We start from the raw sequence: 129,421 nt of genomic DNA, 5'->3' as shown, positions 1-129,421 counted from the left end.
ATCTTTGATAACCTTACCCATAAGCTGAGTGTCTTATGTATGGCTGGATCTATGCTTCATGAAGATATATTTGCCTTTATTTGTATCCATCAAGCGTGACTTTGTGGTGTCAGAAATATGCTGGGTAAGTACAGAGACTGTCAGGGTAAAGGAGTCCCTGATAACATTAGTCTTAATTCTGCTTCCTCTCTTCATCTACCCCATAAATACAAGCTGAGTTACTCAGCAAAAATTAAGCGGAGAACTGCAGGAAAAAACAATAGATACAACAAAATTTTCTTTTCTCTTTTCCGAAATCCAGAGGCTTTTCCAGCTATCTCTCAATCACCCTATAAGGCCTATCACTGACATTTTATTTCTACTTGCATATTTTATCACTCCCTCTTTTCTTGGCTTAGGAAAGTATAGCTGAAGAAGTCTTTATTCCAAATATCCTGATGAGTTTGAATTTGGAATAAAAACCTTTGTTTAATATTGTAGAGGTTGAGTGTTACATAAGTTATCTCTTTTAATTTAAAGCAAATATCTCATTAATTTAATTATGTGTCGGACGCTGAACTTAATAGCAAGTATTCATGGAGAAAGTCATGGCACTAGTCCTTATGGAGCACGGAGTCTTAGACTTTAGGTACTTGAACTTTGCCTCTTAGTATTTAGAACAACTTTCCACTCCACCCCACCCCAGGCCACATTTTTGTCCCTCTTTCTTGTTTCACTCTTTTCCATTGCATATATGTGTGTGTGTGTACATATGTGTATATATATATATATATATATATATATATATATATATATATATAACATTTTTGTCATGTATACTCACAGGAATGTATTTCATGGCTCTAAAACAGTGACTGACATACAGTTACCACCCAGTAGAAATTTGGTGAATGAATGAATGAATGAGTATATGTAAAATGGGCATTTATTGGAATATTACACATGCAGAAAGCAATTTCGGGAATCTTGGGAATTTTCTATGATCATGCTTTTTGCAAGAAGCATCACCATCTACCCAGTTTCCAAGTTCCTTCCAGGGTACTATGATGTCTTTCAAATTTATGTATTACCCAGACTCCATTTTCTATATTTATAGCTGAAGAACCAGTCAAAGACATTAGGATCACAATGACAAGGTATAGATACAAAAACAAAGGAAATTCGTGAAATGCATAGCACGGTGGGTAAGACTGATCAACATATAATGATGGCTAGAGGATGTGTAAAAAAGACAGACAAAAAGAAAATGATGTTGACTAGTATGAGTGTTATAATAATGTCTCTAAACTGAAAAAAATATAAAGGACATCAATATTTTGCAGTTCGTGATATCTTTTTATAGACCTTTTACTGTACATCACCTTTAAGCTGACCCTTAGGTGCATTTATCAGTGATATCCTGTTCCCTTTCTCAGTCCTCTGAATTCGAATTGTTGGTTCACTTCTGACTTTCTAGCCTTCTACACACATATCAGATACTGTTTATCTTTGGGGAAGGCTAGAATTTCCTGTCATGGAAAAAATGCCTAATTCATATTTTCTCTTTCATTTTCAGAAAGCTTAAACCTGTGGACTGAAAAGTGGAATGAGCTTTATTAAAAGTGAATAAACTAAATGTATAACTATCAGACAACAACTGTGGCAGAGCTTTTGGTTACAAAATAGTAGATAAAATGAAGGGGGAAATTGTGTTAGACCACATTCACAACACTGAGACGTTTATCAAGCACGTGCATACAAAATCCCTGTAAGTAAGAAAGTCAAATAATATTCAAATGGAATAGATAAGACTTAAGATTTGACAGAAAGGCGAAGACTGCATAAGAAGAGAGAGGAAAGGGGAATATCTATCAGGGAGGGCACGCATCTGAAACAAAGTTAGGAAAGTTGGAATGAGTATGGTGTGATCTGTGGTCGAGAAACGTGAACTAATCAAGCATATTTGAACTGAGTATTCACATCACAGTATATTGGGATACAAGGTGTCCTATTAAAATCACTGTAAAACTTACATTTCAGGGACAAATTAACCAATCAATTATTTGAACATGTATCTATTGATCACTGCGTGTGTCCCAAGCACTATCCTATTTTCTGGGGATCAAGTGGTGAACGAAACACACAAGAGTTGTGCTCTTATTGAGCTTAGGTTCTAGTGGAGAACGGTGAACACAGATAGCAAAGAAGAAAAGAAAGAAAAGAGCAAGACAATTTCAGATGATCATAAATGCTATGAAAAAAGTCATATAATAGAGCTTTATTGGTGGGACTTGGAACAGCTTTTGTTGTGCTCATTTGAACTGGTTTGTTTAACCTTTACTAGAAGGGGGTGGAGAATTGCAGTTTTCTTCCATTTTTAAAAATTGAAGTATAGTTGGTTTACGATATTATATTATTTTTCAAGTGTACAAAATAGTGATTCAATGTTTTTATAGATTACACTCCATTGAAAGTTACTACAAAATAATGGCTATATTTTCCTGTGCTGTACAACTTATCCTTGTTGCTTACTAATTTTATACATAGCAGTTTGTATCTCTTAATCCAATATCCCTATCTTGCCCCTCCCCTGCCCACTGGTGACCACTAATTTCTTCTCTATATCTGTGAGTGTGTTTCTGTTTTGTTATACACATTCATTTTAACTTTTAGATTCCACATACAAGTCATATCATATGATGTTTATCTTTGTCTGATTTATTTCACTAAACAATACTCTCCAGGTCCATCCACATTGGTGCAAATGGCAGAATTTTATTCTTTTTTGTGGCTGAGTAATATTCTATTGAATATATGTACCACATCTTCTTTATCCATTCGTCTGTTGATGGACACTTAGATTGCTTCTGTATCTTGGGTATTGTAAATAGTGCTGCTATGAACATTGGGGTTCTGTATCTTTTCAAACTAGTGTTTTTATTTTCTTCAGATATATACCCAAGAGTGGAATTGTTGGAGCATACGGTAGTTCTATTTTTAGTTTTTTGAGGACTATCTGTACTGTTTTCCATAGTGACCACACCGGTTTACATTCCCACCAACAGTGTAGGAGGTTTCCCTTTTCTGCACATCCTTGCCAACATTTGTTACTTGTGGTCTCTTTGGTGATGGCCATTCTGACAGATGTGAGGTGATATCTTATTGTGGTTTTGAGTTGCACTTCTCTGATGCCTAGTGATACTGAATATCTTTTCATGTGCCTGTTGGCCATCTGTGTATCTTCTTTGGAAAAATGTTTATTCAGGTCTTCTGCCAATTTTTTAACCAGATTGTTTGCTTTTTCGATATTGAGTTGTGTGAGCTCTTTACATAGTTTGGACATTAACCCTTATCATCATCAATATTTTGCACATATTTTCTCCCGTTCAGTAGGCTGTCTTTTCATTTTGTCAATGGTTTCCTTTGCTGTGCAAAATCTTCCACTTTTAAGAGCATCCAAAATAATTTATGCTTAATTCTGATATAATAACAATGATACCATTTATTATTGCTTTTATATGCTTGTATTAATTGCCTTTGTGGTAAGTGTTATACTTATGCCAATTTTATTAAAAAGAAACACAAAGCACAGAGGTTAAGTGACTTGCCAAAAGTCACTGGACAAGTAAATGTTGATCCAGGATTTGAATCAATCAGTCTGTCTTCTTGGTCCTTTATTTCAAACAGGATATTTTATTACCCTGATGGGATGAGTATGTTGATATAATCAATCAGTCTGTCTTCACAGTCCTTTATTTTATTTTATTTCATTTTTTTTTGCGGTACGCGGGCCTCTCGCGTTGCGGAGCACAGGCTCCGGACGCGCAGGCGCAGCGGCCATGGCTCACGGGCCCAGCCGCTCCGCAGCACGTGGGATCCTCCCGGACCAGGGCACGAACCCGCGTCCCCTGCATCGGCAGGCGGACTCTCAACCACTGCGCCACCAGGGAAGCCCTATTTTTTTTTTTTTTTTTTTTTATGTATTTATTTATTTTTTGGCCGTGAGGCTTGCGGGATTTTAATTCCCCAACCAGGGATCAAACCCGGGTCCATGGCAGTGAAAGCGCCAAGTCCTAACCACTGAACGGCCAGGGAACCCCCAAGTTCTCATTTTTGTAATCACCTATTTGATTTAACTTTTGTTTATATCAATGGTCTGTGCCTTTACCTAATTTACCTAGAATAGGAACATAAACATAGATTTATTATTCATTTTCACATTTTTGGTGGTGGGGTTTAGCTGATTATGACCCAGAGCCTCCACACACTTTTTTCTTTTTTTGTACTGAGCTCTCCATCAGTTTGAAAAAAAAATAAACTAGAAATATATGTACATTTCTGTATTTAGAGATCATGCAAAAGTGTTAGTGAAGAATTATTATTGCTACATTGCATATCTGCAGCCTACTGGCTAATCGTTCACACCCCTAAAGCAGCTGTAATTATTTCTGGAGACCTGTGACTAAGATAATCTTTGCACAGAGGTGAACCTTGGGAGGTTCTGGATCACTCCCCCAGCCATCTGAAAACAAAAAACCCAACCCACGTTCTCTTCCTGAGTACAGTTACCTAATCTTCTCCTCCTTACCCCAAAGGAAACCTTTAGAAATGATTCCTCAGTTTCCTTTCTCATGTATTGCCCACAAATAGTTTTTGAGTCTGTATTTGCTGCATTACCAAAATCACACAAAAATAGCAGCTTAAACGGCAAAAATTTATCATCTCACAGCCCTGTAGGTTAGAAGTCTGACCCAGATCTCACTGGGGTAAAATTAAGGCCGAGCTGTGCTCCTTTCTGAATGCTCTGTGGGAGAATCCATTAACTCAACTTTTCATCCTTCAGCTTGTTTATATTCGTTGCCTCCTGGCCCCCTTTCTCTATTTCACCCAGCAACACTGTATCTCTCTGACCCTTCTCTGTTGTCACATCTCTCTCTGACCACATCTAGGAATGGTTCTCCACTTTCCTACGATTAAAATGTGCCGGGCTTCCCTGGTGGCGCAGTGGTTGAGAGTCCGCCTGCCTATGCAGGGGACGCGGGTTCGTGTCCCGGTCCGGGAAGATCCCACGTGCCGCGGAGCGGCTGGGCCCGTGAGCCATGGCCGCTGAGCCTGCGCGTCCGGAGCCTGTGCTCCGCAGCGGGAGAGGCCACAGCAGTGAGAGGCCCGCGTACCACCAAAAAAAAAAAAAAAAAATGTGCCCACCCAGATAATGCAGGATAATTTCCTCATCTCAAAATCTGTAATCTTAATCACATTTGCAGTGTTCCTTTTGCCATGTAAACTACCATATTCATAGGTTCTGGGGATTAGGACACAGGTATCTTTGGGGGGGCTATTATTCTGCCTTACACACGTTCTTGACAATTTACTTTCTTGAACAAATTAGTATGTTTTATGAAAAGTATGGTGGGATTAGCAGTAGATGCAGTCCTTTAAGAGCTCTATAGATCTGAAGCTTGTGACTAAATGACCAGCCACATGTGCAGTGTGCTGTCTTTTCTCATGTTCTTCCAAAAAACAGCCAAAACACTTTCTATATAAATTGTCACCTCTTCATCGCTCATGTGATGTTGTTGAAAGCTACAGTATCACAGGGTAAATCCTTGTGCAGTGAGTTTACTTCAGTTTTATTGGAAACGTCCTTTCAGGGCATTTTTAGGCCTAAGAGGAGATAGAGGTTGGTTGGTTCATCAGGTTATTTTTTAATGAAATGTAAATAATTGTAGCTGAAAGAGACTTCAGGCATAAAGACCCTCTGGCGATTTCCCCATATCCAGTGTTCAATATGAGTATCTAGCACCATCCGTGCCTGTGGTTACCCCAAACTCTATCTTCTGATTTTGGGGACCTGGAAGTCGGTACGTTTTCTATAGGAATTTCAGCTGCGCCACAACCGTGCCTGTGGGCTTCCCTCAGGCTAAAAGCCAAGCAAGCAAACGAATTAAAAACAGAAACAAAAGCACCTACCCACGTGCCAGCCTCATTCTCTCCAGAATCTGCCTGCTTTTTTCACTCTGCTAAAACAGCAGGAGGTCGTTTTTAAACTCTTGTCCTGAGTATTACTTGTTACCGAAAGGAGTATTATTCTGTTAGGAACGTAGCCGCGTAAGAAGGAAACTCCCACTCCTGCCCAGTTTTAATAGCTATTAATTTCTTCTCCAAGCACATTGCCAACACCATCTGTCTGTCTCTCACACACATTTGGTCTTTTAAATCTGCAGCCAGGTGTGGGTGGTTTTTGACTATACAGCTGTTCCTGTCTCAGTATGTATAGCTACATGGCTCTTGCTGTTTTAGTATGTGTATCTTTTTTTTTTTTTTTTTTTTTTTTTGGTATGCGGGCCTCTCACTGCTGTGGCCTCTCCCGTTGCGGAGCACAGGCTCCGGACGCGCAGGCCTAGCGGCCATGGCTCACGGGCCCAGCCGCTCCGCGGCACGTGGGATCTTCCCGGACCAGCGCACGAACCCGTGTCCCCTGCATCGGCAGGCGGATTCTCAACCACTGCGCCACCAGGGAAGCCCAGTATGTGTATCTTATCTCCTTGATATCTGATATGGCTGAGTGTAAACCAGATCTAAAGCCTCCATACAGGATTAGCTGACCTTTGACACATGTGAAGAGGACAACCTGAGCCTTTAGTGAAACACTCAGAGCAGCCCCTGCACTGAGGATTATGGGAACTTCCCCACGAAATTCCCTGGTCTGCTTGCACGTACCCCTTCTTTGCTTCACAGCAAGAAACAATGCCGAAGGAGCAAACAGTTGAGATCTATAGTATTCTGATTTCGAAGGGCAATAGTTTACTTTCTCTGCAGAAAAACTGGTCTTCAATCTGTCTTTACAGAGGGAACGTGGGATGTGTCTCGGGTCGGTTGGGTGTGGATATAAGAACTCCCAGCCTTGAAAAGAACATCCTGTTCCTGGTCTGAAGATATTGAGACGTTAGTTACCCTTAGAGTAGAGCTTTCTTCTACAACGTCTGAAGAAGTGGCCTACGTGACACTCACATTTCAGAATTCTGTTGCAGCAAGAAATAATCGGGATAGAAATAACCTAAGCAAAAGAGGTAGGAGTTCAGAGAAAGCAAGATGTAATCTTGGAGGATGGACCGGTGTTAGATGCCTTGAGGTGCTGGCTTTGATACTGACGCTAAAGACAGGTGAACTGTGGAATCTCCAAAATAGAGACAAAGCTGGTGAATTTTTTAGTAGAGCTGTGCTCCCCTCATTGAGGACGAAATATGTGGCTTCCAGGACCTTTTAAGATCGTGTGATATCACTATGTGTCATGAAGCTCTGTGTTACAGTGAATCATTTTGACTAAATATGCCAGAGATTGAGTTTGGGGACTAAGAGATTTCTTTTTATAACTGTAGTCCTTGATATTTATACCTTGTGAGAGATGCCAAGGGGAATATCCTTTTAGACGCCAGTTTGGAGCCTTCTAAAATAGAGACGGTGGAGGGAATTTTTCCTTCTGAAGGTATAAATAACTGAAGAGAAAAATTGGAGGATGAGTCAGAAATAGATAAGAGCTGGTTTCTGTCTTATAAGTATTTAGAAACTTTTTAAAGGTAGGTTGAAATTCCCAGTATGATTAGTCATGTTGAATCTATATTAATATCTGTATAGTATTTTTTATACATTATATCATGTCTTTATCAAAACATAACTACGAAGGAAATGGAATAATAGTACTTTCTCCAGTGTATTAATGAGAAAACTGAGCTGAAAGACATTAAATAATTTAACCAAGTTCATGCAACTCTTCTGTGGTCGAGTCGACACTCAGTTCTTATCTTCCACTCAGTCCATTGTATCAAACTGGAAGAAATATCTGTCTCTATGGTCAGGAATCCAATTGAATGTATCAGACAACATCCCTTACCTTCAAGAATCTGTTGACAGTTTAGGACAGTTTGTTATCCTGAATCATCTAAAACGTTCTCCTGCTCTTTAGATTTATTTTTATTTTAAGCACGTGTGTATATGTGTGTATGTGGTTTGGGGGGATGATATACAAAAAGAGGATGGGAATAGACTTTGCGTGTGTCTAATAAAGGTAGTTATACATCTTTGTTCTGTTTTGTTTTTAAAAATCTAATCCTTGAGAAAAAGGCAGTTGTGGACGTGGTGCATTGGCAGGGAGATTGTATTAATCAGGACATTGTATTAATCTATCTGAGACATTGAGCTAGATGCCACTAGATCCAGAATTAGGGAATAGGAAGGTGAGGCAAGTATAAAAATCATATATATACGTACACATACCATGCATACACACACACACACACACACACACACACACACACACACATACATATATATGTAAGATGCTAAATATTGAAGAGTTATCGTCTGGCTTTCTGGTCTGTTCTGCTGTTGGCAGGTTAGGTTGCATCTTCATTCATTCTTTCATTCCGTATTAATTCATTATCTACTAGGTGAAAACTAGAATACATAATAGATGAAAACAGAATTCACGAAACATCTGCCTTATGGAGGTTTGCAATCTCAAAAACTGGGGGTCTCTCCCATTGTCAGGATCATCCAGAGAACAAGTTACCACAACACCTCATACATGAATTCGGTGACCCTGAAGAAGAAAGGTGTGCGGTGATGTAAAAGCAAAAACCTAAATTTAGGAGACTCTTAAAGGAACAGAGGATGGTGGAGAAAAAATATGGAGGAGAACCATGGTGGGGCCCTTATAGTGCATCATTTTAGGTATTTTCTAAATAGGGGAACTGAAAAAGCAGGAGAGAAATTTTAATATCTAGAAGCTTGCTAAGTAGGAGAAATAATCAACTCAAAGTGAAGGAATCGCAAGGCAGCTCTGTTTGCTAATCTCTCTGCTGGCTTTTTTCAGGGTATCCAGCTCCATCCCCCATATGGCGTCTGGCTGCCCTGGGTCTGCTAACTCTTTGTCTGATGCTGCTGATTGGGCTGGTGACCTTGGGCATTATGTGTAAGTGTGTTTGCATCAAACCCAAGAAAGGTGGTTAGGAAACAAAGCTGTAAACTATGTAGATTCAGGTTAGATTGTATGATAGATGCTAGCATTCCGAATCCTCTAATATTTTCTGCACCTCATATCCCTCTCATTCTCCATGTCTCCAAGATAAACCTGCAAGGGACATACTTCATTTTTATGAGGATTTTGCCTTAAATACATGGTTTTTGTTTGATAAACTTGACTGGACTGTGAAGACAACGTTTATTTTTCAAGTTATTGATTGGAATAAGGAGGCTCTTGTCTGCCTAGACACACATCCACTTATTATTCCAATGCTGAGAAACAGGGAGTTGAGGGAAGTGGATTCAAAGAAGGGCATAACGTTGCATTTACCTCTAAGACTTAGTTCAAGACTGGCCTAATCTTCTCACCCAAGACCTTTTCTAGGGCAGAAGAATCTTCAAAGCAGCAGCTACAGCTTGACTGCTATGAAGGAAAACAAAAGATACAAACAAGGAGGACGAGTTGCCCGATAATATCTTACTCAGTAAATAGAAAGTTGGTGCAAAAAGGTCCTGAGAGCACACATTTTGCAGGATGCTGTTAAGTATATGAGGTACAGGGTAGGTGAGTTGACAGAGCATTCACTTTCAGGGAACTGGTACCAAGGAAGTTTATTTGCTGAATAACAACACCTCCTTTGCTACTTTCATTTCTTTTTATCTCAAGGATAATTGGAATTTAGTTATACTTATTTGGACCTATAAATAGAGGCTAATGATGTAGCTTGCTTTTGTGGAAAGAAATATGATGTTCTAGCAGCAGTAACAGATATTCAGTAGCCAATCATTAGGAGAATTAGCAGTTGATCTTCTACAATGTGTATATTTAAATGAATGAATGAAGATGCAACAATATGTATTCATTGGTGCACCATACAAGGGTGAACATTCTTTTTCCCTATAGTACTTTTAGTGCAATGGTTATTAAGTTTATTGTGCTGGTGAATCAATTGAAGTGCTTATTAAAAATTCAGATTTTATGAATTCAGGACCAAAAATGGTCTAGTGTGGCATTAAAATCTGCTTTAAAAAAAAAAAAAAAACACGACAAATATCCTAGGTGATTCTGATGCAGGTAATATGCAGACCATACTTTGAGATACCCATGGCCCCAAAGGATTCTGTTCCTATTAAAACAACAATTACGTTGGGCTTCCCTGGTGGTGCAGCGGTTGAGAGTCTGCCTGCCGATGCAGTGGACACGGGTTCGTGCCCCGGTCCGGGAGGATCCCACGTGCCGCGGAGCGGCTGGACCCGTGAGCCGTGGCCGCTGAGGCTGCGCGTCCGGAGCCTGTGCTCCGCAACGGGAGAGGCCACAGCAGTGAGAGGCCTGCGTACCACAAAAAAAAAAAAATTACATGAATCAACTCCAAAAAGAAAAAAAAAAAAATCCACCAATATAAATGACAAAATGACTGGCATTACCTTAGATGAACTTTCAGACATATATAACTATTAATTTATTATTTTAATACAAGTACAATCATAATTAAAAATATAAGTAAAATTAAAAGGATAAGCTCTACACAATTTGGAATAGAAAGGCATCAGGTGTGTTTCTTCCATGATACCTGGATTATTAGGAATTACTAATAAATATTAAACAATGCAAGCAATATTTCTGTGTTAAGAGAATTATCTATGGCTATAATAAGAATGGAAGGATATATGAGTTTGTCCCCTGTTCGTTCTTGGAGTTTTGCAGACATCCAATGAAATTAACTCAGATTCAGAGAGACTGAGTCAACTTCAGAAAATCATCCACCAGCAGCAGGATAACTTATCCCAGCAGCTGAGCAACTACAGGAACCTTCCCATGGAGAAGGAATTTCTCAAGTCACAGATCTCCAGTCTATTGAAGAGGCAGAGACAAAAGGCCATCAAACTCTGTCAAGAGCTAATCATTCACACTTCAGGTAATCAGGACCTGCTGAGCAGTCAGATCAAATCTGTTGCTTTGCTCCAAAGTTGTTTAGTTTGTGTTATTGGGTGTAATTTCTTTTTCAGACCACAAATGTAATCCTTGTCCTAAGACCCGGCAATGGTACCAAAACAGCTGCCATTATTTTGCGACAAATGAGGAGAAAACCTGGCCTAATGGTAGAAAACGCTGCATGGACAAGAACTCTATGCTGGTGAAGATAGATAGCCTGGAGGAAAAGGTCTGGTTGAATCTCCTTCCCTGGTTATAGAAATTATCCATGTACTGGAAAGTAAATAAATGGAATTTCTGACTCACATGGTAGGAATTCAGTACATTTTGAATAAGAATTAACAGACGAATTTGATGAATGTTCCCATCTCTCTTACTCCTACAAACTGGAATGTGGCTCTCGCGGAACATTTTTCCTGTTTTCTCTTTCAGGATTTTCTGAAGTCACAGCCATTACCCAAGTTTCCTTTCTTCTGGTTGGGGTTATCATGGGACCCATCTGGCAGAAGATGGCTAAGGGAGGATGGTTCTAGCCCCTCTCCATCCTTGTAAGTCTCTAACTATTGGGGAAATAAACAAGCTAAGGATATTAAGAAATGAAATACGAAGAAAATAAACGTTAATTGTAAGAATTGTAAATCTAGATTTTTTTAAAAAAGACTACAACCTACAAAGAAAAGAGAGCTTCACTAATAAATATGGAAAGGAGGAGTACCTCGTTTCATGCGTGAGATAAATTCATGGCAGGACACTGAACTCTATTAGTTTACATTTATTTCTTGGGACTTCCCTGGCAGTCTAGTGGTTAGGACTCCACACTTCCACTGCAGGGGGCAGGGGTTCAATCCCTGGTCGGGGAACTAAGAATCCGCATGTTGCGCAGCCAAAAAATAGAATAAAATAAAGAAGTCAATTATTTTAAATACATAAATAAATTTCTTTCTTTATTTAATAGACACAAGTAATACTTAGTAGTTTAAAGTATTTTAAAATATTATCCCTATGATAAAAACATTGTTATACTCCCATTTTATAAATTTAAAAAATTGTTGTAGAGAGATTAAATAAAAGTACCTACACTATGAGTAAGATCTAGTAGTAAGCCCAGCGCTGAAGCAAGCAAAGAGTATTGCAGTGTAACGCAGAACATTTGAATCATTCAAATAAAAGCAGCCCGGGGAACACAGAAGATTTAGACATGATGAGCATAATTTTCTGATGACATTACTTAAGAATTTTCATCCATTCTTTAGCAGAGGAACTAGGGGCTGATATCAGAAACACAACTATGAAGTCATTCATTTTTCTCTCTTAATCTCTTATTCTCTTTTCACCTCCTACATAGGTATAAACATATACAAAATTATATTTGTGCATAGTAAGACGTAATACATTTTTACACAGAATGTGATTTTATTTTTCTGTTTTTCTTCAGAAAGTTCCAGAGTAAAGAAATTCTAGTACTTTTTTTTTTTTTGTGGTACGCGGGCCTCTCACTGCTGTGGCCTCTCCCATTGCGGGGCACAGACTCCGGACGCGCAGGCTCAGCGGCCATGGCCCACGGGCCCAGCCCCTCTGCGGCATGTGGGATCTTCCCGGACCGGGGCACGAACCCGTGTCCCCTGCATTGGCAGGCGGACTCTCAACCACTGCGCCACCAGGGAAGCCCTAGTACTTTTAATATAATCTGCATTGGGTAGTTTCTACCATGTTAATGGAGGGAATAAATATTCTCAACCCCAAATTTAAGTTTCCTTCTTAAATAATTCTATGTGAGATCACGATTAATTTGAAATTTAAAAAAACTCAGATATGCCAGCTTTAGGGATTTTGATGGGTGGTGGCCGTAGAAGTCTCTCCGCATTCAGACGTATGATATTTGGTTGTCAGGGGACCTGAGAACACTGAATTGTGAACAGCTTCAAATATGACATTTGTAGTTAATTTTAAATTGATTATTTTTCAGATTTAGTACTAACAAATATGCCCAGATCAATGGATCCAAAGGCTGTGCTGAATTTCAAAAAGGGAAGATTTATAGTTCCCACTGCAGTGCTGAAATTTCTTGGATTTGTGAGAAGACAGCTGCATTCGTGAAGGTTGAAGATTTGGATTAATATGCTTCCTTCAAATTCACCAGGAAGTAACGGACTTGTGAATAAGCTGATGTGAGGAAGGAAAGAGCTACGCTATTAGAGCCCCAAACAGATTAAATAGTGACTGTGTACTTAACCATCAGGCAACAGGCAAATAAATCTGCTTCACAGAACAGCCTCCACGGCATCGTCTGATATGCCTTCTGATCTGATGTTCTTGTTATTCAGTCTTAAACTCATTGGGAACCTGCAGGAATCGCTGTTCTATGGACCTCTTATTCAATCTCAGGCTCATTTCACTGACTTTCTTCTCTCTCTCTCAAATAAAAGACGTTTCTTGCTTTGTTGTTACATGTGGACTAGTGCCCAGGGTGTAAATGTGTAAATATTTAACAGTCAGAACTGAGAAAGACCACAGCACTGGAACAAGGTCCAGGAGACCCTATTATGACAGCTGCTGGATCATGTCGAGATCTGGGGGACCCGAGCAAGGGGTCCTAGTGTCTGGGGTGGCAGTGCTGTACCAAATATTTGGAAATATCCAAGTGTCTTAGCAAATGGTTCGTCTGTATCACTGTGTACCAGCTAAGTCTCAGCCTGCATGAGCAAAGTGTCTTCTCCTCCAACCTCCCTATGAAAGTACCTTTTTAAAATTAACATTTAAAATTTAGAAAATTTGTTATCTAGGTGAGAGAACATATCATTTAGTATGACTATTCTCAGTTATTTAAATTCGTAATGTTGAGGTTATTGATTTGGTCATCTGAGTAATAGTATTAGTATATTCTCTTATAATTGAAATTTTATTTCCTTCAGAAAAGTCCTAATAAATTGCTCTAAGACTTTAAGATATTAGAACCATTATTTTTTAGTTTTCAGAACTTTTCTTTAACATAGTTTGTCAGTGTCCCTGCACATTAGATGCTAAACATGGTAAATTTAGAGTTCAAGAGTTTTTCTGAAACAGAATTGCTGATTTGAGAATGCCAGTAAAGGATACAGTTTTCATTTTCTCTTCTCTCTTCATAACATTGCATAACAATGTATCAAGTAAACAGAATGGTAAACTAACATGTGATACTAATTTGGCTACATTAATCTAGATTTTACTGGAAAAACTGATAGGATCTGAGTTCAAAGCTTGTTGCCTTTCAGAAAACTTTGACAGTGCTTTGAAAGAACATCTTCATACACTACTATCTAGTAGCCTGTTATTGTCTAAAGATTTAAAGATCACATTTTTCTACTCTCCCTCCAGCACATTTTGTGATCTTGATGTCCTAGTTTACATCTTCATGCTTGTCCTTTTACTGTTTATTGTAGTTATAATCATTTTTACAATTTGTTGATTGTTTGTTAGTCTACGTTCTGGCTCATTTAAGGGATCTTCAATCCTTTTATATATTTGCCTTTCCTACTGTGATTTTTCCCTTTCCTATAGATGATCTCGCTTCTTTTCTATTTAGAGAAGATCCTTCAATATTTCTTTCAGGGTAGGTTTAGTATTGCTGAATTCTTTTAGGTTTTGCTTGTCTGGGAAGTTCTTTCTCTCTCCTTCTATTCTAAATGATGGTCTTGCAGGGTAGAGTATCCTAGGTTTCAGAATTTTCCCTTTCGGGACTTTGAAAACATCGTACCACTCCCTTCTGGCCTGCAAAGTTCCTATAGAGAAAGTTCCTTGATACTTGGTCATATTTGGTCCTGTCCAAAACCATTTGGCGTGAACCAAATATGCTCGTGGGCATATTGGATAGGACCAAAGTTCAAGGACCTTTTGGCGTGGACCAAACGTCTTATGGACGTTTTGGCCAGGAACAGATGTCTGCTAACCTCCTGACCTGCAAAGCTGTTTCTGGGGCTTTGGTATACTGACCGTAGCTGTCGGTATGCACACACCCCAGCACAGCCCCTATTCCAGATCCCTGAGTATATTTCTTGTTACTAGAGAAAGTAGGCGTTCCCTCAGTCCTTTTAGTCTATCCGGTACCTGTGTAACAGGGTGACGGGGTGGGGCTTACGCTCTCCCTCTCTCTGTGCATGTGTGATCTCCTGGCTGATGCAAATCCCTCTATCAGGACCTTTGCCACGACACATACAGGCCATGGCTGTAGACTAGCGAGTGTTTGAGGGTTGTGTGCTTTCTGGCATTTCTCTCCTTAAGACTTTTTTCCAAGAAACTCGATGTTCTATCTGCACCATGAGGCACTGCTGATTTGTGCCCCTTTGCACACACTAATAATATCCAAACACAATTTTAAAAACTACACTCTGTGGTCAGTAGATACAGAGAAATGAGAAAAGGAAGGGATAAGAGGAAGAGAGATGCTCTCTGTTCTTCTCTGAGGCCACGTATGGCAGCTCATTTCCGGAAGTGTGGGTGATTGGTACCGTGCGTTAAAAACAGAAGTTTAAGGTTGTAAGTTTAAGCTTTGGTTTATAAACAGGAGTTGAAAGCACAACTCCTGTTTATTATCCAGCTCTTTTAGTTCACCCTCTTCTTTACTTTTTTTTTGCAGTTTGTCGGGCTCTCTTTGCATAGCCATCAATGTCTGAAGAAGTCACTTATGCAGATCTAAAATTCCAGGACTCCGGTAAGACAGAAAAAATCCAGGAGTTTGACAAATTGGGGATAAAAGGTAAGATTTTAAGCTATGGATGTGTTGTAAGGTGGTCAGAGTGTAGAAAGGGGCAGAAGTATAAGAGCAGGTGCCCTGCCCCTTGGGTGTTAGTGAATTGGCAATGAACTCTCCATTTGAATTTTTAACTAATCTTCTTATTTTTACCAAAACTACCAAAAATGCCCATACAAAAAGACTATAAATTTTTTTTAAGGCAATGATCAGTGCATTGAACATTCAATCTTTTACAAATTTTCTGTTTTGTTTTCATATCATAATCAAGATAATTAGGACAGGATAGTATTTTCATATGACTGGATTGTGAAACATTTTTTCCCCCATGAAAGGAAGCTATGGACAATGAACGTGTGCTGTCTAGGAAAGTCATGGCTTTGTATGTTCTTTTTTATAAGAAAATGCTAGTGTGTGTGCGTGTGTGTGCATGTATGTCTAAGAAAAGAGATAGAGACAGAGAGACAAAGAGAGAGACAGACAGAGAGAGAGGACATTTAGAGGATTTTATTTGATTTTTTTTTTACCAAATTGGGCCTATATTACTCTAAAAACTTTCCTACTTCTTTGGAGATCTTTTCCCAACTTTCTAAAACATAGAAGAGGTTCAGTTAAATGAAAAGACACATCAAGGACTAAAGAAAGAAAAGAGAGAAAGAAATATTAGAAGATACAACATTCAAATCCACGTTGTGCCTGGAAGTTTTGTATTTTTTTATTCAAATTTAATTATGATAAATGGACTACTTGTGTTTCCTTTCAGTCTGTACTTCAATAAAGTATATACCCTAATTTCCATCCTACTCAGAATACCATGTTTCTCTTATTGTTAAGTAGCTTCTACCTCCTCCTGGCTTCTGGCCTTGGGATGAAATCTGCCCCAGTATAGCCATACTTAAAATCAGTGTGTATAAATTAAACAGTGCATATGGAGAACACAAAAACGTGCTGGAAACAGTGAAATTAGGAGAAGGCAACTAATAAAAAAATTATCATGCATTCTGTATTCTTTGTATGTTACAAGATGTAACATTCTTTAAAGTTCTAACTTGACTGTGAATAGAATTTTCATTGTTAAATCTTGAAGCCATTTATCATCAGCATTGTAAATACTGAGAAAGGATATCAGCTTAATTCTGTGGCCTTTTCTTTTAATACAGACTTTTTTTTTAAAGGGCGGGAAGTTACTGATTTTGTAATACTTCCTGTCTTAATTTCCTTGTTTGTACTTCTCGTATTTTATGGTGTGAGAGGAACATACCATGAACTGAATATACCACAACTGCTCTTTACATATCCCATCACATCCTTTCTCATTTCCTGTCCTATTAATCATCCTTATTCTAAATTTCCACTTCAGAAATTCCTTGTCTCTGAAGAAATCTCGAATCCATGTCTCATATGTCTTGTTGACTTTCTCAATTTTGTCTAATTTTCTCATTATTCACCTTAAAGTCCATATTATGTAATATAAGCTTTGTATTATTTAACATCTACCCCTACTCTCTTACTCTCTTACACACCCCCTCCTCTGTTTTTTCCTTGAAAAATTCCAATTCTTATTAAATTTAAGTATCCACCCAGTCCGTGCCCCACCTGGGCAGCTGAACATTGTGGGTAAAAACACACAAAGTTTCGAGTCCAGCTTACTCTCACTTGATGAGCTTTGCTCCTCCTTCACTCCACCCCTTTTCTGTCTATTACCAGAATTTCCATCCTGCCATATCCTCACTCATACTCTCTGCCTTACTTCGAGATAATATTTACAATGTACTTCTTTACTCTTATCAAAAGGCAGACCTCCTCATTTGGCTCTAAGTTTCAATCCAGGCTCCTTCTCAAAGACAGTTCTTCCATAGCTTTCTCCGTTATCTCATTCTCTCTCCTTCCTCTAGTTAATTACCCTTCCTTGGTGCACCAACATACTCAGCTACTCCTGTTTTAACAAAACACAGTCCCTAGTTGGCCACTTAAAACTCTCCATTCGGGCTTCCCTGGTGGCGCAGTGGTTGAGAGTCCGCCTGCCGATGCAGGGGACGCGGGTTCGTGCCCCGGTCCGGGAGGATCCCACATGCCGCAGAGCGGCTGGGCCCGTGAGCCATGGCCGCTGAGCCTGCGCGTCTGGAGCCTGTGCTCCGCAAGGGGAGAGGCCCGCATACCGCAAATACAAAAACCTCTCCATTTATTCTTCCATTTCTTTATTTCCTTTCACAACCCAACTTTTCGAGTGTACTGTCTTTGGTCACAGACTCCCAGTTCTCCATCTCTCGTTCTCTTCTCATCTGACTCTCCTGGGCTTCTGCTCTCATTGTCTCAGGGAGACGATTCTTGTCTAGGTCACAGATGACCTCCTCCCTGATTCACCCTGACAGTCACATCTTTGTTCTTGTACTACTTGAATTTCCCGCAGCACTTGCAAAGCTGAACAGTTCCTTTTATTTGAATACTTGTCTTTGCCCACTTTCATGGCCACGTCCTCATGGTTTCTGCTACCACAGTGGCTGCGTCCTCTCCATCTTCTCTTTCAGCTTTTCCCCTTGTATCAAATTCCCTACAGATTACTTCAGGGCTCTGTCCTGCGTCTCCTTTTCTTATGTCACTAAACGTGGGGTTCTAATTTCATTTCAAATTTAAAATACCCAAAATAGAAATATTTATTTTTTTCTCTAAAACTATTTCTTCTCGCCAATCATCTTCATCTCATTAATTACAAATATAAATACATATTTAAATACAATCACTAATTGTTTGCCATATGCTAGCACTGTTCTAATTGTGTTACAAATATTAAATCACTTAATCTCTGAAACTTTGTGGCTCTCTTTTTTTAAACCAATGTACAAACTAAGACACAGCGAGGTTAAGTAACTTGTCCAAGGTCCCACAGATGAGAGACAGAAGAACCAGGATTCAAGTCCAGGCACACTAATCTGAGAATGTGCTGTGTTATTTATCATAATGCTGTACTGCCTATAAATGTATATATCTTATTACCTACCAACTTTATTAAGTTGGAGCTCTCATAAACATTTCATAAATTTGAACTATAGATTCTAACCACAAGATGTATTGTTAATCTATCCATGGGGCATCATTTTCTAATACTAGTAAAATCAAGCTACCATTCTCTCGTGCGTAGCATACTGAAATGTTTCTTGCTATTCTTCCTGCTTCCAATACTGTAGCCCTACAATTCATTCTCTATATTCAGTGACAGTGATCTTTCTATTAAAAAAAACTTAATTATTTTCTCTTCCTGATTACACCCCTCCAGTGGTTTTCCAAACAGCTCCAACGCCCTTACTCTGGCTAACAAAGCCTGTAAATCTGTCTCCTGACTTTTTCTTTGACCACTTCTAACATCATTTCTCACCTTGGCCACAATTCTTTAGCCACTCTGAATCTTTTCTGTTTTTCAAATAGAGAAAGCTTTTCCCCAAATTAGAGTCTTTGAACTAGGTGTTCTTGCTGTCTGTCATTTCTTTGCGCTGATTTTTCATGCTGATTCTCAGTGGCCGTAAGATCTGAACTACCAGCTCTCTATAATATAACTCAGTTTCAAATCTGTGCATACCATATAACAATTTGAGATATATCTCTATCTATCCTATCATCTCTCTATCTATCATGTATCTATCACCTATCTATCCATTTATTTTCTCTCACAATTAAAATTAATCTCCTATGAAAGCAGGAACTGGCATGTCTTGCTCAGTTCTGTATTGTTAGCACCCAGACTAGTGTCCAGTGTTCAGATGGTATTCAATAGATAATTGATTATAAGTGAGATGGGCCAAGTCCTTGCAAGATACAATCTTCCAAAACTCACAAATGAAGAATGACTGGATGGGAAGGTAGGATTTGGCAAAAAGTATTCTGTTGGGCGAAGGAAGGGGTTTTCAGGGAGAGCAACATGAGAATCTTCGCTTCATTCTCCACCCAGATGTGTTTATCTCACCATCACATGGTAGCAGGCTCTTTCTTTAAGCCCTCACATTACCACTAGAGTGCACCAGTTCGCAAGTGGAACTGAGGTCAGCCAGGGAGAGTCCTTGCTGGAACAGAGAAAAAGAAGGCTGAAGGCAGCATTGTCAGAAAATCAGCCTGCTGATTTCATTTACTCCTAGGTAGTAATCTGAAACACAAAATCTTCAAGACGTGTGTGCCTTAACTCACTGACTCCCTTGCATCTATTAATTAACCTAATTCTTTTCTTGAGGCATGCAAAAACAATCTAGTTATGTTTGTTTAATATTGAATAATCAACTATACTGATCTGGTCATTGAGCTCAGTACTGTTACATACTATCTATTAATATCTGCCTTCATTCTCCAAGTCTATTAGGCAGGGACAGTGAATCATTCTTTTAAAATTTAGTTTTTAGGACTACCTTCCCTACCAAAAAATTAAAGTTATTAAAATGAAATGAACTAAAGTAACTTAGATTTAGAATTTTTCTGTATTAATTAATACAACATGAGTTAACTGAATATGCATTTCAAGTTTATGGCTGAAAATAATCACTATCTATGCTATTGATTTAGTAATTCCATTGTACTAAAGTCAGCTTCCCTGAAATCACTAATCAAATCAGTTTCTTTTTTTCAGTTTTATTGTTTGAAAAATATATATGCCACAAATAAACAAATTTATTGCTTTAGAAACATGTTTCCTCTTCAGAATGCTACTTACAAAAATAAACTTACAAAAAAACATTAAAAAAAATAACTTACAAAAGCTTAAATTGAAATATTCTCAGTGCCAATATGTTTTGGAGACCCTATGCCAAATACCCTTCAACAGGCCTGAAGACTCTGACATTATTGTAAAATTAATAAATTTTCTTTCTCTCTTTAAGGAGTAAAAAATGGAATTAATGAATTGTGTGTTAGGTATTGAGTCAAAGTAGGTCACAGTAAGATCTATGTAAACCTTTGCTAAAAAGTTACATTTCAAAAATTGTGACAAATGAAAATATGTGATTTTTTCTGAGAAGTCATTGTCCTAAATGATGCTGACTCCCTGTTTCATGTTCTACTGAGAAAACAAAGTGGAACATGTTCCAGCCCAAATAATATCTGAATGTTTAATATTCTTTTGAACTGAACTCAAAACAGTGAAAAAAGAAAATAAATCTATGTCTAATTCTAATTTATTCAGAATCTTAGAATTTGAAATTTTTATCTCATTTTTCATTTAAAAAGAAATAAAAATTAGGACTATCCCAGTAAATGGAGAAATGGAGACATAATTCTGGCAATGGAGATATATATATATATATATACACACACACCTACACACACACACATATATATATGACACACATACATATATATATATATATATATATATATATATATATATATATATATATACTTATGGGAGAAAATTAACAAAAATCTCACCAATGAGTATGAAATTTCAATGCAGACTCATGAAAATAACATTCTACATAAATCCTCCACTGTCATTTCAGATCACATAGCAGGCTACATATTACAGTTACAAATATGACTAATTTAAATATAATAATAAATAAATAAAGCATCCAAGAAAGTTAATATGGGACAAAGAATAACCTTTATGCATATTTCACATGAGAAAAATGATAGTGGTGGAGTCAAGGGAGTGCTAGAGGTAGTAAAGATGGGAATCTTGATATTAATGATATTATTAGTCCTACTTCTCTAGCAAACAAAGAAAGTTTATAAAGGAAATGATAAGATCATTAGATCAAATTCTTCTGAGAAGTCCATTAAGAAGAAAACTGAGTACCGAATATAGAATATAGAAATAGGTCAATAATGACCATGACAATATTGGAAAAATGACTTTAAGATTTCTCCAGAAGAAGACAGCAGAAAAGCTAAGATTACTTTCCCCCTGAAGAAATAACATGGTAGTATCTTCAACTATCAGCTATTAAATGATAATAATAACAACACCGATAACAACAGCAATAATGTTAATATCTTCCCAAACTAAAAAACGATCACCATATAGGTCTCAGCTCAATTTAAAATTTTTGAATAGTCAGACTGGTTGTGAAGACTAGATGTCAATCAAGTAGGTCTGCCAAAAACTCAGGCAAAGGCCAACCTGTTCATCACACAGTATGTCAGCAGTCTGCATACCACTGCTCCTTGAATTTCTATCATTCTCCTATGAAAAAGATATGAAAAGTCTTGAGGATAGAAACTTAAATTACAATAAATGTTTGGTGGTTAACTGACACAAGAAATCAGTGCACTACAAACCATATGAAAAACTTTGATTAATCAAACTAGATCCCCTGCAAATCCACCAGTATCATCTGCCCAGAAAAAAAAAAAAAAAGAGTAGGAGATTTTTTCCATAGGCTCAAGCTGGGTATACAACGAAGCATTGGTAATGAGGTTGTTTGGGAGCTACAGAGTTGTGGCATCTTTCAAAGCAGGGTAGAAATGAAAAAGTACATGGCACCCCAAAGCTAAAAGACTTCTGTGTCTTATTCTTGGACTTGGTATCTCACATTGTTTCTCCAGTGTCTGATTCTTTCCTGGGCTCTACTATAGCCACAAATCTGAAGCCTAGAAGAAATCTGAATGATTCAGAGAAGTCAACTTTTCTAATATGACCACCCTCAATCTACTCACTTTGTTGCTATCATATGCACACATTGATTTATTAATTAATTCAAAAAATAATTAGTGAACTAATGTTCTAGGTACCGGGGATAGAGCCTTGAATACAACAAAACTGATCAACTCCTGCTGCTTACACGCATATGGAGGGAAATAAGCAATAAACCAACCAACCAAACCAACAAACAAAAAACTATATAATTCAGTTGATGAGGAAATGCCTTGAAGGAAAATAAAGCAAGGTCCCAGCATAAAAAAGGGCAGTTGGTTTGCAGTTTCTGCAAGGGCAGAAATTGAAAGATCACAATTAAAAACCTGTTACAATGACAGGCAAGAGTTGGTTGAAATACAGTGGTAGTCCTGGAGCTGGAAACTCTATGTGTATAAAGGAAGAACTCACAGATGGGTTAGATGTAGTATTGAAGACAAAGAGAGGAGACATTGATGCTTCAGGATTTTTTGGCCTGAGTTACTGGGATGAAAATACCATTAATTGAGACATCAATAACTGGAAAATACCCCTGTATGAAAGGCAAAATGTGAAGATTCGTTTTGAACATTTTAAGTACAAGATGCCTATTTGACTTTGAAGTAGAGAGGTTGGGCGAGCAGGTGATGGACAGGTATGGAATGAGAAAGTAGATAGCATTTAGGCCAAATGGGCTCATCTAAGAAGCTGATGAGTATTAAAAGAAAACAAAAGAGGAAAGAAAGGATTTTAAGTACCCAGTAACTTAGAAGGAAAGAGAGTTTCATGCAGGTCAAATAGAGAGAGAGAGAGTGAGAGAGAGCAAGGGAGAGAGAAGGAGGGATGGAGAGAGAGAGAAAGAAATCTAGAGTTGTATATACTTCTAAAAAGAGACATTCCAATGTGGTTTTGTGTTATTCCCCAGCTAGATAGATCTATTCAGGCACAGGTAAAATGTAGGCACGAAAGTGGATTAAATTACAGAGGAGTAACCAAATCATATTGGTTAAGTCACCTAGCTGTGACAAGAAACATGCAAAGGTGATTCTGTTGTTACTAAAAGAAATGTACAATCCCAGTTTGTGCTCATACAGATACAAACATTTAAGAAATAAGTTTTTTTTTTTTTGCTTCGCTGGATTTTAAGGTGCATTGGGTTCTATATTTATACTCCTATGATCATTCTCATTTTATTATCCTTTCAATTAATTCAGTTATTTGCTATTTTGACCTATGTTTTGCATTAGGGTTTTATTATAATAGTGTTACAAACTGTAACTTATTATAATAAGTTATAATTAGAGTTACAAACTATGACCTTAGTTACTTCTTTATCTTGAGATTTGAATGAAATTGTAAACTTCCAGTACCCCGAAAAAAATACCCTTTAAATGTGTAACTTCCTGTTTCTAAGAAAAGAAGTTCAATTAACTTCCTATAAATTACGTAGCTTTTGTGGTGAAATCAAGAGAAACCTGTAAAGGAAATGGAGGTGTAGGAGTTACATCCTTTTTTGAGTGCAAATAAATTCTGAGACTTTAATGAAAAATGAAAGGTGAGTTTTCCTAAAACCTGGCAACTTGAAGGGGTGTTCCAACACTGAAACCAAGATTGCTACCTATATTGTCTGCAACTGGTTTATTATACAACCCCTTCGCAAGGCTTATTATTAAACCTCTCCTTTTTACCAACTTAGGTAATTTTGCTGTTTTAGAATTATACTTTTGCAGGTAAAATGATTTATTTATAAGGGTTATATCTTAAATTGGACTATAGATGTCCAGGGCAGGGACCATGGCATTCATCTACTTCTCCTGGTTCTTATTTTTCTGATATTTTTTGAGAAGCATGGGACACTAGTGCTTTACAGTTGAAAATCTGGATAAAGATAGTTCCTATTTTATTCATCAATTTAATATTGGATATGTTCTGTTGTATTTTTGGATATTAGATGCTTATTGACTTTACCATTCAATCATATTCAATTCAGTACACCTATCATTCAAACCAATTAGTCGCTTGGTCAATGAAAAAAATTTATATAGCTATGTAGCCTCAGTTATGATAATTATAAATATAAATTTTGTTTTCCCAGCATTTTTCTTCCTATTTCTTTGGGAAAATCATCTGCACACATAATATGGCCTTGGGAGGTTGTCAGCCAGACTATACCATACTCTTGGTTAAAGTGATTTCTTTAAAAAGGACAGATGACCAGTGTGTACATGAAAAGATGCTCAACATCACTAATCATCAGGGAAAAGTAAATCAAAACCACAATGAGATATGACCTCACACCTGTCAGAATAGTTATCAAAAAGACAACAAAGAACAGGTGGAGTGAGGATATGGAAAAAAGAGAGCCCTGGTGCAGTGTTGGTGGGAACGTATTGGTGCAGCCACTGTGGAAAACAGTATGGAGAGTCCTCCAAAAATTACAAATAGAGCCATACGATCCAGCAATTCCATTTTATCTGAAGCAAATGAAGAACTTAATTTGAAAAGATGTATGCACCCCTATGTTCACAACAGCATTATTTACAATAGCCAAGTTATGGAAGCAACCTAAATGCCCATAGATAGATGGATGGATAAAGAAGAGGGAATAGAATATTAGTCCGCCACAAAAAGAATGAAATCTTGCCATCTGCAACAAGATGGATGGACCTGGAGGGTATTATGCTAAGTGAAATAAATCACACAAATACTGTATCATTTCACTTATACATGGAACCTAAAAGAAAAATGAACAAACATAACTAAACAGAAACAGAGTAATAGATACAGAGAACAAACGGTTACCAGAGGGGAGGGGAGTGGGCAGAGGAGTGAAATTGGTAAGGAAGATTAAAAGATACAAACTTTCCACACTTTGGTGTACAGCAGAAAGTAACACAACATTGTAAATAAACTGTACTCCAATAAAAAAATTAATTTAAAAAAGACACAAACTTTCAGTTGCAAAAATAAATGAGTCACTGTTACGAAATGCACAGTGTGGAGAATATAGTCAATAATTATGTAATATCTTTGTACGGTGACAGATGAAAACTAGATTTATCGTAGGGATCATTTTGAAATTTATAGGAATATTGAATCGCCATGTTGTGTACCAGAAATTACCGTCGGGTTGTAGGTCAACCATACTTCAAAGACAAACAAACTCATAGAAAAAAAGATCAGAATAGTGGCTACCAGAATCAAAAGTTACAGACCTCCAGTTATAAGGTAAATAAGTACTAGGAATGTAGTGTACTACATGACAAAGATAATTAACACTGCTGTACATTACATGTGAAAGTTGTTAAGGAAGTAAATCCTAAGAGATCTCATCGCAATAAAAAAATATTCATTTTCTACTCCTTTTATGTTGTACCTATATGAGATGATCAATGTTCAGTCAACCCATTGTTGGAATCATTTCATGATGTATATAGGTCAAATCATTGTATTGTATACCTTAAACTTATACAGTGTTTTATGTCAATTACATCTCAACAAAAAAGGATGGATGAAGCTGCTGCTAAGAAAAAATATGGATCTATATATTCTGACCTCAGTAAATAGAACCATGTTTGCTTTTCTTCTGTATGAGTCATTTTAATGTTTTCTACAAATGTGGGGTGTTTCATGCAAAAATGTGCATTTCCATGTCTTTATTGGAGAGTCAAAACATTCATTGTAAGGGTCCTCCAAAACGTCAGATGCAAGAGAGTTGGAGAAGCAGCTATTGTCAAGATACAGGCTGCAGAAAAATTCGACATTCTCCCATTCCTTTGTAGTATTGCTCCCAAGAAGAAAAGATTACATGAATCATCCAAAAAATAAATAAACCAAAGATGAAACTCCACTTTTTTTGCTAAGCTTTGCCCCCAGTATTTCTTCAGATTGTGTTGCAGGTCAGCTTCCTCAGGAAACAGACTCTCAGATGGAGGGTTGCATACAGGATGTTAATTCGGGAGGTACCTCAAAATCAACACCTGTGTGTGAGAAAGAGAAACTTCTGTTTGGGTAGAGGGAAACGTTGAACTGTGATTCAGTCCCAACAAAAGCTTTAGTTGCCACTGTAGGGAGCTCTGAAACTGAGTGGTCCTTTTAATTTGTCCTGATATAAGGCGAGAGGTCTGGGTGTTTATAGTCTCACATGAAATAGTCATTTGATGCAGTTGTTCCCGAGGGGGGAGTGTGACTTTGAGAAGGTGGTATCTTTTGGCAAAAAAGCCATAACATAGAGATTCAACTGAAGACTGTGAGATGCCAGCTCCTATCAACTGAGGGAATGAATTCTTCAGTCGAGAATGGGGCCATGACATTGCGTCCACTGCAGATAGAAAATTACTTTATAAATCAAAAGATAGAAAAGTCGGAACATACATACATACATATATATGTGTGTATACACACACACACACACACACATATATATATAATTTTCTTGATTAGGGCTTAGGGTTAGAACCATATATCTAAATGTCTATTAAAAATACCCAGGTGAATCCCCCAGAGTCCAGAAACTGACCTTATCATTTTGATTCTCCCCTGAGTCCAATCTTTATTCTCTATATTATTTAAGGAATACTGCCCACATTGTCTGTATCAAAACACGAGGACCATATCTGACCTTCTAGTTCTGCATCTCCTCTCCTTGAATTCCCTTATCTAGTTAATCAGAGACTGTTTTACTAATCGTGTCTTTAATTCGACAACTTTCCTTCATCTCTACGGCCACACACTTATCTTGAATACAATCACCTTTTTGCGGCAACAGTTTATTCCAGTACATCCTGTATTACTCAGCCTGAGCGATCCCTCTAAAAACGAATATCTGATCCCAGTTAGTACCCGATTTAGAACACTTTAGAGACTTACCACTGTACTTAGAGTAATTCTAAACCATTTAACAGCATTTATTTTGGTTCTTTGTCATTTGACTCTGTCCTCTGCTTCCCTCTCTAGTCTCACTTCATTCCAGCTTGTTGGATTTCTGTCAGCCCCTCGAATTCCTCCTCCCATAGTTGAGATTTGTACCATTTGTCCCTGTCGAAAATCTCTTCTTCTGTCTTATTTACCTGGAAAAATCTATGTTCAAATTTACTCCTCATATTAAATACTACTTTTTACATAAAACTGTCCTCATACTTGAGAAATTGCCCAGTATGTTTCTATAGCTCTCTTTATTTTTATTATCAAAATAATAAACATACTTCATCATAATTGCACGTAAAATTTTCTAGCCAGACATCAGCGGGAATGGAATTATGACCTACGGAAAGCTATCCCTTTATAAAGTCAATAAGAACATTGACCAAAAAATGTCAAAATCAACTTTATCAGAATGCTGGAAATTCACCAAAGACTTGCAAAAATATACTATAAGTTATTCAAGAAAACAGCTGCATCTCATTAAGAACAGTGACTGTTCTGGAGTTTTCACTTGCTCTGTTCCCATCCCCTTCTTCTCAGCTTCATAATAGCCTTGAAAACCAACAGTCTTGCAACTACAGTAGCTGTGAAACCCAGCAGCAGAAGAGGAACTGGAGGTGACAGAACGAAATTGGAAGTCCTCAAAAAAAGATTCTCAGAGTGGTCATTATTTGAACTAGCTGGCATTCCCTGGAAATGCCCATCTGCACGGCATGGTTTTTCTTGACCTGAGAGAGTCAAACAGAACTTGCTCAGTGCAAACAGCCTTTTCCCCGGGGGCATTTGTCAAAAACAATCTGTACCAATTGCTGAACATTATAGCTTCCTGAGGTAGCAATAAGTGTTGGGGCAAAGAAAAGGCTGATAACAAAACTTAAGAGTGCTTCCCTGGTGGCGCAGTGGTTGAGAGTCCGCCTGCCGATGCAGGGGACGCGGGTTCGCGCCCCGGTCCGGGAGGATCCCACGTGCCGCGGAGCGGCTGGGCCCGTGAGCCGTGGCCGTTGAACTTGCGCGTTCGGAGCCTGTGCTCCGCAATGGGAGAGGCCACAACAGTGAGAGGCCCACGTACCACACACACACACAAAAAGTCAGGTTGTTTAGTAAAATGTACTTCTAATGAGCAAGTTATTTATTTATTTGAGGTTAAAAAAAAAAATCTGTTGCATTTGTTTCTGTGCAGTGCTTACAATATAAATAGAGCTGGCTGAATGAATTCTGAAATATTGAATTAAATGTGATTATTTAACAGTAGCTTGTGTGTTTTTTTAAATATTTCTCATATTTTCCCTTTCATTGTTCTTTGTCCCCTTACAATTACTTCTTTATTATAGAAACTATTCTTTGATATAGATTTATGTCATATAATTGAAATATTTCTCTAGCAATAGAAACTGTAAGATGTTTAGAAGAAAAGATATTATGCAAAAGAATTAGGAAGATTAAACCATTCATAGGAGTGGGGTGGATGGATTTGTTATGAAAAACCATAGGAGATAGAAGAAGAAAATAAAATCAGCAGTTAAGCAGTAGCATCAGTAGACAAGAAATAAAAATTATGGGCTTGGCAATAAAGGATAATTAGTTCTGAGGTGGCTTTTAGAAAGTAGCCCAAATAAAGTTCAAACTGAATATAGTGAGAAACGCTGTGCCCATGAATTATAGTTGCCAGAGATATTCACTTTCAAAATGATTTTATATGTGTGTAATTGTGTGTTTTGTATAGAAAAATATTGTAGGAGAAACGGGAGAGGTTGATTATTCTCACAGCAGGGACTTTTAGCTTATGCTTCTGTAAGTATATCATATTGAACTATAACATCCTTCTTTTATCATAAACACAAAGTTAGGCTGGATAAATATTACAATAATACTAAGTCTTTGTCAGTTTGCTTTTCATATTTAGGTCTACAATCCATGAGGAATTAATTTGTGTGTGTGTCATAGGGATCAAGTTACTTTTTTCTCACATGGACATCCAATGTCCCAGCACATAGTCAATACCTCGCCGTATCACTTGTATCATAAAATGGTCTTTGCGTACGAATGGGTCTCTCTGCTCTGCTCTGTGTATCAACTTCTCTATCTGTACCATGACACACACTCTCTAAATTATTGTAGGTGTATAACTATTGATGACTGGTAAAGCAAGTCTTGCAATCTTGTTCTTTGTTAGGAGTGCCTGCATCACTTACAGACTTTTGAAAAATTAACTAAACTTAGTACCAGTTTGTCAACTTTCATTTTAAAATTTGTTAAGATTTTTGAGTGGGATTACAATGAATTTAAAAATCAATTTGAGAGAATGGTCAAGCTTACAATATTAAGTTCTCTAATCCTTAAACAGGATATGTCTATTATTTGTGTCAATATTTCATAGTTTTGTTAAATGTCTTTTGCTAGACTTATTCTTTAATATTTGATTTTTTGTTACAGTCGAGAATGTCTCTTTTAAAAACTTTATCTTATATTTCTTATTGGCTTATATAAATTCAATTATGTATACATTTATTCCTCTACTATCAAGAAAATTAGGTAAACTGTCTTAAATATTCTAATAGTTTATTTAACAGTTTATAGATTCATTGGGGTTACTTATGTACTCAATAATATCAACCGTGAAAACTAAAATTTATGAATCTACTTCTGAGAAGATATGAAGTATTTTCCCTATTCTCCCCACTAAGTACAACAAAATCCCTGGATATTACATATGAAATAACCATAAGGAGAATGAAAGATGGTAAGGATAAGGCTGACTGGAGAATTCAGGACTAGAAAAATGGTGCGGTGGTGAGTGCCATGGGTTTTCTTTTTGTCTCATTTATCCCTGACACGGAGCTGAAGAAGCCAGCAAGCTAGAAATGCCAACCAGTGAAAACAGAAAAACATCCACACCACAAAACCCTGCTCTCCAGCAAAAATCCAGGAAAAGGGCAGCCTAGCAAAACAGAAAACTTTTCGCTAATAGCTACTCTACTCCAGCCAAGCACCACAGAAAAAAAACATGGTCCCACTGTCATGCACAGCAGCAAACTCCAAGGTGCAAACCTGAATTTCCACACTTGCCTATCTGTAACAAGGCACTCTAGCTGCCGCCACTCCTAATGGGATGGTGTTAGAGATATAGCCACCTAAGGACCCAAGACATTCATTCTCACTGGGCAGTAATGAACGCTCTCCTTCCCCAGGGAGTCACTGGCAACTCTGTGCAAAAACTAGACCTCTCCCCTACCCAGCAGTTGGTGTCAGAGGAGGACTTTTACCAATGCCCAGTGGTGTTAGGTTGTACAAATATTTGCAAATGAAACAACACACTTCTAAATCATTCATGGACCAAATGGGAAATCTGGAGAAAAATTAAAAGGACATTGAACTGAATGCAGTGTTTTTCTGACTTGATCTTTTTATATTCTCTAGAAGAATCTGAAATTTCTTATTTCTTCCTTAAATGTTTGGTAGGTGGGAACATAAAACTATCTGGGCATGGTGTTTTTTACTTATGTTTTCCTGTTTTATTTATTTCCCAAGGAGGATGTATTTAATTATGGGTTTAATTTATTTAAAAATTTATAAAACAGTTAAGATTTTTAAAAATGCTTCTTGTTTCAGTTTTGTAAGAGGTGTTTATCTAGGATGTGTCCATTTTACTTAAACTGTCGAGTATGTTAGCTTAAAATTATACATAATACGCTATTATGACTTTTCATGTCTGCCTTGACTTCTCCCACTTTCGGGCAAATTCCCTTCCGTGGGTTTCATTTTCCTTTCCTAATATCTTGCCTCAGTAAAGGCCAATTCAATCCATCAAGAAATATTTTAATACATACATTCAAACTTCAAATTTATTGGGCAAAAGTGTGGTAATAATCCCTGAATGTCTTCTACCTGGAGATTTTTCTCTATGTAAGTAGGTACAAACATATCCACGGGAGGTGGGAGAAGCAGCTCTGTTCAAATTCATTGTGCATCTATCAAGATTCAGATACAAACGGATATATATTTTTCATCACTTAGTGACACAGGCCCTTACCTACCTAAAATTTCTACGTGTCATATTTGCCATTTCAACACTATTGTCTTTAAGAATATTCCCCCCAAATATTTCCTACATGTAAGAAGCCTGGAATTAAGTTACCTAAAGATATATCTCATCTTTGGTATAGTTCTCTTATGCCTTTTACTTTGAAAAATAATCAGATTTTTCAGAGTCCAAGTTTATGTATTCATGAACATTGTATTTTACCTTCACTATGTCAAGTTAAGAAGAAGAAACCTACCAGCTCATACTTTCCAAACCAACTCATTTCTGTGTTTTAGGAGATGTTCCACCAAAGAGGAAAATTAGAAAGTTCAAAGGGTGAATTCAGAGAGGAGAGAAGGTTGGAAAGTGGTTAGAAATGGAAATCCCCCCCTTACGTACTCATGGTTCTCTCTTCTGACCCTTTATGATAACCACCGGGAGAGCGCACACACATCTGTGATTTAAAAATAAATTTTACCAATTTACATAATTTGTATAACTCAACAGGTGAGACAGTAGAAATGTCAGCTTTGATTCCCAAGGAGATTAAAAGCCATTCAGAAAGCTAATTCACCCATTGAAAGACAAAAAGATGAAGAGGTTGCCTCTGGAAATTCTATCAGGTCTGAAGTTTGCGGTTTCTGTGAACGTGGGCCACGAGAACATCCTGCTGAGCTGCTGCCTGATAAGGACTGTGTATCCTGTCTTCTTTGTATCACTTTGCATGCAGCTCACATTACTTCATTTCCTTTCTGGAACCTTTCCCCGGATTCTTCATATAAGGTCAAACATGAAAGAGACCTGCGTTGAGTTCTGGTGTCCTGAGTGACTTCTTCCAAATTTGTCCAGGCACTAGTTTCTCTCTAAATCTCAGCTTTCTCAACTGAACTATGAGATCTGAATGATCATCTTTGCCCTGTGGATATCCTTTAATGTTTTTTGTTTTTTTGTTTTTGGGGTTTGTTGTTGTTTTTTTTTTTTTTTTGCGGTACACGGGCCTCTCACTGCTGTGGCCTCTCCCATTGCGGAGCACAGGCTCCGGACGCGCAGGCTCAGAGGCCATGGCTCACGGGTGGGATCTTCCCGGACCGGGGCACGAACCCGCGTCCCCTGCATCGGCAGGCGGACTCTCAACCACTGCGCCACCAGGGAAGCCCGCCCTTAATGTTTTGATGTATTCTTTATGAAATAAAACATAGAAAATATCTCTGAAAATTTTGAAAGTTATGTATTATGACCACATGCGTTTTGAAAGGAGATTTTAGAGTTTATTTGCACAAGTTTTCTTTCTTTAGGTTTCTTGATGTGTTTCTCTGCTTTAGAGAATTGAAGCCACCAGGGCTGACCACACAGGAAGTTGGCTTTCACATTTAGATAAATAAGGAGCAACCGAAAAACCTTCTGACCCCAAGATCTCTACCACACTGCATCCTGACCCTCTACACTTTGCTTTGTTCTATTTAGTGTAATTTCACAGGTGAGATACCTTCCTTCGATTTAACAAATACTGATTAGTAATATAAACATGTAATTCATTATATATACATAGGAAGACACTCTTGCAAGTGAAATAACATGCTTTTAGTAATCAGGACAACAGGTATCAACCAGGACTGTGCTGGGAAACCCCCAGTCATTGTTCATGCCTCTGCATGGATTTAAGTTGACTGCTTTCTCAGATCTCAGGCAGATTTCTTACGCTTAAAAAATTGATTGTGAAAGGGGATGGAGGAGTAATAAGAAAATAATTAATTTTGCAATAAAGTTCAAGTTATTGTGGAGGACTTGAATAGCATGAGGGCCAGTGGATACCTACAAAGCCCACTGATAGCATATGTTCTTGGTAATTTGGCTGTTTTTTATGTTTTCAGTGTCTGCTTACTGCCACCTGTATAAGTGCTGATTTCAACAAAATACTTTGGTTGCTCTCCTAAAAACAAGTAGAGGAAAATGATTTCAGAGCAAAAATAATAGATTTTGATCAATGTTATAATGTTTAAAAATATTTATTTTCATAAAGTAAGATCTCTAGGCATCACTTCCCTGTGTCCAATGGCATATAAAACAAATATTACATATATTATACATATATATGTTATATATAACGTCAATCACATATATTACACAATGGCATATATAACATAGATTGCATATATTTTACATTTATTATTACATATATTATACATTAATATATAAATATATATGCATGTGTATGTATATATAGACATATGTAAATATATATATAATATCCATTCACCTGATTATGGCTGTGGAAGCAAGAAAACTTGAACACATAAAAAAGTGTTTTAGTGTCACAAAAGCTGTTAGAGTTGGTTGTAGGAGACTGCAGCTTCCTCTGTCTGTCTGTACCCTAGACAGACAAGAGTCACATTACATCGTATCAGCAATTATGCTGGGACTGCTCAGTTATTATCTGTTAACATCTTACATGAAATGAGGAACTTATCTTTCTCATGACCTGAATCAAACTGTTATTCCTTTACTTACCGTTAAATACCTAATCTACACAAACACTGTGGTAGAAAATTAATTTTCGCATTTATGATGTTTTCTTCACAAAAACTTTGTAAGTTGGATGCCGATACTTTCATTGTACACATAACAAAGCCAAAATCCAGTGGAGCTGTATAACGTTCCCAAATCTGCATAGCTAACAAATGCTTGAGTTGATATTCACATATATGACTTCATGTATATATCCAACAAATATTTGTTGAACTCCTTCTATGTTCTAAGCCTTATTATAGGTACAAGTTATTCATTGTTGTATAAGAGCCATGCCCCTGCTCTTAAAGACCTTACTTTCCAGTAAGGGAAGTAAATATTAATAATTATTATCTTAAAAACTATATATATATTTACATACAAATGAACTACAAAGTCTCAGATGATATTATGTCCTATAAAATAAAAGAGTGAGGTAATAAGTCATGACTAATGGGAGGTAATTTGTGCAGGTGGTCATGGAAAGTCTTATTGAGTAGGTAACATGTAAGGTAAATATAAATGAGAAGAAAGACTTAGCCATGAAAAATCTGAGATCAGGGGGGATAAGAGCAAGAGCACAGCCTATGAAATGAAAATAAGTTCAGCCTTTTCGAGGAACAGAGTGAAAGTCAACAGAGCTGGCCTGTAAGGAGTAAGAGGGAACATTGTGGGAGATAACTGTCTGTAAAAACTGCGCTATTTCACGTGCCTGTTAGCCTGCTAATTGTTCTGAAACATTCAAACTTCACAGGTAGTAGGTGTCCAGCTAAGAAAATTAGAGTTTCACACTTATATGGGAATCATCAGAGGGGAAAATGTACATGGGAAAATGGTATAACTGGACCATGGCTTTTGTGTCAGTCCAATAAGTGGTTGAAACACCCTGCTTTGCACTGACAGAGACACATAGCTAATGTTATCAGTGTATGTAAGTATGTATTCTTTCCTTCTCTTTATATCCCATGGACTTGGAAGATTGCAGATTTACATGTGTATATACATATATATATATATGTATATATATATATATATATAATCTCACGCATTCTTCACAAAGTGCTGTGTGTAATTAGTGTCAAAGTGCGGACATTAACCCAGATTCCCAAATCTAGGAGATGAAATAAACATTTGAAAGATCGAAGTTTCTTTAACCCAAAGAAATTAGTAAAAACATCAGCTATTCCCTTAAGTACCAAACTTCACTTCCCCTTTGTCATTCATCAGCAGTACTCAAGGATACCCTTGCTACCCATTGGCAGTGTAAAGGCATTCATTTCCCAACCCTACTATCCCACTAACCTCCCAGAGCAGCACTCTATATTTTGGAACTTTTATGTTTTTTATACATACTCTTTCATTAACTCATAGTTATTTAGTCACTCATTCAACAAGTATGTACTGAGTACATACTAGGTTCCAGTTACTATGTCAGATGTTAGAGTCACAGAAGGGACAAGTCAGAAAAAGTCTTTACCCCCAAGCAGCTTACAGTCTGGTAAAGAAAGTAGGTGATAAACAAGAATGTAATGTCAGATCTTGACAAGTGACATAAAGAAAGATAAAGTCATGTGGAGTCACAGAGTAGGTTCTATTTTACATAGAGAAGGCAAGTGAAGACCTCTCTTGGTAAATGATAGTTGAACAGTGAGTGAACTGAATTAAAGGGAGGCCAAAACATGCAACTGGATGGAGGAAGAATCTTTTAGAGAAAATGCGTGACCCTGTCGTGGGAGGATGCTTGACATGTTTGTGGAACAGCAAAGCCCTGACTATTGGAGAGGGCAGTGGCTACGGTAGGAGAGGTAGCCAGGGGCCAGATCATGGATAAGGCAAAGTCTTCTCAAATATACAAGAAGGTCTTTGGATTGTACGGTAATTTTGATAAGAAGCCGTGTCGAGTGGGCAAAGTGAACTTCTCACCAAAATGATATTACTTAATTATAAAACAACCCCTCTAGCTGCTATGTGGAAAACATACTAGGAACTGAGTGGAAAATAAAGAAGAACAAAGAGAGTTTTAGGACCAACGTGTACCTCTTCATGTCTTAGGTAAACAAAGATGATGGTCTAACTAGCCTCCAGTAGATGGTAATTTTCTACCCACTTAACCATAACATTTTCACAAAGGCTTTATTCTGAAAACAGAATATCTGTACTCTAAAGTCATATTAATGATAAAAATTTGAGGGCACTAAGATTATTAACCAGAATGATATTTTTATCCCCTCCTTAAATCACTAGACACAGATATTCTACATTCATTTTGTGTTGACCTTAATAACTTATCTGGATGATATTGATACTACGGCAATATATTTTTATAATAATCATTCTCAGATGTCCAAAGTGTCAGAGATATATGAAAATAATAATCTAGCAGACTGGAGATAAATAGAATAAGATATTACTGAGGGGAAATAGGGCAGTCTAAATGACAGTAAAATATGACTGTGAAAATTAACAGGAGATAAATGAAACAGATCATTTAAGATAAACAATTTTAGAACATAGAAAGGAAGTTCCAGCCACAAGGTTTCTATTTCCTCCATTAAACCAGCTACTTACTAAATGATACCTTGAAAAACTAGTCCCCAGGGAAGAATAGAAAGACACATTTCTGAAAGCCAGTTTATAGCTTGCTAAGTTAAACTCTTCCAGACTGGAGAAAGATCCATGAGAATAGAGATGGTAACTTTCTTATTCAACAATAAATCCTCGAACCCCAAACAGTGTCAGGTTCACAGTAGATGTTCAATAAAATAACAGTTGTTAAGTATATGATTATATGAATGAATGGGATTCCAGGGAAATATTACTCCCCACATTATTTCCATCTCAAAGATAGGCATCCCTAACTTTTAATTCTTTGCTAGATATTCTGTTCCCTAAATTATTTGTTTTCTACAAATTTAAGAAAGGATATGTCAGATTCTGGGAAAATCTCGCTTGTCTCTTCACGCTGCGCCTACAGTTGTGAGAAAGCACATTTCAGACAGTAGGGAAAACCCGTCGCTCACCACAACACCACACTGTAAACTGTTTGGGCCACTAGAGCATGAATTAAAGAGGACAGGAGTAGCTGAACGACCGGAGGTGAGAGAAAGTGGGTGGAGACAACGTAAGTGAATATAAATGCTGAGATATCTCAGAGACTCAGAGACTGAACAAGAGCTCCAGCAAAGACTTTCACTGCAGACTGGCTTGACCTGGGATTAACCAAGGGATCGTGACGAGGATAAAGATGAATTCTGAAGATTGTTCTGCAACAGAGACCAGCTCCTTGCATCTGAAAAGAGGACAACAAAGTAAGTCAGGTCTTACTCCTTACGTACTGGTAGCATCTATCAATATATCTATATTTATATCTATCTTCCTACCTATCTATCTATCTATGCTATATAACGGTAGTTAGGGGAAAAATGAAGCTTGTCTTTTGAAGAACTTGGTTACATTCTATTTCAGTTGGGATAAAGGAGAAAATGGGGAAGAAGGAAATCTTTCTTTTTCTATGAGAAGAGAAAATAGAAACTTGAGAGGAAATCACAAGGGTGAATTTCAGAAGCTCTCTAAAGGTTTGTTTCTTTGTTTTAGTTTATATCATCTCAATTTTTCAGATTTAATTAGAAATCTCACTGCCCTAGCCCAGTGAACTGTCCGTCATTTCCCCATATCCATCCTGTAGGCAGCACTGCCTCTCTTTATGGAAAACTCTGTTTTCCACATAAACAATTACATTCTTGATTCCCTTTACCTTGTACCACTTCGTGCTTTCTGTGTGTGCCTTATCCTGTGTTCTCAAGACAGCATCCTCCAGTTGCTGGGAACACAGGTTTCTGGTTTTTGAGAGAATATCCATATAAACATCTGAACATTTACAGTGTCCAATGGTAACTTATCAGGAGAAAGTCATGAAAGAATTCTTGAAAATGAAATCTTCTCTATTCCTTATGGGACTCCTTTCCTCCATTTCGCTCTTCTATCTCACCCTTCTAATCGTGGGCTTCAAATTCTACATGAATCAGATGTTTTTCTTCCTTTCTTTTATTTTTCATCAAAATATGATCATCTTTGCTATATACGTTTTCTTCTTTTCTATTTGTCTATTCTGTCCTCAGACCTTTCTATTTTCTATTACCAGGATTTTCCCATTGTTTTACAAAAATTTGTTTTGGTGAGGCTTTCTTGATCTGTTTCATTTAGCTCTCTCTTCCTCTCTAATTAATGAGGTGCCCCAAGCACTAGCATGTAGGAACTAGAGTTTACTTGTAAGCAAATCTAACCAGTAACGAAGAACGTGTTATGAACAGCAGAGCTAAAACAATCTAGAGGAAGGGATTGTTTTCTGAGTAAGGGTCTACTAGAGTGGTTTGCTTTAGAAAAGCATTCATTACCTCTGATAAACCCATCTTTCACTTCAGAACACAAAATCAAGTGTGAATAACCAGCACAAGCCACACAAAATTTTTGGTAACCAGATAGCCATAACTTGGTGGCTCAGCTGAGCTGCCCCAAAGAAAATATATATTTAAGAATAAAACCACTCAATAAACAGCATAGTTGAAAGAAGAAGGAGCTATTGTAGTAATTCTTAACTTTTCCTGAGTTCATTCCAATTTTCTGTTGAATATTTAATTTATGAATGTTTAGTCTACTTGCTTCATTAGTATAAACAATCGTTGAGCACCACCCTTGGTGATTCAATACGTACTAGCGGATTTGTTTTCAATTTCTCCATTAATGGACAGGGCTTGTAATCAGAGCGGAAGTATGCTCTTAGGGGAGTGTTTTGTTACCTAGGTGATAAGTCAAACTGTGAGTAACAATAGCCCTCACTAATGGAGATAAAGTAACGTCTGAGAATCATCTCCATAGCTTACCCACTGGATAAGCCAATAGAGTGAGTCCAGTGGATAAGCCAATGGGCTCTGGCGTCCATGAGTTACTTGGATGTGTTGGTACTTGCTGAGGAGCCGGAGCCGCCCCTGCATTGAGTTTGAGCCCCATGATTGAGTCTCGTATGGTAAGAAGTGAAACTAGACAGAGAGTTCTGAACTTGCTACCCTGGCTATGAAAGGCTGCTTCCGGTGACAGTTGTATGCTGGTGAAAAAAGGAAGGTTTGCTTTAAGAAGCTGAGAGAAATAGAACCAGACAGGGGTGAAGTAAAGCCTTCTCTTGCAAAACCTGAATGCAGATCTACGCTGGGAAAAACAACCCTCAGAAGAAGCAACAGTTGATGCTGACATCCATTACATAGCAAAACCACTGTGAAAGAAAGCAGCATCTCTTTGCCTAGTTTAACCTTAAAGAAATGCTTTAAGAAAAAAAAATACATCAATTTCAAGTTGTGTCTGTGTAGACATCCTTTTAATTATGAAAGCCACCCATACTGAAAAATAGGATATTTTTGCCTATTGAGACTATTTTTCATGGTAAGTTTTAATATCATTCAAGTAGTTATTTTATATTTCAGGTTTTGAGAGCATAATAGAGATCTATATATTTTCTGTGAGGCCGAAGTTTTAAAATCCTGATAGCTCATCCTAGCAAAAATCAAATTCAAACTCTGAGTTACAAAATTCCCCTCTCTCCTTTCTCAATTATTTATTTCTAATCTAGAACAGATATCCTTCTAGCTCTGTTGGTGGTGGTGGTGGGTTTTTTTTTGGTTACTAAGAATCATCATTCACATCATATTCGTATTCTAAATCCATCCACAAAAGTATTTCTCATTGATGAAATAAAACTTTTACTTGGTTTTAGCATTAGAAAAAGGATAAATGAAAAAACTGATCTCCACCCAATATTTAGTCTATCGGACTGTTAAATTTCTTCTATTATTTTAACTTCTCTTGGAAAATTCAAACATTTTATTTTTCACTCACCTATTATTTTTATTTTTTATTTTATTTTATTTTTTGCGGTATGCGGGCCTCTCACTGCTGTGGCCTCCCCTGCTGCGGAGCACAGGCTCCGGACGCGCAGGCCCAGCGGCCATGGCTCACGGGCCCAGCCGCTCCGCGGCCCGTGGGATCCTCCCGGACCGGGGCATGAACCCGTGTCCCCTGCATCGGCAGGCGGACGCTCAACCACTGCGCCACCAGGGAAGCCCTGAACATTCTTATATAAAACATTTTGAAGACGTATTTTCATTTCTCTTGAGAAAATAATAGGAGTAGAGTTTCTGGATCATAGGATAAGTGTATATTTAATTATGTAAGAAATAGTTTTCCAAAGTATTTTTTTCCATTCTACTCTCCCATTCAGTAATATATGGAAATTTCAATGCTTCACATCTACCAAATTCACAAAAAAATACCATCCATCTTTTTAAACATTTTTAGTCATTCCAGTTGTATATATTTTTATATCAATTCAACATTTTTTATTATATCACCCACATTTATACCCATTTATACCATCTCCCTTAAACAGTAACTACAGAGAAGTTAAGGGATTGTACATAGGATGTTCTTTTTATATGGCTTCTAGGGTAATCAGGTATTTACTAAATGTTCTTATTGTGATTAAAACAATACAACTATGATATATTTAGAATTTTCATAGCTACTGAGTACATATTTGGAGGAGATATTTTATGATATCATTATTGTGACTGGAGTGTTTTATTTCTAGCCAAAAATAAACTATCCAAATTCACTCAACTCTTGAGGGAAATTAACTTATACATTTCATATAAGAAGATGGGGAGACACATAGCTATTTTTTAATTTTAAATGCCTCTAGAGAAAATCAAATGTCTCTTTCTTACTTCTATAGCCTGCTTGAACTCATCATCTACTTTCTCTCTTCAGATAATGCCACCAGGCTTCATTTTGCGACATATCATGAAGGGTCCATTCAAGTTCCTATCCCATGTGCTGTAGTGAACGTGGTCTTCATTACCACTCTAATCATAGCTCTCGTTGCTTTATCAGGTGGGTCTGCACTTCATGAATTCATCAAAAGTTCTGATTAATTTAGGACAATCTCATTTTTCATACATGGCCAATTTCCTAGGAAATGCTAAATATGATTCCACATTCCTTGAATAATTGATGCAATACTTTTTTTTAGTTTTCTAGTGCTTTAGAAATATTTAAAGTGCTTATGATTTATACAATACTGTGGGAGAAAATTACATGTGAGCAGATGTTTAAATCTGGAATAAAAGCGGCTGATTTAGAGTCTAAATATATAGACGTTTAACTGGAAAAATGTGGGCTGCACATTCATTGTTGATGAAAAAAATAATATCTAAGCCATAAATTAAACAGGAATTGGTCAGTCTCTTATCTCAAAAGCCACAGAATATATATATATAGAGAGAGAGATAGAATATATCTAGAAGCTCCCAGAGTCAGTTGTGTTATGGTATTCGAACCATACAGCTATACCAAGATACATTTGTGTCTTATACAAACATGAAATTTTACAGTTTTATGATACATCCCCAGCCATAAAATTCTGTGTATTCTGAATTGCTCTTCTGCAAAGTATTCTCTCCTCTACCTTCCAATATAGGTCTGTATATACTACATCTTCAAATTCTTCCCCATCTGCATTCAGATGCAAAACCTTACTTGGAATTTTAATGTATTTTAGCCTTTCTAGTCCAAAGACTATTTTCAAGATTTTTAAACTTACCTTCCACTTTCTGACCAAAGTGACTCCCTCTTATTTCTTATACTTAGTACAATGGTGATTAGGCTCAATGAGAGATCAGATAAAGTGAGAAACTGCCTTCTTCTTACTCTTTCCAGAATTCACCTTCCTTTTTTATAATTTTAAATGGAGTATAACCTATAAAAAGTTTGAATCACCATGTTGTACACCTGAAACTAATATAACATCGTAAATCAACTATACTTCAATAAAATTTTTTAAAAAAATAATTCACCTTCTTTCCTCTCTTCGTTTATCACCTAGCACAGCACAGCATCCCCTGAACTAGTTTTGCATACTGTGGGTATTTGGTTTCTTGTGTTACTAAAACAAACGCTTTTCCTGTTCACAGTGGGCCAGTACAACTGTCCAGGCCAATATATGTCCTCGGTGCCACCAAACACCCATGTTTCTTCATGCTCAGATGAATGGATGGTATACCAGGGGAAATGCTATCTTATTTCCAAGAAAACAAGGAACTGGACTTTGGCCCAAAACTTTTGCTCCAAACACGGTGCCACTCTTGCTGTCATTGATTCTGAAGAGGACATGGTAAGATAGTATTCAAAAACAATTCCATAAGATACTGCTATTCTATTCTATATAGCTGATCTGTGGTTCCCTTTTGTTTCCTTCTAAGGGGAGACATTGTATCTGTCTCCCACCCTGGAAAATTTAGTCACAGAAAGCCACATGATCAGTCTGAGGTCAAAATGAGAGTTCAAGTTAGTCTTTAAATGTGATTTGTTTAGCCTCAAAGGCCAGAAATCCACATGAGCTGAACCTACATTGAACTAGTAAATAATCAGCTTAGCTATCATGCCTATGAGTTGCAGATTTAAGAAACAAGATTTATTACATACTTATCAGGAGGGGTGGTTTAACATACAGTTCCTTTGTGCTTTCTTCAAGATCTTTTTAAAACAACATGTGGGTAGAACTGAACACTGGATTGGACTGAAGAATGAAGCTGACCAGATGTGGAAATGGTCAAATGGCAAAAAATTTAATAACTGGTGAGTTTCAAGATATCTCTTTATCCTTCCCAGGATGGCAGCTCAAGGGAACCACTTTCCTTTTTTCCTTTAGAAGTATTGTTCTATATGAAAGTTGAGCTCTTTATAAGCAGAACTTTAACAATCTCTTTTGTATGTTATACTCTATGGACTTCTTTAAAGAAGGGCTTGAATATTATCATTTTTTTTCTTTTTATCTGCTTGGAATTCATACGATAAATGCTTCTAGTAATTTGACCTCAGCAAATTCGAGTGGAATAAGACTCAGAAATATTCCAGGTATAAATATGACGATGGGAAAAAAATCCAACATTTCCAATCTCATATTTATATTTTACTGGCAAGCTAGTAATTCCCTTTTTGCTTTCCCAGTTCTCATCTCCACAGGGATAAAGAACAATATTTTCAATACCTAATTAGAAGCTTCTATGGATCTGAGAGAAAACCTGCCCCAGAATTAAAGATGCTGACTTTGTTTCCATTACCTGTACATTTTAAAGTTTGACGGACATTGTATAAGTTTAGTGTTAATCTTTGCCATCTGAAAACTCAGACTTGAAAGAATTTCTAGCTCCCTCAATAGTTTTATGAAAATTAAAGATACAGAAAATTAGTTTAAATCTCTAGGAAAGGAATCCTTGGTATGTATCACACCCACAAATGGGCACCAGGGACTGTTACCCTCTAAAACTGTATGTGCTAGTATACATGATTGTTGAATGTTTATACTTTCTGGGAATGGTTTGTGAACTCAGAAATGAGCGAGTCCCTCCTGTGGTGATACGCCAACCAAACAAATGGAGCCCTCTACTCTTAATTTTGTATCTTCTCTCCACGTACTATTCTTTTGTATCTTTGTCTACTGTCTCTGCAGATTACTCTGTGATCATTTGATTGGCGCACTTGCCTCATGCATTCCTACTAAGAAAAAACAAAAACGCAGAAACCACCACCTCCACCACCACAAAGTTGATTCTCATGTAACTGAACGGAAATGATAAACTGAAAATAATTCTGGTTTCTTTATTGTTGACAGGTTCAACCTTACAGGATCTGAGAACTGTGCATTTCTGAACAGCACAGAGGTCAGCAGCACAGAATGTGAAAAGAATTTACACTGGATATGTAGCAAACCCTCCAAATAAAGAGGAATCATATTTGCTTATATACTATTCTATCATGGAACTCAAGGAAATGTGTGTTGACAAATGGTGCTCTATGGTCAGAAGTTTCCCATAAAGACTTTGTGAAAAAAACTTTTTACTATTTTGGAAACTTTCTTTCCAACAAGACTGTGGAAAAAAGGGAGAAAAATTCCAGGAATATCTGCACTGTGGAATACTTCTGCCATGAGCTGAAAATGTTACAGGTTGACTGATAGTTTTGTCCAAGAATGAGAAAAATGACTTCAAAGCTTTTGAATGCACTTTATAATAAGGTAACTAAGTTCAGAGTTATTATTTATTGTTGAATGACTGTGAACAACATGTAGCCTTCATGCATTTGCACTGTGTGAAGGAATTAAATAGCAGTATTAAAAACTGAATGTAAACAAAGGAAATTTTAACTGTCAACAGAGATATTTAGTCTAAATGCATTTTTTTTGAACTCAGAGGACATTTATAAGTGGGCAAATGCTTATGAAATGAAGCTTTGTAATGTTTCTCTCGAAGTTTAAAGAAGTTTAAAGTCAAGTGACTTTGTCATTTGCCCCTCAAAGAATGGGGTGATCATATATTTACGCTGGTCTTTTTTTTTTCACTTCTTCAGCGTAGACTTGTCTTTTTCAATGGTACATAATTTATTGCCTTATACACAGTGTTTTACAGAGATAAGGACAAAAACAAAGAATATGAGGAATATTTGTAAAACAGATAAAAGTGTTGGAAAATGTGCAATATGTGATGTGGCAAATCTCTATCAGGAAAAAGTCTGTATTGTTCAAATCTGGAATAATACTAGTCCTATCTGATTATAACCTTGTGCCTTTCCTGATCTAGTCTCCTTTCCTGATCTATTCTATCACGTGCAATACTTCATGTGAAGTATTTTCTAAGTGCAATAACGTGTGTTTATTTGTCTTTTGTATCCAGTGCAATTATAACCTGCTTTTATGTATGTTGAAATGAAAGTAGAATAAACAAAATGGTTTCTAAAAGGTGGTCATTCCTTCAAAATATATTAAAACATATCTCATGCTAGAAAGGAAGAAACAGAATACTGTAACTTTCTTTCAAAGACATTTCTATCGTAAAACCTTAGATTTATAATATGGTTTGTACTTTGTAAGTTGTTTTCATGTGTGTTTTCAAAAGGCTGTATCTACGTCTCTGTAAACAGCAAAAGTTCAGTAAATAGTCTAATTGACTTTAGAGGAATTTATGTCATTTATAAATTTTTGACTCTAACACTTTCTTTCTTTCTTTTATTGTTTATTACCCTGAAGAGGCACAGAGAAATTTGGAGACTGCTAAAGTCACTTTGCAAGAATTTATTTATAAGCTCATCCTCTCTCCAAAAGAGAGATAATTCGTCCTCATAACTGATGTTCTGAAAGCATCTTTTTCATTTCTGAAATGCTATACTCGTAGTTATTTACATAAAATAATTCATTCAATAGAAACAAAGCACTACATAATCTTCATGAGATATTTCAATTAGGAAAAATAATACTACCTTCAAAATTGTTTTATGAAAGTATTTCACAATATTCTCCTTCTCTGAAAGTTGGAAGTGTATGCTATATGTAGTGTCTTTGAACTATTGTCACTAGTATGGCATATTGAAAATAAATCTGGATTCCAGACACTGCTTAGCGATAAATAATATAGAGTTTCTTAATCTCAGTGTCCTTCAGTTCCTACAGGCTCCAAACTCTGATATCCTATCATTAATAACAACAATCTACTCCTGGGTCATGTTAGAAAGCAACGTCTTGGATCCGCGCACTATGAAATGTGTAAGGGAAAGTGTAGACGTTGAGAGCTGGAGTGAAAGAGAAATACTGTCCAAGTTTCATCTCTGCCTCTCTCTAGTTGACCAGCTGTTTTAGTTAGAATTAGGTAGAAATTTCGTTTAAATTAGCTAGAAATTAAGATAGTTAATACATGAAAATGGACTTAGGAGATCACCTGGCTCACAGTGAACCCCAAAGATGTATTAAATTCTAGTGGTGATCGTTATAAATGGGAACACCAGGCCCTCAGAGTAAGTATTAGCAAAAAGCAGCATTTCTGTGTGATGTGTCTATTTCTACATAGCATTTTTTGAGGGTTTTTTTTAAAAATTTATTCAGTGAATGATTATTAAGCCACACTGTGGTGGACAGTAAAGTTAAAACACTAAGCAAATTTGGCATGAAAACTAGTCTTGGGGAATTTATGGTCTATTTGTAAAACAAACAGTAAAGTAAAGGGTTATATTATGGTGGTGATGGAGCCTTATAGCAGGGAATATGTAGGATGCTGTGGGAATATATCACAGATATCCTACTTTATTTGGTCCTGTATTCAAACTTTTAACTATCACTTTTCTGTGTTTTATTTGGTTTTTCCAACATAATTTCAATTTCTTCCTCTGGAAAGGGGAATAATAGTTTACCTGCTTATCTCAGATGATTATAGGGATTCAATAAGTTGAAAAGTATTTTTAAAAGGATAAAAGCCATTGAAACGTCAGATCCTACAGTCAGTATTCCATTGATTCAAAGTTTTTATAATACTAATAGAGACATGATCTTTCTAAGCTTGTTTTCCATTTTCAAAATTTTGACTAGATTTTCACACAGAAAATCTATCATAAATGATATTAAAGTGCTAATAAAATTTCTGGAGAAAATATTGGAAAATAGATGACCAAAAAGACTGTTAGTGATCATATAAATTGGTTTAGTTCAACCTTTGGAAAACAGTTGAAAATACTTATAAAAAGCCTTAAAAATATTTATGTCTTTCCTTTGATGTGAACATTTTTTTTTTGGGGGGGTGGAACTTTAAAGAGATAATCTTGGCTGTTTAAGACATAACCACAAATATGTTTATCAAAGGGCTATTTTTAGTCATGATAAATCAGAAGCCACTTAATGGTCCAAAACTGAGAATTAAATTACATTAATTTACTGTGCTATGAAATAATATGCTACCTTTGAAAAATAATAACTAAGAAGAATGTTTATGGATATGGGAAAATATACAAAGTATTATTGCTAAGTCAGTTAAAATACTTAATATATCCAATAAGATTTCATCCTGTTAAATACTGAATATTTATGTTTCATGTTTCTCTATGCTGAAAGAGAGAAAAACTACAAAGGTAAGCACCACGGTTTTCCCCTGTGTATGTAGTAGGAGTATGGATAATATTTATTTTCTTCTCCATGTTTCTCTATAGTTTCAAAACATTCGATAATGAATAGCTATTTTACTCCTAAGTTTAAAAAAAAAACCTTTTATTTTAAATAAGCCTAAATATTGTACCATTAAGGAAATAATTTCCTTATTTAAACTACAACTCTACTTTCTGGTAACCAATTTAAACAGAGTTCCCCTGCTGAGTTTATGATTAACCTCTCTGTCCACAACTTTGTTCTTGTTCTTGTCATTGTCCCTACTCCCCTCAGGATTGAGGAGTACCAGAGAAAAGGGGGCACTGAAAGCAGGCAGGATCCCGTGGGGTCCTCCCAGGTACAAAATTCCCTCCATGCCCCCCATTCGTTGTTTGTAGAAAAAATGGCCTTAGTCTCCAAGGCCTTCCCCAAGTTCCAAAGAGCAGACTCAGGCAGTTAACGATTAGGACAATAGAGTCACAGGACCCCTAGTTCCTCCTGAAGGGATATAGATAATCTGATGCATGTCTCTGAGTTGTTCTGCAGAAGCTAAGACCTCCACCCGGGTGGAGGATGGTGACCACATGCTGACCACAAGCACGTAGACCCCAGACTGGTTGGAACCAGAAGGTTGAGATTCCAGAAACGTTACCCTGTTACCTCACCACCAACCAATCAGAAGAAAGTCCATGAGCTGATCACATATCCCAAACCCTCTCCCCTGACACTGTTTGCAAAAACCCTTGCCTGAAAGCATAAGGAACGTCGGGTGTTCTGTCCGTTCTCTTTACCCGGTGCCCTGCAAATAAACCTTTACTTTGCTGCAAACACCAGCTGTCAGAGTTGGGCTTTCTGTGCCTGCCATTGGCACACAAGCTCTTGCTCTATAATACAGTTACTAATGTTGAAGGTAAGTTTGCTTCCAGAATCTCCGCTATGCTAAACTGTCTTGAACCCCAAACACGCTGTGGGCATGTAAAAGCTGCAGTGTCATCTAGTGACTGGATAAAATCACTGCAGTTTTGGTTTGGTTTTGTCTGTTTCGTTGTTTCTTGGTCTAGAAGATATTATATTATATTATATATTATATTATATATTATTATATATATTATATAGTATAGTATAGTATAGTATATTTAACCTGGGGACAATAGTAGCTCTTTTTTTTTTTCTTTTAAAACACAGTTTAAAGTTTATGAGTAATATAATCCGGTTTCTGTGTTTCATTATAGAGACATTGCATCTAGGTTTTGCCCAACACACAGACGGAGGAAATGATTTGCACGATAGATAGTAATTCCTAACATGTATTTTTGTTCTGCTTTGGTTTGTTTTCCAGCTTTACTAAGGTATAATTTTTATACAAAAAAAGCCCTGCACCTAATTAATGTATACAGTTTGGTGGGTTTGGTCACACGTATACAGTCGTGTAACCATCACCACAATCTGGATAATAAGCATACCTGTCACCTCCAAAATTCCCTTGGGTTTTGGGAGGTTTTTGTTTGTTTGTTTGTGTTGTGTTTCAAGAACACAACATGTCAAAAAAGAACACACATGAAATCTAACCTCAATGAATTCAGTAAAGTTTCAGGATACAGAATCAACATACAAAAATCAGTAATAGTTCTATACACCAACAAACTATCCAAAAGGGAAATTAAGGAAACAAACCCATTTACAACAGCACCAAAAAGAATAAAATACTTCATATACATATATATGTGATATATATATAATTGCCACCAACATATACAGAAATGCACAAAATATAAATGTAGGGTCATTTTTACAAAGCAAACATCTATGAAACCTCTACCCAAAGAAGAAGCAGAAAGTTGCTAGCACCAAAGAAGATACCCTCCTGTCCTTTCTCAATCTCTACCCTTTTCAGCTCCCCCAGAAATACAGAGATTCTTATTTTCCTGATTTCTAAAATTGACGTTTGAGGTTTGCTCTTGAGCTCTCTGTGAGTGGAATCATGTTGTATGCATTCCTCTGTGTCTAGTTTCCTTCAACATAATATCTTAAATTCAAACTCCAGGTCAACATTATGTGGGTGATTTTTATATGTGTAGCTGTAGTGAGTTACTTTTCATGACTACATAGTATTTTCTTGTGTGAATAGGGCATATTGATAGATATTTTGGTTGTTCCTGTTTGACTATTTCAAATAACACTACTATTGATATTCTTGTACTTTTTCTTTAGATATATGTAAGTACTAATTTCTGTTGACTATATATCTGCATCATGTAGTGTGGGCATGTTCAATTATAATAGATAATTCTAAATAGATTTCCAAAGGAGTTTTATCAATTTGCATTCCCGTTGATGGTATATCATTTCCTGTAGCTCCATACACCTTGCCAAAATGTGGTAGTACAGTCTTTTACCTTTTAGCTATTTTAGTGTGTGGATAAAGGTATCTAATTGTATTAAATAGTTTAAACCATTTGCATTTCCTTTACCTTTGCATTTCCTTTGAACATTTTTCACAGGTGTATTATTCATATTATAGTTTGTGTTGTGACTTTTCAAATCTCTTGAATATTTTTCTTTCAGGCTTATTATTACTGACTTTTTTATTTTTACTATTATTGACATTATTATTGAGGAGATTTTCAGATAGATATAGATGGATAGATAGATAGACAGATAGACAGATAGAGACAAATAGATCCCTTTATCAATTACATGTGTTACAATCTCTCCCACTCTGACTCGCCTTGTCATTCTGTTAACAGTTTCTTTTGAGGAACACAAGTCTCTGATTGTAAGGAAATGCAGTTTATGCATTTTTGTTTATTTTTGTACTTTTATCTTTTTTAAGAAATGTTTTCCTACCCTGAGGTTATGAGTTTTCCTGTTATCTTCTAGAAGCCTTATTGTTTCAGGACTAATTCACATTTGCATGTATAATCCATCTGGAATTGCTTTTGTGTGTGTGTGTGGTGTGAGGTACGAGTCAACTTCTACTTTTTCTCAAATGAATATCTAGTTGTGCCGGTATAGTTTGACACATCGTCCTTTCTCCAGTGCTCTAGAGCCACTCTAGTCAAAAATCAAGTTCTTCTGTGTGCGTGGTTGTTTTCTATCCTGTTTCGTTGATGTATTTGTCTATTCTGCCAAACCACATTTTCTTAATTACCATCACTTTATAATGAACCTTGATAGTTAGCGGAGCCACTTTTCCCACGCTGTTGTCCTTTGTGGGTGTCTTGATTATTCTTGATTCTGTTTTTCCATGTAAATTTTAAACTTGTTTTCACAATTTCCACAACAAACCTATTGAGATTTTAAGTGAGATTCAATGAATTGATAAAGTTGGCAAAAATTGACATCTTTATTAAATCTTTTACTCCATGCCATGATTTAATTCTCCATTAAATTCTTTAATTTTAGTCTTCTTTAATTTCTTTCTATACGTTATAGATTTTTATATAGAACTCCTATATATCTCTTTAAATTTATTCCTAGGTATATTACATATGTATATATACATGTATATATTACATGTGTATATTACCATTGCAAATGGTATCTGGTAGGTGAAGAGGAGCAGGATGTGTCACCTCAAAATATGTCTCTTTGGCTTAAGGATCATGTTACACTGATTATTTTTTTAAAAATTAAAAACAGCATTCACAGGTGAAGCTCTGAAAACTGAATAGAAGTTACCCCTTTGTAAGAGACATTTACGTTTATAAGGGAAATCTCCATTCGTAAGGGTGTCTCCCTTTCTGTCCAGGAAGAGAAGGGACTCTAAATGTCTAGAAAATCTTAGTGGAGAAGGCAACAACTTGAATCTGTGTACCAACGTTACCCTTGTTTACTGTGCCTTTCCTGGTGGCCCCCATGCCTGGCCGCCCTCTCCCTCCCCAGCATCTTCTTTTGCCTTTACCTGGAAATATTATTTAAGGTTATGGTTTGGATCACTTTGAGGAGTTACTTGGTTTTCCTGCTTCTCTCCCACATACACAGGAGGTATGCATGTTCTTAAACTTCTGCTTGCTTTTCTCCCATTTATCTGCCTTTGATTACAGGAGGTGTCTCAACCAAGAACCTTGAAGGGTAGAGGGAAACTTATTTTCCCTCCGGCACGTAGACAAGATAGTCACCCCCAAAGATTCACGACCTGGAAAATGTGACTATGGAACCTTACATGGAAGGCAGTTCAGACGGAATTAATGTTACCGACTTTCAGATCGATTCTCCTGAAATGTCCAGGTGGTCCCAAACTAATTACAAACATACCTTGGAGTTTTACTGTGCTTTGCTTGATTGCATTTTTCACAAATTGAGGGTTTGTGGCAACCCTGAATCAAACAAACCCATCGGTGCCATTTTTCCAACACCATTTTCTTGCTTCACATCTTTGTTATCACTTTTTGGTAATTCTCGAAATATTTGGTTATATGATGGTGACCTGGGCTCAGTGATCTCTGGTGTTGCTACTGCAAAAAGATTGTGACTCACTGACGGCTCGGACTGTTCCCCGTGAATTTAAGATTCTTGCCTTGTCACGAAAGAATTCGGAGACAAAGCGGGGAGGTTAAGAAAGTCAAGTGATTATTTACTTAACGCAAGAAGACGGTCTCCGAGGGAGAGGGGGTAGACAGGTGACGAACTGCTAGCCAGGGCTTCTTTGGCCAGCCAGTTATGAGGGGCTTACAAATGAAGGAGAGGAAGCTTCACTGGGGGAGGAGGAGTTTGGGGGTCGTAGTCCCTGATTTCCATCCCAGCTCCTCTTCCTAAGGGGAGAAGGGATTTTTGTCCTTATTTAGCTTAGACCAGAAGTGTCAAGGCACCAGTGCATGATGGGTACTTCTTATCCGCAAGGCTAATTCTACTGCAATGAGAGCAAAATGAACAACGGGTTACATTGGGATGCAGGAGATTCCCACTTTCCTCACCTTTCTTTGTCTGCTTCCAGGACACTTACCACCCCCAAATGTCTGGCTTCCTTTCAGTCTGGAGGTTCTTGCTTTTCTTTGTCTACCCATGGACCCCCGCTGTTTACAAGATGCGTGATTTCCTGCCCCCTGCCCCCATTTCTCAGCTCACATCTAGATACCTGCCTGCTGCAACAAGATGATGGTTAACCTTTTTTAGCAATAAAGCATTTTAAAATTAAGGTATGTTTGCTGATTTCTTAGACATCATTGCTATTGCTCACTTAATAGACTACAGTATAGTCTAAGCGTACCTTTTCGATGCACTAGGAAACAGAAAACTCTGTGTGACTCAGGTTATTGTGATATGCCTTTAGTGTGGTGGTCTGGAACCAAACCGAGGCAGGAGAGAGATGGGCCCCAGGCTGAACAGCCTGAGTCTGTCCCCTGTCGACAGATACTCAAAAATAGCAGGAGAGAGGAGGCTGGGCCCTGCCCAGATAAGAGATAAAATGCCACATGTTCCTCATTCTCGAAGGCAAGGAGACCTTCCCGACTACACATGCGCAGAAAGGCCCCTTGAAGATCAAAAAGGGAGGGGGCGCCGCCTCATAGTAAGTGTTGCCAACTACCCATAGGCCTCTTCACTAGAATCCATCTTGGCTAAGAGATGTGTGCACACATAGGGGAGGACCCCGAGATAAACCAAATACGGACCCAGAACCAGGTGAAGCAAGATGATGGGCCAAAGGAAACCCAGAAGAAATGCCCCATAAAAGTGATTCAAACCACCACGAGGGTGCGAATCTCTGAGGCCACCCGCGTGTCTCTCCACACGTACTCTTTTTCTTCCTAATAAACGCTTTACTCGTTTTCACTACTTTGCATCTCTATGTGGAAATTCATTTCTACACAGCAGACCGTAGAGGGCCTTGGCATGGGCCACCGGCCCCTGGTGGTCTTGTGGCTAGGGTTCAGCACCCTCACTGCCGAGGACTGATTCCAACCTCTGGCTGGGAACAGAAACCCTGCTTCAAGCCACTGCAGGCCGAAGCCACCGGGATGAGAAGCTGCAATATCTCTGAGGTTTGCCTATATATGAGCCTTTAAAAGCAGAGAAATTGCTCTAGCTAGAGGTCAAAGAAATTAGAAGCATTTTTTCTGGCTTGAAGACGGAGCAGGTGGCAGGATAAAGAAGGCTGTTGGCCTTAAGAAGATGAGAGACTCTGGCAGTCCGCAAGTAAGTGAGGACTCAAACACTTCAGCCAAAGAAACTGGCACTTCCAAAGACTTGCACAAGCTTCCAAGTGATTCTTTCCGAGGTCCTCCACAAGGAAAGGAGGCCCTGCTGAAACCTTGATTTTGCCCTCATAGACCCGAAGCAGAGAACTAACCGAGTCACACCGAGCCTGAACTTCTGAGCTACAGAAACAGCAAGAAAAGAAATACGTGTTGTTTTAAAGATGACGGATTTGTAGTAATTTGTTAGGGCACCAAGAGAAAACTAATACAAAGTATTTTAAAATTCTCATTTTCAGCTAGTTTCAGCTGAATAAAAATACAATTGATTTTTTATATTGATTTTGCATCCAGGGACCTTCTCAACTCGCTTATTAATTCTAATAATTTATCAGTAGATTCCCTTGGATTTTCTATAGGCAGAATTGTGTCTATGGCTGATGTGTGCTATGATTTCTCCTTTCAAATCTTTATAATCTTGTATTTGCTAAGGCCACCAGTAATGCTGTTAAATAGACGTGATGATCATGAACATTTTGTCTGGTTCTCGATCTCAGAGGGAAAGTTTTCAACATTTAACCTTTAACATGATGTTTACTATAGTTTTCTTCGCTTGTTTTGTTCTTTGTTTTTTTTTTTTTTTTGGTGGTGGTGGGGATACATATTATCGTATTAAGAAAAATCTCTTCTATTTCTTCTGAGATCTTAATTGTTATAGTCTTTAGTTCTAGAATTTCCATTTTCACCTTTTTTAAAATAATTTCCAAGTTTCAGCCTAAATTCTAATATATGTATTTTGTTTCCTTGAGCTCATTTTAAATAAGTTATTATTTCAAAATATTTATAGTTACTTTTAAAATATAAAATATGTATATTTTAGAAATTATATATATGTAAATCTAATTTTCTTTAAATTGTATTTGAACATTCTTATGTCAAAGTCTGTGTCTCACTTTGCACTTTCTGCAGCCCTTGAAGGTCTTTAACAGCTGTCTATTATTTCTATTTGTTATTTTTCATGTTGCCTATTTACTCAAATACCCATTTTTTTGTCATTGTTGAGGGCTAGATCTTGTCTGTGAAGCACGGTAATAAGTGTCTGAGAACTGAAATAAGGTTATATTATTTGACCAAGTTGGACTTAATGTTCGTCTCACTGTAACTAAATCTTAGGTTTCTTCCTGACCACAGGCTCCTGACCTCCCTTTTCTTAGAGCACTTACTTGAAAAAACTTGTAATTGAAACTTATTTCCCTGTCCCTTTGAGATGTAAATCTTCTTCCAGCCTCTTGCCAGTTTGACAGCCCAGAAATGTTTTTCTCAAGGACCTGTGAGCCATCCCTTCGAAATGTGACCACCAAGGAGAGAGCACCCCTACCTCCCAGTCTCTGCAGGAGGGTAGGGACCTAAACTAGGAGCAAAATACCAATGAGCATACGAGCACCAAGTAGCAAATACCAATGGCCTAAGCACATTGACCAGCTCCCCTAACATCCTCCAGCACCTTCTGACCCCAGCACTTGAAAATCTTTTTGCCGTTTGTTTCAGCAGAATTGACCTCAATTTCTTCACTTATTGCAATAGTCTTGAATAAAGTCTTCCTCTCCTGTTCAACTTATTCAGTGTAATTTTTCTTTGACATCTTGCAGAGGTTAAATTTGCTTCCAGCAAATCATCAGGGTCACTAACAATCTGGGATCACTTCCTTTAACTCTTTAGAGACTGAAGGAATTTGAAGTTGAGCTCCGCCTCCTTCAAAGACCAGTCTACTCTCAAATCAACCTTACTCCTAGGGTGGTGTTTTTCAGCCTGGGAGGATTTTGTCCCTCAAAGGATATTTAGCAACGTCTAGAGATATTTTTGGTTCTTCAACATGGTATGGAGTAAAGGTGGAGGGAAGCTTGCTACTGGCATCTAGAAGGTAGAAGTAAGGGATGAAGGGATGCTTCTAAACATCGTACAACACACAGGACACTCCCCAAAAGCAAAGAATAATCTGACTCAAATTGTCAATAGTCCCAAGGTTGGAAAATCTTGTCCTTGGGTATAGATTTTGGTGAACCAACCCAGTGAGATACACTGATTTTTCAGTCCCTTACCCCTGCTTGAAGACCAGAGTTACCCTCGCTTCTAAGACACCAAAGCCCTGTTCAGGAACTCAGCTTCTTTGTCTGTCTTTGAAAATCTTCTATAGGAAAAGCAGCTCTTCTTTTCAGGTTTCAACTTTCTCTTGGACTTGCATTATGTTATTCTTCACTACTTTCTATCTCACTGATACCTTTAATATGGTTTAAATATTTTACCTACTTTACAGGTTGCTCTAAGTGGGGACAGGTTTGGTATCACCTAGTGAATGATTATCCATGCTTTGTATGAATAGCCAAATAAGACTACTTGAAGTCTCCTGCTGCCTTTAAGAAATCTCCTCTTCTGAATAATTCCCAAAGTTCTTGGGGAGTGCTTAAAAACTTGTTTGTTGCTTAATATCTCTCACTCTTAACTGTTGTTCCAGGCTTTCCATTAGTTACATTTTGCTGAATTATACCTGATTCCATGTGGTGCAGTCTTCAACTCACACTACTTTGCTAAGTTTGAGGACATTTGCTCCCTGTGTTATCCAAAGCGCCAGAAATATAACAGTAAAAAAAGTTTGCATTGAATGATGATATTGTTCCAATAAACATAATAAAAATAGAGCTATGGTTATAACCAACATTATTTGGTGCTTCTATATGTCAGGGACTAAATACTTTACATATGATCAATTTACTTAAACCACACAACAACTCTAGGATTTAGGTGTTAATTGAGATCTCATTTTATATGCAAGGAAACCAAGTCATAAGGAAACTCAGTATTTTGCCCAAAGCCTTTACATTTTAGATCTAGGACTCATACCCAGACAATTTGACACTGAGAAAATATGGCTTATATAGGCACATAAAAATATAGAATATTTAAAACTGAATATATCAGATTTCATTGCTGTTACTGTTTATAGCAACCACAATCACACAGCGCCCCCTACCGACATGACATTTTTTTCCTTCAGCTTCCACCCTGTTGCTAAAGCTTGCCTGTTCATCTTCAGATGAGATGCTTTTAAAACCAACTACTCTTTCCCTAATTCTTATAAGTGTTTGTCAAAAACATCAGTGACTATTGCTTCACTTTCTAAAGCCGCAATAGTAACAGTGGAGACACAAAGCTGACCAAAATTTAAAAGGAAAAACTTTGCTCATCAGTAGATTTTTGATACTTATTTGTGTTGTTGCATGTGGATTTTGAAAAGTGAGCTTTGAACCTATTCCTGGGAATTTGGAATGTCATACACATGTAACGTGTGCATGTCCAGGAATGATTTGAAAAGGTCCAAAGGTCTCACCTCTGACTGACATTGAGACTGTAACAATAGGAAGTGAAGACTAAGGAAAAGTTTTAACTGTGTGCATGAGTGCTGAAGCTGTGTCTCAATAGCAACCCAGGTTCCCTTAGCAAAGACTGTGAGGTTTATACCTTAAAAAAACTGAGAAATCAATAAGAAAAAGACAGACAACACAAATTTTTAAAGGGGCAAAGAACTTGAAAGGACATTGCATAAAAAAGGACATCAAAATGGCACATCAGCTTTTCAAAACCCTCAAATTAGTCATCAGAGGAATGGAAATCAAAGCTAAAAGGAGGGCTGCACACCTACTACAACATCAAATTTTTTTAATAAAAAGAAATGAAAAAAAAAACTAAGAATACTAAATGCCAGTGAGAATTTATATCAGTTGGAAAAAAAAACTTCTGGAGGGAGTGTAAATTGGTGACTACTTCCTTGGTTTGGTAGTCTCTACTAAAATTGAATATACAGACGCCTCATCCAGAAATTCCACTTATCTGCTAACAAAAATAAATGTGATATGCGTCCAAAGAAAGGTGCAAAAAATTCACAGCAGTTTTATTTATCACAGCCCCCAACTGGAAACAACGCAGATGTCCATCCACTGTAAAACAGATAAATCGTGGCGCAAACTGCACTGTGAAGCGCTGAACTCATCACACCTGTGACAGCACAAATAAGTATCAAAAATCTGATGAGCAGAGAAGCTAGTCATACAAGACTACAAACTACAATTCTATTTGGGGGAAACTTTTTGAAAGCTTGGAATGACAAGAGAAACCAGCCTAACACATATTGTTGCATATCCTGAAAGCACTTCTTTATTACACATTTCCATGCGGTCAGTCCACTTATTCATCAGGTTTATTTCTTAATAAAGCTAAGTGCTCTTTTTTCTTCAATGTTTACATCTCATTTCAAGTTTCATTTTCTCTCTGACTCACTTCCAGGCTGCAGTAGAACCTCGTGCATGGTCTGCCCGATAATTTTTGGTTTCTTACATTAAATGTTAGTAAATGGTGTGTCCGACTCACTAAAAACTCAGCTCCCTGGGGGGAAGACACTGTTTTGAATCTCAGCTTCCAGTTCTAGGAGAAGCCCGTGAGTTTAGTCATTGAGTTTACATGCATTGGTGTCAAATAATGTTTCAAATTTCTGCTCAGCTCCTCTCCTTCTGTGTGACATTAGGTAAGTTACGTTACTTTCTCATCAATAAATAGGGATAATAAAATCACCTAGCTTTTATATTTGTTGTAAATCTATGAGGTTTAAATGAGCTAATGTCTGAAACACAAAATGATCTTAATAAATGTTAGCTTTTAGCTAATACAATTGCCAGAATCTATTTACAGACTTAATGTAAATGGAGGTTACTGTATTTATGTAAATATCTTTACAATAAATTTCCTAAATTTTTAAAAACTTTATATAACATTTCATGAAAATTAATCTACTAATAGAAATACACCCAATGTTTCCCTGAGCAGAAAATATTTGGAGATATCTATCTATCTATCTGCAAATAGATATGTACCTTACAACATACATATAAATCCAGGAATAGGATCAGAAATTGGAAAGATATTGTACTTTTTAATAACAATACGTCATCCGACAGAAAGTGCCACTAAAATTCAGAGGAAATGTGATACCAATCTAATTATATTCAGTCAAACTATATTCCAAGTTCACATGCGTAAAAACACATTGAGACAAATTACTGAAAACTGTGATTTCTCTCTCTGGTACATATGTTGTCTTTGTTGACAAAAATCTCTTGACCTTATTTTGATCAAACTTCTGCACTGATAACTAAATAAATGTCTCAGGTATTTTTGACTTTACTTACTAGTTGAGACTACTCGTTGTTCCTCCACTTTTGCTTAAAATTCAGTCCCTCTGTGTGTACTTGAAACTGATGATTCAATGGTTTCTTTTAAGGTAAAATTGTGCTCTTTATTTTAGAACATATTTCTTCTTTTTGTGACTGTCTGACATTCTTGATTTGCACAACTTCCTTTTCTTAGATACTGCCCGAAATGTGGTTAATTACTTCACACACTATATTATCTGTTCTGTGTCTTTGACATTTACCATTATCGACATTCATCTTTTACTGTGCTGTTGTATCCTATTTTTCTTCATTGTACTTTAATAACTCGTAGAAAAAGGGACTTCTCCAAATTCTTAAAAATGCATACAAGTTATTTTAAAATAACCATTCTTCCTTAAGCATTATTATTTTTAGTCTCGTTTTCTAAACACAAAAATGCCTATTTTAGAACACCAGATTAATGGAAGGGGAAAAGTAAAATAAAGCACCATAAAAGAGTAAGGAAGAAGTTAGAGAAATAGTAGGCTAAGTGTCAAAGGAAGCCAGTGGTGTATAAGAGAAAAATAGCAATATTTATATAGTTTATTACATGTTATAATGTTCTATATCATACAATAGTACTTTCATATTATTATATCTGTTGTAGATTAGAACTTCGGCATTAAAGAGCTTAATTTGTACAAAGTTGTTTAGCTACTACATTTTTTTTTTTTTTTTTTTTTTTTTGTGGTACGCGGGCCTCTCACTGTGTGGCCTCTCCCATTGCAGAGCACAGGCTCCGGACGCGCAGGCTCAGCGGCCATGGCTCACGGGCCCAGCTGCTCTGCGGCATGTGGGATCTTCCCGGACCGGGGCACGAACCTGCGTCCCCTGCATCGGCAGGCGGACTCTCAACCACTGCGCCACCAGGGAAGCCCTAGCTACTACATTTTGAAGTCAAGACTCAGGCTCAGGCTTTTAAAATTCCAAATCCAGCACGCTTGCAATGGACTGTGATGGACTTGTAAGCAAATAATATAGAAAAAATGAAACCAAAACAATTTAGCCATATAATATACACTTTTAAAAAACACTTGTTTATAGAATGTAATATGAAAGAAAATGTGTTTAAAATGTATAGCACCATCAGCCACAATGGATTAACAAGAGGCAGACTTATAACCAATTAGAAAATTTAGCAAATACATGCAAAAATGCTCTCAGACATTATACAACAGAGAGGTCGGGACTGTGTTCCTTCAGAAAAGGGAAACAAAAAAGATGAGCACTAAGAAGACCCCAGATTTCACTGGGGGTAATTTTCCATAATACGGAAGCAGAAAGGACCATCCAAAGAGAGCTAGCAGCCTCAGTGAAAGAGGAGGCAAAGATAAGGGCTTTGGGAGCCTGAGGCAGCTGTTAAGTTGTTGGGAGACTTCCCCGCCCTCCCCCCCACCTACCCCCACCCCCCAAAAAAAATCCTTCCTGATTCTGCTGAATACTACTATGCTTATACATAGAATGAAAATGCACAAAGCCGGATAAATAACAATGAGTTCGTTATCGGCAGACCAATTCTCAGAGCTCAAACGGGACGGGGAGACATTCGTGAGCTTAACAGCCAAAATGGAGAGTCATCAGTGATCATCAGGGCTATTCGATACAGAAGCATCAGACCTTAGTAATAGGAATAAACTATCCCTGAAGAGATGGCTACATTAGCCAGTACCTAGCAAAAATTAAAACCAGGTTTAAAATTGTTAAACTCATCTGCAGGTAATTCAACTGCCTGACATTCTTCAAATGAAGACAGCAAAACTAACATTCTTTAAGTGAGGAGTACAAAATCAGGCAACTCTAAACATAAAATCACAATATCCAGCATCTAATCAGAGATTACCTAACATGCCAAAAAGCAGGAAGTGCGAACAATGTGAAGTAACTGTGTAAATGAAAATAGTCCCTGAAATTATAGAAATGATGCAGCTAGCATATAAAGATGTTAAATGTTTGGGCCATATGAGCACATTCTCTTTTTCATACTAACTATAAAAACCTTCCCTTCCAAAACCTTAACTACACAAACCATAACTGAAAATGTGTACATCATAAAGCATGCAGCCCCCCTCCCCTGATTAAGGGAAATATAGTTCCGCACAGATGTTGTATTTATCTTTACCTCCAGGATCTCAGAAGTGTGTACATGTCTCTAAGTCAGATTTATGACCCATCAATGTATGTTTAAATGATAACTGAAGCACCTCTAACCCAGAGAAGAAATAAGATAACCTTGGCAAAAATTCTTATCCAAATGAACTATGTAAACAAACTTTAGTGGTTTCCAATCCAGAGACTAAGTCTCTATGTTATATGTAACAAGAGCTCCTTGTCCCACTGCTGGAAAGCAAGTCCTTAATAATAATTCATCCTGGTTTCTATTCAATATTGTGCAGGGGGTTCTTAACAGGGCAATGATGCAAAAAAAACAAAAAAAAGAAAGAAAGAAAGAAAGAAAAAAGAGAAAAGAAAAAGAAAAGAAAAGAAAAGAAAAGAAAAGAAAAAAAAGGAAAAAATAAAGAAAAGAAAAAATATATACCCAGCTAAAAGTAAAATGATTTCTATTTGCAGTTGAGATTATCTTGTATAAAGAAAATCCTATGGAATCCACAAAAACACAACAATGGTTAGAGTTGATAAGTTCAGCAAAATTACAGGATACAAAATCAATTCTATTTCTATACGCTAGCAATGAATGATCCAGAAATTAAATTTTAAAATGTTTTATTTACAATAGCATCAGAAGAATAAATTTAATAGAAGTTCAAGAGTTTTACCCTGGACAATGCAAAACATGGTTGAAATAAATTAAAGAAGTTCTAAATAAAGGAAAGACTCTGTGTAGGTGTATTGGAAAACTTAATATTATTAAGATTGCAATAACTCCCCAAATTGATCTGCAGATACAATGTAATCCCTATCAAAACCTCTGTTGTCTTTTTGCAGAAATTAGCATGCTTATCCTTATTTTATAAGATAGCATTAAAGGACTCTTAAGAAAATGAAAATTAAAAATTGAAGAAATTAAAGGAACTATATGCAAATCATTCTTCTGAATTGAATACACCAAGAACTCTTACAATTTGAAAACAAAAAGACAAATAACCCCATTAAAAAGTGGACAAAAATTTGAAAAGACATTTCTCTCAAGAAGATATATATACAAAGGGCCAATAAGTACCTGAAATGATGCTCCAAAGGATTAGGGGAATGTATATCAAAACCACTTCATACCCAGTAGGACAGCTATAATTGAAAAGGTGAAAAATAACAAGTGTTGATGAGGATGTGAAGGAAATGAAATACTCATACATTGACGATGACAATGTATAATGGTGCAGCCTCAGGAGAAAACTATTTGGCAATTTTTCAAAAGTTTAAACACAGAGTTAACAAATAACCCAACAATTCCACTTCTGTGTATATATCTAAAAGAACTGAAGACATGTTCACACAAAAACTCATAGCAGCATTATTAGTGAAAGCCAAAAGTGGAAATAAATCAAGTGTCTATCAACTGATAAATGTATAAACAAAATGTGGTATATCCATACAATGGAATAGTATTCTGCTATTAAAAAGAATGAAGTACTGATACATATTACAATCTGGATGAACCTTGAAAACATTAAATGAAACAGCCAGACACAAAAGGCTACATATTATATGATTCCATTTATATGAAATGTCCAGAATACACACATCATGCGAATTATATCAGTATGAAAATGTTACATAAATATAATGCAACTGGCTGTACTATTATTTTTCCTCTCAGAAGAACTTCTTTGTTCACTGTTCTAAATCACCATTATTGGTAAATATTTCCTGTCTGGAGTTAGTAGCCACATCTCTTTCGTGGCTTCTGTTTCTTCTTTTCTTTCAAGGATGCTAACTTAGATTTCAGCACCTCCATTATTTTAGGGATATAGTGAAATCCTCCAGAAGTAAGCAACACACTAAAACATCTTGATTTTTTCTTTAAAAGTCCCTAAGTAAACGTTAAGTAAACAGATCCTTAAGCCCCATCTAAGTTAACATATAGTCAGTTACTTCCAAAAATATTTCTGTGCCACAGCAGAGCACAAATTGGTGGTTGAAATAAGAAAATACTGACTATCCTGTACTGCTACTAAATTTAGAATCTACAGATTTAGCACCTGTAACATGCAACATCGTACTTCTCAAATTAATTAATGTGCTGTAATATCCAATGACAATTCTCAAACATCTATCTACTTTTCCTCCAGTATAAGGTAAGTGTTATTTCTATACACACTGCCTCTGTTGTTTTATTTCTGTAGATTGAATTTCCAAGACACACTCTCTAGGTCATGGAGACACCTGGGCACCCATGGGCCAAAACCAAGCCGTGGATGAATTTCCTTTAGTTCACATTGAGTTGTGGATCCTGCTTTGAAAAAGAAATCAAGGCCAGCTTTTGAGTCATGTTTTTCCCTCAGATCTGGCCTCTACTACTAGGGAGTTCCCCTGGTGTGGGAAAAATGATGGACCTTGTCATTGTTGTTGGTTTGGCATATAGGAAACGTGGTCTCTTATTCATCAGTGCTGCTGCTATTTATGCTTCTGTTACATCTGCTGAGTTTTTCTTCTCCTTATTGCAGAAACTGTACATCACTCTAAACTCACGTGTGGTAGCTCGACAGTTCTCAACTCTGGCTATATATAGAATCACATATAGGAGAGATTTTTAAAATTCTGATGCAGACAAATGAAAAATTTTTTAAAAACCTCATGTGAAGTCCAGATATCTGTATTTAAAAAAAAAAAAACCTCTCCAGGAAATTTCCATGTGCAGTCAAGGTTGAGAACCACTAGCCTAGAATATTTGACAGTGTTGTAGATTACTGGAAAAGGCAAAAGGTATGTCATTTCTATATAAAATTAAATCTTTTCATACATGCATACAAGCATATGCTTTTAAAAAAAACATATATCGTATACTGTTGACCTTAAAAATGTATACACATACATACACACGAATACAAATATAGCATAGGACACATGATTCTTTTCCTGTCTCCGTATTCCAAAGTAGATATTTCTCTGCAAAATAAAATTTTCTCTCCCCTCAGAAGTATTCAGAGAAAACACTTTCTTTCTTCCACTCTTGCCAGCAAGCACAGGAGGAATTACTTTTCTGATTGGTAAACTGTCAATCATTCACTAAGTTCTTCCTGATTCCAGATGGCATTATCTTCTCTGAGCATGTTCTTTGTCACAAGTTCATCTAAGTTGAAAAAGTCTCCTTCAACTCAAATGAATGACTTATTATATTCCACCCTCCATCACTCACCCACACGTAACTTCGAAAAGTGAAAGAAGCGGGAATCAAAGGAAAGATATTAAGCTCGAGTTCCTCCACAGGAAGGGAGCCAACAAAAGAAAGAGGTGACACAGTGGAAGGAGCAGTAAAGTCTGCGTTGCTTTTGATTGTTTCGAGTTTGACATACCGAAAAGCAGTTGGAAATGAGGACTTGTACTCCAGGAAATAGGCTAGGATTGAGAATTCGATTTGGAATCCATGCACAGAAAAGTGATTGACAAAATTATTATTAATGTTAGGGCATTGATAAAGCTTATTTCAAGTACATATTACTCCATTATTTAGAAGTACTATCTATCAATAATGATAACACCACATATTTAAATCACTAATGCTTAAACTTGACATTGAAAAAAGTTATACGCATAAAAGTTGTCACCAAATTTGAGAACATCACTATGGACACGTAATACCTAAAATATAGCAGCTAACTAAATATCTGTTACCCTTTCACATCTTTGCTGATGAGCATTTGATGAGTTTAGACTATTTAACTAAACAGCTTTATTTTGTTTCCAGACGTGTTTTATTTGGATGACTTAATAACATGCTTTCCAAGGCCCTGCTACTTTTAACATTCCATTATGTAATTCATCCACAAGTTGACTTTATATAAACGGTCTTTCTGGCTAAGCGAGCCCTACCTATAGGGATTATGACACTCAATCAAAAGCCATATCGCATCAAATTTATAGATTACTGCATAATGCATACCCTTGGTTACTTGGGGGCAGAGAGAGGAGACGGGGATCATTAATATTAAATTTGTAAATTCCAAGGATTTATTATATAACTTATAACAGGTTCTCCACATGCTAGTATTTGTTTTAGTTGTACACGGCTAGATCATCAATACTACTTTTCGTATGATTAGAAGTCGACTTTTTAGTCAAAGGTAATTGCTCTCATTATGGAATGTTATAGTCCAGTAATAAAATTCAGTGTAGCATTAACTGATTTGGTAATCCAACACATAGTTACTAAGTGTCTGTTATGTTTCAAGCAGAGATTGAAAGATGGAAATAGCAAGAATAATAAAACATGATTCTTACCCTCAAAATCTAGAAAGCATTATTGTATTATGTCCTGGGCTTTGGATTCAGTTTGTGATGAGTTCAAATCCGCACTCTGAAAATGGTGACGCAAACCATCTGCATGTAACTTCTCAAAGTCAGTTCTTCATATATAAAATGCAGAACAACATGTAAAATGTTATAACAGCCCAGAAAAGAGGGAGTGTCAAAGTGGTGTTAGGAGACAGAGGTTGGTGTTCAAGGCTGACCTTCAAGGTCAGAAGCCTTGTGGGGTTAATCTTTATACTGAGAGACCCCCTACATGTCAAGAAGCCAAGATATGTTCTCTAGCTATTTGCTTAATGTAGGTTAAATTACTTGGACTGGGGTCTGGGAGAGGTGACTACAGTTTAAATAATTGTATGCAATGCATTTGGGTGGATCTTGAGGAAATCAACCCTACTGGCTATCAGCTAATGTCTCCTGTCATTTTTTCATACCTGCCATTTCTGAGCTCTGAGTGTTATGAGGGTTTCATGGGTAGCTGGGCTATCTCCTCAGTTATTTACCTCTGAATATTCTAGGCTTCGCTTTCTTTTGTTTTGCTCCATCAATTGTCACATCTCCATCTACTCTCCATTTTCCAGGAATTCGCTGAATTTTTTCATCTGTTAGAACCCATTTATTTTTAAAATTGTTTTGAACTTATACATTTTTATTCATTTAATATAATTTTAGTGGAGTTTTAGAAGAAATGGGAGATTAAAATCTATGCTTAATACATTACATTCAATGGTAAATTTCTGTGAACCTCATTTAAAAATGAGATTCATTTTCTCTTATGACAGAACCTTGAATTATTTTGACATAGAGTTATTTCTATCTCATATAGATTATTTTTCAGTTTGGAAATCCACTGCACAATCTATGCCTCAACTTACTTTGATATTAATATTATAAAGCATAGAAGAGAAGAAATAGCTTTAAGGGTATTTTTAAAGGATTACCTAGGTAATTACAGTGCATTTCAAGATGAGGTGTCTATCAATTCTTTCTATTACATTCATATTAAAAATCCTCTTTTTTCCTTGTCCTCCCTTCTAAATTGCTATTCCACTTTGGAGAAAAACACTAGAAGGTCAAAAAGCTTCTGCCAGAGAATATTTCTTAGCTAAAAGAGGAAGTGGTTTATAGAGGAAAGTATGCAATATCTTCTGTAGTATTACTAAAAGTTGAAATTATTCCAAATGTAGGCAGAAAACTAACTGAAGAGCAAGAAAATACTGCATGGATAGTAGTTTTCTTCCATATCATACAAGTGTTCAAAAACCTATTGCCTTGAGTGATAAGGCTGAACGCACTGCTCTTACCTTTTATTCACTGAGGAAACCCACCGAACTTGGGAGAGGGGAAGGAAATCATCCATCTCAATTTATCTCACTACAGGAAGTTTGCAAAAATATAGGACTCCTTCAGCAGACTACTACTTGCGACTTTTCTCTCTTTTTAACATATGCAATGGCTGGAGATATAATCTATGCTGATATCAAACATTCATCTTCAGAACATTCACCTTCACGTCAGAGATCTGGTAAGTTGCATTTAGAACTCTTATTAAAATTAAAGTTTTGCTTTTAATCTCCCTTATTTCTGTCCTGTGTCTGTATTTGTCTTACTGGAAATAGGAGACTGGATTCAAAGCGAAACTTACTGAATGCAAGAATAAGAGTGAATGTTTTTAATGACACCAAGTGTTATAAAGTTAATTGTAACTTTAGCCTTAATATGTAGAACTTTGCTTTTGGTTTTCATAGACCCTCTATTCCTTATATTTCTTGTGGTGAACATTTATGTTACTCCCATGGTGACATCAATACTCATAATCCCTTTCTGCTCTACAGCTTTACTCATCGCCAATCAAATCTGCCCTTTTAAAATAATATGATCAACTCATTTCCACTGAGAAAAATATCCCTGGCAATTATTCACATTGTTATTTAGCCTTTTGGAATTTGCATATTGGTAGGATAAAAATGTTAAGCTAAACTAAAGAGACATAAGATGTTACTATTTCATTTCCTGAAGTTTAGAATTAGCGACTGTCTGAGTAACTAGCGTATGTTTGGAACGTGAGTAGATAGGCGCACAGCTAAAGACTGTAACCTTAAACACAAACCACCTCAGAAATACTAGATTTTCAAATCCAGTGTATTTATACATGAAGCATTAGGGAAATGTCCATGTTGCATTTATATTCTCCTCTCTAGGGTAAGAATTTTTATATTGTAAAGTTTATAAAAATGTTTAAATAACTTAAAGTCTCCTCAGGGTGCTTTGTCCTTGTGGAGTGAATCTGATGTTTTGCTTTTCTATTATTTCCCAAGAATGTATTTTTTCTTTTATATTTATGCATTTGCAGTTTTCAAGTGGATCTGGTGAGTTGCTTTCTCCAGTTGCAAGAGTCTGTTATTTCCTGTGTTTAAATATTATCTCTCTAACTTGCGGAATAGAGGCTTTTCTGCTTTCTTTTCTCAATGGACTGGGAGCTTTCATTTTATATGAGTTAATGGAACTTCGTGTGAAAAATAACATGGACTAGACCTGTACCCTTATTCCCCCATTCCCCCCAAATCTCATATAATTGGTCCATGTTTCTAGAGGTTATTTTAACTCAGTTCTAGCAACAAAACCAGTATTTTTGATTCTACGTTCCAGGATTTAATTTCTTCTGTTTATGGACAGAACATTACTCTTTTCCTGGTTTAAAGATCTTGGGACAACATCTTTAATGCTGTCCAGTCCAATATTCTAATCTTGAAAAATGAAGAAATATGAATATATAAAAATTAAATTATCTACCTGCAGTCATGCTTATGACCAGAAGTCAAATATCATATTACTCTTTCACTGCATGTCTCTGTTGTGGATAAACGTAACTTCTGTTCTCATGTGTCATATCATTGAAGAGGGAAAGAACTATTTGATACATTGGATTGTAATGTCCTACAGAGTCCTACACAATTATCCCTGGCCTTTCTCTTCTAACTTGGTAACTTTCACTTATTTTGCTCTGGTTGTTGACTTTCTCTTGCTCTTTAAAATTACCATATTCCTTCCCATTTCAGAGCCTCATATGTGTTGAAACCCTCTCCCTAATCTCTTAATCTTTGTATACCCAGCACCTCACACAGTACTAAGCACATAGCAGGCAATCGATAGATGCTTGGTAGGCGGATGAATAAATGGGTAACTAAATAAATGGATCTCATTTATACTAAACACTTTAAATATTGTAGGTTCATCAGTTCTCCAAGATATAAAACAAAGAGGGCTATCACCATGACACTGGGTGAAATCTCAGTAACAAAGTATGATTCCACTGAGAATATCCCAGGCTAAGATTCAGAAATGCATGCTTTTATAACCTTTACTTCAGGGGCCTAAAAGAATGACCTAGTACCCCTAATATTAGTCCTTTCATGAACTCTGACGCTTTATTCTCCAGCTTTTTAGGTCTGTAATCCCAGTCCTTCACACTAGAAATGTGTGTTGGGATATTATCACATTCTTCTGGTGATGGCCTTGACTGGTATACTTTGCGTTGTTTTGCCTAATAAAAGAAAATACATGGACTTCTTTTAGTGTTTTGAGAATTAATAAATTCTCGCTAGAGATGTTTTACTTAATAACAATAATAATGTGGACAAAATATTCTATAGTAGGATTCCACTAAATAAACACTCAGGTTAATGTCTCGACACTTGGTTTTGTAATTGGTTATATTTCAACATCAGTTATAGTAGGACACTCTCAGTATATTGTATGTGTGTATGTATATATCACATGTCTAGTGGAATAGATATACTGTAACTATTTGGGATAAGAGCCTATTGGTTTTAACTATCAACCCAAAGCTAAAAATGCCAGTTTCTTTTTATGATTTATCTATCTTTCGAGTACAAAAGATCGAGTAGATAGTGAACACAGTACTAATTTTGGTAGTCCAGAGACCCAAGGTACAGTCTCAGCTCTGCTATCAAGTAACTGTGTGATTGTGGACTTGAAATCCCCATTTTTTTTTTTTTTTTTTTTTTTTTTTTTTTTTTTTTTTTTTTTGTGGTAGGCGGGCCTCTCACTGTTGTGGCCTCTCCCTTTGCGGAGCACAGGCTCCGGACGCGCAGGCTCAGCAGCCGTGGCTCACGGGCCCAGCCGCTCCGCGGCACGTGGGATCTTCCCGGACCGGGGCACGAACCCGCGTCCCCTGCATCGGCAGGCGGACTCTCAACCACCGCGCCACCAGGGAAGCCCCGAAATCCCCATTTTTAACATGCGAATGTTGGACAAGATTATCCCTAAAATTACTTTTATTTTAAAATGTATGATTTTATGAAATTACAGTTACATCTCACAGGAAATAGGTGTATTGTATAAAGGAGGAGGCATGAAAGAACGGATCAATCCAAATAAGTGAGTGTTGTCAGTAAGCTTATTAGAGACTGGAGAGTTTCACAGTCTTATATAAAAACTTAGGGGTACAGAGAGTAAATCATAGTTAAGATTAATATGAGGAATATGTATGGTAAATCAACAAGGAAAAATTTACATCTATTCACAGTTTTCTAGGTCCCCCTTTTCACAAACCAGGGGACCAAATAGGCGTGTGTGTGTGTGTGTGTAAAAGGGAGCTGTATCTACATATTTCAAAGGAAAGTAACTCAAGAGCATAACTGACAAAGTTTATTCAGCCCTTCCCTACCTCTTACTACCTAAGGAATTATTTACTGGGCTTATTAGTGAAATCTATCCAATTTTATAGATCCTCACCACCATGGAATTTTCCTGAAAGTTGGATGTGCAATGATTATCATCCTTCTTGTAATAGTAATTGTGCTGAGCATTTTTGGTAAGTAATTATCAATACCATTTATTTATCCCAAAGTATTATTTTAGCACCACCTATTGTAATTGTGTTTGCTGTTCAAGCGGTTCCTATACATTATAACTTCACAAAAAGCATGAAATTTGATATGCAATTAAAATTAGAGGCTTTCCATAGAACTTCAGCTTGTGATATAATACATATTATGGATTCATTTCATTGATAAAGAGATTAGATTTATATTTTAAGACCAAAATCATAAAGTGCATTTTATGCACAATGCATTTCCCAGTGCAGTTGGTAGTGAGTTATACACCATCTTCTCTGAAACTGTGGTCAGTGAAAGCCAATTAAATAATGAAGCATATTTCTGCTTAAGCTTATTCATATTAGTTACTCCTGGACGCCATCATCAACCTTGTATTCATGGATGGGAAGTTTGTCTAAAATCAATCAATTCAGTCAAGTATTTTAAAATTATACGCATATACTGTGGCTATAGCTAAACATAGCCCAATTTCATGTGACAATTATTTTAATATTTTATTGAATAAATGCTTGGAGAAAAACTCCCAGATGATATATATATTCTAAGGAATTCAGATTTCCAGATTAAACCAAACTCTAGAACAGGCAAAGGCTGTGTCTGCCTACGTTGCCCTTGTGAATGATATTAGTAATTATGAATGTCATTAGTAATTCGAGGCAGAGTCATAGAGTTCTAGAACTGAACGGGACTCTAGAGATCAGAAAGGTCAAACCTCCAGTTGAGGTGAACAATCCAAAGTCCAGAGTGACAAGTGGTTTGACTAGTTTACTGTAACTAGTCAATGGCTGAATTGGGGCTTTAACATTGAGGGGAGGAAGCAAAAATACTTAGCATTAAACATCTCTGCTGGGACTTCCCTGGTGGTCCAGTGGTTAAGACTCCACACTTCCACTGCAGAGGGCATGGGTTCGACCCCTGATCAGGGAACTAAGATCCCAGCATACCAGACAGCGGGGCCAAAACAAAAAACAAGAAACCATCTCTGCTGTGTTTCTTTTTGTTATAAGATAATAGATTTGTTTGTTATCAAAACAGTTTTTTGTTAGTAAAACAGATTTGTTTGTTACTACAATAGATTTTAAAGATGTAATTGCCTAATACACACTATTGTGAGATTATAAATTACCAAAAGTAATTTCAGTTAAGTGGCCATCGGAAAGAGAGCTGTCTTCTTCAAGGTCGAAAAATACTCTGGGCTCTCCCTACCCTTCTATGTGTAGGATTTACATGTGCAATCTCAAAAGGAACAGAATCATGAACTGAAATCAAAACACATAAAACCCTTTCTATGAATCAAGTGATACCTGATACAGTTAATAAGAACTCACAAAACACAACTCTCCAAATGAGGCTTATATCCAGAGCTGGTTATTTTGTGTTTATTAAAATAAATATGAAAACTCCAGAAAAAAAACAAGTGAGTATCCTTCTGGTCCCAGGTCATATTTTTCCGATTCCCCTAAAGTTAACATTAATAAGATTAACAAGAATGCTTGCAAGGGAACGTCCAAATCTTGGAAAAAGTAATGTTGTTTTTCCCTCTAAATTTTTAATCATTTAAATTACTATGGAGTTTCCACATTAATGAACTTCAGAGTCTCTAGAACCCAATGCTTTTCTGCTTTGTATTTAACATGGAAAATATGTTTCTTCTTTTATTAGTTATCCAGTTCAAATCTGCAAGACATACTAAATTAAATAATGAATCAAGAGAGAAATACTGTACTGGGCAAAATAAATCTGAAACAAGCACCTCAGTAGGTAATGTTATTTTATATTGCCTAATTCCTGAGTAAACAAGTATGGACAGTAGTGTGGATTTTACTTGGGTATATCTGAATAAAGAGGAGATTCCTCTACCCCTACAGAGGGATGGTTTAGATCATTGTTTTTCAGGGACCTATTACAGTCCTTGACAAAAATATTTAAAGATCCAAGACAAATGAGAAAAATAAGCTTATATAATGAGTAGTAAATGAATTTAGAGGTATTATATTGGAATAATTGCATTTTGTTTTTTTAAGTTCTTTTGGGACAGGTGCAGGCACAGCATGTAATCAAAATATTTTCATTCTTAAAATTCATGATCATATCAGGTAGCTTTTTGTCAATTTTTAATGTTATTACATGTAAAAAACTGTAAATGGTAATCTTTGTCTTGCTTTCTCCTCTGAATGTATTTACCTACTTTTTAAAGTCAAGAAGACACTCAGTCATTTATCCTTTCTGTTTTCTTTTTCTTTCCAGCTGTTTTCTTTATTATTTTTAATTGTTAATTTAATTCTGTACTGAAAAACGATATACCTTTCTTTTTTTGAACATCCATATATAATTCTATTAAAAACACTTACCAGTCCATGTTATAAGGCACATTCAAATTCTAGGCATTCATTAAAACTTTAAAATAGATTTTGATGTTCCCAAGCCCCCTTGACCACATTCTAAAAACTTTAATTTTCTTTAACTAGTGAGACTATGAGGGCAAATTCTGTGGGACATTATCCCCAGAACAAAAGCATATTACTGTACTCCTATACCCTTGATACAGGTAGTAACAGTGGTATTTAATAAACCTCTAGCTTTAAATTCTGTCTAACTTGTTTTCTAATCCTTCTATTGTTACAGATAATCCTATCTATAACAGGTCCTAGAATCCTAGTTTCAATCCATCAGGAAAGGATACCAACTCTAAATTTGTTTCATCTTAATAAAATATTTTATTGATTTGAGTCCTCTCCCTCTTTTTCTTGATGAGTCTGGCTAATGGTTTATCAATTTTGTTTATCTTCTCAAAGAACCAGCTTTTAGTTTTACTGATCTTCACTATTGTTTTCTTTGTTTCTATTTCATTTATTTCTGTTCTGATCTTTATGATTTCTTTCATTCTACTAACTTTGGTTTTGTTTGCTCTTCTTTCTCTAGTTCCTTTAGGTGTAAGTTTAGATTGTTTATTTGAGATTTTTCTTCTTTCTTGAGGTAGGCTTGTGTTGACCTATGGTCAACTAATCTATGACTGAGGAGGCAAGGATATACAATGCAGAAAAGACAGCCTCTTCAATAGTGGTGCTGGGAAAACTGGACAGCTACATGTAAAAGAATGAAATTAGAACACTCCCTAACACCATACACAAAAATAAACTCAAAATGGATTAGAGACCTAAATGTAAGACCGGACACTATAAAACTGTTAGAGGAAAACATATGAAGAACACTCTTTGACATAAATCACAGCAAAATCTTCTTTGATCCACCTCCTAGAGCAATGGAAATAAAAACAAAAATTTAAAAATGGGACCTAATGAAACTTCAAAGCTTTTGCAAAGCAAAGGAAACTACAAACAAGATGAAAAGACAACCTTCAGAATGGGAGAAAATATTTGCAAATGAATCAACAGACAAAGGATTAATCTCCAAAATATATAAAGAGCTCATGCAGCTCAATATTAAAAAAACAAACAACCCAATCAAAAAATGCGCAGAAGACCTAAATAGACATTTCTCCAAAGAAGACATGCAGATGGCCAAGAAGCACATGAAAAGCTGCTCAACATCACTAATTATTAGAGAAATGCAAATCAAAACTACAATGAGGTATCACCTCACACCAGTTAGAATGGGCATCATCAGAAAATCTACAAACAACAAATGCTGGAAAGGGTGTGGAGAAAGAGAACCTTCTTGCACTGTTGGTGGGAATGTAAATTGATACAGCCACTATGGAGAACAGTATGGAGGTTCCTTAAAAAACTAAAAATAGAATTACCACATGACCGAGAAATCCCACTATTGGGCATATGCCCTGAGAAAACCATAGTTCAAAAAGACACGTGCACCCTGATGTTCATTGCAGCACTATTTACAAATAGCCAGGTCGTGGAAGCAACCTAAATGCCCATTGACAGAGGAATGGATAAAGAAGATGTGGTACATATATACAATGGAATATTACTCAGCCATAAAAAGGAACGAAATGGGGTCATTTGTAGAGATGTGGATGGATCTAGAGACTGTCATACAGAGTGAAATAAGTCAGAAAGAGAAAAACAAATATAGTATATTAATGCATGCATGTGGAACCTAGAAAAATGGTACAGATGAACTGGTTTGCAGGGCAAAAATAGACACAGAGATGTAGAGAACAAACGTATGGACACCAAGGGGGGAAAGTGGCCGGGGGGTGGTGGTGGGATGAACTGGGAGATTAGGATTGACATATATACACTAATATGTATAAAATGGTTAACTAATAAGAACCTGCTGTATAAAAAAATAAATAAAATAAAATTCAAAAAATAAAAAATAAATAAAATAATAGAGTAAACTTAAAATATGTAAAGTAAAAATAGAACTAGTCAGCCGTCATTCCTAATTCTTTGTCTACCTTCTCTGTATTTTATTTCTAGGACTTAAATTAGATGTTAGATAGGCCTTTGATTTCTATCTTCCATTTCATTTAACCTCTCATTTTTGTCCTCATGATTGTCAATTTGTGCTGAATTCTTGGCAATGTTTTCAGATATACCTTGTGGTTCACAAATTCTCTCTGTTCCTGTTTCTAAGCTGTAGGCTCATTCACTGAGTCTAATTTCAATGATTATAGTTTTCAGACCTAAGGACTTAGTTTCAAACCCTCCAGTTAGCTTGTGATAGTCTCCTGTTATCTGATCATTTTCTAATTTTTTCTTTTATTTCTTAAAATAATGTAAACATCATTATTTATGATACATATAATTATTTAAATATCTAAAGTCCTCAGTGACCAAATCTCATGTTTGTATTTCCTGCTAAAAAATGTTGGCTTGTTTTTTAAAGTATTTGATTTTTAAAAATTTGACTGATTCTGATCCTTTCTCCAAAAAGTGTTGATTTTTCTTGGTATGGTTTGATTCATTTAAATTTCTATTTTTGGGGCAGCAGTTTAAATCTCAAGTTAGTTTTTTTTTTCTTTTTTCTTTTCTTCTTCTTCTTTTTTTTTTTATCTTTAGCTGTAATCTAGCTTCCACATTCATCAGCCAGGGACTTAGAAAATTTTTACACACAGCAGTTGATGCACACCTTTTGTTTTTTTCTTTTATGGAATTTACTCTTTATTTTCAACATCTGTAGTTGCCCCCAATTCTGTTCTTTGGTTATTCAGACTAGAGAGACTTCAAATTGTCTACCAAAATTTGGCTCATTCTACATGGCACCAACATTGGTCTGTCTTAGGCAAAAGTTGTAAAAATGGGAAATTTCTAAATTGTCATACCTTATTTCAAGGGTCACCTACTCTCCAAAATCTGCCTGCTTTTTTTACTCTTCAATGGCTTCAAGTCATTGTGTATATGTATATGTGTGTTTTTAAAGAATATTTATTTCAGGGGAAAATAAATTATTGGTATGTATAGGATACCTATGTGTCATCATCTAAATCTACTGGCAAATATTATAAATTACATCTATCTGTTACCAGCACATTTTTGGATGCCAAGATCCATTTACATGGGTAGATCAATCTGTCTGAGTTTTGGAGGACATCTATTACACAAATTTTGCCCAAGAAAAATTCTTCCAGTGTGATACATAATTCTCAAAAGGTCTGGTTCATTGGCAGACCACTAATTAAATTCTCTAATTTCTACTTTTCCCCCAAATTTTTATCTCCCTGAGGCTGGATGTCCATTGCTTTATCCTAGTGTCTGTGCATTGCCTAGCTGATAGAAAGCATAATATATTTTTAAGAGAATTAAACTAAATGGAGAAAGAAACAAGAAAGAGAGAAACAATATACACATATTGCAATTCTGTTAATCTTCATTTTTTTTTTTCAAAATCCACAGGGAGAAAAGCACTTACTTTTGTCAAAGAAAGCTTAGGCCATAATTTAACACATTTTGAGAAGCTTTAATTAGTATACACACAGTATTAGGGATACAGTTGCAAGTTCCTTTTAATTACTTATCCTTTTTCCTTCCAGTTTCTTTCAACTCTTCTACTGCTCATAAATCATGCCCCTCTGAAGACTGGAAGCTACATGGGGGGAAATGTTACTGGATTGCTAAAAGTGAGAAATCTTGGAATGAAAGTAGAAATGACTGTGTCATGAAAAATTCACATCTCATGGTGATCCAAGACATCATTGATATGGTGAGATATAAAATTTGGAGATTATAGCATCCTTCACAACTGCAATACCTTCTTTGTGTTACAAATTTGAAAATTTCTGTGAAATAAATTTTTTAAACTTCATTGCTATTAACTACACAATTATTGGTTGAATGAATCATTAAACTATATTATTATCTTAGGCTTTGTTTGTTTGTTTTGGCTAGGTATAAGAGGAATTCATTTGGTATTATATATCTAAGTTCTTCTCTACAAGTGAACCCCACTGTTTACCAGATTTCATTTTAAATGTATGCCATGAAATATCTATCTCATCTCCCATGTTTAATCCATTGCTCACAAAAGTTGTAATCAGATTGCATGGCAGCTGAAATTAAAGATGATGTTGGGGGAAAGGAAATACAGCATAGTCCTTCTCATTAGGTTTTGCTCTTTGTTGAAGAAAACTCGTATTTTTCTAGCTCTGGCTTAATTTAGATTGAAATTTTGCTACAAGAAGGTTGGACACTAAACCTTCTAAATAAGGCCAGTATTGATTTTATTTTTATAAATTTATTTTTTATTTTCTGGCTGCGTCGGGTCTTCGCTGCTGCACGCAGTCTTTCTCTAGTTGCAGTGAGCAGGGGCAGCTCTTCCTTGCGACGCACGGGCCTCTCATTGCGGTGGCTTCTCTTGCTGCAGAGCACGGACTCTACACACATGAGCTTCAGTAGCTGCGGCACGAGGGCTCAGCAGCTGTGGCTCGCGGGCTCTAGAGCGCAGGCCCGGTAACTGTGGCACACGGGCCCAGCCACCCCACGGCATGTGGGATCCTCCTGGACCAGGACTCGAACCCATGTCTCCCTCACCGGCAGGTGGGCTCTCAACCATTGCGCCACCAGGACTGGCAAACATCAAAAAAAGGTTCAGCATGAGAATTAGTATGTTGGAATCACAAGCTATGTCAAAGGCTCAGTTTCAGAAAACTCAATGACTAGCGGTGCTTTACAATCCCGGTTGAACAACAGCCACCTGGAGTTATTTACAACAGGGCAGCTGTTGAAACTTTTGAAGGGGAAGAAAAAAATCCTGATTTTCACAGAAATCCACAACAAGAAAAACAAAAAGAGAAGTAAACTATCTCCAGTGTAACCAGTGTAACCCCAAATACCAAACTGTAAAACTCTTTGTCACATGCAGTCCAAATTGGTTCAGTTATGAACCAAATCCAAAAATAGATTAAGGACTAAGAGACTTTTTTCTTCACTTAGATGTCAATTTTTAAAAAGGGGAAGCAGGTATCAACTGGAAAACATCTGACAAGAATGCCCTGAGGGAGGGTGGGAGGGAGGGAGACACAAGAGGGAAGAGATATGGGAACATATGTATATATATAACTGATTCACTTTGTTATAAAGGAGAAACTAACACACCATTGTAAAGCAATTATAATCCAATGAAGATGTTAAAAAAAAAAAAAAAAAAAGAATGCCCTGAAAGGAATAGGCAATAAATCACTGCATGGAGAAACAGTACGATGGAAGATTTCATTAAAAGCTCATCTATTGGGCTTCCCTGGTGGCGCAGTGGTTGAGAGTCCGCCTGCCGATGCAGGGGACGCGGGTTCGTGCCCCGGTCCGGGAAGATCCCACGTGCCGCGGAGCGGCTGGGCCCGTGAGCCGTGGCCGCTGCGCCTGCGCGTCCGGAGCCTGTGCTCCGCAACGGGAGAGGCCACGGCACTGAGAGGCCTGCGTACCGAAAAAAAAAAAAAAAAAAGCTCATCTATTTCCTGCTCACCATCAAAGGGGAAAAATGCTGAAATGTAGGAAAGCATGTCTCCTGGGCAATCAAGAAACCAGATTTTGGAAAAAAGTGGGACTGAGACAACATAGTTTAATGGGAATTTTCCTCCAATTTAGGTTACACCTCTTCAAATTCTTAAGCAAATGAATGGGCCAAACACAATTGTTCCCTTTCAAAGATAAATACAAACCCAAAAGGAATCAGCATAGTATTACTGCCTAAGTATCTCCATTTGAAACTTCTCCAAAGTCCAAAGTCAGGTAAAATATCTATTACAGAAGAATCATTACTCTATGAAACAGAAAATAATTTTCTAGAAAATACTTCTCCAGCTCCCAAATAAGTTAAAGATAAGGTGACCAAAAAAATTATTAGTCCATCTAGAATACACATGCATCTTCACATGGCAAAAAAAAAAAAAAGAAAGAAAGAAAAAGGAGAGGAGGAGGATGGGAGAGAGAACAAGAGGAGGTGAAAAAATGTATTTTAAAAAGCAAGGGAGATTTACGGCTTTCACTCCATGTGCAAAGATCTGGAAGTAATTTTGCTCCCTCTTTTACAATGAATAAAAGCTAAGTTGACTCTAAATTGCCAGCTTTTTTTCAAATCCTTTGGAGAGTTGATGTTGCAGAGCCAAAATCTAGGGTGAAGCAGGCACTTGTGGGAGAGAAGAAACACATCCTCACTTACTTGCGATTGACAAAATCAGACACCAGACATGGGAAAGAAGAGTTCCGCCAAAATAATTGAAAAGAATGAGTTAAGGAGGAGTATCGGGTGCAGGACAGTGTGAAGCTCCTAATGTCTGCAGAAATCGAGGAATTCTACGATCTCTTGAAGGCTATTTCTCTACAGACTCCAACGGCTCTCAAAGAAAGACTGGAAAGAACCATAAGAAAGTGTTCACTGTGGTTCGGATCTGGTAGAAGAAAACAGCAGTAATACCGCAGTAGCAAGAAATTCCACCAAGACCCTCTCCCTGTCTGCTATCCTCGCTATGAACAAAAGCTTAATTTAATGTGTGTGGGGGGAGAGAAGGGCAACAAACACAGCTGTCCTTAGGGAACTGATAAAGTGTCATTGTAGGTGAGAAAGAGGATAAGGGGGAACAAATACTCCTGTGGGAGGGGCAAGAATGCACGCTGGGTCAACAACTACAGCCAGGGTAGGGACCGCAGAACTGGAAAGGCCATACACTGAAGACACAGAGATTCGGTGCCTGCCTAAAACCGCGGCATAATAGGAACAAGAAAGACCACTCCCTTCACCGCGTTTTACTACCAATCCAACAACTTTCAAATAAGAAGTCAAGGAGAATACTGCTGGGAAAAGGACACGAGAGAAATAAGAATGTGCAGAGATCCTCTCTGAGACACAGTAGAAAAATTAGAATAGACCCGCACAGGGAAAAATTAAATGGTCAAGGTTAAGGAGACGTTGCTCTGTGGGTGGAAGTCAGGGGCTGGGAACCAGCTAAACACCAGATATCATTACAGAATTTTTGAAACCTGTGGAACAGTGAGGATAACCATAGCAACAACAAATAGGAAATCTAGCCCATCACGTAATGATTAACTGAAACTCCACATTAAAGAGCTAGGAGGTTGGGCTTCCCTGGTGGCGCAGTGGTTGAGAGTCCGCCTGCCGATGCAGGGGACGCGGGTTCGTGCCCCGGTCCGGGAGGATCCCACGTACCGCGGAGCGGCTGGGCCCTTGAGCCATGGCTGCTGGGCCTGCGCGTCCGGAGCCTGTGCTCCACAACGGGAGAGGCTGCAGCGGTGAGAGTCCCGCGTACCACAAAAACAAACAAACAAACAAACAAAAAAACCACAAAAACCTATGAACAGGGCCTTCCCTGGCAGTCCACTGGTTTAGACTTTGCCTTCCAATGCAGGGGGTGTGGGTTCGATCCCTGGTCAGGAGCTAAGATCCTACATGCCTCGTGGTCAAAAAACCAAAGCATGAAACAGAAGCAATATTGTAACAAATTCAATAAATACTTTAAAATGGTCCACACCAAAAAAATCTTTTAAAAAAACCACAAACAAACAAAAAAAACTATGAACAGTATGCGTCCCATCAGCTCAGAGATTGCTTTCTCTCTGTAACTTTCCCTGTGTATTCTCTTGCTTCTAGATATTATTTCATACTTGTATTTAGTAGTAATCATTAACATTTATGCAAGGAACATTTATTATGTGCCAGGCAGTGATTAATAATATTATTTATTAACAAAACATTAATAGCTCTTTGAGATAGTACTATTATAATCTGAATTTTAGTGATTGGAAAAATACAGAAGTAAAAATAACTGTGCAAAGATGTGTAGTAGTAAATAGTAGTGCTAGGACTCAAATCAGGGAGCTGGACTCTGATTAGCTTTGGTATCTACTAACGTTGTGCGTAATTGTTGTTTAGCGGTTATCCCCTCGAGCTGCAGTAGTTTTTCCCTCCACTGTGATCGATTTGAAAGCGTGGAGCATGTCTAACCTGTCCATTCTCAGCTTCTAGTGCGGTGCCAAGCACATAGAAGGTGCACTTGCGGTATTTTTCTTGCATCTGTCAGAATCACTCTGTTTCATGTAACATTTCCTATTCTCTTTAGAGTTTCCTATGGCGGAACCTACGTCCTTCAGCCTCTTATTGGGTTGGTCTGAGGATGCCTCCTGGAGAGGAATTATGGACCTGGGTGGACAATAGCACTTTTGACCCCCAGCTGTAAGTTTGTTGCATTTTTTGTGCTTTTAATCCCATATTGTATGTGACAAGATAGAGACGTTTGACATTGTTGGCCCTGAACTGATAGAACAGGTATAAATTTCCTGACTCTTACAGTCTGATAAATATTTCTATAAAATGGTTCAAACAGAAAGTTGAGGAAGAAAAGAAATCTCCCTCCAGCCACTCAGAAGATTTATGTGAGAAACAGGATTTGCCCCGCTGCCTGGTTTTGTCTTTTTATCTAAGAGGTAAATTAGCAAGTATAAACTCTCTTATGAGTGCACATGTTTCGTTTACAAAACATAACTTTCTGCTTATTTCTTACAGTGATCCATTTTTAAATGATAAAAAAGTCAGAGGTAATATTTTAGCTATCTCTAATGAAGTATTAACTTCTCTGGAGAGAGGTTTTGAGAAATAAAGCTAAAAGTGGGAAGAATTGCTTTACCCATCATACTGTTGTGTATTTAAATGGTTTGAATGATTATATTTTCATCAAAAAATTAAAAAATATTTCCTTTGGGGGCTTCCCTGGTGGCGCAGTGGTTGAGAGTCCGCCTGCCGATGCAGGGGACGCGGGTTCGTGCCCCGGTCCGGGAAGATCCCACGTGCCGTGGAGCGGCTGGTCCCGTGAGCCGTGGCCGCTGAGCCTGCGCGTCCGGAGCCTGTGCTCCGCAACGGGAGAGGCCACGACAGTGAGAGGCCCGCGTACTGCAAAAAAAAAAAAAAAAAAAATTTCCTTTTAAGTCTCTTGACATATGCATATATTCATGGCTGACGTAAAGGTAACCATTTGCTTTCTTTCTATAGGTTTTCAAAGAAAGAAAGTAAGCCACAGACCAGGAGTATGAAGTGTGCCCTGGTGTCTTATACTGAGATAGCTAAAGAAAGTTGTGAGAAACATCATCAGTGGATTTGTCAACTGTCATCCACTTGGCAGAAAATTCGTCTCTATTTGTCTGACTGAGAGACACCACGTGAAGCTTGAGCTCAGATCATAAGAAAGTTCAGAGGATAGCATGTGTCCTAGAGGGCTGTATGTGAGTGTGTCCATTTATGATTCATGTGGGTATAGTACTATTTCTCAGAAGTGTGCAAAGGGCAATAGAGAAAATAAAGTGTTTTAGAAAATGAGTAGAAATGATGAATAGACTTTTACACGTGAATAATCAATGTAGTTAGTTATTCAATCATCTGTCTCGTTTTGCCAGTATTTTTGGAACTTCAGTCTGGGAGCTTCAATTGGCTAGTCTGGGAACCCACACTAACATAACCCAATTTCTTACAAGAGCAGTCAGTGTTATATATAACAATGCATTTTGGTTAATTCCATTAAGAAGAGTTCTTTGATTGTGCTAATATACTTGCTATTTTTTTTTAACAAAAACTCCCTTTGACTTCTCAATACTCATTTTTTAAAAAGCAACTGCTAAGAGATTTACACCCAAATATAAAAGTAATTATGTTGAATGTCAGTCAACAAACCCTACAAATAAACAAGATTGTCAGGGTATATTTAAAAACAACGAAAACAAAAACTAGTCTCTCAAAAAATGGCTAAGACAAACAAAAAATTTAAGTATGGGAAAGACTTGAAAAAAAATTAACAAATCTAACAGAAATGACCTATCGAGCAGTACATGAAACAACTGCCGTTTTCTTTTCAATTATACAAAGGACATTTATAGAATGGACTTTCAGCTGGGCTATTAAAAAAAAGAAAAGAGCTCTACAAATTACAAAGGATTGAAATCATAAAATATATACCTTAGCAATATCACTAAGCAATATTAAGAAAGGAAAAAAATAACAAAAATATAATATGAAAAAATTTATTTGTTTGAAAATAGTCTGGATCATATCAAAAGATCACAATAATAATTACAAAATAATTTTAACTGAGTGATAATGTAGGTCAAAACGTGGAGGTCATATCTAAAGTTGTGCTTATAGGAAAATATATATCAGAAATGCATATGATCCAGCAATCCCACTACTGGGCATATACCCAGAGAAAACCATAATTCAAAAGAACACATGCACCCCAGTGTTCACTGCAGCACTATTTACAATAGCCAGGTCATGGAAGCAACCTAAATGTCCATCAACAGACGAATGGATAAAGAAGATGTGATACATATATACAATGGAATATTACTCAGCCATAAAAAGAAACGAAATTGAGTTATTTGTAGTGAGGTGGATGGACCTAGAGTCTGTCATACAGAGTGAAGTAAGTCAGAAAGAGAAAAACAAATACCGTATGCTAACACATATATGTGGAACCTAGAAAAAATGGTACAGATGAACTGGTTTGCAGGGCAGAAAATGAGACAGATGTGGAGAACAAGCGTATGGACACTAAGCGGGGAAAGTGGCGGGGGGTAGGGGTAGTGGTGGGATGAATTGGGCAATTGGGATTGACATGTATACGCTGATGTATAAAATGGATAACTGGGCTTCCCTGGTGGCGCAGTGGTTGAGAATCCGCCTGCCGATGCAGGAGACACGGGTTCGTGCCCTGGTCGGGGAAGATCCCACATCCCACATGCCGCGGAGCAACTAAGCCCGTGAGCCATGGCTGCTGAGCCTGTGCGTCCGGAGCCTGTGCTCCGCAACGGGAGAGGCCACAACAGTGAGAGGCCCGCATACCGCAAAAAAAAAAAAAAAAAAAAGGATAACTAATAAGAACCTGCTGTATAAAAAAAATTAAATTAAATTTAAAAAGAAATGCATATTCTGAAAATGCTGAATATCAATGATCTGAACATTTGTACAAAAATATAAAAAGCAGCAAATTATATCCAAGATAAAGGAGAAGGAAATTACCAAACTAAGAGCAAAAATAATAAATTGAACATGAAATAGAGATATGAAATACAGTTGCATTTTTTAAAACCAATTAAATTGTTAAAGCTACTTTTAGATTGATAAAGATACAAAGAGGGAAACACATATAAGCAATCTCAAAAATAAAAAGGGTACATTTCAGCAGATTTTGTCCATGTTAAAAAGATAAAAGGATAATATAGGGCTTCCCTGGTGGCGCAGTGGTTGAGAGTCCGCCTGCCGATGCAGGAGACACGGGTTCGTGCCCTGGTCCGGGAGGATCCCACATGCCGCGGAGTAACTAAGCCCGTGAGCCATGGCCGCTGAGCCTGTGCGTCCGGAGCCTGTGCTCCGCAACGGGAGAGGCCACGACAGTGAGAGGCCCGCATACCGCAAAAAAAAAAAAAAAAAAAAAAAAAAAAAAAAAAAAAAAAGGATAATATAAACAATGTTATGACAACAGACTTGAAAATTTAGATGGAACATTTTCTAGACAAATAAACACAACTTAAACTTCTTACAAGAAGAAACTTAAATTTTTTTTTTCTTAACTATGCTAAAATTGAATCTATAAATTATAACATTCTACAAAATTCCAGGCTCTGGAAAAAAAAAAAAGTAAAGTAAATCTTTCACAATCTCTTTCAGAGATCATTTGAGAAGCAAAATATCCCAAATTGTTTTATAGATCAAAAAAATTGTGATGCTCAACTCAAAAGGATATAAATAAAGAAAAGAAATAAAGGTCAACCTCAGTCACAGATAAAAAATCCCAACTAATTTATTAATATATAAAAAGATTGCTATAAACAATCAAATTTGATTTATTCAAAGACCCTATATCACCCTCTAGTGGCAGCCTAAAAGGATACATGGGGCCCCATGGCCAGGACCTCATGATTCATGGGGCCTGATTGCTATGAGGTATGGATTTTACTTGTTCCCAACTGGTGGCCCTGTGTAAACAGCAGAAGGGATCCATGAGCCACTCATTAGACAGGAGACATTCCTCTTGTGGTGAAGAAGAGTCACCAGAATTCTCAATGAAGAGAGTTGAATTAGCCAGGGTACCACCAGAGGAACAAAACTAGTAGGATAGATATAGATAGATGATAGATAGATAGCTATACAGAAACAGAGAAATTTATTGCAAGAAATTTGCTTATGCACTGTGGGAGCTAAAAATAGACAGATGATAGATAATTTAAGATATAGATAGATAGATGATAGATAGATAGATAGATAGATAGCAAAGAATTAGGTTACACAATTATGGGGGCTGGCTAGGCAAATCTAAAATTTATAACCAGATGATTGGAAAGACAGGCTGAAAACTCTCCAGCGGGAGTTGATGCTTCAGTCCACAGAAGGAATTTCTTCTTTCTCAGGAAACTTCAGTTTTGTTTTTAAGGCCTTTCAACTGATTGGATCAGGCCCACCCAGGTTACCTCTGGATAATATTCTTAGCTTAAAGCCTATTTATTATAGATGATAATGAGATATACCAAACACCTTCACAGCAGCACCAGGATTAGTGTTTGTTGAATGACGGAGTGCTATACCTTAGCCATAGCCAAATTGACACATAAAACTTACCATCACATCCCATGCTTTGTCCATTTGGCACCCATATTTAATCTTCTTAAACCAAACTTAATCTCCAAATAAAGACAATAACAAAGTTATGCTTCTGCCTAATATGATACATCTATCTCGCATACAACTAAAAACATGTTCAACTTTCCACAGAAGAGGATGCAAAGTCCGTGGGCAATGTTCAGTCTTCTCCTTGATAATCATGTAATTTAAATACTGAGATTAAAGTTAACTACTATAAATACATCTTATTTAACATAAGATATGAAGATAAGGGAGGGAAAACAACAAATATTATGTGTAAATATACATATATATACATTCACATATTCATAGCAAAATAATGCAGAAATACTTATAACAATTACAGCCTTCATTTTGCAACTGGTCACATGATCATAGTTGGTATTTACAACTACCTTCTTCCACTATGCATTCCATATTCCCTTGGCCCTCAGCAAGCACCCCAGCTGGTTGTAATTCTTTGCCTGGTAGAGTGATTGAAACATTCATTCCACAAATTCTGCTTGAATTGAGCAGTTGTAATTTTCCTTGACTTTAATCACAGGATGTGGTAGTACTAAGAGATGCCCTAGGGAATTTCCTGTATCCCAGACATATCTTTCCTTTCCTCTAATGTGTTGTAGCAGTCCAATTTTTCCTTAGAATCTGAATCAATTAACCCAGTCAGTATGGTAACTCCCCTTTTCACCCATTGATTCAGAGTCATGAGAAACCCAAACTGCCTGGGTGGCAGTGTTCACTTCCAGTTTAATGGAATCACTGCTGTGGTCCTGATGGAAACACTCCTCCTTCTGGAACTAAGACCTATAGACCAGTAAAGCATACTAAGGTCACAGGGATAGGAAGCAAAAGTTTTTCCAGTGAATCGATAGAGGTAATAGTGTGGTGACATTCTCATTTCCACTCCTTGATTCCTGGGTTCTTGAATCCTGGTTATGGGGAAAACAGAATGATATCGTGTATTCTGATTTAGAACATATACTGCCTCCGAAACTGGTTGTAGGAGAGTCAAGATGCATCAACTTCTTCACCTTAGAAGAGTTCACTTGACATGCCTTCACTACTAGACTCCTAGAAATTTCACTAAGGTCAAAGGCCCTTGAATTTTTGTTGGATTTATTTCCCACCCTCTGACATGCAAACTACCAATATGTCTAGATTAGCTGAGACTCCTTGCTCACTAGGTCCAATCAGCAAAACATCATCATTAAAATGGACTGGTGTGATATCCTGTGGAACAGGAAGGTGATCAAGATTTCTGCAGACTAAATTGTAAGTCTGGAGAGGCGATATATCCCTGAGGTAGGACAGTGAAGATGTATTGCTGGCCTTGCGAGCCGAAAGCATACTTTTGTTTTTATTGGAACTCATCTGAACATCAGATATACCTGGTGCTGGTTGGCAAAAACCATTTGTGCAATTGATATTGATAGTGCCAAAACCAAAACAGCGCCTGGACACGATGGGGAAAGACGTTGGGAACAAAAACCTGATTTTGGAGAGGAAAATAAAAGCCAGTCAGATTCATTGAGGATGCAAAAGCTGATACAACAAAATCCTTGTGCAAAATATAAATTTATGATGAATACCTAGAAGGATAATCTGAGAAAGGAAAAGTTAAAAGGAGGCCAACATGAAGGAGGCAGGAGGAGGGGGAAAGGAAAAAAGAGAAGACAAAGGTGAAATGAGAGGAAGAAGAAAATACAGCTGAGCATAACAGAGGTGCAGAAGCTTACCTGCCCAAATGGCATTAAAGTCTTGCTATGTAATCTCAACTTCTGGTAGTCTTTACTAACACGTATTGAGAAAAAAGCATTTACCAGGTCAATAGGTGCATATCAGGTACCAGGGGAGGTGTTAATTTTCTCAAGCAATGAAATCACATCTGGGATAGCAGCTGCAATAAGAGTCACCACTGGGGCTTCCCTGGTGGCGCAGTGGTTGAGAATCCGCCTGCCCATGCAGGGGACGCGGGTTCGCGCCCCGGTCCGGGAAGATCCCACGTGCCGCGGAGCGGCTGGGCCCGTGAGCCATGGCCGCTGAGCCTGCGCGTCCGGAGCCTGTGCTCCGCAACGCGAGAGGCCGCGAGAGCGAGAGGTCCGCGTACCGCAGAAAAAAAAAAAAAAAAAGAGTCACCACCTGGTTAAGTTTACAATAATTGACTGTCATTCTTCAAGATTCATTTTTTCTGCACAGGACAAATAGGTGCATTGAATGAGGGTTTGTTGGAAATCACCACCCCTGTTTCTTTCAGTCCTTTATGGTGGAACACAGAGACAGTAGTCTCTGTGTTCCCTCCAGTAACGTGGTTGGCTATTTTCCTTGAAAGAGGCAGTTCTAAGTGGCTTCCACTTGGTTTTTCCTACCATAACAACTCTTCATACACAGGTCATTGAATCAATGTGGCTATTCTGCCAGCTTTCCAGTAGGTCTATTCCAAGTTTACATTCCAGAACTGGGAGAAAAACCACATGATGGGTTCTGGGACCCACTGGACTCACTGTGAGGCAGATCTAAGCCAAAACTTCATTGATTGTCTGATCTTCTTCTATTGACCTACTCTGACTAGCGTAATACAGTGATGTCTTTGGTCTCCTGAAATTAGTGTCAGGTCGGAGTCAGTGCCCATAACTCCCCCAAAGTCTGATTCTTTTCGCAATGCACAGTCACCCAGGGAACTTGTCATAGATCTCTTTGGGGAAATGTGGGGAAAAGATTAACTATAAAAAGTTTGCCAGTTTAGCAGGGCCCTTCCTCAAGGGACTTGCCCCCCCGCCCCTTAATTAAAGAGGTTCTGGCTCTGTAAACTGACTCGTGTCTAGGAATTGACTGAGGGGGCCGTGGTCTGTTGATTCAAGTAAGCCCCCTGTTCACTCACCTCAGGACCCTTCTTCTTAAGGGAGGCCAATACAGTTTCTTCAGGCAAAACGAAGTTAACCTGCTCACACAGGGGTCACAGGGATACTTCTAATGGCAAAAAGGACTCGATGGAATTTAGTTTCATATCCCTCGTTTGATTGGAATCTTCCCCTATGTCCCATTCTAGTTTTCAAGATCTCGTTCATTCCCAATCAGTGCCCTCGTTTTAACAGAAGATGTGTCTGCAATGTTGAAAGAGCAGACCAACCCTGTCTTCAGCCCCCTCACAGTGCAGTTAGCAGTGGTTTCAGGAAACCTGATTTCCTGGAAAATTCCAGATATTTCTAGGAACTTGGCTAGCTTGTCCCTGCACAAGTTGTAGCTGATAACAACAAGCAGTGCAGACTCTCTCCAGCAGAGGGAGCCATTAAACAAGGGCATTCTTCGCAAGCATCGTTAGAAAAATTTTGTTTCTCTATAGTCTTCAAGACATTGAGAGCAACTCAACATAAGTAATTGCTAAATTAGGCAAGAAAGAAAAGACATCCAAACTGGAAAGGAAGAAGTAAAACCGACACTATTGCAGATGACATGATATTATATACAGAAAACCCTAAAGATTCTACCAACTGTTAGGACTAATAAATGAATTCAGTAAAGTTGCAGGACACAAAATCAATATACAGAAATCTGTTGCATTTCTATACACTATTAACAAACTAGCAGAAAGAGAAAGTAAGAAAACAATTGCATTTACAATTGTATCATAAAGAATAAAATACCTAGGAATAAATTTAACCAAGGAGCTGAATATACACTGAAAATTATAAGACATTGATGAAAGAAATTAAAGAACACACATAAATGGAAAGATAGTCCATGCTTATGGATTGGAAGAATAAATACTGTTAAAATGTCCCTACTACCAAAGCAATGTGCAGATTCAATGCAATCCCTGTCAAAGTTACAATGTCATTTTTCAGAAACAGAACAAACAATCCTAAAATTTGTATGGAACCACAAAAGACCTTGAGTAGACAAAGCAATCTTGATAAAGAAGAACAGAGCTGCAAACATCATACTCTCTGATTTCAAATTTTATTACAAAGTTATAGTCATCAAAACAGGATGATAGTGCTTCCCTGGTGGCGCAGTGGTTGGGAGTCCGCCTGCCGATGCAGGGGACGCGGGTTCGTGCCCTGGTCCGGGAGGATCCCACATGCCGCGGAGCGGCTAAGCCCGTGAGCCATGGCCACTGGGCCTGCGCGTCCGGAGCCTGTGCTCCGCAACGGGAGAGGCCACAACAGTGAGAGGCCCACATAACCGAAAAAAAAAAAAAATAGGATGATATTGGCATAAAAATGGACACACAGATCAATGGAACATAATAGAGAACCCAGAAATAAAGCCACACATGTATGGTCAATTAATTCATGACAAAGGAGCCAGGTATATACAATGAGGAAAGGACAATCTCTTCAGTGAGTGGTGTTGGGAAAACTGGACAGCCACATAAAAAGTAATGAAACCGAACCACTATATTACCTCATACACAAAGTTAACTCAAAGTGAATTAAAGACTTGAATGTAAGACCTGAAACCAAAAATCTCTTAGAGTTAAAAATAGGCAATAAGCTCCTTAACATTAGTCTTGGTGATGATATTTTGGATTTGACACCAAAAGCAAAGGAAATTAAAAAAAAACAAGTGGGACTACATCAAACTAAAAAGTCTCTGAACAGCAAAGGAAACCATCAGCAAAATAAAAAGGCGACCTACTGAATGGGAGAAAACATTTTCAAATTATATACCTGATATGAGGTTAATATGCAAAATATATAAAGAACTCATACAACTCAACAGCAACAACAAAAAAAAATCCAATCTGATTTATAAATGGGCAGAGAATCTAAAGAGACATTTTCCAAAAAAGATATACAGATGGCCAATGGATACAATAAAAGATGTTTAACATCACTAATCATCAGGGAAAAGGCAAAGCAAAACCACAAGGATTATCACCTCACACCTATTAGAATGGCTATTATCAAAAAGACAAGAAATAACAAGTGCAGGAAAGGATGTAGAGGAAATAGAATCCTTGTGCACTGTTGATGGGAATGTAAATCAGTGCAGTCACTATGGAAAACAACATGGAAGTTCCTCAAAAAATTAAAAATAGAACTACTATACAACCCAGCAATCCCACTTCTAGATGTTTATCTAAAGAAAATGAAAACAGTAACTTGAGGGACTTCCCTGGTGGCCCAGTAGTTAGGACTCCACACTTTCACTGCTGAGGGCCTGGGTTCGATCCCTGGTTGGGGAACTAAGATCCCACAAGCCACGCAGCATAGCCAAAAGAAAAAAGAAAAAAAACACTAACTTGAATATGCACCCCCATATTCCCTGCAGCATTATTTACAATAGCCAAGATATGAAAACAACCTAAGTGTCCACTGATGGCTGAATGGATAAAGAAAATGTGGTATATACACAATAGACTATAATTCAGCCATAAAACGAATGAAACTTTGCCATTTGTGACAACACGGATGGACCTTGAGAGTATTATGCTAAGTGAAATAAATCAGGCAGAGCAGACAGAGAGAGACAAATACCATATGATCTCACTTATATGTGGAATCTTAAAAAAAAAAAAAAAAAAAAAAAAGCTCCTGGATACAGATACAAAGATCACATTTGTGGTTACCACAGGCAGGGATGGAAGATGAGTAAAATGGGTGAAAGAAGTCAGAGGTACAAACTTCCAGTAATAAAACACATAAATCCTGTGACTGTAATGTACAGCATAATGGCTACAGTTAATAACACTGTATTACATATTTGAAACTTGTGAGGTGAGTAGATCTTAAAATTTCTCATCACAAGATCAAATATTGTATAGCTGTGTGATGACAGATGTGAACTAGACATTATTATTTTGCAGTGTACACAAATAACAAATCATTATGTTGTACACTTGCAACTAACATAATGTACGTCAGTTATACATCAATCATAGAAAAGATGAGTGAGGTAGTCACCTATTCAGAAAGAGAAAAATAAATATTTTCATGATTTATATTATTTATTTAAATAATATTATGATTTTAAAAATCGTAATGCATGCTTACAATATTACAGAGATACAGTATCTTCTTCAACCATTCAAACCACTCTCTGACGGTTGCTATTCCCCATTGAATAGATAAGGAAACCGAGAGAGAACAAGTCATTTAATGAAGTGCTGGAACTAGAATTTGGATCCAGGCTGTCTGATGCAGAGCCTGGACTCTTCAACATGTGGATACATCATTTCTTGAAAAAAAAAAGTTTTCCCAAAGATACTTATTCTATACCACCTAAGTGTCTTTATTTAATTTTCCTTTTTCCTGTGAGAAACTTTACCAGTGAATATTAATGTGTGAATAATCATCTTTTTAAATCACCTACTGTGAATTTGGTTCAGCCAAGAATAATATCCTCCTAATTACTTGTTACGGAGGAAGCAACATTTTGATGGGTAAAACAATCAAAATAAGCATTAGGAAATTTAGGGTCTCCAAGACCAAGAGAGTAGAGCAAAGTGGTCTTTGTACAGCCATAGAACAATTTAGTCATCTAGAGACTGGACCAAAACATTCAAAAAGAGAAATAAATTATATAGAGAATAATTTTCTATAACTGTCACAAAAAGACAGGAACAATAAAGAAAGAAATGGATGGATTTATTGACAATCATATGTAAAATATGTTTACACCATAACAAAAATTTAAAGACAAATAACGTGGAAAACATTTGCAATGTATATGTAAAACAGGGAGTTATAGTCTTGATATATAATGGGCTCTTTCTTTTCAGCTTATAAAAAACAGCAGTAGAAAAGTGGAAGAAAACATGAAGTAACTATATGTGAAAGAAGAAAATACGCTGTCAATAACATTTGAAAAGTTTCTTATTTGTGTAAATAAATAGCCCATCTGAGAGCATCGACTGTCTCTCCATTTGTTTATGAGAAGAGGCACAGTTGATACAAAGGCACAGAATAAAACATAAAAACATAAACAAAACCCCACCAAATTATGTATCTAACCACATCAAATTATTTCAGCAATTTCTGAATCTTATTTTATTTTTTCCTAAATAAGTCACCTTAATATGTACTAGAAGTCCTCATTGTATAATTGATATTAGATAAAGTCCACTTGTACAAACTAATGTAAAAGAAAGACCAACATTTCATAATAAATGGTGGGGCAGGGGAGTTCAGTAAGTTTTATCTTGAAAAATAAAAAAAAAAAATTTTTGAAAATAAGTTTATCTTATACTTCCAAGATTTAAGGGGCTTCCCTGGTGGTGCAGTCCTTAAGAATCCACCCGCCAGTGCAGGGTACATGGGTTCGAGCCCTGGTCTGGGAAGATCCCACGTGTCGCGGAGCGGCTGGGCCCGTGAGCCGTGGCCGCTGCGCCTGCGCGTCCGGAGCCTGTGCTCCGCAACGGGAGAGGCCGCGACAGTGAGAGGCCCGCGTACCGCAAAAAAAAGAAAGAAAGAACATACTCCTTTCCACCTCTATATTTTATTGTTCGGTTTGAGTAGGCTTAGGAGGAGTATTGACACCTTGAGCAGCTGCAGATCTGACTTAGTCTTTTCTGCTTCTGAAAAAAAACAAAAAAACAAAAAACTTGATTTGTTCTGGAGATCTGAAAACTTTTTTTTTTTTTTTTTGTGGTACGCGGGCCTCTCACTGCCGTTTTGTGTGTGTGTGTGTGGTACGCGGGCCTCACTGCTGTGGCCTCTCCCGTTGCGGAGCACAGGCTCCGGACGCGCAGGCCCAGCGGCCATGGCTCACGGGCCCAGCCGCTCCGCGACACGTGGGATCTTCCCGGACCGGGGCACGAACCCGTGTCCCCTGTATCGGCAGGCGGACCCCCAACCACTGCTCCACCAGGGAAGCCTTGAAAACTTTGATGTAAGTTTTAACTCCAAAAATATTGTTTAAATATTGTTTTTATATCTTCCAAATTTGGCACAAATGGGGTTTTGTGCCGGTATCTCTAATCGACCTGGAAGTCGCTTTCAGAAATTTGCCACAACACCATTGTATTGTGACCCTGATACCCCACTACCAGGTGAGATTTCAGTTTAGGTGAGTAACCATTCCAATTCTGGATCTACACTCTCCCGTAATGTCATCTGAAGGTTTTGACTTGGGTTTGTAGTCTTGTCTATAAAATGGATGATTCTTTATATAAGAAGCAGTTGATTTTTTATCAATTCAATAAAAGAGTCAAAAAAGGACTCAATAAAGGAGTCAAACGATCATCATTACACTATGCATCTTGCCTTACTACCTTTCTACACCGAGTTGATTCAAATTTTTATCCAATGCTAATGAAGCTGCTAGAGCATTTTCCTGTAACAAATGAAATATCCGTTTTACAGGCCTGATAGTTTGATAGTCTGTCAACTTCACGACCGTGTAGTTCGTTTTGCCAACGTCCCTACACTGATTTCTGTTCTCCTCACTCCATTTGTCAAATTATCTTCTGTGCTAATTGGAAAGAAACATTTCATATTATCTTTTTCTTTGTTTGGGCCCAACAACTCCAATTTTCTTACACAGCCAGCTGCCATCTTATCATTATTTGTGTGGTATACCATAACACGTGGCCCTTCTCCATCTGTATTTCTAGCTTCTTTCTTTTTTTCCCATGGAGTTTTGTGAGGACTCTGCAGTATCATTGCCAAGGGCTGAGTCAGGATCATTTTGGCATATATCTTACCTCAGTAGATACAAAGGGAATGTCTTGTGACTTCAGAGAACTATTTTCAGCCTCATTTTTAGGCTTTGTACTTAGCTTATTTTTATCCACCTCTCAAAGTCTGAATAAGAGCTTATTCCAGATTTCAGTGATGCTACGATTGCATCAGTCATCTCTGGGCACTCAGAAACAGAAGTAACACCTGTCAGTACAGGGGCAGGGCACTTTTCACAATTGGTTATCCCAAGGCCAAGGCAGGCATCTGGTTTGGGTAACTTTTCAGCAGAGTTTGCTTTGAAGCCCTATTTGCATCCACAGCTTCTACAGACCGCATGGCATTCAAATGGCTCTTCTTATGTGAGGAGGTTTTCAGAGGATGGAGATGATGCTTTTTGCTTTATTCTTCTCAAAGACGCATTCTCTACGGATGTGGTACTGAGGTGTAAGGAGCCTGTTCTCACTATATCGACTCCACAGAGAACTAATTTGTTTCATCAACACTCATGAAATTCACTACACAAAAAGCTGGTCTCCCCTGTGTGTGGACAAGTTCCTGGGGGTCACTCGACAACTCTAGCACTGAAGGCAATGGATGGCATGTCTTCTTAGGTGGATCTGATGGCAGGAGTTTGAAAAGTATGATTTGGAAATTACATTGAACCTCATAAAAGTCAGACAAGGGAAGGGGCACAAGCAGTTTCCTCCTGCTTTTCCTTACTGCTTTGGAAAGAGCTGAAAAACCCTTAATTTTCTTCTCTTTCATAATGTCTAGGTTCTGGGGCGCCTGGCAGGACTCTTTGCTGACATCTATGGCATACCATTCTTTTGGTCCCAGGTCATTAAGGGACGTTGTCAAGTAGAAAGGCTCCTGAGTTTGATAAGCCCTCAACAACACAGTGTGTTGATCAAACTCACATTTGCTGCGTATAACAGGAAAAACGTCCTGAAGTGACATGTGAACTAACCCTCACTATTGTCTTCTGGGTTTCCTTTTCTTTGAAACTTTGCAATTACTCTATTTCCATGAAAAGTAAAGACGACATATTTCTGAACTTGGGGTGAAGCAAGGCAGACAGTAAAAATCAGATATCATTTTTAAATGTTTCACTTCAGTTTACCAAAGAATCTATGAGATTGTTAAGAGTTACAGACAGTGCAAAAGAGGGCTTCCTTATAGATACAGAAAAATCCAGCATTAAAAAACATCAAGAGTATTCCAAACAACCACCGTAAAATATCTCTCATCCGTTCATTTAGCCTTAAGGCTTTAGTTCTTATTCCACTGGATTTTGGGTCAGCAGTCTCATGGAGTTGTTTGTCAACTAAAAAGAGTTCTGGAAATCTTGATCAATACACTAGAAAGATCTGAATATTGTCCAAGTAAGGACATCCCCAAGAGCCTGTCCTTTGGAGCAGGACTGCAGGGAGTTTGAGGTGCATATGGTGCCGTCCTTTTCTGCTGGGCTCAGAGGTGGTCCTTCTTCATTGAAGCCACAAATTCTGACCTCTAGCTGGTTGCAGACCCTTTGGACAAGCATCAGAGTAAAACAAAACTATCTGTAGATGGACAGATAACAGTTTGGGGGGTTGTTTTGCTCATTTTACAAGAGATAAAATTGGAATACACAGAAGTTGAGTAGCTTGTCCAGGGTCACAGAAGTAATAAACAAAAAGTCAAGAATTCCCACCAGGCAGCCTGGTTCCTACACTGTAATCCCAAACTACTATACTAAGTGGGATGCCCCCCCCCCACATCTATGTGCTGGTGCTCTTGGCAAAGCCATTTACCTTCTGAGCAAAGTCAGAGGAGCCCTCCCTGTCTTAATCAAAACCCATCCCTCTGGCATTTTGAGGTGCTGCTGTTGATGTCCCTGCCTCAAGTAAGCCCCATGGGGCGCATGGTTTGAAGCTGTCTTGCCGGATCTGACTAGAGCAAATTTAACTCCAAGGTCAACCACTGTGAACGCTGAGGGGCTGAGACAAGCTCCCTGCCAGCCATGTGGCGCCCTTTGTATACATGAGAAAAAGCACCCCTTTGGGGGCAAGGGTACGTTTTTATGAAGGTACCTCATCTGCCCCTTCTGGACTGAGACAGAACCGCATCACCCCACCGAGATGCAGGACTTGTTTAGCCTTTTCTTAAGATTGATCATGCCTCCCACGGTGTCCTCCTATTACAGGTGTAGGGCTCTTTCTTAATCCAAAATTGTCTGCTTTAAAATTACCTTCTCCACTTCCAACGTTCCAGTTGGAGTGTTTGGCTTAGAGATAGATAGTGAGGTTTTTACACCTGGCAGCAGATCAGGCATGCAGCTTGAAGGATTTCATGAGATTGTGCCTACAGGAATAGCAGCAAGTCTTTACTAGCTGGAAGAGCAGCAGATTTGATAAGACTTCCTGTGGAGAGGCCAGTGTCTTTACCGCTTTCGCCTTCTGTTCCATGATGAAAGGCGATTTCACAGAGCTGTCTACCGAAGAAACAACTGTTCCGTCTCCACTGGACGACCGTTCTGCCCTTTGGCCATGTTTCATTTTTCTCTGAAAGTCATTAGTTGGTAAGGCTTCATCCCTGATGGACAAAGTTAAACTCTAGAGACTTCTAGTGGCAAAATGCAAATGGTAATAAGAAGGCTGTCCTCAGTCTTCGCCTGCGGTGGCTACGGCCAGGGAACGGGGCTGCTGGTGTGGAGGTGACACTTCCTGTGCTTGTTTTTCCTCTGCCTGTGCCTGCGGGCAGGGGACGGGGCTGCAGAGGCGGAGGTGGCCGCGTCCTGGGCTTGTGGTCCTCGGCAGTCCTTCGCCCATCAGGTGTTTGTACCCGTCCTCTCTCCTCCTACTCATCCCTCCCTGTGTCTGCCCGATTCTAGTCCTCAAGGCTGATTTGAAGAGGGGGAAGAAATGGCACCTTCTCCATAGCTCAGCCCAGAGCCTGAGGTCCTCCCGCTCTTGCGAGGCACTGCGAAGCCTTCCCCACCCCCCGTCCTGCAGCATTCTCCTACCCAGAACTCACGACCTGATCTCACCTCCTCTGACCATCACTCAGAAGTGGGGGCGAAGTTGGTGGCACCTCAGTAAGGGAGGCATCCAGCCACAGGGAGGGTTAGGGGTTAGGGGAAGTCACTGGTGACCCTGATAGGAGTCGTTTTGGTGAAGTGGGAGAGAAAAAAAAAACACGCCACAAACAAACAAAAACAGACATCCAAATGGGTTCAAGGAAGACGCTAGGAGGATAGTGAAGAGGGGATTATTATAGACAACTCTTTTGAAGATGTATGCTGTAGAAGGAGCACCAAAACAACTGAAAATTGTAATCATTACCGTGCAATTGTGATTCAATCTGTTTCACCCAAAGGGATCCTTCATTTTAGTTCTAGACACTACTTTTGGTAACTTATTTAGGAATTAAATCAGCTAGCTTGGAACCATTGACTGTTTTATTCTGGCCAGGGAGCCAAGCTCTTAGGTAAAGAGACAAGTGAGTTTGCATGAAGTGGTTAGTGATGGCGAGAGATCTGATGCAGGCACACAACACTGTCGAGAAGAGCGGGCCAGGCGTCCAGACGCGGGCTCTGAGCAGCATCTGCCCGATGGCAGCAGTAGTCCTAGGTGCGGAGACACCATGGGTCCTGAAAGTATCTTCCCCAGTCAGACTGAGGAACTCGGGCCACACACCAGGGCGGTGCAGAAGGCACTGGGGATTGGAGCAGTGAGGAATCAGAGGAAGGGCAGGAGGAAACCAGCTGGCTAGTTCTACCAACCCCTGAACCAAAATCCTGAACAAGAGGAGGTAGATCCAGCACCAGTGCGGGATGGAGAAGATGTAGTTGCTGATATCCAGTGTCGGAGCCAGGTATGGTGGAGGAGGCATTGTCCCTGAGCAGGTGAAGCTGGAGTCCCTAAAGGACCTCTGGCTCTGCAGGCCCTGGGGCTTCCTTTCCCAGACCCACCATTAGAAAGCGAGGATGAAGATGAAGATGAAGAGGGAGCTACAGCATCAAGCAACCACAGCTCTATTCCCATGGACCCAGAACACGTAGAGCTGGTGAAAAGGATGATGGCTGGAGTAAGCCTGCCTGTGCCAGGGGTTCCTGCCTGGGCTCGAGAGAGATCAGCTGTCCTGTGGGAAGACGTAGTATACAGAAGGCCTTCCAAGCGGGGCAGGCCGCCCCTGCCTGGAAATGACCACCTTGAGAGTTGCCTTATCTCCCTGCGTTCCAGGCCAGAACCCCCACAGGACTGAACAAATCCTGGTTGTAATGTTCACCTCCAGCCTTCCCGTCTCCCTTCCACATCAAGGCAAATCAGACTTCCTCTCAGAGACCCACTTTTTTCAGTTCTGTACATATGGGGACGTCAGCCCAGACCCAACCCACCATAGCAAGTATCATTCTGTGGAGAACAAAGCACCCTATGTAAACTGCCAAAAAAAAACAGAAAGAAAGGGTGGGCCAGGTAAAGGACAACAGAGGCAGGACTGGAGCATCAAGAGCTCCTTGAAACTGGGAAGTAGAACACTGAGCAAACGGTGTTGAAGAACTACAGAAAGACACTTAACATTCTCCCCAATTTTTCTCAAGGCACACCATGTTGACAGTTTTCTCATTATCATTTGGATTTTGCCACCAGAAGTCTCCGGAGTTCAACTCTGTCCATCAGAGATGAAGTCTTACCAAGAGACACACTAAGAGTTTTCAAAGAAAAATGAAACATGGCAGAATAATCTGTAAAGAAAAACATACTGCTTTGTCATGACCCAGATGGTGAGGACTTGAATACATGGTTTTTATTTAACTAATTAGAAAAGGAATTTCCTTTGCAATTATAGTTGTATGTTATTCCTTTCTGTGACATAACAAAATAAAAATCAAAGAATCCACTGTAAGAAGGGTATTTTGGGTCATACATTGAGCAATGACATGCTTGTTACTAGTTTTGGCTCCTGGGAAACAAAACAGAAAGGTCCCTCCACTCAAAGTGCTGACTCTGGAGGGTCAGCACGAGTTTACCTGAGGAAATAAAGCCTAAGGTGAATTTGAATCAAGCAGGAGTTAACCAGAAGAGGTGATTTGAGAGTGGATTGAGGACATGCAGGAAGTGGAGGAGGGCTTTCTGAGTAGTAATTACGTGGACTTTCTATTTGTTAGTATTACACGTGAATTTATTTTTTTTAATTTTTATTTTATATTGGAGTATAGTTGATTAACAATGTTGTGTTAGAGTCAGGTGTACAGCAAAGTGATTCAGTTTATATAAATATATAAAAGAATATATATATTCTAGTTCAAATTCTTTTCCCATTCAGGTTATTACAGAATATTGAGCAGAGTTCCTTGTGCTATACAGTAGGTCCTTGTTAGCTATTTTGAATACTGCAGTGTATATATGTATATATATATATATATATATGTCAACCCCAAATTCCCAATCTGTCCCTCCCCCCACCATTAAATATGTCTTATTTAATTGGTCAAACTACATAATGAGGCTGATATTATTACTTTTATTTTAAGATGAACTCCTTGAGCGAGGGACCAGATAAATTTGTTCTAAATTCACAGTTAGTGACAGAGTCCACGATTAAATGATCTGATTTGGAAATTAGTTTGAAATTAAGGCAGTAAATAAAGGTCAGTGTTAACTCAGTGTTGAATCTGTTCATATAAAATCTCTCAGTTTCACAGTGCTGTAACAGCTCCTCATTCTGGGAAAAGGAAACTGAAAACTAAGTTTTTAGTTTCAGTTTTAGTTAACTAACTAAATGATACGGTTATTCACTTGCCATTTATCACATATTTTTGAAGCTTAATACATTTGAGTCACCAGGCCTCATGGTACATTCTGAGTGTAGAATAATGAAAAGGTATAGTCCCTTCCTTTGAGGAACTCAATAGAAAACTGAATAGTTAAGTGGGTATATATGATTCATTGTAACAAGTTATTGATACAAAAGTCAGTGGAATAATTTATTTTGAGAGCACTTAATGAGATACTGAACCAAGGGAAATTTTCCCAAAGAAGTGTTAAATAAATTTGCAAACTGAAGATTTGAATAGGCGTTGGCTAAATGAAAAAGTGAAGTGTTTGAGTTTGAAAGGGGAAATGTTCCAGTTGAAGGGAACTGCAAAAGAGAAGAGAATGTATATAGCACAGTTGGAAAAACCCCTGAATTTAAGATGACTTAAGCACAACTTATAAAAGAAGTATGAGAAAAGAACTTTCCAAGTAACACAAAGGCTCTTTATTAAACTATGCAAATTTTGTAATTCCTACACCTTATCGTCCTGTTTACTTTCTTCTGAAAACCTATATCCGATACCTGATACCATGCGTAAGATACAGTGATATGTTTTTACATGGTTCCTAGGCAGTTACAGTGTGTGGGGAGAAAGTGCACAGAGTGTTGTTTGAATTTCACTGAGGAAAAAACTTCTTTAGCAGGTGCCAGACAAGGAATCGAGAACAGCTAATGCTCAAAAAAACCCTAATTCTCTGATGGGTTTTGGGAAAAGCATTTTTAAAGGGGGTGTCAGGGTGTGTGGTCAGCTTGATTCTGAATGGTTGATGGTCAGGTAACAGGGCGGTGTCACAGGGCTTAACATGGTCAGTCCTTGGGCTCCAGTAGGTCTGGGGTTTAGTAGGCATGGTCATCAAATAGTTAACTTCTGCCATTTGGTTGAGGGGTGGGGATTAAGCATCTGTAAAACAGCTCAGGAAATGTGCATCAGATACTACCATCTAGGTAATTCATAGAGGGGCTAAAGAGTCTATGACTGCCATATGGCTGATTACTGTCTAAACTGTCACCTGGCCCAACTGCTATTTTTGTCACTACATGTTCATGTCCTTTTAATCATTAATTCTTTTTTTTTTTTTTTTTTTTTTTTTTGCGGTACGCGGGCCTCTCACCGTTGTGGCCTCTCCCGTTGCGGAGCACAGGCTCCGGACGCGCAGGCTCAGCGGCCACGGCTCACGGGCCCAGCCGCTCCGCAGCACGTGGGATCCTCCCGGACCGGGGCACGAACCCGCGTCCCCTGCATCGGCAGGGGGACTCGCAACCACTGCACCACCAGGGAAGCCCCCAATCATTAATTCTTGAGCCAGCCTTTTGTGACTCAGGAGAGGCCTGGAAGACTACACCTTTTCTCCAACCAAGAGGCAGGCAGAGGACATGGGGGGAGGGGTCTGTCCCAGCAAAAGACCCCATAATGTCCTGCTCACTCACAATTATTCATGCTGGCTTAAGGAAATATTATGAACTTTATTTTTCTTTTTTGAATTTTTTTCTATACAGCAGGTTCTTATTAGTTATCTATTTTATACATAGTATGGCAATCCCAATCTCCCAATTTATCCCACGACTCCCGGTGAAATTTTGGTGTGGAGAATATCTACAACCTTTTTCTTCAGGGCTCAGAGAAAGCTATATCCCTCAAGAATAGAACACTGGCCAGTGTTCTTTTGATTGGCCAGTGACTGGGCTTAAATGTTCTGAATACCAGTGTTCCTTCAAGGGTAGGAGAAATGGTATATTTCATCCTAGTGTCTCATGAAAAGGATCTGAGAGAAATGAGTGAAGCCCACTTGATCTCAGAGAGACAGCAGAGAGCGGTGGCTTGAAGCGAGATCTTAGTTCCCTGCCCAGGAATTGAACCTGGGCAGCCTGGATGAAAACCAGGAAACCTAGCCGCTAGTCCACCAGGGGCTAGAGGCTAGAAGCAAAATTCCCCTGGCTCTTGCCCCATTGAAAAATGCACTTCTCAAGGAGGTAAAAACTGTAAAGCCAGGTACACAGTTTATTATTAGAGACACAGCACAAGTGGGAGAGTACAGAGAGAAACCGTTTGTTTAGTTAAGACAGAAGCAAGACAGAGATGCACACTGAGAGAGAAAGGATGTGGGCATCCTTCCTAGTGAGGAGGAGCGCAGTAAAGAGGCAGTTAAGTAATTTATTTAGGGCAGTTCTTCTGGGTCTTTGTTTATCTTTTGCCAATTATCTTGTTTCTTTACCCACCTGCCCTGCTCTAAGACCCTCCCCAACACGTATGCTCGCGGGATCAGTAGTAGTGGCTCTCGGGCTCTAGAACACAGGCTCAGTAGTTGTGGCGCACGGGCTCAGCTGCTCCGCAGCATGTGGGATCTTCCCGGACCATGGCTCGAACCCGTGTCCCCTGCATCAACAGGCGGACTCTCAACCACTGCGCCACCAGGGAAACTTTTTTTCCAAGATGGATTCCAGCCCAGAGGCCTATGGGGGGTGCCTTGGCATCACATATTATGGGGTGGTGCCCCCTCCTTTTTGACCGCCAAAGACCCTTTCTGTGCATGTGCAGTTGGGGAGGTCTCCCTTGCGCCAAGGATAGGAAATATGTGACCTCTTGATCTTTTGCTCAAACGGCATTTAGCCCCTCTCTGTCCCTGCCATGACTGTTACCTTCAAGTGTCCACAGGAAAGAAAGTCCAGCTATTTACCCTGTTCCTGTTGTTATTTCTGTCTCCAAGTACAGGCAGGAAGTTGGTCATAAATATCTAGCCTGGAGCCCACTTGTCTCCTCTCTCAAGAAATGTAAACAGGAGGCTAGTTGTAAATGTCTAGACTGGAGCCCATCTGTCTCTTGCCTCATGCTAAGCAAAGCAACTCCTGTTCCGTAGCTCAGCAGAGAAAATTACCCTCCTCAAGGAGCAAGAATCCTGAGCCTGCACAGTCAATGGTGACTTGTGACTAGACGCAAAAGTGACGCTGCGTGTGCTACATCAGCTACATGGACATGCAGACCATCCAGCTGCACAGTTCTCCATGCTGGAAAGGGTTTCATACTTGGCTTAATGCCCTACCATCAATGTCTTGAAATGATTAATAATTTTTAAACAAAGCACTCCACCCTTATTATTTTGCACTTGACCCTGCAGATTCTGTAGCGGGTTCTGACTCCATGTGCATGAAAGAGATGAATTGGTTTTTTCCTTCATCTAATCTAGCTTGTATTGTAAGCAGCTTCTGGCAGGAAAGTGTTCTTTGCAGAAAAGGGCCCTCTGTGTGTTACCGATTGAATTGAGCCCGCTGCTTGCTACTTACAACGTCAAACTCATAAACGTTGGTAGAGGGACAAGCTTTCCTTAATCAGAATACCAGCAATCTGAGGAGATGGTGAACTCAGTGTCCCCCAAGAACCACCTCCGAAGATTTTGCTTGGCCGTGAAAGTTTTACAGAAAAGGAGGGAAGTAACGTCAGTTAATCATGGAGATGGGGGGGGGAGGTCCGAGTTGTCTCCATCCCCTACTGTGTTCAGGCTCGTCGACTCCTCCTGATCTTCCTCTAGATGTTTTCTTGGTCACACAGTTTGTTTGGGAGATCACGGAAGGGGACGCTAGGGAAGAGATCTGATCATCTGTTAATTATTTATTCTTCATTTCTACTTCTTTGATCTATGGAAAGAACCCACAAGTTAGGCAAGGTATTGTGTGATTAACAGATCTGAAATGTGTGCTCGGGTCAGAGATGAGTAGAGCCTGGGGGAGTCCAATTAAAAGTTAGTTACGGGCTTCCCTGGTGGCGCAGTGGTTGAGAGTCCGCCTGCCGAGGCAGGGGACGCGGGTTCGTGCCCCGGTCCGGGAAGATCCCACGTGCCGCGGAGCAGCTGGGCCCGTGAGCCGTGGCCGCTGCGCCTGCGCGTCCGGAGCCTGCGCTCCGCAATGGGAGAAGCCACAACAGTGAGAGGCCCGCGTACCACAAAAAAAAAAAAAAAAAAAAAAAATTAGTTACAATATGGCTTTGATAAAATGACAAGGAAAAGAGATTCCTGCCGAGGAAGCTCTTCCTGCAAAGAGCTGCTTACATGGAGGAGACCCCTCTGTCTTATCACTAACCTCAGACTACTAACCTCAAATTTCCAGAGGATCAGATCTCTTCCCTAGTTTCCCCTTCAGTAATCTTGTAAACAAACTGTGTGAACAAGATAGCATTGAAAGAAAGATCACAAGAAGTCCACAAGCCTGCACCACAAGTCTGCACACAGCGGAGGATGGCGATGATTCTGACCCTCCATCTCAATGATTAGCGAGGTTGCTGCTTCCTTTTAGCCCTTTAAAAACTTTCAGGGCCAAACAGAATCTTCGGAGGTGGTTCTGGGGGGCACTGAGTCCACCATCTCCCCAGATTGACAGCATTCTGATGAAAAGCAACTTTCCTTTCGACCAACAGTTGCCTCTGTCCAGTATTGGGTTTTGGAGCTGTGAGCAGTGGCACCTAATTTGGTAACATTATTTTTTAATTAAACTTTAAAAAACTTTTCAGATCATTTTAGATTCACATGCAGTTGTAAGAAATACGACAGAAAGATCCAATGTCCTTTTTACCCAGTGTCCCCCATGCTAACATCTTAAAAACTGCAGTATGGGGGCTTCCCTGGTGGCGCAGTGGTTGAGAGTCCGCCTGCCAATGCAGGGAACACGGGTTCGTACCCCAGTCCGGGAAGATCCCACGTGCCGCGGAGCGGCTGGGCCCGTGAGCCGTGGCCGCTGAGCCTGCGCGTCCGCAGCCTGTGCTCCGCAATGGGAGAGGCCACAACAGTGAGAGGCCCGCATACCGGAAAAACAAAAACAAAAACAAAAACAAAAAAACCCTGCAGTATGAAATCACAACTAAGATGAGGACACTGACATAGTCGAGATGCAGAATGATTCCATCACCACATAGATCCATCCTCTGGCTCTTTCATGGCCACACTCCCCTCTCCTCTCCCTTCACCCGTCCCTTGCTCCTGTATTCAACCTTAGATAAGAAGGAAATCCTGAAATATGCAACCACATGGAGGAATCTTGAGGACATTATGAGAACTGAATTAAGCCAGTCACAGAAGGACAAACACTGCATGATTCCAGTTACCTGCGGTATCTACAGTGATCAAACTCATAGAAGAAAAGAACAGAATGGTGGTTGCCAGAAACAAGGGGAGGGAAAAATTGGAGTTGCTAATCAACATGTATAAAATTTCAGTTATGCAAGATGAATAACTTTTAGATATCTGCTGTACAACTTTGTGCCTATAGAGTAAAATACTATACTGTATAATCTACTTAAAAATTGGTTAAGAGGGCTTCCCTGGTGGCGCAGTGGTTGAGAATCCGCATGCCAATGCAGGAGACACGGGTTCGTGCCCCGGTCCGGGAAGATCCCACGTGCCGCGGAGCTGCTGGGCCCGTGAGCCGTGGCCGCCGAGCCTGCGCGTCCGGAGCCTGTGCTCCGCGACAGGAGAGGCCACAACAGTGAGAGGCCCGCGTACCGCAAAAAAAAAAAAAAAAAAAAAAAAAATTGGTTAAGAGGGGGTCTCCTGTTAAGTGTTCTTACCACACACACACACAAAAAATTGTCAAACTATTTTCCAGAGTGTCTGTAATATTTTATATTCCCATCAGCAATGTATGATCCAGTTTCTCTGCATCCTCATCAGAATTTTGCATTGTCATTCTTTTTTTTAGTACTTCTGGCAGGTATATAGTTCCTTATCACTGTTGTTTTAATTTGCATTTCTCTAGTGGCTGATGAGCACGAGCATCTAGTCTTGGTCTTATTTGCCCTCTGTACATTCTCTTCTGGAAAATGTCTGTTCATGTCTCTTGCCCATTGTGTGGTGAAGAATTAACTTTACTCAAAGTGAGGTCTGACCTTTGTCCCAGTTCCTGAAGGTAACCTCTAAACCTTTGGATTTTCCCAAGTAATAGGAACATCCTGGCTAGATAGCAGTGGACGAAGAATGACACCTGCCATTTCAGTAAACAAAGGATGCTGTGGCCATAAATCCATCAGCCACTTCAGCCGCCTCCTGTGGGACATCCTGAGAGGAATCCAGGAACAAGAAGAACAGGCTACTGGCCCTAGATAGTTAAGATGCGTATCAAAGGAATAATTTCAACGAGCCCAGACTCTTGTATCTTCCCATACATAGAAAAGCACTAAAATTACTCATTTGAGATGTCTGGTTTTTATGTGGTTAGCAGTAACCTTTTGATGTTCAACTACATGGTCTTTTTTTGTCAGCAAAAACTCCTATATATTCTGGCTTCTCCCTTACCCCTTACCCCTTTTACCCCTTTGGAACAGTCTCTCAGAGCTATCTAAGAGGCTGACAACTGGGCTATAGTCCTCAGTAAGTCTGTCGAATAAAACATAAGTCTCAGCTTTTAGGTTATGCATAATTTTCAGTCAACAATAGTTTATGCTAATGTGAGGATAGTCATACCAGAAAGAACAACCATGTGAATACATGTGAGAAGAGGGTTGGGGCTTTGAGTCACGTGATATTAGCCTTATGTTCACGAGTGAGAGGAGACTATACCAAAGTCAATTGTTTTCCATGACACCAAAACTGAGCAAGCACAATGTGGAATTCAAAACAAAATACCATTTATTTTTATTAGCACCCTAAAAAATGAAATGCTTAGGTATAAATCTAACAAAATATGTTCAAGTTCTATATGAGGAAAAGTACAAAACTCGGAAGAACAAAATCAAAGAACTAAATAAATGGAGAGACACTCTGTATTTACAGACAGGAAAACTCAATATTGTCAAGATGTCAGTTCTTCCCAACATGATCTGTAGATTCAATATAATCACAATTAAAAATGCAGCAAGTTATTTTATGGATTTTGACAAAATAATTCTAAAGTTTGTATGGAGAGGCCAAAGACCCAGAATAGCCAACCCAATATTGAAGAAGAAAATTGGAGAACAGACCCTACTCAATGTCAAGACTTACTATCTAGCTATAGTAATCGAGACAGTGTGGTGAAATAAGACAAATAGATCAATGGGACAGAACAGAGAGAGACCAAAACAGACCCCCGTAAACATAGTCAACTGAACTTGGACAAAAAAGCTAAGGCAATACAATGGAGAAATGGTGCTTGAACAATTGAACATCCACATAAAACAACCACCAAAAAATGATCTAGACACTGACCTAACACCCTTCACAAAAAGATAACATAAAATGGATCATAGACCTAAAGGTAAAATGCAAAACCATAAAACTCCTAGAAGATAACATAAGAGAAAACCTAGATGCCCTTGGGTATGATGTTATCTTTTTAGCTACAATATCAAAGACACAATACATGAAAGAAATGATTAATAAGCTGGACTTCATTAAAATTAAAAACTTCTGCTCTGCAAAAAGGCAATATTAAGAGAATTAAAAGCAAGCCAGACTGGGAGAAAATATTGGCAAAAGACACATCCACTAAATGACTGTTATTCAAAATATATATACAGAGGACTCTTAAACTCAACCTTAACAGACACCTCATCAAAGAAGATATACAGGTGGAAAATAAGCATATGAAAAAGATGTTTCATATCATATGCCATCAGGGAAATGAAATTAGAATAATGAATAATGATGAGATACTACTACACATCTGTTATGGTCAGAATCTGGAACACTGACAACACCAAATGCTTACAAAGATATGAAGCAACAGGAACTCTCATACATTGCTTTCGGGAATGTAAAATGATACCATCTCTTTGGAAAGAGTTTGGTGGTTTCTTACACAACTAAATATACTGGCACTATGATTTAGCAGTTGCACTCCTTGGTATTTAACCAAAGGAGCCGGAAACTTCTGTCCACATAAAAATCTGCACGAGGATGTTTTTAGCAGCTTTATTCATAACTACTAAAATTTGGAAGCAATCAAGAGATCTTTCGTGGATGAATGGATAAACTGTGGAACATTCGGGCAAAGAAATGTTATTTAGAGATATTAAAAAATGAGCTACCAATTCATGAAAAGACATGGAGAAAACTTAGATGCATGTTACTAAGTGAAAGAAATCAATCTGAAAACGCTGCATGACGCCAATCGTATGATATTCTGGAAGAGGTAAAACTATGGAGACAATAAAAAGACCAGCGGTTACAGGGGTCAGGGAATGGAGGAAGATAAATTGACAAAGCAAAAAGGATTTTGAGGGCAGTGAAATTGTAACTGTGCATATATGTCGATATGCTTTTGTCCAAACCCATAGAATGCACAACACCAAGAATAAACACTTAAGTAAACTGTAGACTTTGGGGGATTATAATGTATCAATGTAGGTTCATCCCTGGTGAAAAATGTACCATTCTGGTGGGTGTTATTGATAATGCGGGAGCTATGTATGTGTCTGGTTAGGGGGTATGCGCAATGTCTCTGACCTGTCCTCTCAATTTCATTGTAAACCTGAAACCTACCTAAAAGAAAATCTTTTTAAAAAACAGTTATTTATTTTCTGGTTGGATTTTTTTATTATTGAGTTTGGAGAGTTTTCTATATTCTAGATACTAGTCCTTTGTCAGGTAACTTATGTGCAAACTTTTCTCCCAGTTCCTAGCTTGTCTTTTCATTGTCTTCACAGGGTATTAGGCAAACAAAAAAGTATTTCATTTTGATGAGGTGTAGTTTATTAATTTTTTCTTTTATGAATCATGCTTTTGATGTCAGGTCTAAGAATTTATTGCCTTGCTCTATATCCAAAAATTTTTCTCCTTTATTTTTTTCTAAAATCTTTCTAGTTTTATGTTTTAGATTTAAGCCTAGAGTCCCTTTGGGGCTAATATTGGTTTCAGATGTAAGGTTTAGGTCAAAGTTCATTTTTTGCCAGAGGATGTCCAAGTGCTCCAGCATCATTTACTTACTGAATTGCTTTGGCACCCTTGTGAAAATTCAGTTGGTCATATTTATGTGGGTCTATTTATGGGTTGTCTGTTCTTTTGTATTAATCTATGTGTCCAGCACTCTGCCAACATTGTTTAATGACCTTAGCAGTGTAGTAAACCTTAACATCATATAAAATGATTCCCTCCAATTTGTTCTTTTGCAAGATTGTTTTCTTATTCTAGGGCCTATGTCTTTCCATTTGAATTCTGGAATAAGTTTTTCTATAGTCTATGTCTATGAAAATCCTGCTGGATTTTGACATAAATTACATTAAACCTATAGATCACTTTGGGAAGAACTGATATTTTTACTATGTTAAGGCTTCAAATCCACAAACACAGTCTGTACCTCCATTTATCCAGTTTTCGTTCATTTTTTTATCAGCGTTTTAAAATTTCAGCATTCATTTCCTGAATGTGTTTTAATTTTGTACATAAACATTTCACTTTCTTTGGAATGATAGGTGCTATTGTGTTTCTCATTTGTTTCCACATGTTAATTGTTAGAATATAAAAAGTGATTAAGTTTTGCGTCTTGAACTTGTATCATGCAACCTTTCTGGACTCATTAATTCTAGGAGGCTTTTGTTGTGTTTTTTATATTTTGGAGAAGCAGTGACACAATTATATTATATGACCCTGATTAGCATTAGGAGTTTGGGTGGTACACTGAGAGTAAAGGAGAAGTCATTAAAAGTTTTATTCAAAGGAGTGACCCGATCACACTTTGGATTAGAATAATCCATCTGGTTACAATATAAAGAATGAATCAGAATAAATTTAAAGGGGAAGAATGGGTAAGTCCCAAATTACGTAGATGTTTTTCTAGGTACTTTTGCAGGCTTGTTCCTGTGAAGAAATGTTTTCCTCATGAGCTTTGAATGATTAATTCAACCAGTAGTGATTTCTACTGAAGCACTAGAAATTGATTTATACAGCTTGCTGACTTCCTGCTGGTGGCAGCAGGAAAGTGACTTAGACGTTCCCACACTGGTAGCAGAATATTTGCTGTTATTTTTGCTTTTAATTTCCATAGAGCAATAATGGAAGAAAAACTATTTATTAAATATTTACTAAGTCAGATATAGTGACAAGAGACTTTCATCTGTTACCTCATTTGAATCTTAAAACTAGCCAGTGAAACTGGTAATCATATACACCCACATATATATAAAGTTTTTCTCCGGTTGAAGCGTGATTTTATTTCAGATTGAAACTAGAGTTAAGGTCTATGAAGTATAGAAACATTCGCATTTAGAAGAGGAAGTTCTTTTATGTCAGCATGTCATCTTAATTTGTACAGAATATCCTTCTTAATATTATTTAGACTTACTTGTACCCTTTCCCCAACCAAGATTGACGATTTTGTCAGCAACTGTGAAGGTTCTGACACTGCTTTGTCTGCCTGCTCCCAAGTGAGTTTGGTATAGTTTCATATCCATCAAAGGTTTGATTTCAACATGTTTTCTTTTTTTAATTAATTTTTATTGGCACATAGTTCCTTTACAATGTTGTCTTAGTTTCTGCTGTACAGTAAAATAAATCAGTTATACTTATATCCTCTCTTTTTTAGATTTCCTTCCCATTTAGCACAGGGAACTCTACTCTTATATTTATTTTCCATGGGAAGAAACTCTGCTTTGAGGGGCTATGTAATTTATAAAGGTCACAGCTAAGAAACAGAATTCATGCTTTAGATACATGGCTTGGAAAATAGTTTGTAAAAGAATACTAGGTCAGTTAGGGTCACAGTTTGACTCAAATTTCATTTGTAAGTTAGTCACACTAACTTAAACTTTCATTTGTAAGTTTATCAATATAAAATCTTTTTTTTTTTTACTTTCCAGATTTCTGTGGAAATTTAGCTTTCTTTTTTTTTTTTTTTTTTTTTGTGGTACGCGGGCCTCTCACTGTTGTGGCCTCTCCCGTTGCGGAGCACAGGCTCCGGACGCGCAGGCTCAGCGGCCACGGCTCACGGGCCCAGCCGCTCCGCGGCACGTGGGATCCTCCCGGACCGGGGCACGAACCCGTGTCCCCTGCAACGGCAGGCGGACTCCCAACCACTGCGCCACCAGGGAAGCCCCAAATTTAGCTTTCTTTATGAGAAAGTTAGCAGAAACTAAGCAAAGCTAAGCAAATAGGGCAGGATCTCATAGTCATGAAGATATATCCACAGGTACATTTAGAACATATGCTGTACTTGAGGCATTATATTGGGTTGGCCAAAAAGTTCGTTCGGGTTTTTCCATATCACAAAACCTGAATGAACTTTTTGGCCAACCCAATACTAGTCTCCCAGGACACAGAAGTGAACTAGACATAGTCCCTGCTTCTTAGAAAACCTGAGATAAAGTGAACTGTAAGCCAAAAAGCATCCAATACATAATCTCAAGTATATATAATATATATAAATTTATACAAAACTGCATAGAATTACAAGAGGAAACTGACAAGAAAGACAAGTATCATACAATATCGCTTACATGTGGAATCTAAAAGTGTACAAATGAACTTGTCTACAAAACAGAAACAAACTTATGGTTAACAGGTGGTAAGGAGGTGGGGAGGGATAAATTGGAAGATTGGGATTGACATATACACACTACTATATATAAAATAGAGAACTAATAAGGACCTACTGTACAGCACAGGGAACTTTACTCAGTACTCTGTAATGGCCTATATGGGGAAAGAATCTAAAAAAGAGTGGACATATGTGTATGTATAACTGCTTCACTTTGCTGTACACCTGAAACTAACACAACATTGGAAATCAACTATACTCCAAAAAAAATTAAAAAAAAAAAAAGAAGCAGCTGACAAATACATCAATGAGATAGGAGAAATGGAAGTACATAAAGAGAGAGGATGCATTATAAATTGTTATTTCGTCCTTTTTGGGACTCATCAGTACAGTGTAGCTAATGCAGTAAAAATTTAAAACATTTTGTTTCTAAAACTCAATCGTATATAAACAGTTCTGAGGTTGGGTATTGAATGCCTAATGAGTAAAAGTAACTAACTATTTGTAATTTAATTGGGATAAAAACAGGATTTTTAAAATCCAATAAAGGGTAAACAAAAGATTGGTATTTGTTTATAGGTATAATATTTATTTAGCACTCAGTAATTTAAAACATAAACACTAAGAATTAAAGTGTAAAAAGCACTTTTTCAGTGTTTCTAATGTTTTAAAATACAGAGTTTAAGATAAATACTAGTTTTAGTGCCTTTTTTTTTTTTTTTTTTTGGCTGTTCCAGGTCTTAGTTGCGGCACTTGTGATCTTCAAACTTTGTGGAGGCTTGCAGAATCTTTAGTTGTGGCATGCGGGATCTAGTTCCCTGACCAGGGATCAAACCCAGGCCCCCTGCATTGGGAGCATAGAGTCTTAGCCACTGGACCACCAGGGAAGTCCCTAGTCTTCATACTTTTAAAAGTTTCCCTGTATATTTTTAACTGACAGTAAGAGAATTTTGAATGTGTTAACCAATTGTATCCTTTTTCATTGGTTATTAAAATCATTTTGCATGGTTTCAGCTATCATAGTCATTTTGTGTGTGTGTGTGTGTGTGTGTGTGTGTGTGATATGCGGGCCTCTCACTGTTGTGGCCTCTCCCGTTGCGAAGCACAGGCTCCGGACGCGCAGGCTCAGCGGCCATGGCTCACGGGCCCAGCCGCTCCGCGGCATGTGGGATCTTCCCGGACCGGGGCACGAACCCGTGTCCCCTGCATCGGCAGGCGGATTCTCAACCACTGCGCCACCAGGGAAGCCCTATCATAGTCATTTTTATGGTCCCATGTGTACAAATACAGGGCTGTCTATATAGAAAAAGAGGAATTCATTCATATTTATTGGGTTCAAAATATAAGTATCAACTCATACTACTTAACACCTACTTAATTTAGAATCATGCTCTTCCAAATCCCTATATTATTGAAGGATAGCTTGCCTCTTTGCTGTTAACAAGTATTATAAATGCACATTGGTGATATTTTTGGCAGGCCAAGAATTACAGCAGCAACTGTATATAACAATTTATAATGCATCTCTTGGAAATTGCCTAAAAAGTCCTTAAAGTATTCAAGTCCATGGAGACATTATTATTTGTCTTGCTGCAAATCCAGTTTCTATCTGTGTAGCTCCTGGCACTACTAAGTCCAATATCATTCAGGTAGGCACATTCCCCAACTCCTTTGATAGCAAACCTAAAACCAAACACAAAAATATTTTTAAAACATAGGTTGCACAGACATCAACATTCATTCCTCCTCTGTATTCTTCAGCACCCCTACTCCAGATACTTTTAATGTGGACAAGAGAAAAGTGAAAATCTGTCATTCATATGGCTTCTTCGTAAATATATACCATGTCTGTATTTCCTGCCTTTTCTATTCTCAAAGTCCCTTGCTTGAATATCAGAAGGTTATCATCACCAATACCAAATCCAGTTATGTTGTTTATCAGGTATTTAACTAATGCTTGCTGTTGTAGCCAAGTGAACTGCTGCCATCAGCAGTGATAAAAGAAATTATCACATTTTGAGATATAGGGAAGTCATTCTGGCTTATACATGAGTTAACTTGAATTTTATGCTATCTAAAATAGCCTGTTTATGGCCTATCAAACATACATTTGTACATCCGTTTTAATTATTCAAGATAAGGGTACATTGACCAGAAGTAAAGAATGACCACGTTAAAAATAAAGGTTAAATGCCCCTCTTCCTGGGACACCAATGCTGGTAACTCCTTCCATGGTAAGACTCCCTTCCCAGGGGCCAAGGCCATACTGGCCGGCTGTTGTGTACATACTGGTCTTTTTTTTTTTTTTTTTTAATTTGAAACCTTGAAGAAATGTAACCCTGACTCATTTAATGTTCCCTGTTCTGACAAGATATTAAATATAAAATATAAAACTCTGCTGGAAACTGCTTCTCTGGAGCAGTTTCTCAGAGTCATCTGCCAAGCAGGCTTCTGGGCTATACAGCCCTCAGCTTGGCTCAAATAAAACTCTTTTCTATTCTTATTATTGATTGTTTATTGATTACTTCCATTGTCAGTAGCCTTCAGTGAAGATTATTTTCAGTGTTCTCCTGACCTGTTTCATACAAGTGTGAAAATAAAAATATTTACTTAATAGTAAATTCTTACAACGGCTTAGCTTTGATTGATGGAAGTGATTGGGCCCGTATATTTTATCTGCTCCAATGTAATGGTTAAATTCAAAATACCCCCACTGAAGTGTTCACTATCCGAGGTAGGTTACTAAGTTCCTTCCAGAGATAATTTACGGGGGATTCCCATTGGTTCCCTGGTGACCTTCCTTTTCTGAATGGCCGCAGCCGCTGGGAGAGTGGCCTGAGGGTCTGTGGATATCAATGCTTCAGTGGCTTTTTAGGCTCGTAGGACCCCTGCTGTGCATCAGCTGTTCCCTCTACATTCTAAATAGGGATTTCAGCAGTTTAAGTCAGTGGATGAAAGTGGAAAAGCTATGTCCAATGTCATCATCATGCTAAAGATTTCCACTGAAATCACAATAAGTTTTTCCAAAGGCACAGCTCATAAACAGAAGAGCATACAAAGGATTTCTATTTTGTACCTCATAGAGCAGTAAGCCTTCCATGATATTACATTTATTTTCCCATAAACACAACGCACACACATAACCACATGTAAACACAGGAGAAGGAAAAGAAGACTAAAAACGTACGAGGCATTATATTCAGTGCTGTCTGCCCATTTCCAATCATGATGTGATGATTCTCTTCTAAGGCCAATCCAATGGTCAGAAGGGCCTTTATATCTTTTTAGGAACTTCTATTATAAAACACAGAAAGTAAAAAACACGTGTCTCTTTCATATTACTCTTGAGTCTCTCTTCCCTCCAGCTTTCTCTCTTTGGGTGGCAGCCTGGTATAATTGAAAAGCTTAGACTTTGGAGGGAGACTAGTCCCCACTTCTCAGCTTAAGTCACTCAACTATCTCTAATCCTAAATTACATTAAAGTGACCATACAGCCCAGTTTGGGAAAGTCCCAGGTTATGCCTGTGGTTCCAGCATCAGATTAATATTCTCACTTTCACTTCCCAAAATGTCCCAATTTGGATGATAAATCACATGATTACCGTATTTCTTTGTACAATGGGAACAATACATCGAATTGAAGGTTGACTATGAGGACTACAAGAGAGAATGTATCTAAATTGTTTCACAGGGCTTCCCTGGTGGCGCAGTGGTTGAGAATCCGCCTGCCGATGCGGGGGACGCGGGTTCGTGCCACGGAGCGGCTGGGCCCGTGAGCCGTGGCCGCTGCGCCTGCGCGTCCGGAGCCTGTGCTCCGCAACGGGAGGGGCCACAGCAGTGAGAGGCCCGCATACCACCAAAAAAAAAAAAAAAAAAAAAAAAATTGTCTCACAGAGTTCCAGGCAGAGAATATGCCCCAAACAAATATTAGGCACTAATATGCATCCCATGCCCCCCAAGTTTGCCTGGAATGGGGTCCTTCCTCATCTTTCAGCTTTCACCCTATGCAGCCTATATCTTTCTCAGGGTGCTAAGTATTCAACAAAGAACATGATCCAAAACTATTTCTTACCAGCTCCTCCTCAGTTTCAAACTGAGCAAGAACAGCCTCTAATGAGGTACAGAATGTCTGGCTGGATGTCCAATTCCTCGTGTCTTCAGAAAAATAAAAACATTTACTTCCAAATCCAATCCATTCTTTTGGGCAGGTAACATACAGAACATATGAGACCGGCTTTGTGTTTCTCACTAAAAGTTGGACAGACACAGTGAATCATAACAAATACATTTTCTCATCCCTTTTATCTATTTTTCCACTTACCATCCTGAGGTCAGACTTTTTTTTTTACATATGTATGTATACATACATATATATATATATATATATATATATATATATACACACACACACACGTGTATGTGTATGTGTAGGTACAGTATAACCAAATTGCAAAATGAGAGATTTGAAGAAAAATATGGCCAAATATCAACTAGACTCTTGTGCTTTTATGGCCTCTGCTAGTAGCACTTTGTTTTTCTTAAAATCTGAACAGGGGCTACTTTCTATACGTAGATAAATTGTTAAAAATGTCTTCCATGCCCAAATGCGTTTGTTTTTCCCAACGAATAGTTTTCCTTTATACGTATTTTGGCAGCATTCATTACATAATTTCCCTTATCATCATCTTATTTTGCTTCCAGAAACATATTCTCAAGTGCCTGGCTACATAATAAATACTCTCTGTGGATGCTGCTCAACTCTTGGTTATGTGAAGAATTGCTGAGCTGTAATGCACTACCAACTAATATTTCTAATGCCTCTTGGAATGCTACCAGCCTTAACCATTTATAAAACACCAACTGCTACTCAATATGTGGAAATATGATTGCATTTCACTACTTGTCGAAACAGCTGGCCTTTCTGAGATCATTTTTCTTTTTTTGGTTTCTGGGAGAATACAATATTGAGATCCATGATCACTTGCTGAGTGCAAGCTAGCAGTAGTTGGTTTTTCCTAAATGATTTTATTATATTGAGGATTTGCCTTGGAACAGAATGGTCTACAGAAACTAATATGTGAATAAATACATATATTTTATATGGTGATCTTTTACCCCTGAGGTCAGTCTTGAAGTACGTACATTCAATTGTTTTCTTCCTAAGTCATCACTGACAGTCTTATCCCAGGCACAAAAGTCATCAGTCCACCAGACTTCAAGCAGAGTACCTGTGTATCTGACTTCCCAGGGGTACACGGACACTAATGGCTTTAAGGAAATCAATTTCTGTAGCATTTAATTTCTGTAGTATTCTTTCCTAGTATCATACAGATTCCCTTTCCCACATCTTCCTTAATATCAGTCCTTCTTACTCTTGACAAAAGAAAGGCAAACTTCTTGCCTTTCCTAGATTTTACTATGGTACATTTCTTAGGGGGTATAAAACCTTCTAGTAGACAAAACATAAAACAGGTCAAATATTGATTTTAGGACCAAAAATACAACATAGGGTTTCCTATGTAGTTTTTTGTTTTATACATATTTCTGTTAAATATATATAAAAATATTTGGGCCCTTGTTAGATGCTCTTAAACCAGCAAGATTTCAGAGTGTAGGCTATGGGAAGAATAGATGTTTTTGTTCCATAACCTGACTTTTTCCTCCCTTATCCAATCTGATAAGAAATACTGTTGGCTCAACTTTCAAAGTAGATAGATTCTGACACCTAGTCCCACCTCCACTTTTACCATCAGGGCCAAGCCACGGTCCTCTCTGGCCTGGATTTCTACAAGTTTTCCCTAATAGGTGTTCCTGAGTCTACTTTTTCTTCTAACAATCTTTGCTCAAAGTAGCTGTCAAAATGATTATTCTACAGTGAAATTCAGACCACGGCATTCCTCTCCTACAATTTCCCTCTTCCTGATCCTCCCCACTACACTCAAAATAAAAGCTGAAGTCTTTAACTGACTCATAAGGCTATTATCTCCCTGACCCCCAGCCCATTACTCTCCTTCATTCTCATTTTACTTTAGATGAAGAAGCCTCCTTGCTTTTCCTCCAACATACCAAGGAGATTCCTCCTTTGATTCTGCTTGTTCCTGCCACCTGGAATGCTTTCCCCATATAGCCACATGGCTCCTTCATCACCTTCAAAAGTTTGCTGAAAAGTCCTCCTTTCAGGGAGGCTTACCCTGGCCATTTGTATTCCTCAAACTGTTACCCCTATATTATAGTATCTGTGTCTTCCTGCTGTAATATGAGTTCCCTGGGAGCAGGGATTTCTTGTGTGTTTTGTTCACTGGTATACCTCAAATATTCCACACAGTGCCTGGCACATATGGAGCTCAATAAGTATTTATCAACAACATAAATGTGTGAAGAACATTGTAAAGTTTGGAGAACAGGTAACTTACCTGTCAAAAAAGTGGAAAGTACCATCACAATTGTAGCTAGGACCACAATCATGAGGATGCAACAAGAAAGCGGGATTACAGGAGATGTAATTGATAGGTATTTTCTTTGGAGGTCTTTTCCTATAAATACAAATGTCATAATCTCAATCTCATGAAGGTATTAGGAAAAAAAAATTAAATTTATCACAGAATCAACCTGTAAAGTCAGCTGTACCTCTACTACCCTATTGCCAACCCCCTTCCCAAAAGGTCCAGGTCCACAAATGAGAACCATGGCCCAAGAAACTGAGTTTTTTTTCCCCTAGAGAATCTTCTAGTTATTGGAAGAAGAGCTAATGAGAGAATAAGAATCAAAAAGAGTAGAAATCAGGATGAAAAAGAAACATACAAATGATCCAGATTTACCTCCAGAAATAAGAGATCTGGTTAGAAGTACTGAAAGGAGCATTAGAAAATTACTCAATATAATTCATCACATTAACAAAATAAGAGAAGAGAAAGCACATAATCATCTCAATAAATATAGAAAAAAATGTGAAAAATGTTTATTCATCCAAGATAACAAATCCCAACAAATTAGGAATTGAAGGACTTAACCTGATAAATATCATCTATAGGAAAAGAACAGCTAGCATGATACTTAATGGTGAAAAAGTAAATGCCTTCCTCCAAAGGTCAGGAACAAGGCAAGGAAGTCTGCTCTCACCAATCCAATTTAACTTTTTCCTAGATGTTCTATCAGTGGCAATAAGGCAAGAAAAATAAATAAAAGGCATATAGATTGGAAAGAAGTGAAAGTGTCTCTAGAAGTGACATCTGCTCATCTCCCAGTAGAAATATCAATTTGAAGATTATCTGCACATGAAAATATCTTCCCAAGAGCCAAGGATTCCAGGCACACCCACCCCCATGTCTCATCCCAGCTCCTGCCTACTCCAGTAATTCCAGGCAGATAAAACAGCCTCAGACAGCTTCCACACAAGGCTTCCTGTGGGCTCCTAGGAGCCCAGGCCCCTGCTTCCCTCCTGCACCTGCCAACTCCAGCAGCTCCAGGTGGCTCCTGTGGTACCTGGCTCCTGGTGAACTCTGGGAACCCAGGCCCCCAACACCTTTCCCCCTTTCTAAGGCTAGAGAACCTTAGAAATTTAATTTTGGATGAAGGACTCTTGCTCCAATATGTGGACAGCTTGCTTATAGCGAGCCCTACATACGATAAATGTCTACAAAATACCATCAGAACCCTGAACTATTTGGCCAATTGTGGATATAAGGTCTCCCAGAAAAAGGTCCAGATATGCAAACAGCAACTCACATATCTGGAATTTGTCCTCTCCCAAGAACAGTGGGATCTTCTGCCTGACAGAAAGCAAGCAATTGCGGCCTTGGGGGCACCCAAGACCCACAGACACTGAAAGGCTTTCTGGGAATGGCAGGGTTCTGTCGTATTTGGATCACAAACTTTGGGCTCATAGGAAAGCCCCTCTAGGAGGCACCGAAGGGACATGGTCTTGAGCCCCTTACCTGGACTAAACAGTGCCAAACAGCCTTTGAAACAATAAACACGAAGTTAATCTCAGCCAGCCCTGGCTGTGTCCTGGGGCAACCCACCACTGTGTATGTTCCTCATGTCTTTTCTTTGCTGGAACAGAAAGGGGGCTATTGATTGACTTCCAGGAGAATGGGAAAGTACCAAGCCATTCTCCTGGACAATCCCAACCTAAGTCTCCAAGTCACTTCAGCCCTAAATCCAGCCACATTGCTCCTGATTGACGCTGCACAATTCCCAGAGCATGACTGCCTACACGTCATCAAGCTAGTGTCCTCTAGCAGCCTGGGCTTAATCAACCAACCCTTGGCCGAGCCAGATATGGAATTGTTCACCGACGGAAGCAGCTTCATGGACCAAGGTAGGCGACGTGCTGGGTATGCAGTGGTAACACTTAAAAGGATTGCTGGGCTTCCCTGGTGGCGCAGTGGTTGAGAATCCGCCTGCCGATGCGGGGGACACGGGTTCGTGCCCCGGTCCGGGAAGATCCCACATGCCGCGGAGCAACTAAGCCCGTGAGCCATGGCCGCTGCGCCTGCGCGTCCGGAGCCTGTGCTCCGCAACGGGAGAGGCCACGGCAGTGAGAGGCCCGCCTAGCACAAAAAAAAAAAAAAAAAAAGGATTGCTGAAGCAAAAGCCCTGCTCCCAGGGAGCTCAGCTCAGAAGGCAAAAATCATCGCTCTGCCAAGAGCCCTGCTCCTTGCTAAAGGGAGGCGAGTAAATATAGACCCAGACTCTCACTATGCATTCTCTGTGGTGCGTGCTCACGGGGCAATTTGGGAAGAAAGGGGGCTTCTCACTTCAGACAATAAAGATGTAAAACATGCTTCTGAAGTCCAGTCACGATTAGAAGCAGTCCACAAGCCCTCACAGGTGGCTGTAACACACTTCCCAGGCCACTAGAAAGGCGAGACATACAATAAAGGGCAATCGGTTAGCTGACCGAGCTGCAAAGAGAGCAGCAAAGGAAGGTGATTATCAGGCATGCTAGGGTCACTCCTTCCACAGATTGACTTGTCAAAATAGCAGCCAGGGTATTCAGAAAAGGACAAGGAGAGGGCCAAAGAGTGGGGTTTCACTCTTGACCATAACTCATCTGGCTGGGAATGTAATGCACAAGCAACTGCTTTGATTCCTGAGGCTCCTGTTGGACGCTGTGCTGAAACACGTTCATGACAGCACCCATTACGGGAGGGATGCCCCCTGCAGTGGATTCCAAAGTGTACAATGGGACCTCACTTACAAAAGACCATCCGGGGGCTGGGGGCTGGAAAAAAAAAAAAAAAAAAAAAAGACCATCCGGCGAGTCACTCGGAATCGTATGATTTGTGCTAAAAATAACCCCCAAACTGTTGTCAGACCTCCCCAGATGGGGCACTCAGCACAAAGGGCCCTGCCCCACCGAGGACTGGCAAATAGACTTCACTCAAGTGCCTTGAGTTGCAGGAAACTTCAGATCCCTGCTGGTATGTGTGGACACTTTTTCAGGATGGGTGGACGCATATCCCACCTGGACAGAAAAAGCCTCCAAAGTGGTTAAAGTCCTCCTTAAGGAAATTATTCCCTTGTTTGGACTACCTAACACCCTTCAGAGTGATAACAGGCCTGCTTTTGTCTCTAGCAGAACCCAACAAATGTCTAAAGCACCGCAAATTAGTTGGAAGTTACATTCACCCTTGAGACGACAATCAACAGGAAAAACAGAAAATGAATCATACATTAAAATGGAGCATTGCGAAAATATGTCCAAAAACTCATTTCACTTGGGATAAGGCCTTTCCAGTTGCCCTGCCCTGGATCAGAGTGGCTCCCAGAAGCAGGCTTAAATTCAGCCCCCTTGAAATAGTGTATGGTAGGCCATTCCAGGGCTCTGCCCCGGCAGGGGATTCTGTAAATGCTCTGAGAGACATAGCTGTTAATTTTGTTCAAGCTTTGGGCGCTATACTAACCTCTGTTCATGAGTTTGCTGCCAGCAGCTCTGCCTATTCAACTGAGGTAGCTTTGCGTCCTTTCTGGCCCAGAGATCGAGTCCTCCTTCAAACCTGAGCGAACAAGGGCCTGAGCACCAGCTGACTGAAAGGTGGACAGGACCACACGTGGTACGGCTCGCCACGCATTCATCTGTCAAACTGGTTGGAATAAAGCCTTGGATTCATCACGCTCAGACTAAAGCTGCACCACCGCCATCAATAAACGACCCAACTCCCGAGAGGCCTAGAGAGCAGTGGGTTTATGAGCCCTTAGAAAACTTAAGGTTCCTCTTCAAAAAAGGTAAGTGTTGAGACTGCAATTTCCTTACAGCTGGAGAAGCATGGATCAGTCCACTTGTTTAATCCTATTCTACTGAACAGGACAGGCTCAGGTCTGAATAATTGAGAATTGTACTATTTACTAAAACTTCTAAGAATTATTCCCTGCCCAATGCTGATCAATTCCACTCCACGGTCCTCCCTCGTCATCCCTACAGGGCTGGGAGTAGCTACGAGTGGTCATCGCCCCTTATCTCACAAGACTGTGGCATGGAAATTGACACTGCGGAATTGTAACAGGGAAAAGCTAAATCAGACTCCATGTTCAATCCGTTTCTTTGACTTTAACCTTCGCTTTTTGTTGCTTTTCTTATTTATTTACATTTTTTAAAAATTAAATGCAATTTTATTAAGGATTTCAAATTACATATGTCAAATTTCTAGAATGGAATAGGACCATTTTGAAACTGGAGAGATGGCATAGATGAACACTGATATCCCTTGAAACTCCGACTTTATTTAAAAAACAATTCCTCTGCAAACCATATTCCCCCTTATGTAACAAGACGAAATAGTATCTACCTCTTCACTTTGGCAACAGCTATTTCCTAAAGGAATGAAAAAAAAAAGTGATTTTGCTACTTCTTTAAGTTCATTAAAAACGGGATTCTATCTTTAGATTAAAAATTTTAAGTTCAGAAAAAGCTGTGTTCAGGTGAGCTATGGGTACAAAAGAAAAAAAAAGTCACAGAATGCCTAATCAAAACAACCAAAATCATTTTGAAAATAAAGAGGAAAACCAGGTGTTTTCATGGCATTTTCCCCTTTTCCCCCCTTTAGCTACTGCAATTGCTTAAGGATTTCCAGTAGTTAATTAAAATCTCAGGAGAGGAACGGATAGTACTATACAAAGAACACAATGTGTTTACATTCCAAGACCTTAATACCAAATTTTTAAAACAGAAGCTCTATCACCTCTAAAAAGGAACACAATGTAATTTTATTAATATAACAGGAACTCTAAGGCCTTCCTATAATTACAACCCAATTAGTCCCTCCTCACTGTCAAAGCTTTAAAGTTCATCCCCAAAAGTAACAGTAATTAGTCTGAGGTATTTTAAACGTGGCTCTACAGTCCCTAATTTAATGGCATTTCCCCCTCTAAAAATGGTCTTATTTCTACTTTAGTCCCATGATATCTGCAGTATTTACTACAATATGGTCATAATTAAAACAGCTGGAAAAAAAATTCTTGGACCTTTTCAAACTGTTGCTCGTCCATCCACTTCTATTAAAATAGGAGCCACACAAAGATCTGCAAGGGTTGCCTGACCGGATCCAGAATAAAGGTCCTTAATCTTTGTTTTCCAGTTTAACTATCAGACCTTGGTATAAATAAAATGCTGAATATCACATACTTGTGGTACAAATAGGTCCAAACTTTTGAGCTTTTGATGAGACTGAGAAACATTTCATAAAATTTAACTGAATATGCCTTAACACATCTGTGAGGTAGTTAAGTAAACAGTACTACCCATTTTAATACATAGTAAAACAAAAGGCGTGGGTAAATGACACACTCATACTTTAAGGAATAAGAATTGGAATTAGCTGTAGAGGCTTGGGGCCTTTTGTCTAGTTCTGACCAAAGGAAATAAAATTTACCCTTTTAATCTTTCCATTAAAAACTTTAAATCATTTAAGAGTTTGTTTTCTTTTTTTTTAAATACTCTCTCATTAGTAGATGTAGTACCTCTTCCAAAGTTGGCACCCTTTTCTTCAATAATGCAGTAAACTGGGTATATAATTTAAGCTAGGCCTCTGCTTCTACCTGAATTAGTACAAAATTAAGACATTATCTCTGGAGAACTAAAATTATATTTGACATTTTTATTTTAGGCTGCAAAAACAAAAACGAGCAAACAACAAAAAACTTGAAATAGGCTTGTCAAATGATGTAAATTCATCCTTTCCAGGGAAGCAGAAGGTAGACGCTACCACAAAGAAAAGATGCTTAGTTAATGGAGGTTAAATTTTAAAAGTACAGTTAAAATAAAAATAATGAGACTTAACTTCTGAAAATACTAGGTTTTATTCACCTCCCTGTAGTAACCAATAACCATTAGTTAATAAGATTTCTTTATAGTAACTGTCACCTGAAATACAAAAATCCATTAACAATCTAAGTTTTCAGGTGTGGTCTTACTGGAAATTCTTAACCATATATTTGTCTTGACAAGTGTTGTTTTCTAAATGATGAATTGTCTTAGTATAAGTCACCGTATGTCTGTAACAAAGTAATGAAAGGCACAGCTAGTGCAAGCGAACTTAAACCCATTCAACTACCTGCTGAAAAAATACTTTGGTTGTTCAGGAAAAAAATTAGCAAGACAAAAAATCTGGTTCATTTCACAGTTCTGTTTATTTTCATAACTGTAATCTAATAGTTACAAGATAAAAATACTCCAGGAAGAACCAAATATGTAGCAATGAACAAACATGCATGAGAGAATTTGTGCATTCAATGTATCTGGCAGAAAAACTAGTTAAAATGCTAAGTAGAACAAATTTGGTCTTTAAAATATCAGTTCCTTTCCTTTAAAAAAAAAACCTTGAGTCTAGCAAGAAAATACAAAAACATAAGGCTGTAAGTCAATAATCGTTGTGTTTAGGCTATTACAGTGCAGGTCATCCTCAAGGCCACGTACATCCTGCTTCACTGCTGCTTGAACTCTGCTGGGTTTTGATCCTTCTTTGGGTCATAGTCTGGATCATTTTCTTCATCTCCTTCTTCCCCTTCCTCATCCGCTTCTTCACCTTCTTCATCATAATCATCATCATCATCTTCAATAGCTTCTCAAGTATAACACTGATCTTGGGATTATGCGCTCACGTAAAAAGTGATCAATTTCAAAGTCTGCAGCCAGAATAGCTTCAGCATCATCATCCACTCTCAGGAACTTCAGGAGGGGCAAAAAAATTAAAGAAAGAGTCATTAGAAACTGTTTTGGTCACAGTACGAACTGTCCCACGTCCCTTGTGTTTCTGCTTCTTCTTAATGGTTTTCAAAGTGACATTCTTCCCTTTTTTCCAATCTGTGTGGCACCCTGTACAACCCATAATTTCTGGTCCATCAAAAGAAAAAGGATCAGAATCATCTGGTTCTGACCTCATCCTATATGTCTTTGTCAACACTTCATTTGTGAAAATATTCATTGGATTCAAAGTGAAATTCTAAGACAAAACTCATAGGCTGACCAGCGTCTGAGAACTTCACTTTAATATCTTTCAAGTGCTTCAGAATAGGTTCATCGTGTTCCTGAACCATATCACTGAGCAAGTCAACATTCTTAAAAACGGTCAGCCAAACTTCAGGAATTCCTTTGGGATCTTCTTTTTCTTCATCCTTTTTCTCATCTTCAATCTTGGCCTTTTCTCTTAGCTCCGAAATTGCATCTTCCTCATCTGGTTTCCATTCACATTCTTCTTCTGTAGGTTCATAAATGGCATTAATGATCTCAAATCGCTTATCAAATAGAGGTTGATAGAGAACAGCATACTTTCTTTCAAGATCATGAACTTCCTCATAGAACTTGGCTTCTATCTGTGCACATTTAACTTGAAGGTTTTTGAGAGCATTCACACGTCTTTTCACTACCCTAGGCAAGCTTTCAATGTATCCTGTTGGTGTTTCTACCAGACCATCAAGTCTTTCTTGAAGGGCTGCAAGAATCTGAGGATTTTGCATCATCTCAACAGTCAGCTGACGCGCTTTGATTTTTGTTTCTTCACCAGTTGCTTCTTCTTCTACTTCTTCAACATCATCCAAATCTTGATCAAGTTCAGACTGTTCTTTGTTGTCGATGTCTGCCATGTTGTGGCTAACACAGGGAGCCAGGCGGCCGGAGCTACGGGGCAGTGACTCAGGGCTGCGGCGGGAGGGGTAGAAGGCTGTGCGGCGAGCAGATGGCCTGCTTTTCCTATTATAATCATACATAATGGCTTGCCTCAGGGAACCCTGCCCCTGTGCCTGAATGTTATACTAAAGTGCCCCGGTTGGGCTCACTGGGAGACAATCTGAGTCCGCCCACCTGTGAATGGCTGAGAGAAAGAAGAAATTAACCATCCCTTCACCAAGGCTGGTCATCCAGGGAGACGTTTTTCAAGACTGATGGCCCTTTTACTTTACTTCCTCACCACCTCTCCCTTTCTATTCTGCCCTTTTACTTTATTTCCTCACCGCCTCTCTGATTCTATAAAAGAAACTGGCATCCAGACCCCGACAAGACGGTTTATTGGAGACACTAGTCTGCCATCTTCTTGGTCGGCCGGCTGTCCGAGTACAGTTGCATTCCCTGCCTTAACACCTCCTCCCCGATCCACTGGCCTGTCGTGCGGCAAGCCAAGCGAGCTGGCACTCGGTAATATGTTCAAAATTCTTCATTTCTTATTTTGCTTTGGCTTGATACATCTTAGTGGGGCCCTCTCCTCCCCAAAGACCCCCAAACTCTGACTTGCCTGAAAATGCAAACAAGCACGAAAGAAAGCACTGGGATGCATAACAGCTCACGTGTGCTCATGACCACATGTCCCTGGAACACAAGCGAGAAGTAATAACTCTGGAGATGACATCTGCTCTTCACATTCAAGCTCTCTTTCCCCACAGGTGTTCTGTTACCCTTCTTGCCCATTTATAACCTGAGAACCTTTTTAGAGCACTTTTCCTATTGTAAGAGTCCTTGTGAATAATGTCCCTCTTTGCTAAGTCCACACTATTGATACCTAGTACAATATGGATGAATTTAAATGCATTATGCCAAGGGAAAAACAGTCAGACTCCGTAGGCGTTCTTCTAAAGCAAGAGTATAAGAACAAGAACAGGAAACTGATCAGTGGTTGCCAAAGGGTGTGGGAACGGGAAGGAACTGTTTACAAAGGGCATGGGCGGGCGTGGGGGGTGTGGAACTGTTCTATATCTTGACTGTGATGTGATTACATGATTATATGTATTTGTCAAAACTCATAGAAATGTAACCCAAAAGAGTGAATTTTACTGAATGTCAACTATACTTTGAAAAAGTTCCTGCTGACTTTCTTTTAACCACTACATTTCACTCACTTCACGAATATCTTCCAGAATGATAGAGACCCTCAGTTTAAATGCTAGGCAGGGGAAATAAATAACGGATTGGCTTGTTTAAACAGTATACAATGACATTTTGGCTCCATAAGAAAATCTCGACCTTCATTCTTTCTGGTTCTACATTAAAACAAAACTGTCTTAGAAACTCAGTATGTTACGACTTCCATAATTTTTTTCATTGTTAGAAGAGTAAGACGTACATCTCCCTCACACCTCTCCAATAAATCTCCTATTTGCCCCCTTACTAATCTTCTAAAAGTCCCCCCTTTTTGTTCTCCTTTATTTCCCTATATCTAGCTCCTAACACCCTCCCTTGTTTCATGTTCCACTTCTCTTTTTTGCTTACTTAGTAATACTTCTCTTTTCCTTTTTTGTAGGGGAATAAAATTTGCCACCCCAAAATGTCTCTTTCGCATGTGGATTATTTCAAGCTGCAAACCATCTAGGCCCAAAAGACTCAGGAAGAATCTTTGACCATCCCCCTAACTGCCTAAAAGAATTTAGATAGAAGGCCTGTTCCTGGAATAGAGCTATCACCAGAGATATCTGCAAAGATTAGGAGGTGAGTGTGATGGGGGAAACTGGAAATGGCCTAAAGATCAGAGTCCACTCTTGTGTCCCTTGTCTCTGTGTGGCCCAGCAAACATTTATTCACCAAACATTTGCTTTTCCATTTCCATGTCAATGACCTTCCTCCCCTTTGAAGTCCCAAATCACTACCCCCAACATCTTTTGTCATTAGCTGGAGACAGTATTTAAAGTGAAGAGTTTGGCCATTTTAGTCAGTTTTTCAGTTTTCCTGTGTCTCTCCCATGTATACATGTTGTTAAACTTTTGTTTGATTTTCTCCTCTTATTTATCTCATGTCAATTTAATTCTTAAACCAGCCAGAAGAGCAGAGGAAAATTTCTTCCTTCCTGACACTCTCCTCTGGTGTGTCCTCTTTTTGTCTCCCTCTAAATTCATATGCCTCTTGTATTACACTCTGAACCCAACAACCTTCAAATTTCTAGTTTGAAAAATGGTGTCAGGAATTATCACAGAGAACAGAGAAATGAACCATATTACTGGTCTACTGGTTTTAACTTTCATTTTCATGTTCTAGAAAACTTAGTTAACTTACAGGAACAGTTTAAATTTCGAAATAATAGGTTTCACATTTGCACTGGTCAAGTAGTTTCAGTTATGTAAGCACTTTACTTAGCTAGAAAAACATTAGCATTCTTTAAGAACCTTCTTTTTCATTAAGCATGAACCTTGTGTTTCAGGAACTACAATATCCTGTTGATAAAAAATAAAATTCAGGGATGGGGGAAGGAAAGAAGAAAGAAGGAAATGCTTGTTTTCAGCAGAAAATAGAGGTTCAGTAAAAGGTATTCTTTCTGCTGGACTGAAATACAAACACACATGAGCTATGTTCTTTTTCTTTCTCATCAAATTTGCTATAAACTACAAATGCTAAAGGGTTTGCTGGCAGATGGGTTTGGCCTCCAACTCCCACCCTCAAACACCCACATCGGTTTTTAAATGACAAAGGATCTATATACCAATAGTCCCAGTTTCTGCAGGGACTTTTTTCTGACTCAATAATTATTCACGGTTCTATTAAACAAAAGTCTCTTTAGAGAACAGTAAGAAATTAATTCTCAGCTAACATCAACTGGGGAGAGGGGATGAATTGGGACATTGGGATTGACATATACACACTACTATGTATAAAATAGATAACTAATGAGAACCTACGGTAGAGCACAGGGAACTCTACTCAGTGCTCTGTGGGGAACTAACTGGGAAGGAAAACTAAGAAAGAGTGGACATATGTAGATGTATAACTGATTCACCCTGCTGCACAGCAGAAACGAACACAACACTGTAAAGCAACCATACTCCAATAAATATTTCTTTTAAAATTGTGAGTTTTAATCCTATTTCTTCCAGAAAATGTGACACCAGGTCAAAAGTCACTTCAGAAGTGAAGCCATCTCCAACTCCCTAGGTTTCATTAAATATATTGTAGCACCAATCACATCAAATTGTAGTAACTCATTTGGCTGTCCTTGAGATAATGAAACCCTGAAATCAGGGTCTAAATGTAATTTGTCTTGGTAGCCCTGTGTCTAACAAATAACAGATTCTAAGTATATGATTACTAGATTCAATCAGACTACAGAATAGGTGTCATGGTTAATTTTTTTTTACATATACATGTATCTATTCTTTTTCAAATTCTTTTCCCATTTAGGTTGTTACCTAATACTGAGCTGAGTTCCCTGTCTATACAGTAGGTACTGGAAACTTTTATTAGTATATGTATTTCAAAATTGTTAGATATTAAAAAAAAGAAAAACCTCAAAAAATAAATAAATAAAGGGGTGGGATAGGGAGGATAGGAGAGAAGCTCAAGAGGTAGGGGATATAGGGATATACGTATACTTATAGCTGATTCACTCTGTTGTACAGCAGGAACTAACACACCATTGTAAAGCAATTATACTCCAATAAAGACATATTAAATAAATAAATAAAAATTTAAAAAAGACAAAACTATTGTTGTCTCTTTGCCATGACTCTGGGATATAATGATCTGTTATTTAATATCATAATGTGACTTGCCAGGGTGCAAGTTGCCAGCAACCTGGGAAAAATACAAGGACTAGTAAAATAAAACCAGAGAGGGCTTCCCTGGTGGCGCAGTGGTTGAGAGTCCGCCTGCCGATGCAGGGGACGCGGGTTCGTGCCCCGGTCCGGGAGGATCCCACGAGCCGCGGAGCAGCTGGACCCGTAAGCCGTGGCTGCTGAGCCTGCACGTCCGGAGCCTGTGCTCCGCAGCGGGAGAGGCCACAACAGTGAGAGGCCCGCGTACCGCAAAAAAAAAAAAAAAAAAAACAGAGAACATTTTTCTCTTAATCTCCTGTAACCTGATTCACCGTGCAGAAATATTTAAGTAACATACACAGTAACACAATCACCGACGCAACAATTACACACTTGTCCTCTCACCCACCTCTAGTCCCTCAAAACATCTCTCCTTCTATGGAGGTTAACTGTGAAGAATTATATTCCTGCAGTGCAATTTCTAACCTGCTGTCAGTGGTCAGTGGAATACAAGCTGTTTTATTTCGTCAAAGCTTATCAATTTTCCTTACCAGATCGTCCCTCCTCCATGCTTTCTCTGGAGGTAGGGTCTGTCTGTAAGATTTTCAGAGAAGCGTCCTCCACAGTCATGTTTCTGCTTCAACAGGAACACTCGGCCCTGTCTTGAAGTAGTTGCAAAAACAGGAACTGGGAAGTGAAAATAGTTTGAATCTGAACGATCAGCTAAAAGAGAAGCCAAACTCCCGCCCAGGCATGTGGGCTGTAAAGGAAATACATGAAGCTGCCAAGTTCTTTAGCATTTTAAAACGCAAAGTGCTTTTAATTTAGAAGGATCAACTCCACAGACTTCTGTTCCCTGTCAAAATGGAATAACAGGGACCAGATTTACTTTCTTGCCTGAATCAACGAAAAAGGAAAAAAAAGAAAATGTGTGGAAAAAAAAAAATATCCTTTTCAAGCACTGGGCATCAATCAATGAAGGGCAGTGATCCTCTGAAAACAAACTTGGTGAGTCCTGCAATTGCCCCAGCTACTGCCCGGAGATAGTTTTGTACGTGTGATTTAAGCAGGGGAAAACCAAGAAATGCCAAGAGATTCCCTGAGGTAAAGAGGGGAAGCCCAGAGACAAGGACTGTGCAGCTAGAGTATCAGAAAAGAAAGAGATACACAGAGGATTCTGGG

General features: G+C 38.3%; 4 protein-coding genes and 3 pseudogenes across 4 annotated transcripts; 4 read left to right on the top strand and 3 right to left on the bottom strand.

Annotated features, from left to right (window-relative positions):
- Positions 1 to 10,799: 10,799 nt before the first annotated feature.
- LOC131766815 (C-type lectin domain family 12 member B-like) lies at positions 10,800 to 13,050 on the top strand. Its single transcript, XM_059081529.2, has 4 exons — positions 10,800 to 10,916; positions 11,008 to 11,162; positions 11,366 to 11,481; positions 12,900 to 13,050. The coding sequence occupies exons 1-4, from the start codon at positions 10,817 to 10,819 to the stop codon at positions 13,048 to 13,050; spliced, it is 522 nt and encodes a 173-aa protein (XP_058937512.2). The 5' UTR covers positions 10,800 to 10,816.
- Positions 13,051 to 36,729: 23,679 nt separating this feature from the next.
- On the top strand, positions 36,730 to 44,753 carry LOC131767398 (early activation antigen CD69-like). The gene is made up of 5 exons (XM_059082674.2): positions 36,730 to 37,008; positions 40,517 to 40,639; positions 41,719 to 41,918; positions 42,279 to 42,382; positions 43,419 to 44,753. Exons 1-5 carry the CDS (start codon positions 36,945 to 36,947, stop codon positions 43,525 to 43,527), a joined length of 600 nt encoding a protein of 199 aa, XP_058938657.1. The 5' UTR covers positions 36,730 to 36,944; the 3' UTR covers positions 43,528 to 44,753.
- Positions 44,754 to 65,731: 20,978 nt separating this feature from the next.
- LOC131767396 (putative C-type lectin-like domain family 1) lies at positions 65,732 to 82,450 on the top strand. Its single transcript, XM_059082672.2, has 6 exons — positions 65,732 to 66,049; positions 69,275 to 69,361; positions 71,049 to 71,147; positions 75,343 to 75,512; positions 79,879 to 79,991; positions 80,805 to 82,450. The coding sequence occupies exons 1-6, from the start codon at positions 65,746 to 65,748 to the stop codon at positions 80,959 to 80,961; spliced, it is 930 nt and encodes a 309-aa protein (XP_058938655.2). The 5' UTR covers positions 65,732 to 65,745; the 3' UTR covers positions 80,962 to 82,450.
- Positions 82,451 to 92,654: 10,204 nt separating this feature from the next.
- LOC131766814 (cordon-bleu protein-like 1) lies at positions 92,655 to 95,601 on the bottom strand (annotated as a pseudogene).
- Positions 95,602 to 96,656: 1,055 nt separating this feature from the next.
- On the top strand, positions 96,657 to 97,251 carry LOC131767404 (male-enhanced antigen 1-like; annotated as a pseudogene).
- A 14,344-nt stretch (positions 97,252 to 111,595) lies between these two features.
- LOC131767397 (C-type lectin domain family 2 member D11-like) lies at positions 111,596 to 128,958 on the bottom strand. Its single transcript, XM_059082673.2, has 5 exons — positions 128,791 to 128,958; positions 116,707 to 116,826; positions 114,366 to 114,541; positions 113,481 to 113,587; positions 111,596 to 111,976 (listed from the first exon to the last, which is right to left on the bottom strand). The coding sequence occupies exons 1-5, from the start codon at positions 128,867 to 128,869 to the stop codon at positions 111,832 to 111,834; spliced, it is 627 nt and encodes a 208-aa protein (XP_058938656.1). The 5' UTR covers positions 128,870 to 128,958; the 3' UTR covers positions 111,596 to 111,831.
- LOC131767387 (nucleosome assembly protein 1-like 1 pseudogene) lies at positions 123,117 to 124,578 on the bottom strand (annotated as a pseudogene).
- Positions 128,959 to 129,421: the final 463 nt, after the last annotated feature.

Source organism: Kogia breviceps, chromosome 12 (genome assembly GCF_026419965.1).
Source record: "Kogia breviceps isolate mKogBre1 chromosome 12, mKogBre1 haplotype 1, whole genome shotgun sequence".
Lineage (NCBI taxonomy): Eukaryota > Metazoa > Chordata > Mammalia > Artiodactyla > Physeteridae > Kogia > Kogia breviceps.
Note: the sequence above shows the minus strand (reverse complement) of the source record. Positions and strands in the feature narration are given on the sequence as shown.

Bases quoted from the DNA above. Each gene is read 5' to 3' on its own strand.
- LOC131766815 (XM_059081529.2), top strand. From the start codon at position 10,817: ATGGAGAAGGAATTTCTCAAGTCACAGATCTCCAGTCTATTGAAGAGG. The intron at 10,917-11,007 runs GTAATCAGGACC...TTTCTTTTTCAG, and splicing joins GCTAATCATTCACACTTCAG to ACCACAAATGTAATCCTTGT. The intron at 11,482-12,899 runs GTAAGTCTCTAA...ATTATTTTTCAG, and splicing joins TCTAGCCCCTCTCCATCCTT to ATTTAGTACTAACAAATATG.
- LOC131767398 (XM_059082674.2), top strand. From the start codon at position 36,945: ATGAATTCTGAAGATTGTTCTGCAACAGAGACCAGCTCCTTGCATCTG. The intron at 37,009-40,516 runs GTAAGTCAGGTC...TTCTCTCTTCAG, and splicing joins TCTGAAAAGAGGACAACAAA to ATAATGCCACCAGGCTTCAT. The intron at 40,640-41,718 runs GTGGGTCTGCAC...TCCTGTTCACAG, and splicing joins AGCTCTCGTTGCTTTATCAG to TGGGCCAGTACAACTGTCCA.
- LOC131767396 (XM_059082672.2), top strand. From the start codon at position 65,746: ATGGATAGTAGTTTTCTTCCATATCATACAAGTGTTCAAAAACCTATT. The intron at 69,362-71,048 runs GTAAGTAATTAT...TTCTTTTATTAG, and splicing joins AATTGTGCTGAGCATTTTTG to TTATCCAGTTCAAATCTGCA. The intron at 79,992-80,804 runs GTAAGTTTGTTG...TTCTTTCTATAG, and splicing joins AGCACTTTTGACCCCCAGCT to GTTTTCAAAGAAAGAAAGTA.
- LOC131767397 (XM_059082673.2), bottom strand. From the start codon at position 128,869: ATGACTGTGGAGGACGCTTCTCTGAAAATCTTACAGACAGACCCTACC. The intron at 116,827-128,790 runs GTAAGGAAAATT...TTGTATTTATAG, and splicing joins CATGGAGGAGGGACGATCTG to GAAAAGACCTCCAAAGAAAA. The intron at 111,977-113,480 runs GTACGTTTTTAG...GTTTGGTTTTAG, and splicing joins AGCACTGAATATAATGCCTC to GTTTGCTATCAAAGGAGTTG.